Here is a 137,330-nt window from a genome sequence, read left to right as displayed (position 1 = left end):
ACAAATGTGGTCGCTATTACCCAAGGGTGGAAGATGCAACAAGTTTGTAACCATATTCTCTTTGTTTGTGAATACTAGATCGAGTAGGCTTGGAGAATCACCCTGTCTAATTCTTGTGGGCTTGTTGACATGCTGAAACAAGAATAAATCATCTACTGAGTCGAGAAAAGGTACTATATGAGAATTAGTAGTTGAACCTGAAAGGTCTGACCAAGTAACTTCTTTAAAGTTGAAGTCGCCACATACTAATAAGTGAGAATAGTTATCGAGTTTGGTAAATAAATTACAAAGAGATGAAACACTAGTACTGAGATCACCCGTAGGACTACGATACAGACAGCCAACTAACAGTGAATCAGATCCACAAAGTTGAATTCTAACCCATACTTGATCTTCAAGATCAGGTGAGTGAAAAAATACTTGATGAGCCTGCAGCTTCTCAGAGACAAATATTCCAACTCCGCGTATGTGAGAGGTGACAGGGGTATATGTGTCTGGATCAAAGTTAACGTAAAGAGAATATCCAGGAAGTGCCAGTAGAGCTGAGCTAACAGTAGAATTTGGTGACTTAGGAAGCAATTCGGTAATAATAATTATTTCAGGGGGGTGGCTACCTGTAATTTGAGCTGAAAGAAGATCACGCTTATTTAAAAACTGATCAGCGTTTGTATACAAAGTTCTTAACATTGTATTACTTATCATTACTGAAGAACCAGCAAGACTTCTATCAGGAACAATTAGTAGCCTGCTGAGTGTTGGTGGTTTCAGCAATTATATTTACACGGGGTTGTCTCTGTGAAATAATGCCATTACGAATTATCAAATTAGTTTCTCCATTGGCCTTCCTTTGTTTTAACTCGTCAACAACCCTTTTGTGCTTAGCACGTTCAAGTCTTGTTCTATCAGGGACAAGGTATACTTTGTTGTACTGTTCGTGTCGCTTCAGAAAGTGAGAATGAGAGAGCATGAAAGTCTTGTCGTCAACATCTTCAACAGTCAATAGTAATGGTCTGTGTTTATTAGGGATCTTTGGTCCCAAACGAATAGCCTTGGTTACATCCAGATCCAATTTGAAAACTGTATCACTTAGGGCCTTAAATGATTGAATATCAACGTTTCGGTCAGTGGACTCCGGGAAATTGTATGCGACAATGTTATTTTTCCTTCAATCTCTATCTGCCATCTCATCTATAATGTCTAGAGCATTACTAGATGGACATATGATAAACATGTACCACACAAAAACAGCCAAGCTGTGAAAAAATGGTGCGGCCTTAAAAAGCCTGGGTGAAAAAGTTGTGAAATCAAAGGTGGCGGCCAAGAAATGGCTGCAATGATGTTAATGCTAATAAATTTTAACAATGCACACAGCCATTATTAAAATTTTTAGCATTAACATCATTGCAGCCATTTCTTGGCCGCCACCTTTGATTTCACAACTTTTTCACCCAGGCTTTTTAAGGCCGCACCATTTTTTCACAGCTTGGCTGTTTTTGTGTGGATTTCACTCCTTTTTGTACTTTACAAGGCCCCAAAACCAGCCTATGGCTGACTTTGAGGTTTGTCTTTACTCACATTTCTTCTTTTCTATGTAGATACAATGATGATTATTGAAGACAGACTTATAAATGTATTTCATTGCATGATTTAATTCAATATTTGATAATATTATTGTACTACTCTAATAGAGTGCACATTTTTTTTTGAGGACTTCTAATAGAACATACATAGAATGTTCTAGAACAGTCTAGAACTTCTATTGGTAGATCTATGAAATTACAAACGTTTGACTATAAGCAGATTTCAACTAGAAATTTCATTTATAAAGCAGAAATTAAGTAAGGTGATCAGTCAAGGTAGCAGTGGTTCAGTGGTTAAGGATGGAGGTGTTAGGTATGGAGGTCCCTGGTTCGAACTCTGGTAAGTTGTTTTTTTTGACATTTTTTGCACGCCTTTTTTACCCCGTGGTGACTGCTCTATTAGAGTATCTCGATCCTGCGATTTTACACTTGCTTAGTTTTTGCTTTATAACTTTGTCGCTGTAACTCTATTGCTATTCAAACTATCAAAAGGCACTGCTACGATGATCAGCCTATCTACACACCAATTTTCAAGTTATTTTTATGCTTGGTTTACCCTGTAGCCGTGACAGAAGTTTGATCTGTTTTTACGTGAATAAATGTCCATAACTCCTTGAATACTACTCAGACTTACAACAAACTTGGTACGTGAATCCACCGTTACACATTCTTAATTTGTGCCAAAGATCGAGGCAATCAAGTTACACGTTTGCATTTTATAGCAATTTTTGCAAAGTGTGCGAAAAGAAATTGAAGCCCCCTTAGCCCCCCGTACGGCATAAGAAGAAAAAAACGAAGAAATTAAAACGAAATTTTGGACGCCCATATCTCGCAAATGGCTTTTGCAAATTTAATCTAATTTGCTGTGTGGCGTACCCTACCTGGGGGACAGCTATAATGCAAAAATAGTGTGCTTTGGAGAAGAGGCCATGGAGCTATGCATGAGTGAAAAAGCTGTTTTCTTTCTTCCTGTAAATATACTCATGGTGTGGTCGCCAGCTTTCTTGGCCGCACGACACACTACCGTGTGTCTTGATTTGTCACAGTAGAGTCTCTGACGATTATTAGACATTGGACCAGGGTAAAAAATTTACTGCTATATTTAGAGGTTGTAGCGTTTGTATATCTTAGTATCTTAATAAATAATCCTCCATGATCACTAATCACTAATAGTACAGTGAAAACTGGTCATTATGCACCTATCAATGTTAAGCCCCCCCCAGTTCGGGGAGGGTGGGGATTTGATCAAGTGGAAAGTCTAATTCCCCTACCTGGGGGTGAATAATCCCCACATAGTCCCACCCTATGAGGTGAGGATAGGAAGGGGATTTGACAACCAACGTGTTGTAAAAACAGAAACCACAGTGATAAAGTACACAAGGTGCTGCAGTTTTATCACGCAGTGTTCTCTCTCGCTTCACTTATAAAACTACTGTAAAGGATCTATGCTACTATAGAGCGCTTGTTCAAATTCCCCACTTCTGGGGGCAAAATTTAAGTTCAAATCCCCTCCTAACGCCCCACATAGCCTGTACTGGGGGGGTGGGGCTTGACATTAATAGGTGCATTATTCATGCCGTAAGGACAAAATTTTCTGACCTAGCTTTTTAAAGAGGTGGCTGCATTTTGCGGCCTTATAAAAGGTAAGAAGCATGCTGTTCTAACTGGCTATAGAGATGGATTTAGTGTGTGACAGCATATGAGACAGTGAGTGCTGGCAGCAAGGGGGCAGCCAATCTGTTAGAGCATCAAAGGCACTGCTTCAGACTTAGGCAGTTGGCTGCCAGCCCAAAATGTAAAAAGTTTCACTATTAGTCCTTATAAGCTCCTGATGAAGAAAGTGATGAAGTCATTATCCATAGGATATATTTTTCAGAGTATCCATTTCAGTTCTGCAATATAGTAGCCAAGCATAAGATGAACATAACACAGCATTCCAGTGGTTTAGTGGTGACCACAACACTTAAACTGTGGTGAGATTTGAGACTACCGGAAGCCCTGGAATGCCTTCAACACATGAAGTACCAAATATCTAATGCCTGGCTTTCATCCACAGTGGACCTGTCTTGGTGGCCACTTGTACAGAAGGGAAACAGTTGCCACACAGTCTTTCGAGCGAACAGCTATTTTCCACACCCCTTAATTATCAATTTGTAAAATCTTGAGCAAAATTGTGTGTGCGAGCAACAGGGCCGCCCACAGGGGGGGGGGGGGGCAACTGGGGCATTTTGCCCCGGGCCCCAGCCTGAAAGGGGCCCCAGGAGGCCCCATGAAGGGCCCCCTGAATACCTGTTTAAAAGATCGATATACTCTAATAGAGCAGTCAGATCTAAATACTCTAATAGAGCAGTCACAGTATTCTTCAGAGGAGCAGTGTAGCAAGCTTATAGATAAGGAGATATGGTTGGTGATGGGTAGTTATTGTCATTGCCAGCAGGTTGTGACCTTTTTTTTTCTTTTTTTTTTGGTCTTCACCTTACAACTTGGGTCAAGGGCCCCACTTTAACTCTTTGCCCTGGGCCCCTTAATTTCTCTGGGCAGCCCTGGCGAGCAAGTGCGATGTTGTGCATTGGCAGTGCCGTGTATATGGTTGCTGTCTAGCAGTGACACATCACGAGTATTGAAGTCACAATGCGTTACTGTATCATCCATCTAAATACAATCTCTGAATGTGTCATTTTGTGTAGAGAGCAATCTTCCGCAAGAAATGACCTGCAGGTTTCAGTGTGTATTGTTAACCATTAATATTGTTCACCATTGTGAACTGTATGTACAGTGAAACCTCACTTAGCGGCCACCTCTTTAATAAGACCACCTCATTATATTGGCCACCCCTAGTAGATCCCAAATATAGCTAAGCAGTACTTTATGACCTCATTCATAAGGCCACCTTGTTATTCAGGCCAAATTTTTTGGTTCCACAGCTGGCCATATTAATGAGGTTTCATTGTACTGATGTGAATTTTTATTTTTCATAACTTTTCTTCAGGTTTACTGATGGGCACTATGAAGCATTGTTGACTGGTCTGTACATAATGTGGTGACTTGAAATGCTAAAACAGTACGTAGCATGTCTTGTATGTACATGTAATGTGTTGCAATGTGTCCACACATCCACACATCTTAGAAATAAATTCTCTGTACTCAGTTCCATTGTGCCACTGGGTCATAAGTGGGTTGAGTATGGATCATCCAGGACATTTGGGTCACATTTTGTCCTGGCCAAGTGGATCTCATCCACTGACAGAGTATACAGATCAGACCACGTGTATAAATTACGGTGGAACTTGCTTATTGCCACCTTCACTCAATAAGAAGGTAACAGTGTATAAATTCTCAATTGGAATTGGCTTTTCAAGAGAGGTTGTCTTTCTATACTGGTGGCCATTAAGACAGGTTGCACTGATAGTGTACATACTAGAGATGCAACAATATCCTCCACTTAGTGTCTTTTGATAGTGATGCAATGGAGACTATGTATTGTTGCATTTAAATACTATTATATTGCAACTCTAGCACGTATTTATAACAGGAATGTTTGTTAACTGTTTAGACATACTGGAGCCACACCCACTCATCTGGATTCTACAAATGGAATCATACCAACTTGTTATCGTACTTACTTGTTACTCCCATTGTGTTTGGATGAATATACATGCCGTCATGTGAGACTTGCTACCATGGCGGGCCACTGGAAAACATTTTCATAGCAGTTATATTACAGTCATTATTGTACAATTCTTACATTATTGTTGTGAAAAGTTTTTGGTATGCATGTGTCCTCTGTATGTTGTAATTACATGTGTAGTTTTTGTGTGGGGTGCTATAAAATGCAATAATGCATGGTGACAATTGGCTAGCTACATGTGCTAATTACTCACAGCTTGTGTCAACAACTGGTAACCACAGTTGTATTCTGTGTCATTCTTTAAGCCGCGCCCTTAGAGGACAAATTACGTCACGGTGGGGCAGTAACGGGTGGGGGCGACTAAATTCAAATTTAAAAACGAACGATGGGTATGCAGCACCATAGATGATATCTGTGGACTATAATCTATGGCAGCACACTTCTTGGTGGCTATATGCACTGATTAACTACATAGAGCGCCAGTTCATCAATACCCAGTGACCGCAGTTGTGCTCTGCGTCATTCTTTAAATTCCGAGTAAAATTCTTAGAGAGAGCAAATTACGTGGGGGCAACTAAATTCAAACTAGCCATCAGTCTCGAAAACATGTTTCAATCTGAACGAAACTTGTAGAACAGTTTAAAGACACATTGCCCTACATGCCAAGCGAGTATTTCGGAAAACAACAATCTGTGTTTTGTATTTGGCCTCTAGGTCGACTGAGGACGACTGAAACTTCGTTTGGTGCTGAAATTACGACTGTAGGGTAATCATGTATGGTGAAATCGATGATGTGAATCTTGAGGCGATTGAGTGAATACTGAAGCGATAGCAGGGCAATCAATGTTTGGAATGCACAAAGGAACGCAAGGCATACACCTGCGGTTGCGTCTAACCGCATGCGATAAAAAAAAATGAAACTTCCCCTTGATGTCGGCAATCTCGATCACGAAGCAATCGGGATGGATTTGCTTCACTGCTTGTGTGGTAGTTACTAGTGACACGATGAGTTCAACTCTAGAGTTTCAGAGGGATAGCATAAGTGGCGGGTGAGTTACAGGAAGGCCGAATTTGACAACGTTCGTTCCTGTAAAATCCGGGTTTCGTTATGTACAGACATCCTACGGATCACGTGATCACTTTTAAACCACAAAAATGACGTTACACCGGAAACGCTGGTCGAGTCAGTAAGCGCCTATAGGCGTTTTTTGCGTTCTTATTACTGTGCACTGTTTAAAGCGTCTGGGACCTCTGTCTGACACCCCTGTCTGACACGGTGAAATGGTTGATTAAGGCAAGGATGAAGGCATATGACAGGTAAACTTTTAAGATATTAAATGTGTGCACTCACACACCAACATCACACCACTGCAATTTCTACACCTTTGAACAGAGCATGTTCAGCCTTGACATCCTGGTGGCCAACACTGAGGCTTAGCAACTATTAGTGCAATGCCATGTAATACAGAGCGTGCATTGATTTTGGGTTATGCAGTTGGCAATGTAATTTTGTACAGGCAAAAACTTTAACAGGAATAACAATCAACTGTACTCACAAAATAAATTAATCGGGCCATTCAACATGTCTAGTACCAGCACTGGTTTCAGGATACTGGGGGGCTTACATGTGTAGTAGGTTGAGTTCATTTGAGAAGTCGTGTGATTTTGCATGATCACTTAACGATAAGGTGATGTTTAATTGCAATCAGCTAGTCTAACAGTTCAATACTGATCCAAATATCAGTCGATCAGTTCACCCACAACAAACCAATTGTCACTTTAGGGAACTAGAAAATGGCCAAGTTAATTTGAATATGCACTCAGCACCTGTACACTCTATTTGTAAAGTCTACGTGCTGAGTGGCTGGACCATATATTTTATGCATAACTGTGGCCACTGGGTATTGGATATGCAGAGGAGGTAGGACATGACGTCATAATAATTGCGTGATGTGGGCCGTACTGTACATTTTGCCAATAGAATGTAGTTCTAGTCCACCTTAAAGTTTAGTGTTGTAATTGTCAAAAATGATAATTTACTAATGTAGAAATTGTTTTATCTACTGAGCTTTATTAAGCTCATGGTGAGTTTTGCAATAGCTCATCATTCAGACTTGTGTAATTGCTCATTATACTAGTTACCGTTAAGAGTTAATGTAATCGACCTCGGCGTTTACAATGATGCTAGAAGCTTGGTACATTAGTTTTCCATTATATAATTGTTATCAGAATTCAATTAAATTATGTAGCTTTTCACTGAAATCACATGCGCTATGACATCATGTCCTACCCCCCTGTTAGACATGTGTGTGGGAGTTCCACTGCGGGTGTGGCAGACTTTTCCATCGCAAGGGAGCACCAGCAATACTGGCATCAGGTTATGGTTGTGCCAGGTCCAGTTCTTCAGATCCGTTACACAGCTATTGTTCAGGGTATGCGCACAATCGAAGGGTTGCAGGTTCATTGCTTGGTTATGCCCAGTTTCTGTTGTTGTTTCCTTAAGCAAGAAAGTTAACTCACATTGCTCCAGTATATCCAACTGTATAATAGGGGGCCTGGTGTCAACTGGAGAAGTAGCCTACCCAGCTGTAACATCAATGGGTACCTGGGGAAGCAAATACCAACCATTCATGCCTCATATACAGGTGAAGGCCAAGGTGGGACTTCATGCACACACCTTCACTTGTGAGACATGGTATAGCCTCCTGCAATCCCCTGGAGGATATGCCAGCACTGACTCCTAGCACCTGATTAATGCACTCTGGGTAAGCATGACCATACCAGCATGGTAGCCAACTTTGCTTTGTGTAGTGTAGTGTGTGTGTATGTGTGTGGGTGCATGTGTATGAGATAGAGGCAGCATACACAAGTGGTTAAATGTCGAAAGGTTCCAATTGCTGTTGCTTCCTTAAACAAGAAACTTCTCACATTGCTGTAGTAAGCCCCAAGTACTGTTCCAGAAGGATTTGCCTGTACAGGTTTGACGCACAGGTAGCATAATCCATGTAATTTAAATGATAGGATAGCAGTATTGCGATCCTATTGTAATATTTATTAAGATCCTGGTGAAGATAAGTTGTATTAGGGCTTTTTTTGGAAATGCTTTAGCACCACCAGCCGCTCCATAGGCCTTTCGCTGGAATCATCCTTGGCTCAGTTACCGTAGCACAGATTTGGGGGGGGGGGGGGTTGGAAAGCTCTGGGCATAGTGGTCCTTTCATCAAAGTGTGGATTGGTTGCTATGAAACCCCTTGTGCCCCATGTAAGTATTTTAGCTTGTGTTCATTGTTAACATTTCTCTGATGTGGACGCCATTGAATTATGTTCCAATGGAGTTCCACTGGTCATCATATTTCCAAGTATTTGAGGATATGTCCCAAATTATTTTGGACATATACCGGTGTTTAGAAGTTCACAATTAATAATTATTAGTTATGAATTTAGCAAATAATTGTGCGGACATTTGGTATTACATTACAGTGAAAATTAATTGTGCAAATACATTATAATAGTGCAAAATGTTGATGGCCTTCCTCAACCGGCCTGTGCTTTTGGGGGGGTGGGGTGCCACCTGTTGTTCTTTTCGACTGTAGTTTCCTCTTTTTTATGTCTCTGTTTTACTTTAGTCTTTCCTCATTGGCCATAGTCAGTGTATCCCTGAAGTGGGTGATTGCATTGGCTGGATCAAGTCTCTTCATTGTGGCCAGGGATTCACTGGTGAGCTTCCTGATGTGACTATCACATTTTTTTGATTAGTTTGGTTAGATGCTCCACGATAGTTGCAGCTAGTTCTTGTTCAGCCGCAGTCAGTTTTTGTATCCACTTGGGGGTGAATTCCCTGTCGTCTTTGTACATGATATTTGGCTCAATTTTTCCAGGTGGTACACTGCCACGGGCCAGTGCCATCCTGTTTGCCTCACTACTGTACGTCTCTTTGCCTTGTTGACCTGGCTAGTTGAAATCTAATTTTCACTAGTTCTTTCTCCAGCTGGAGCTGGTTCTCCTGTTCAATAGATGTTGAGTTGGTTGTTGGCTGCTCATCAGCGATGAGTTGTGTTAATAATAGATCATGATCATTATCATTATCTTTGCCATTTCCACTTTTCATCTGGCTACTGCTGCCGTTTGAGTAGGAGTGGCTGTATCCAATGTGGGGCTGGTGACAACAGTAGCAATGGCTGCTGGTGATGAAGAGGCTCAACCATTATGTATCAGTGACCTTCTCCCTCCAAGGAATGATGACATCAGATCGTTAGTGGCAGCTGGCGTGCCAGTTGTAACAGGCTGGACCTCTATGTCGTTGTCAGAGACATCCTCATCCTGGCTGTTGGTCTTGATCTGACTCCGTCCATTACACTCTGTTAAAACAAGTTCATTTTTTTGTACATGCACATTAGTGAATTTGTAAGTTTTCTATTAATTTTTCTTATGCATTATTTCAACTGTGGCTTAAAAAAATTATGTTCTGAACCTATGGTGTCTATACACTGTAGCTACTTGAATGGAATGTACGTACATGTGTGTGTGTGTGTCAGTGTCACATGTTGTAATTTGTATGCCTCCAATGGTTGTTATTCTTGTGCTTAAGGTTGAATGGTTCGCTAGTTGGTTGGATAACTAGCTCAATGTTATTGTTCCTCTTTCTCTAGCTATGTGTGTCAATGCTGGCGTCAACCACTGGGGTGGGATTACTACAGCTCACTTGTCATCCGTGAAGTGGTGTTGGATTTTCATGGAATATTTGAGGATCAGGTGAGCTCATGTGTAATTACAGATTTTTTATTTTTGTTATTATCATTCCATGGTGATGAGGGGTTACTGTTATCAGTGCTGTTGGTAGAGTAGGTGTCTGGTCTCCTTGTCCCTTTCTATCCAGTTGAGACCTTGTGGATAGACACATTTTAGTCTGTTTATACATAAATTCTAATGTTAGATCTATTCGTTGCTGGGATCTATCTCACGTATTATTTGTACTCTCATGTTGTGTTTGCATTCTCCTTTTCTGGTATTTGAGTTGTCAGTACAAAATGGGTCAGATTGCTCAGTGATTTGTTGTCCCAATTTTGTTAGTTGTGTGTTTTTATTGAGGATGTATATGCATATCAATTCGATGTGTGTTTATATTTAAATTCTTGTAGTACTCATTGATGAGCCAGTGGAGTGGTGTTTACACACATGTTGGAGGTCATCAGAGAGTGACTTGTCCATACTGTGGATAATTTTCATACAGTTGTTTTTGTATCCGTGCATTAGTTTTGTAATACATGGCAAGACACTTGAAATTTATCAAATGTATATCTTCTATAGTTTCTATTATTTTGGTAGTCTATATTTCAATATTTATTGGAGCTGAATTGTGTTGTAGTGTAATATGGGTGGCATTGACCAGAGATACAGTTGGCTGGTTGCTGGGAGTAGGGGCTCCTGTTTGGGGAACTTACCAACTTGGCAACCGTACGCGTCATTTGGTGTGATTGGCTTGTGGAGCAGATCATTATTGGACATGTTGCCTAATACCGTTTCTAATATCTCGGCCGTCTGGGGTAGCTTGTCAAAGTGTGTGTGTGTGTGTGTGTGTTGGGGGAGGACCCTATGGGCTGATTGTTGTGATGTAGGGTTATCCCGATGCTGGATGTAGTTTGTGCTGATATGCTCTCTTCTTGCAAGCTTGGTCAGTCGTTGGCAATGAAAATTTGCTAAGGATAAATGGCATTTTCTGGTTGATACAAAAAGCATACTATACTATTTCTAAGGAGATTGATGTTGGCATGCCCCTACAGAAACTTTAAAAGCAGCATTTGTTAATCCTCTAATCCAATCATTCACTGTCGCTTTAGCACAGGAAACAACCACTGTAGTTTGACTGTTCTACATAATTGGACACCATTTCATCATGTTTGTAACTTCTGATCTTTCACAGTATGTCATTATTGAGCAATCAAATATTTAATAGAAATATCTGTAATGTTAACAATTTTAAAATCTGATTTATAAACCATCAGCAATACTTTCACACCCATAGCATAATTCAACCAGAGGCTTGATGTGACTGTATCTTAGATTTACAAGACTATACAATATACAGTTGTTACAAAATCACATGACTTCTCAAATACACACCACCTACTACCCGTGAAAGCCCCCAGCATCCTCAAAACCAGTGCTGGAATTTGCATCTTGTAAATGGCCCTTACATAACCCAAAATCAATGCACGCTCTGTATTACATGGCATTGCACTAATAGTTGCTAAGCCTCAGTGTTGGCTACCAGGATGTAAAGGTTGAACATGCTCTGTTCAAAGGTGTAGAAATTGCAGTGCTGTATGTATTTGGTGTGTGAGTGCACACATTTAATATCTTAAAAGTTTACCTGTCATATGCCTTCATCCTTGCCTTAATCAACCATTTCACCGTGTCAGACAAGGATGTCAGACAGAAGTCCCAGACGCTTTAAACAGTGCGCAGTAATAAGAACGCAAAAAAACGCCTATAGGCGCTTACTGACTCGACCAGCGTTTCCGGTTTAACGTCATTTTTGTGGTTTAAAAGTGATCACGTGATCCGTAGGATGTCTGTACATAACGTAACCCGTAAAATCCTCACGTAGTGGTCGCGTCATTTATTGTCTGTGGCGCGCGTTTCTGCTTTACTGGCCCGTGAGTCTTGATTCTGCAGGCAGGCAGGCAGATTACAGTCTATTTCAGGTTCGTTGTCCACGCAAGCCAAATGCAAAAATATCACGTGAATAGAAATAACCAATGAAATTTCACGCCAGGCGGACGGCGCTAGTTTAAACTGAAGGCTACTGATCTCATTGGCTACTTTCAAGCACGTGACTTTTAACACTTCGTTTCTCTAGTCAACCAACCGGAAATAGACTGTAATGGTATCTGAGTGTGAAGAAAATGCAAAATCAAACTAAAGTTGATTACAGACACCGGGGCAGGCCTGTAATCAGCTAATGAATCTTTGTATATATATCAAGACACACGGTAGTGTGTTGTGCGGTCCAAGAAGCCGGCGCGTAACACCCGTGAGTATATTGACAGGAAGAAAGAAAACGCAATTTTCGCACCTCCGTAGCTCTGTGCTTCCTTGATGAAACAAGACGATTTTTGCTGTGGACATGCCCTCCAACTGTAGCACTCCACCTTCCAAATTTGAGCGAAATCGCTTAGCGCGTTCCCGAGATATGCGACTTCAAAAATTGGTTCAGTTTCTTCGTTTTTCTTCTTATTTTTCTTTTTCTTGTCGCACACTTACAAAAACTGCTATAAAACTCGAACGCCATATCCGATTGCCTTGAAATTTGGCACACAAAAGGGGGATATAAAGGCGCATCTCGGTACCAACTTTGGCTGGAATACGATAAACAGACAAAGAGTTATGAGCGATTATTCACGAAAAATAACACCAATATGTTGTCACGCCTACAGGGTAAACCGCGTATGGGAAGAAGCTGAAAATCAGTGGGTCAATAGGTTAACTATTGAACCTCAAACCTTTTGTGGTTTGAAAGAAATCGACCTAAAAAACAGGAAGATACAACGAAAAAACCAACAGTGTGTAACAATTACACAATCGAGATTAGCTAATAAAAAAAACGACTGCTTGCCACGCCTACCAGATAAACCGCTAGGGGTAATGCTATCAAAATCGTTGTACAGATGGAGTAATCATCTTAGAAACGCTCATCAATGGTGTAGAAGAATCAGACTTAAAGCCACGGAGTTATAACACGAAATCCAACTTAGTGCAGCGAGATCGAGATACTCTAATAGAGCAGTCATCCTAATAGAGCAGTCACCCTGAAGAGAATTCAAGAGATCAGTTAGAAATAAGAAACCTGTATAGAGATCAGCTACACACAAGTCACCCTGTAGAGAGATCAGCTAGAAGAAGTTACCTTGTAGGGAGTTCATGCAACTATGGAAAGAGATAGTTCAGCTAGAAAAAATCACCTTGTAGAGTTCAGCTACAAAGAAACCACCATGTAGAGAGTTCAGCTATAAACAAATCGCCCTGTGGAGAGATCAATAGAAGAAGTTACCTTGCAGAGAGTTCAGCTACAAAGAAACCATCATGTAGAGAGTTCAGCTACAAACAAATCTCCCTATAGAGAGATTAGCTAGAAGAAGTTACCTTGTAGAGAGTTCAGCTACAAAGAAACCATCATATAGAGAGTTCAGCTACAAACAAATCTCCCTGTAGAGAGATCAGCTAGAAGAAGTTACCTTGTAGAGAGTTCAGCTTCAAACAAATCACTCTGTAGAAAGATCAGCTAGAAGAGGTCACCTTGTAGAGAGTTCAGTTACAAAGAAACCACCATGTAGAGAGCTCAGCTACAAACTAGTGACCTTGTAGAGACATCAGCTAGAAGAAGTTACCTTGTAGAGAGTTCAGCTACAAAGAAACCATTCTTTAAAGAGCTCAGCTGCAAACAAATCACCTGTACAGAATTCAGCTACAAATAAATCACCCTGTAGAAAGATGAGCTAGAAAAAGTTACCTTGTAGAGAGTTCAGTTACAAAGAAACCACCATGTAGAGAATTCAGCTACAAACTAGTGACCCTGTAAGACATCAGCTAGAAGAAGTTACCTTGAGAGAGTTCAGCTACAAAGAAACCATTATTTAAAGAGCTCAGCTGCAAACAAATCACCTATACAGAATTCAGCTACAAACAAATCACCATGTAGAGAGATCAGCTAGAAGAAGTTATCTTGTAGATAGTTCAGCTACAAGCAAATCACCCTGTAGAGAGATCAGCTAGAAGAAGTTAACTTGTAGAGAGTTCAGCTACAAAGAAACCATCATTTAGAGAGTTCAGCTTCAAACAAATCACCTGTAGAGAGTTCAGCTACAAACAAATAACACCCTGTGTTAGATCAGCTAGAAGAAGTCACCTTGTAGAAAGTTCATTAACAAAGAAACCACCATGTAGAGAGTTCAGCTACAAACTAGTGACCTTGTAGAGACATCAGCTAGAAAAGTTACCTTGTAGAGAGTTCAGCTACAAACAAACCATTCTGTTTAGAGCTCAGCTGCAAACAAATCACCTGTACAGAATTCAGCTACAAACAAATCACCCTGTAGAGAGGTCAGCTAGAAGAAATTACCTTGTACAAAGTTCAGCTACAAAGAAACCACCAAGTAGAGAGTTCAGCTGCAAAGAAATCACCCTGTAGAAAATTCAGCCACAAACAAATTGCCCTGTAGAAAGATCAGTTAGAAGAAGTTACCTTTTAGAGAGTTCAGCTACGAAACCATTCTGTAAAGAGCTCAGCTGCAAACAAATCACCTGTACAGAATTCAGCTACGAACAAATCACCCTGTAGAGAGATCAGCTAGAAGAAGTTACCTTGTAGATCGTTCAGCTACAAGCAAATCACCCTGTAGAGAGATCAACTAGAAGAAGTTACCTTGTAGAGATTTCAGCTACAAAGAAACCACCATGTAGAGAGTTCAGCTGCAAAGAAATCACCCTGTATAAAATTCTGCCACAAACAAATTGCCCTGTAGAAAGATCAGTTAGAAGAAGTTACCTTTTAGAGAGTTCAGCTACAAAGAAGCCACCCTGTAGAGAGATCAGCTAGAAGAAGTTACCTTGTAGATCGTTTAGCTACAAGCAAATCACCCTGTAGAGAGATCAGCTAGAAGAAGTTACCTTGTAGAGAGTTCAGCTACAAACAAATCACCCTGTAGAGAGATCAGCTAGAAGAAGTTACCTTGTAGAGAGTTCAGCTACAAAGAAACCATTTTGTAAAGAGCTCAGCTGCAAACAAATCACCTGTACAGAATTCAGCTACGAACAAATCACCCTGTAGAGAGATCAGCTAGAAGAAGTTACCTTGTAGATAGTTCAGCTACAAACAAATCTCCCTGTAGAGAGATCAGCTAGAAGAAATTACCTTGTAGAGAGTTCAGCTACAAAGAAACCATTCTGTAAAGAGCTCAGCTGCAAACAAATCACCTGTACAGAATTCAGCTACAAACAAATCACCCTGTAGAAAGATCAGCTAGAAGAAATTACCTTGTAGATAGTTCAGCTACAAACAAATCACCCTGTAGAAAGATGAGTTAGAATTAGAAGAAGTTACTTTGTAGAGAGTTCAGCTACAAAGAAACCATTTTGTAAAGAGCTCAGCTGCAAACAAATCACCTGTACAGAATTCAGCTGCGAACAAATCACCCTGTAGAGAGATCAGCTAGAAGAAGTTACCTTGTAGATAGTTCAGCTACAAACAAATCTCTCTGTAGAGAGATCAGCAAGAAGAAATTACCTTGTAGAGAGTTCAGCTGCAAAGAAATCACCACTGCCCAAATTTCAAGGCAATAGCTCTTTCCAATCTGAAGTTATCAATTGTCAAAGTTGGCAAATTGAATGTGTGTGGAAGGCCCCTTTTCGCAAATCTGGTCAAATATGTATTATATATATAATTTGTACATTTACTGATAAAATATTTAAAGTACATCTACTTCATCTTTTCTTCTTCCTGTAGTAAAGAAAAAAACATAGGTTAAAAAAGTCCCAAAGCTGGCCATAGGCCGGCTTTGGGGTATACAAATACAAAAAGAAATGAAATCTAATCCAAAACAACCAAGCTGTAAAAAAGTGTGTGGCCCTCAGAAAGGCTATGGTGAAAAAAGATGTGAAATCCAAGGTGGCGGCCAAGAAATGGCTGTGATGGTAGGTTAATGGTAAAAATTTTAATAACGACAATTCAGGTGAATTTTTGTGCCGTTTCACAAAATTCACCTGAATTGTCATTATTAAAATTTTTACCATTAACCTACCATCACAGCCATTTCTTGGCCGCCACCTTGGATTTCACATCTTTTTTCACCATAGCCTTTCTGAGGGCCACACACTTTTTTACAGCTTGGCTGTTTTGGATTAGATTGCATTTACAGATTACTGGTATACTCAATGCCCCAAGACCTGTGGAGTCAGAAACATCATGCTATTAGCACTATAACTGCAGAAAAAATCCCAGACTAGGTGGTGACTTGGTCTACCAGTAATCTGTAAAAGAGCAAATGCAATGTATAATGCTTTGCTCTTCCTTTGTGTGTGGATTCTCCACCACCAACACACAAAGGAAAAAGAACGATAGGAATTCACTAAAGACAATGCACATGATGTAAGTGCCTGGCGAGAAGCTGCTGTTTGTTTAATAAATTCCAGGTCCCAGCTGGGCTCTTTTAGCACATGCCTTGATTGGGGATCAGGTCACCACTGCATGGGTCTGGGATTTTTCTGCATTTCTTTACAGAGCTTTAGCTATAGTTGACATTCAAGATTCTGACTCCCTTAGTAATTGCTAAACAGAATGTCAGTGACAAGCAGCAATAGCAACATGTGTGGGAATATGTGATTGACAAGGTGTTCTGAGGTAGTGTCGTACCCAGGCTACTTCTCTTCCCCACCCACTGCACCAATATACAAAAGGGAAAATGAAAAGAGAAAAAGCGGTCAGGGCACAAGATTACCGGTGACTTCCTTATTTATTTATTTTTCGAAATCTAGATTCTGCATTGGTAGCCCAGATTTAGATCTTAGATCTCAGGCTTTAGCCGTTACAAGCCTCTAAGGGATAGCATTTACAGAGAGGACTACTTTGCAGCATAAAGGACGCCGTCAAAAATAATTACTTTAATCACGTGCTGTAACCGTGCACGTGGGAGGGGTTAATATTCATCTCAAGGTCTATACGATGCGAAGTTGACAAACTGAGTGGCATATAATTGAGAACGCCTTTTAATAAAAAAGGTGAGTTGTTGTTAGCATCATCTAATCTGTACTTAGCAATGTGTTTGTTAATTTTATTTCGGTATGCTGACGATGCACTAAATGGTGCGATCGAAGTGGCGATCGGTCACCGTGATATGAGTCTAATTGTGAGATTATGATCACTTTAAATGTATTATAATGCCGAAAGACCATAGGGGAGATCACATTACACAATAGGGTAAAGTCCCTCAATACTGAACCACATATTTTAGTCCTATTGCTTGTCTTGAGTAACCTGGTAGCTAGCTACATTAATTTTAGTGCTTGAGACCCCTAGCAGTGACATGTTATGTAGGTCTCACAACAACGTGTTTAACCATTTTAATAATTTAATAGGTGAATGCATCCAAGTTAACCAGAATGACCTCAATATAGTGACGTAGATCTGAGAAGTCTAAAGGTTACCAAACTGTGTAGTAAGGTACTACACGCAACCTGAATGTGCATGTTCCATGATGATAACATCATAAGATTTAGACAACATACAAAATTATTACAGGAGATAAGGGTACCTAGACTCAGGGGTACCAAGTTATAATAAGTAGAGCCCTAGCAAGGCATAAAGTTTACATACATACGTGCAAGCACACACACACACACACACACACACACACACACACACACACACACACACACACACACACACACACACACACACACATACACACACACACACACACACACACACACACGTGCACACACATACAGAGATCCATGCATGCATATTACATACATACATACAGCACATAGCTAGGCAAAGATGTGATACAACACTAACGTTAGTCCAACAATTCGACATAATCTGCAACTTTAGCTGCTTATTGAAAGATTGAGCAGATTTAGAATATGATCATGTCAACAGGTTGACCAGCTGTCCTGGCCATTGGATCATGTGTGAAATAAATTTGCTGATATGGAAGTGTATTAACAGATCATGGTCTAGTCCCAACTTTTTTTGTCCACTTATAGATGGATTACGTGATACTCTCTGTAGACATATGTGGAGCTACACCCATTTACAGGTTTTTGCAATTGAATTCGTCGGTATTGCAATTGAATTCGTCCCGTTTGCAATTGAATTCGTCGGTATTGCAATTGAATTCGTCCCGTTTGCAATTGAATTCGTCGGTTTTGCAATTGAATTCATCGGTTTTGCAGTTGAATTAGTCGGTTTTGCAATAGAATTCGTCGCGTTTGCATTACAATTCGTCATAAACAAAACGGCTTCAAGAAACCAACCCGTTCATTAAGCGATGAATTATTTATGCCTTGGAGAGTTACACTTGAGACACTAGAAGGTAATTGAAGCTGGTAGTACACGAAGTTGATAGCTGTCTTCCCGAATGGCGTAGTAGAGTTTGGAATGTTGCTGGAGAGGCTGTAGAGGAAGAATTATTGCCTTATAAAGAGTTGTTTACTACTGTTGTACTTGAACAAGTTCTTGTAGCAGCTGTTACATCATGTTTTCGTGTTTGCTCCAGCTGCCATTCTTGTTACGGATGAATTTAACTGTAAAAGCGACGAATTTAACTGCAAAAGCGACGAATTCAATTGCAAAACCGACGAATTCAATTGCAAAACCAACGAATTCAATTGCAAACGGGACGAATTCAATTGCAAAAGCGACGAAGTCAATTGCAAACGGGACGAATTCAATTGCAAAGTCGCCGAATTCAATTGCAAAACCTGTATTAATAGATGTATTGTAATCTGTAAATATGCACAAATTAATATCCGTGGCTGTCTGCAGGCATACATGGAACCACAATGGCTAATCAATTATTATTATTTGGTGCGTAAACCAGTTATATGAATGCACAATATTATTGTATGAGTCATAATCTAGTCTTGCAGCAAGCCAGCATCTTTGTGAGCCACACCCACTTATCAGGTATGTGTGGTATTGTCTGTAAGCATGGAGCCACGACGGGTTTATCAGTAAGATGTGTTGTTGATTGGTTGGTATGCATGAAACCACACCAAGGTAAGTAAACAGGTAGCTATACAATAACTAAACAGGTAATGTTTATGACTAACAGCCAGTCAATGGACGTGGTTCAAAATAAGTTTGCAGACAGCAAAACACAGTTGGTACACAGGTCTATTGGAGTGCCCAAAATGTAGTTCTTGGTGCACGTGTGGTGAAATCCGGGTCTGACCTGGGTTGCTTAGTGGGTCATTCAGGTCAGTAGTAGTGATCTGGTTTCAATGCTGGAGCATATGACAGTGATAGCTTATATTATATAACCAAGTACTAAGAATAATACGAAACGTGGTTAAAATTACGTAATAAATAAATAATTAATGTTTGAGAAAACTACGAGGCCTAGAGACATGAACTAACCGGGGATAGATTCGCCTATGAATGAAGGCACAAACGTATAATCGTCGCTCCTGTTTGTGCTGATGACTTGACCATACGTGTAATTCTATATAACGCCCAGTACCACACCCTTGCTTAATTACTTACATATTGCGCGAAGAAGATTAGTGATGCCCGTGCAGGAGAGCCAGAAGCCACTTGTGTAAACAAGAAGATTACAAGTAAGTTTTTATGTTTGTAACATCTCAAGTCTCCATGCCAGCTGCCAGTGGATTCATTCACGTAAATAAACAATACAAGAAAACATTAAACTGACATATGCCACGCTCTTTACAATAAGCTTACAGTTACATATAAAATACAAGTAAACAATTTTGTCTTGTGCAGCTGGCATGGCGAACTATCTTTGTGTTGGTGTCAGGCAATTCAATACGTGCTTAATCTTTTTTGCCTTCACCTGGCGTAGCTACTAGGCTCTAGTGGCTTGGCTGTCTTCCTTTATCTGGTTCATCTGGCTTGCATACGCCTACAGCATTGTGCAGCTATCTCCTGAAAGTTGTGTATGCATAACTATAGTGTGTCACCCATCACTGTGCCATTGCTACATCACTGATGAACCTTACTTAGCTCTAGTTGATGTTGATATGCATTGCTGTATATTGGCTAATAATTTTTATCTGGTGATGTTGCCTATAATGTATTGCTGCATACAATACTGCAATAATGTATAGTTCTCTCCTGTATGTTTTGTATACATATACGTTGTACACATCACTGTGCCATTTATACCACACCAATGATGTACTGGCACTTAGCTACTGGTGGCCTTTAGTTACGATGCCACTATTGTGTTATATCTGTCACTACTGTGACATATTGAGTTGATTTGGGGAAAATGCATTCACCACCTAATAGCCTCACCGGGGAGCTGTCACGTTGGTGTATGTACTTGGTTGTATGTGACGCGGTCCTAGATAACTTATAATAATAATAATAATATAGCTAATTGTACATGTTTCAAACATTGATAACCAATAAATGATTCAGTGACAAGCCCTATACGAAATAACATCACATGCATAATATATATTGATGTCAACTGTTTGTCCTAAACTAGATGATTGGAAACAAGTAAAGATTTCAATCACACTAAGTAATCAGCTGCTTAATAAAAACACTATAGTTGCATAGTTACTCTGACGGATAATAAGTACAAGGTACAATGAATTGTACTACTCTTGTATCTACATGTTTCTATTTTGCTTTAATTTTCTGTGGTTAAAATTGAACTTGATACAAATTGTTATTGTTATTGTTAGGGGTGGGCAATATTTCAATAATATCAAGAAATTCCATATTTTAATGATATCGATGTGTAAAAATGATATTGAGATGCACTGTAACCAGCACAATGTGTTATAGTTGCTGTTACCTTGGTAAGTATGATGCAACATCTTGTACAAAAAAAATCATGGGTACAGCTCAGGCATACAATACTAGGTATTGACAACCAGCTACTATGAAATAAATCAGCATTCTTGGAATTTGAAAGACAGGCGGTCAATTGATATGGACTAGTTATTCAAGAGACATATCACAATATTAGTAGTTATCGAAATAGATTATCAATATTTGTTTTTGAAGATATCGCCCACCCCTAGTTATTGTTATTACTGAAGGTCTGACAGTAACTTGTACTGCAGCCTTTGAATTACCTAACCTAATAGACAGATATTGGAGACAAAATTAATCTCACCTGGCTCTTTGTTAATAACTCTTGATACACAGGACACTGTCCAATCTTTTTTTGCATTGTGAATGCTTTTAAATACCAGAACTGTTATCAAAAGTGCTCTGCAAGAACTAATGACTTACAGGACTTACGTATGGAAAACTTCTGGCAAGCAGACATGTTTTTATGGTTGTTGTTCTCCAATGAGTGTGTGAGATGTCTCTAAAGTTAACTAAACCGGTCAGTAAGGCTATTCCTGACAAGTTGGTTTCAGAGTTGTTGATGGAGAAATGTGCTGTGAAGTGCAATCCTACAGTACAATTGCACTATATATTAAGGAACATGAAAGTTTGGGCTTTTCTGGCCAAAAATGTCACCCTAAAACCATCCTCACATTACCTTCATGGCGACTTGGCAGTACTGGTTAGGTATAACCAAACCCTAAGGTGCCTTCGGTGTGACCTGAAATACTTCAAAAAAGTTGCTACGAAATTTTATTTAATGGAATTTTTTACTGACTGCCTGCCTTAGACAAGCGTAACTCAATAACAATGGGCTCGATCTTTACACTGTTTGACATTGCTTTAGCCCGACAGGTGCCTTTTGGCATACCGCAGCACGTACAGTGTACGCTTCATGTACTTGCCTGTGTCCCATTTATCTTTGCTGACAGCTCAAGGCATCAATTCGTGGTAGACTCTCCTACGTTAGATGGGATTTGTCTGACTTTTCTGTTGTGACTGGATTGATTGCAGAGGTCCTGCTCCTAGTGTTCTTCATTTGTAATGCTGTGTAATTGGCTGAACATAGCTGAAAACAAAGTGTAATGGCCACTTCACTGTTTCAGTAATTGATAGTTGGGGCACACATTCAGATGAACATTGCTTCCATTCTAAAGTGGTATGCGTGGGTTCACCAATCATACTAATGTTACAAAATAGTGAACAAATAAGTATAAGGAAATTTTAAGTCTTTAATTAGGAATCATAGAAATAAACATGGGAGGTCGTCTACACTTGAAGATATGGTACTGCTCAAATGTAACGTCGTCTCACAAGAATGTGAGCGATTAAAAACCTTGCTAATTAAAAGGTGTGGCACCCATTTTACTTGTGAGCATTCATCCTGTTTTGTTTGGGATGAATACTCTTGAGCAAAACAGGTGCCATGCCCTTTAATTAGCAAGTTTTTAAATCACTCACACTGTTGAGTGGTACTGTATACTAGTGGACATTAATCCCTACCTCAGTTTTCAGTCACTACTTTTTATTTCTATGATCCCTAATCAAACTTAAATTTCTCATTTTTTGTAATTATATAGCACAATTGTGACAGACTCTGTTGTACTGAGGGCCTCCAGCATGTGCCAGTCCACCTGTGGTGTGGCATTACCAAACACCATGTACATACACAACATGCACATAATACGGTAGCACTGCGTAGTAGGAATCATGGAGGTTTGGTTTTCTAGTCATTCAATATCACCCTCACTTTTCCCTTTAAAACAGCTTGATGATAGTTAAGCATAATCAAGCAATGCTGTCAGAGTGACCCCACAAGTTTCTATGGAATTTTAAAAGTTTTTTTAAAACTAAATTTTCTACTAACTGGTAATAGGTGTGTAAAAATGTCAAATAAAAATTTTTACCTGAGTTCGAACCAGGGACTTACATATGAACAACCAATTCCTTAGCCACTGAGCCACTGCCATTACAGCTCACTTAATTTATGAAAATTCTACTTAAAAGTAAAAGTTTATTTTATAGATCTACCAATGGAAATTCTAAATACATTCTATGTGTGTTCTATTAGAATTCCTCAAAAATAGGCGTGCTGTATTAGAGTACTAGCACTGCTACCTGCCCTACAGTGCAGGACTGCTTACAATTTCATGCACTTGATACTAAGTTTAATCTTGTAACTATCTAGTGACAAAAATTCCTTCACAGCATTGGAAACCCAGTATAAAACATCACTTGTCTATACTTTAACATTTAAGCATATAGATAACTTCAAGGCACACATTCAGAAAAGAATGTTGTACCAATAATGTTCAGAATCAAACTGTAGTATATTGTGTATACCTATAGTGTTTACCATACAGGCACAAATGGTGCTAGTAGTACCTGTCCTATTATGCACGCTATATATGTAACATCATTTGTGACCGGATTTGCGAAAAGGTACCTTTTTCACACATTTTACATGTCAGCAAACAAAATGATGTAACACTTGACTCCTTATACTGATTAACTTGTTCTTAGTTTCAAAATGCAGCCAGATACTTTAGCTACACTCATAGAAAAGTTCAGGCAATTACATGCTATGATCAAAACATTATGAAACTACAAAGTTCAAAAAATGGGTCAAATTTTGTGTGTGAAAAAGGTACCTTTTCGCAAATCCGGTCACATTTGATGATGTTTAAAATGCTGTCAACAAAATACATGAATTTGTACATACTGTTGTAGCATTAGTATCTGCTTCACAGTGCAGCACTTGCCTTACTGTGTATGTTATGTAAAAGTGCATAGTCATCTCCACATTAACTAAGCAATGGAAACCAAGCATTAAACTTCGGTGCCATTCATGTACTTAACTATGTAGCGTGCTTGGTGATGTCACTTTGAAAGAACATGAGCTGTGTGTAGCTAAGCTAAGCCTTGTATTATCCCACATGTTTACCACAAAGGTGCGAACTATAAATGCAGCATTAGTAGTAACTGTCATACAAGTAATGGTACCATTTCAGTTTCTACATGACATTTTTGACTTACTGACTAAAAAGAGAAATGCATTTGTACATAATGTTGCATGTAGCATCAGTATACACTTCCCTACAGTACTGGTATGGTGCAGGAGTTTCTAATGTTATGCATTCAAGTAAGGTGATAGATTGTCATGTGCATTCCTTACGTGCCATTAGTTACAGTATTAATTTCTGTATACTTAATGATGTCTTATTTTTATTAAAGTTTTCAGTGGCCAGTACTGAAGGTCTGCAACATGTGCTGCAGCCTTTGCAAACTGGAACTTGAGACTTTATACAATTACTTAACTTAGCTAACAATAAGGTGAAGCAAAAATGGGCCAAATATTGAAGCAAGTAATGTTAGCCTATAATATACTAAAACAATACTATCTTGTCATCACCTCAACACCTTCTTCAGTAAAGTATAAGCTGTATTGACAAAAACACTTGCAAAAAAATATTGAAACAGGTAAGCAAGTGCCAAGTAAGAGAATATGGTATAGTATGGCATATATGTGCAGTACATGTATCAGAAAAAAGGTGTAACCAAAAAGGTTGCCAAAACAGAATTCAAAGTTGTAACAAAACAGCTGTTGAAGCAAAAGGTCAGGTAAAAAGAGGGAGAAAAAAAGAAGTAGTACTACCACTGGGATTTGATCTGGGGACTGAACACTCGCAAGTTCAACACTCTATCGCTTTGACCAGATGTGATCTGTGTTTTGTTTTAGCCTATATAAGTTGTTTATAAGGCCAGCTTAAGTTGAATGGAAAGCTGTTTACTTTTGGTTTGCATGTGGTTTACAGAAAGAATTCTTGTACTAATCAGGCTGTAAATGACGAATGATGGCAGTTAGAAGCTTCATTTTAAAACAATGTAATTCGTAGATGATGACCATTTTGTTTTGACACAGCAACTGCTCCAATACATGCATCGGTTAACAAGATAATCATCTGACATCAAAGAAATGTAGACAGACAGACAGATGGATTTTCAGCTTTATATATAGATTCCAATAATATTACCAAAAAGTCAAATTAGAGCTGTGTGATACCACCTTAAGTTTGCATATGACGATACCATGCTTATATACTTTAGGTATCGATACACACATACATGAGATAACCAAGCTAATGTGCACATAAAATTTGGCCTTTTCATAATTTAGTACATGAAGATGCAAACTTTGTATCATATTAATCCTATGAAAAACGTTTGACTTGAATCAATTGAAAATGTGACCCAATATCATCAACTATCTAGAAATATTGCAAAATCGATTGAAGTAGAGTATTGCCACTTGGTATCACAATACTGGGTAGTATCAATAGTATTGCACAGCTCTACAGTAATACAATATAACTTCTGTCTTCAATAATCATCATTTTGTTTGTAGATAAGTGTAAAATAAACCCAAAGCCAGCACATTGGGGCCTTGTAGGGTACAAAAAGTGCACAAAAGAGCCAAGCTGTGGTGCCGCCTTCATAATTTAAAAAAAGCTATGGTGCTGCCTTCATGGGTGAAATAAACTGTGAAATCAGGGGGTGATGATGTCTAATGTTAACAAATTTTGATAATGCACAATGAAAGCCACACCCTTTTTCACAAATTGGCTGTGTTTTTTGTGTGCAGATATCACTGCCTGAAGATAAAACCACTAGCCAGTAAATAGTGCATGCTTACTTAATCGTTTCATCTCACTTTTAATGGTTTGAACTATTTCAGCGATACATCCTTTAATATAAACAAAGGTTATAAATGCACTTTTCGTGTATGTACTTATTTTACAGAATAATTGTGAACTGCTATAATGGATGGTGTTATTCTGAGATCATTCTTCATTATCATATTCTCTTTGTGTCATGTTCCATATTCAAGTATGTGCAATAACCTTGTCATGTACTTAGTGTTATGCATGTATGTACGTATTAGATGAACAAGTGTGTACTGATGTTGTAAATATACAGCAAGATGGAAACAATAGTTTAGCTCGTAATCGCTATGCAATTTTTCCACGTCTCAACTTCACTTGTGATGGTAGATTAACTAACATTAAAGCTAGAGTGACAAGTAGATCTGGATCTGGAAATCGTGTTTTATGCTTTCAAGTATGGCAACCATTGTCATCTGAATCACTGATGTACAATAAAATTGCTGACATTCAGTTACAAGGAGTGACTGCAGGGAGTAATAGTTTCCTAGAAACAAACATATCACTCAATGGTGATGACAGAATAGAGTTTCAGTCAGGAGATGTAATAGGATATTATCACCAACCTGGTTCACAATATCAAGTGAAAGACATACAAACTATTGGATATATGATGTATCAATTCGATGGTCCTCCTTCAACTTCTGTTGATCTCAGTGAAGCAGATGCTATGCTACCTAATCGACAGCCACTAATACAGTTTACAATTGGTTAGCATACACCATTAAAGTTAGTATGTATACTTATAAAATCAGCCTTCAAAAGTGTTCCAGGAGGACCATTTGATCTCTTTGGTAATTGTACAATACTGTATAGTAGGTATCCCCCAAAACGATGCACCTCCCCCCCCCCCCCCCCTCCTCGAGATCTATTGTAATGAAAACGCTTTTACGGAAGAGTCATAGTGTTACTAATGCCAGATACAGCTTTAAAACAATAAAACCCTCACAGAAGAACAAAAAAAAAATTAATACTGAGTTCAAAAAGTTCAAACCCAATGTTTAGTTTGCCAGCCTGCCTAACCACAGTTGCAAGGCTAGACACATCGTATGGCCACCATTGTACACCACAATAACAAATTTACAAGTGCGTGTACCCTTTAGTGTTCTGATGAGTGTCTGCCCTCTGTACCTTGTCTTTCCTTTTATCTTTAATCATGCTTGTCATCATCTTTATGCGGCAAAACTAAACCAAGACATTAATTTTCCATATCAACACTCCATATTTAGATGTCAAATGTACAAAATTATTTGAAGTACTCACACATGCTATTGCAATACGTGGGTATTATTATGCTATGACACAATCCTCATAGCTGTATGCTAGGATTGACCATGCTTCTATTTATGATCTAGCAGCACCAATAATGATTAAGCAACATGACATGCCCCTTAATGTTCTAGCCATATCAACCATGCCTCTCACTGGTAACACAATGAAAAGAGGGCATGGAAAGACCACTCCCTTTAACAATATTGCCTATGGGCCAGTCATCAGAGTCCCCCACTTGAGATACTCTAATAAAGCAGTCACCCTAATACAACAGCCATGTTCAATATCCTAATAGAACAGTCACACACATATATCATATAGCTGTATGCCATCCTAGAAGAGTCTGGTTGTTAGGTGCATCTACTTAATAAAACTTCCAAAAAATAAATAATTGTATGTGCCCAATGAAACCTTATCATGAGTGTTTATGGATTCACTCCCTCGGGATTGTGTGATTTGTAGTCACAGCATGTTCCAATATTATTATTATTTTGTAGTACAGTGTCTGTGTGATTGATTATTTTAAGCACCTGTGGTTTTTTTACCACATTTTGCTGTATAAATTGAATGTCTTGCTATTCCAAATGTCTAGTGCTATAACTCCAAGACTGTTCATCATAATTGAATAAAACTTTGGCAGTCCACTCCTTATACTGTAGATAACAGAGAAACAATAAAATGTAATTATGTGAAAATGACCGATTTTAGTTTATACAGTATGCACTTCATCATTTGTATATGCATACATGCACTTAACTACCAGTAAGTTTAGAAGTACTGTACAGTGTATTAGTGATAATTTGTTTTAGGCATCCGATGCAATGACCTATCCACACCACCCAATGGAGAGATAAGATCATGTAGTTCTGGTAGAGTAGGAGTGGGTTATAAGGGAGACACTTGTAGTTTCACATGTGACACTGGTTATGAGGTAATTGATAGTGACACTAGGACCTGTCAGAGTGATGGGAGCTGGAGTGGCAGTGAGACCATGTGTAGAAAAGGTATGTACTTGCATAATATAAAGACACACGGTATGTCGTGTGGCCAAGAAAGCCAGTGCACCACAGGAAAAAATAAAACACAATTTCCATGCATCCGTAGCTACCATTACATCACTGTGTTGCTATGCAGGTAGTACCTAGTAAGAGTGGTATCACTGGTAACATAATTTTTTTGTTGACAGGTGCATTGTTTAATGGCATCATGTGATGTGATAAATGCTAGATCAGAACAATATTATTACCACAAAAAGGGTCTAGGTAATATTAGAAACCTCACTTAAGTTGAAAGATCAAAGGCTTTATGCATACCATTTTCTACAACAAATTATTTGTTTAGGTGGATTTGGTGGACTTTGGAGGTGTCTAAGTTACTTAGACCCTTTTCATGTTTATTATGCACACCTGCACTGGTAGCACTGGCACTGCAATTAATGTTAAACCTGTGACTTTTGTTACTGGTGGAGTGATGGCTTGTTTCTACTAATTAACGATACATTTCTCTGTTAAAAACAGCTGTCAACAGTGTTAAGGTACAACAACTACATAAAGGGTCTAAATAAGTTAGATGTCAGACCACAGGGGTCTAGTAACCCTCAGGCCCTGTAGTAGTGCCTTCGCTTTGCTTAGGCACCACGACATAAGGCCATCGGGTTACTACATTACTTAGACACCTGTGGTCTGAAGTCTAACTATTACTTAGACTACTTTTAGAACATATTTTATGAAGTACTTTGACTGCTGTGTAGAAGTTTTGGCAGAGGTGTGTATTGGCCAGGGGAAAATCCCCTATCCTGCGAGGACCTGCATCCTGTGTCACAAGCAGGAGGGATACCCAGAGCTGGGGGAAAAACCCCAGCTCCTGGCCCAGGTAGGCAACGCCACTACCCTCCAAAGTGACACACACACCTTGCCCTTTCCCAGTGTTCCTGTAAACCTAGCGCTACACAGACTGATCATTAATATTTAATTATACCCGCCAGCACATACAGCAATGAAAACTACACAACTATGATCTGAACTATTTACCTAGCTATACCTTCACAACAATAAAAATTTTATAGTTTACATGGATGCTAGCTGTTCCCTTGGAATTTTAACACACTGAAGGTAAACAATACTGTTCCATCTCCCCAAAGTTTTGATGATGAGTCTTCCATTCCCTTCTCTGCTGTGGTTATTGCAGCTCCAATTCTGAAGCTGTGACCACAGTACTTGCTTTGGTCAATTCCTGCTGCCTGTAGAGCTCCTCTCAATGCTTGCACCATGCACTGTTTGGTGAGTAAGCAGCCTTCCTTAAAAAGTGAACAATGGCCTAGGTTTGTTGCCCTTGACTGCCAGATAGTTCAACAAGGAGACTACTGGACACAAGTCTGTTGATATCTTTCCTAAATACAGCTTGACACCATTTCTAAAGGGGGTCTGTTTTTGACTGTTTGGCAGGGCTATCCACATCATTAAAGCATAGATGAACCTCTGAATTATGTGCTGGGACTGTAAACGTGCCAGCCCTTAAGAACCCGAAGAAAACTAAGCAACATGCTGCCCAGAGCATAATTTTATCTGGGTCTGAACTCTCTTGATCCCAAACTGCTTTGATGTGCCTTAAAGTATTGGGTTTAACAGGTAGCCTCTCTCTGTTCTCAACACCATTTTCAGCTTCACTCCTCTTAATGCCTCGTAGGATGTATTGTAGGTGATTCAAGTGTGACACAAAGGGGTCACTGAAGCCTTCTGCAATATGCAGGACCTCACTGCTGATAAGTATACTTTGATTGTACAATGCTTCAGCCAGGTGGGCTACAAAGTAGCAGAGGACAGACTCAGATGCTGGGAGGGGCTGCTGCAGCATGGAATCTCTATCTCTACAAAATCTTAAGTATCTATTTTGTGCACTGCTGTAGGAGCGGCGGATTGAGTTAGCTAGTCCCTTATTAAAGTGCTTGACAGTAAGTCTCTCCAAGCTCATGACAACCAATCCACTTGATGATCCACCAGCTGCCAACTCAAGAGAGAGGGGACCCCTGTTGGCACCTGTTGGCACCTGTTGGCACCTGTTGAGCAGACGACAACTCATATAAAAACATGTGGTGATTATTACAAGACAATGCATCTGCAAGCCTGTTTTGTAAGCCCTTAATATGCTCTGATGTCAGCCTAATTTGGTACACTGCTAGAAAGAAGTGCAGCCTTCTAAGCAAATGCATTGCATACTTGTTCTTACACCACCCTGACCTCAGTACTGCTACTACTGCAGCATTATCACATCGACATCATATTGACCTTCCCTGCCCCACATTGCAATTGCTAAAACAATTGGAAGCAGCTCTTGACTGTAATGTGGTGATGATGCCATCTTTTGGGCCACTTCAGCTGAATCCATTCCCCTGAACATGTGTAGGCTCTGCAGCCCCATGACCCTGAAGCATCTGAAGTTATGGTCTCATACACTGGCCCCCTCACAACACCTGTCATCATGCTAACTCCATTCCATTTGATTAGAAAGTATGCCTACCAGTACAGATCTGACCTGAAGCCTCTGTTCAGTCAAATTCTATGATGTAGTTTTTTTTGCAGTTGTTGATAGGTCAATCATTCTCCTCAACAAGGTCCTTCCTGGCTGAACCACACAGCACGCATGTTGCAGTTGGCCTATCAAGGACAGTAAGGCTTTCTTCTTGCAGGAATGCCTCCCTGCCCAGCTCCTGATCTCCTCCTGTAACTGGTGGAGCTTCTCACGAGGGAATCGCAGTGTTCTGTTTATAGTATCTACCTCAATTCCTAAGAACACAAGCAATGATGATGGGCCTTCGGTCTTATAGTCTGCCACTTGGACTCCCAGATTCCAACAACAGGTCAGTGTTGTTTCCAGAGCTCTCTGGCACTCAAGGGATTCTGGGGGACCCAACAAGAAATAATCATCAAGGTAGTGCATAATATGTTGCATTCCATGTGACTCAATAACCCATTGAAGAGCATCTGCTATGGCTGTGAAAATTATAGGTACAGACCTCAAGTCAAAGGGTAACACAGTGTCAATGTAGGTTTGTCCATTCTAAGACATGCCCAGCAACCACCTGTCAGCTGGGTGTACTGGTACTATCCTGTATGCACTCTGGATATCTAGTTTAGCCAGTATTGCTCCTGGACCTAATTCCAGAATTTGCCTTACTGCATCATCAACAGATACGTAACTTAGGGAACACAGCTCTTGATATCATCAGTGTAACCCCTCTAATACCATCATTGACACTGGAAGACAGATACTCCACTTTCCTGGTTAATGATTTTTTGGAATCACTCCAAACTTATTTATTTGAACTCCTAAGGTTTTGTCACTAAGTGGGCCAATTACTCTACTCATTGAAACGTCTTTCTCAAGGTAATCCTCTACCACCAAGGAATGCTGCCAGGCTGATCACATGTTCCTCTTGGCACCAACACACTGGGCCTTAGAGGGGTTACACCCAATGCGAAGACCATTAGCAATTCCATTTTACAAAATTCAATGTCTGGATGGAGTTGTAGCTGCTTTGCCCACTCCGAGTACTCCAAGGGCATAGTATTTCTGTTAAACATTGAGGGAGCAGCTCTCTCTGACACCACACTATAACTTTCCAACTGTTTGTCAATGAGCTATTTCATGTAGGGATACCTCACCTCTATACATGTGATCCTGTGGAGCAGTGGCAAGAGATACACTATCACTTAAGAATTCTGCATGCACACAGATTACACACAAACTAATTATAATCGCAAATACTGTATATATGCTATACATGTAAAGTCATGCATGCTATGGTACAACTTGCACCATTTGATAGATGGAATGTAGTGCTCACAGTTTTTATGCTAATTGTTAATGCAATTTATACAATATTTCACAAATAGTAATTAATCACACAATATGCCTGTCTTTCTCTGGATCAACACCTCAGTGGTTCCTCCCTCTTGTTTCACCTCCACTGGACACATGGGCCTCTTGTGATCCCCATAACACTTTGAACACACATGGTCATACTGGCAATGTTGTGCCACACACTTCCCATGATTCCAGGCATAACATGCCCCCTTCTGTTCCGCTTCCTATGCCATTGCCCTCCTTTCGCATGCTTCTCCTCATATCCTCCTCTCATTACACTTCCTACTGGTGCTATTCCTGATTCTGTCATTGGCCTTGGGTTATAGAGAGCACACTCCTCAGCTGAGTGATCTGGGAGTAAACAGTTAGAGCAACATTGTCTTCTGCTACCATACGCTTAGAATGTGGTGGCATAGAGTGAGTCATTAAGCTTTGAGAAATCTACTGTCTCTAGTGAAGTTAACTGTTGGCAAAATGTTGTATCATAGAGCCGCCAGCCATGCCCACCACATCTCCTAGTCTCAGTTATCATAAGTGCCTGGTAAGCCAACAACTGCTTGGCTTTGCCTGGATACTTGCTACAGAGGACTGCTGCATACAGACTGAAGTAGTGAAGCCAACTCAACATGTCCGGTATCTCTCTTCTTCCTGGTTGTTTCACATTAGCTGCCCCTGCACTCTCAGCTAGTGCTCATCTGTGCTCTGACTCCATATTATCACTCAACATTTCAGCCATGTCGATATAGTCTCCTCTAATTATTTGCTTGACCAACTTGGGTGGAACAACAGGCAGGGCCTCGCTGAGTATAAATGGGGTAGTTGCTGTAGGCATCATATTCTCATGCATCCCCTCTGGGCACAACTAATCCATCCCCAGCCATGCCAGGGGTGTGAACACGCTGGTCACAATCAAATGCTGACAGCTGGAGATCCTTCACACTCTCCTTAGAATGTCCTTGATATGCACCCAATGGCTGCGTGCCTTCATCTCCTATGGAAGAGAAAACCCTGGTCTCATACCAACAACTTCTTTCATGTCACAATAAACACATAGAGTAATACCTCTAACACATAAATTATAATCATAGATTACTACCTCTCCCTCATAAATTACCACTGACTTATTCCATGAATAGCTGAATACCACTGACTCATGTCATAAAGGGAGATTGGAAACAGTGGGAACTGAAATCTGAAACTGAAAAACTAAAATTGGTCAAAATTTCATATTAACAGGTACCTCTTACCACCTCTGTAATACGACCACCTGTATAATAAGACCCCCTCTAATAAGAACATCTCATTATGGTAGTTATGTCAAGTAGGTATGGCTAAGGTGTACTCACAATGTAATAAAGTATCAATCAATCAATCAGTCAGTACTTAAAGTTAAAATAACAGCTGCAGGGTTGTACAAAACGATATCAAGATTCATGGTAGTGAGGCGTGGCCTATGAAACTACAAATGTTTATCATAAGCAGATTTAAGCTAGACTTTAATTTAGGTGAGATAATCAGCCAATAATTCAATTGTTGAGGTTAGGCATGGAGGTTCCTGGTTCGAACTGTGGTAAGTTTTTTCAACATTTTTTGTGCACCTTTTTGCCCTGCAGTTCTATTAAAGTACCTTGATACTGCTATTTTACACTTTGCTTTACAACTTTGTAGCTGTAACTCTATTGCTTTTCAAATCATCAAAAGGCACTGCTATGATGATCAGCCTATGTACATACCAATTTTCAAGTTATTCTCATACTCGGTTTACCATGTAGCTGTGACAGAAGTTTGATATTTTTTATGTAAATAAACACTCATAACTCAGTGGATGTTCATCAGATTCATAGCAAACTTATCACATGAATTCCATTTTATATGCTCTTCATTTTTGTTGAAAATCAAGGCAATCAAGTTACACATTTGCATTTAATCAATTTTTGCAAAGTGTCCAAAAATACATCAAAGCCCCCTTAGCTCTCCTATGGCTTAAGAAGAAGGAAAAAAATGAAGAAATTAAATTAAAACTGTGAACACCCGTATCTCGTAAATGGCTGGTATGCATTTAGTCAAATTTGCTGTGTGGCCTACCCTACCTGGTGGACAGCTATAATGCAAAAATGATCTGAGCTATGCACATGTAAAAATGCTCTTTTCTTATAAATATTAAGAACGCTCTGTTTTAAATATTAAGTGTGTTTGTAGCTCTCCAATGGATGAAACTATGTGTACCAAATTTCACACGTTTACACTAATTCCTTACCTTTCAGAACATCCACTGTACAAGTAGCCAACAGCCAAGTTTCCTACAATTAAACCGGGGTTGACTGTACCAGGTGAGCTCCATATGGGGTGGGAGGCAGGGGCTAGAGAAGGGCAAGGGGCTGTTGTAAAAATTTGAAGAAAAAGGCGTAGGGATGAATTAGGCCGAGTTATGGGCCATTTAGATCTCAAAAACTGGCTAAAATGAAGGGCCATTTACAGCACAGATCTTATCCAACACCGTGGAGCTGTGCAGCCACATATAGCCATCTTCAGGTTGGCCAGAGTCCATTAGGGCCCCAGACTACTCATACGGATCTACACTGTGCTTGGGAACAGCAGCCAGCAAAAGCAGACCACTCAAATTTTTATAATGAAATTTGATAGTTTATTCACGTAGCTTTGTGTTATTGGTGAAAAATCAAATCTGTTCTCATGGGCAAAAAAACCAGTTTTCCCAAAAAAAAATTCTGAGCTTTAAAACATCATGAAAGACTACAGTTTCTGGCCCCCAGAATCCATGCTTCCAGAAAGTCTACATTATGGTTCACCTCCTTCACATCAACAACTGCACAGCCATTGTGTTAACATTAGTAGCTACCATGGTAAAAATAATAAAATTGCTTCATCAAAATTATTTTTTATGATATCAGTATTGATATGTAGTTTTACAATGATACCAAGTAGCCACCCAGCACTATGAATTTCAGTTATCCAGATTAAATTTTACAATTTGAATCATTTTGTGGTTGAGCTAACCCACAGATGTTGAGGTTATGGAAGTTTGGCCCTACTTCATTTATTTTATGAAGTGTTACAACCAAAAATGTACATTAGAACAATTTTTGAATTATGATTTACATACTATTACCTATTACCATCTAACACTGCATACATGCATTTATTTACAAAAAAATGAGTGATATCTATGCAACAACAGTTTGACTGTACAACAAAAAGGGTGTGTCCGTGAAGGTGAAAGTAACTGGCAACTAAAAAGGCTGATATTTGGTGTGGCCAAGAAAATGTAACTACATTCAGTTTTGCTGCAATTCTAATAGTTAATTTCTTATAACTGGCTGGTAAGTTGGCCACCTTTTTTACAACGACTACCTTGAAAAAGGTGGCTGAATTACTAGCCAATTGGAGTTATAAAGAAAGAATTAGGAATGCAGCAAATGAATGTAGAACACAAGTTTTAAAATAAAGGACCAGTGTTATGTCTTTCTAAACTATTGTGAGCTGCATTAACACAAGGCTACACCCATATAACTCTTTTAGTCACCAATTACTTTAACTTTTCTGGACATGCCCTTTTCTACAGCCAAACTGTTTTTGAAGGATTAAGTGCTACTGTGCTTAATCAAGACACAGGGTAGTGTGTCGTGCGGCCAAGAAAGCTGGCCAAGCTGTATAAAACGGGTGCGGCCTTCAAAAAGCTGCATGGGTGAAAAAAGTTGTGAAATCAAATGTGGCGGCCATGAAATAGCTGCAATGGTGTTTATGATAATAATTTTAATAATGCACAAAGCCATTGTTAACAATTTTGTTATCATTGGCATCATCACTTTTAATTTCACAACTTTTTTTTCACCCAGACTTTTTGAAGGCCACACCCTTTTTTATACAGCTTGGCTGTTTTTGCATGGATCATACATTAGAGTAGTATTGTATATTGTAGAAATCATGAAAGTTTGCATTTTCAAAATATTGAACAAAACCAGCCTCACAGTGCCTTCATGGTTCCTTGGCAGTATCGGTTACAAACCAAAAATTGCCTTACGTATGACCCATTTTTTTTACTCAGTGGTAGTTTCTACTGACTGACAGGTGACTCTTTCAGACAAGTATAACTTAAAAATCGCTAAGACTACAGGCTTGATTTTTTCACTACTATAGACATCGCTTCAGTCAAATAAACATGCTCCAGTACGTACAACGCGTGAATCATGAACATACCTTTGTCCTTACTTTTTTCTCATTTGTGTCCCATTTCTTTTTGCTGGTGTCAATTCATTGTAGCGTGTGATGGATTCTCTATGCTTGTAATTGGAATTCTTTAGTGAATGAATTAATTGCAGAGTACTATTTTTCATTTGTAATAGGCTGAACATAACTGAAATTGAAATGCAATAGCTACTTCACATTTCAGTAACTGATAGTGGGGTGCAAAATTTTTAATCTGGTGCCATTCTTTAATATTAGTGGCTTCACCAGTGATGATTATATTATTAAAAAGTTAACAAACAGCAATTATGTACAAGGAAAATTAGGAATTTCACGAAATAAAAACTATTGTAACAAGGATGTTGCTTACACCTGAAGATATACTAGTAGACATTAATCCCTACTTCAGTATATACCCATAACTGAGCAACCTCCCTTGTTTCACTACTTTTATTTCTATGATCCATAATTGAACTTAAAAATTCCTTATACTATACAGTATACAAGGTGTATTTTGTGTATTCTTTAATAGTTCAATGTCCTCCCCCAACAAATGGAACACTTCAGTGTCCAAATGGAGCTACTACTGGTGTGTTTGAGGACACCTGTACATTTTCCTGCAATGGAGGTTATGAATTACAAGGATCTAATAGTGGGACTTGTTTAGCTGATCAAAGTTGGAGTGGAGGAGATCCAATATGTGCAGTATTAAATTGTTCCACATCACCACCTCTTGATAACTCACAACTACAGTTACCATGTGACACAAAGTACCAGTCAACATGTACTACTGTCTGTGTTGATGGCTACACTGGAGGAGGATCCCTTACATGTGTTTTGACTGATGTGGGTACTAATAGTGTAGGATGGAGGGGTAGTACATCTTGTCAGAGAGGTAAAGTTACTTGATCGTGTACTGCCAATTATATTTATACTTCTAATAACAGTTCAGTGTCCTGAATTACTTATGCCAACTAATGGGATGATATCTTCTTGTTCACTGATAAGTAGTCCACTATATTTTTATGAAGATATGTGTAATTTCACATGTAACACTGGTTATAATCTAACTGGTAGTCCTCAGAGAACTTGTCAGTCTGATGGTAGTTGGAGTGGATCACCAGAGTCCTGTACCATCATGGAGTGTCCCTCATCATCACTACCAATGAACAGCATGTTGGCTGAGTCTTGTAGTAGCACATATCAATCAATGTGTGATCTACAGTGTGAAGAAGGCTTTAATGGTAGTGGAGACCCATCATATGTGTGTGATGTGTTGAGTGATGGATCATCAGTAATGTGGATGACTAGTGGAGAGGAGGGATGGAGTTGTGAAAGAGGTAACTAGTTACATGGCTGCATGTACTTTAATTACCATCATTTCCATGTTGTTCCACAGTTCAGTGTACCATTCTACCATCACCCAGTAATGGTAACATCTCATGTAATTCTACTGGTGTACCACGTTATGAAGATCAGTGTTCATTCTCATGTGATCCTGGATATGAACTAACTGGCTCCTCAACCAGACAATGTTTATCTAATGAATCATGGAGTGGAGCTGATGTGACTTGTGATATTCTTCATTGTAGCAATTTAACTGATATAGTAGATGATAATGCATTAGTTAAAGATTGTAGTGATGAGTTTGGATCAGTGTGTAGTCTAGGATGTATCACTGGTTATATGGTAGTTGGTAATAACATGTTCACCTGTGACATTGTGAATGATGGAGTAGAATGGAGGAATAATATTGCTCAAGGATCCTTTCAGTGTGATATAGGTATATTGCCATATGTTCATATTTGTGATGTTAGATATTTAATTATACAGTAACTTGTACAGAAGATTTGGTAACACCATCTAATGGTAGTATTAACTGCAGCAGTGACAATCAAACATTACAATATCAAGACACTTGTACATTTCAATGTGATGATGGTTATGAAGTAGAAGGTAGTGTAATGAGACAGTGTGGGGCTAGTGGGGAGTGGAGTGGTACTAGTACACAGTGTAACATTCTTCATTGTCCTGTAACAGTGGTAGCTAACAGTAGACCATGTGATGACACATCTTACACTAGCACATGTATAGTGGAGTGTGAGGATGGTTATAACAGGTCAGAAGACTCCTCCCAGTATAGTTGTGGTCTTAATGGTACAGGAGTAACATGGATGTTCACCGGTAGTGGAGTGACTTGTTCTCCAGGTAACAATGAACTACATAGTGTAATCAAGACTCACGGTAGTGAGTCGCGCGGCCAGTAAAGCAGAAACGCGCGCCGCAGACAATAAATGATGCGACCACTACACGTGAGGATTTTACAGGAACGAACGTTGTCAAATTCAGCCTTCCTGTAACTCACCCGTCACTTACGCTATCCCTCTGAAACTCTAGAGTTGAACTCATCGTGTCACTAGTAACTACCACACATTTTACAAGAGATTGGCGAGTTTATTGTCTGACAAATGGAATGACCCTTATGCCACAGCACTAGGATGGATTAGATGTAAATTGTCATTTTGTTTGCTGCGTTCAGCAATCCAGTGCATTAGAGGAACGCGATCTTTACAAGGTCATTACATCAAAAGTGCTCCTGTGGCCTTGGTGCAATCAGAGACTCAGTTTTTGATTTAATTGTTTAACTGTTTATTTGTATGTTCTAATCTTATTTTCTTTATCTTCCAAAAAAAAAAAAAATGGTATAATGACATTAAAAAAAAAAAGAACTATCACACAAGCAGTGAAGCAAATCCATGCCGATTGTTTCGTGATCGAGATTGCCGACATCAAAGGGGAGGTTTTTTAATATATTTTTTTATCGCATGCGGTTAGACGCAACCGCAGGTGTATGCCTTGCGTTCCTTGTGCATTCCAAACATTTATTGCCCTGCTATCGCTTCAGTATTCACTCAATCACCTTAAGAGTCACATCATCGATTTCACCATACATGATTACCCTACAGTCGTAATTTCAGCACCAAACGAAGTTTCAGTCGTCCTCAGTTGACCCAGAGTCCAAATACAAACAATATTTCACAAATAGTAATTAATCACACAATATGCCTGTCTTTCTCTGGATCAACACCTCAGTGGTTCCTCCCCTCTTGTTTCACCTCCACTGGACACATGGGCCTCTTGTGATCCCCATAACACTTTGAACACACATGGTCATACTGGCAATGTTGTGCCACACACTTCCCATAATTCCAGGCATAACATGCCCCCTTCTGTTCCGCTTCCTACGCCATTCCCCTCCTTTCGCATGCTTCTCCTCATATCCTCCTCTCATTACACTTCCTACTGGTGCTATTCCTGATTCTGTCATTGGCCTTGGGTTATAGAGAGCACACTCCTCAGCTGAGTGATCTAGGAGTAAACAGTTAGAGCAACATTGTCTTCTGCTACCATACGCTTAGAATGTGGTGGCATAGAGTGAGTCATTAAGCTTTGAGAAATCTACTGTCTCTAGTGAAGTTAACTGTTGACAAAATGTTGTATCATAGAGCCGCCAGCCATGCCCACCACATCTCCTAGTCTCAGTTATCATAAGTGCCTGGTAAGCCCACAACTGCTTGGCTTTGCCTGGATACTTGCTACAGACTGAAGTAGTGAAGCCAACTCAACATGTCCGGTATCTCTCTTCTTCCTGGTTGTTTCACATTAGCTGCCCCTGCACTCTCAGCTAGTGCTCATCTGTGCTCTGACTCCATATTATCGCTCAACATTTCAGCCATGTCGATATAGTCTCCTCTAATTATTTGCTTGACCAACTTGGGTGGAACAACAGGCAGGGAAGGCACGTAGCCATTGGGTGCATATCAAGGACATTCTTAGGATAGTGTGAAGGATCTCCAGCTGTCAGCATTCGATTATGACCAGCGTGTTCACACCCCTGGCATGGCTGGGGATGGATTAGTTGTGCCCAGAGGGGATGCATGAGAATATGATGCCTACCATCTCCTATGGAAGAGAAAACCCTGGTCTCATACCAACAACTTCTTTCATGTCACAATAAACACATAGAGTAATACCTCTAACATATAAATTATAATCATAGATTACTACCTCTCCCTCATAAATTACCACTGACTTATTCCATGAATAGCTGAATACCACTGACTCATGTCATAAAGGGAGATTGGAAACAGTGGAAACTGAAATCTGAAACTGAAAAACTGAACTGAAAAACTAAAATTGGTCAAAATTTCATATTAACAGGTACCTCTTACCACCTCTGTAATACGACCACCTGTATAATAAGACTCCCTCTAATAAGAACATCTCATTATGGTAGTTATGTCAAGTAGGTATGGCTAAGGTGTACTCACAATGTAATAAAGTATCAATCAATCAATCAGTCAGTACTTAAAGTTAAAATAACAGCTGCAGGGTTGTACAAAACGATATCAAGATTCATGGTAGTGAGACGTGGCCTATGAAACTACAAATGTTTATCATAAGCAGATTTAAGCTAAACTTTAATTTAGGTGAGATAATCAGCCAATGATTCAATGGTTGAGGTTAGGCATGGAGGTTCCTGGTTCGAACTGTGGTAAGTTTTTTCAACATTTTTTGTGCACCTTTTTGCACTGCAGTTCTATTAGAGTATCTTGATACTGCTATTTTACACTTTGCTTTATAACTTTGTAGCTGTAACTCTATTGCTTTTCAAATCATCAAAAGGCACTGCTATGATGATCAGCCTATGTACATACCAATTTTCAAGTTATTCTCATACTCGGTTTACCATGTAGCTGTGACAGAAGTTTGATATTTTTTATGTAAATAAACACTCATAACTCAGTGGATGTTCATCAGATTCATAGCAAACTTATCACATGAATTCCATTTTATATGCTCTTCATTTTTGTCAAAAATCAAGGCAATCAAGTTACACATTATTTGCATTTAATCAATTTTTGCAAAGTGTCCAAAAATACATCAAAGCCTCCTTAGCTCTCCTATGGCTTAAGAAGAAAAAAATGAAAAACAAAACTTTGAACACCCGTATCTCATAAATGGCTGGTATGCATTTAATCAAATTTGCTGTGTGGCCTACCCTACCTGGTGGACAACTATAATTCAAAAATGATCTGAGCTATGCACATGTAAAAATGCTCTTTTCTTATAAATATTAAGAACGCTCTGTTTTAAATATTAAGTGTGTTTGTAGCCCTCCAATGGATGAAACTATGTGTACCAAATTTCACAGTTTACACTAATTCCTTACCTTTCAGAACATCCACTGTACAAGTAGCCAACAGCCAAGTTTCCCACAATTAAACCGGGGTTGACTGTACCAGGTGAGCTCCATATGGGGTGGGAGGCAGGGGCTAGAGAAGGGCAAGGGGCTGTTGTAAAAATTTGAAGAAAAAGGCGTAGGGATGAATTAGGCCGAGTTATGGGCCATTTAGATCTCAAAAACTGGCTAAAATGAAGGGCCATTTACAGCACAGATCTTATCCAACACCGTGGAGCTGTGCAGCCACATATAGCCATCTTCAGGCTGGCCACAGTCCATTAGGGCCCCAGACTACTCATACGGATCTACACTGTGCTTGGGAACAGCAGCCAACAAAAGCAGACCACTCAAATGTTTATAATGAAATTTGATAGTTTATTCACGTAGCTTTGTGTTATTGGTGAAAAATCAAATCTGTTCTCATGGGCGAAAAAACCGGTTTTCCCAAAAAACAATTTCTGGGCTTTAAAACATCATAAAAGACTTCAGTTTCTGGCCCCCAGAATCCATGCTTCCAGAAAGTCTACATTATGGTCACCTCCTTCACATCAACAACTGCACAGCCATTGTGTTAACATTAGTAGCTACCATGGTAAAAATAATAAAATTGCTTCATCAAAATTATTTTTTATGATATCAGTATTGATATGTAGTTTTACAATGATACCAAGTAGCCTATGAATTTCAGTTATCCAGAATAAATTTTACAATTTGAATCATTTTGTGGTTGAGCTAACCCACAGATGTTGAGGTTATGGAAGTTTGGCCCTACTTCATTTATTTATGAAGTGTTACAACCATAAATATACATTAGAACAATTTTTGAATTATGATTTACATACTATTACCTATTACCATCTAACACTGCATACATGCATTTATTTCCAAAAAAAATGAGTGATATCTATGCAACAACAGTTTGACTGTGCAACAAAAAGGGTGTGTCCGTAAAGGTGAAAGTAACTGGCAACTAAAAAGGCTGATATTTGGTGTGGCCAAGAAAATGTAACTACATTCAGTTTTGCTGCAATTCTAATAGTTAATTTCTTATAACTGGCTGATAAGTTGGCCACCTTTTTTACAATGACTACCTTGAAAAAGGTGGCTGAATTACTAGCCAATTGGAGTTATAAAGAAAGAATTAGGAATGCAACAAATGAATGTAGAACACAAGTTTTAAAATAAAGGACCAGTGTTAAGTCTTTGTAAACTATAGTTAGCTGCATTAACACAAGGCTACACCCGTATAACTCTTTTAGTCACCAATTACTTTGACTTTTGTGGACATGCCCTTTTCTACAGCCAAGCTGTTTTTGAAGGATTAAGTGCTACTGTGCTTAATCAAGACACAGGATAGTGTGTTGTGCAGCCAAGAAAGCTGGCCAAGCTGTATAAAAAGGGTGCGGCCTTCAAAAAGTTGCATGGGTGAAAAAGTTGTGAAATCAAAGGTGGCGGCCATGAAATAGCTGCAATGGTGTTTATGATAATAATTTTAATAATGCACAAAGCCATTGTTAACAATTTTGTTATCATTGGCATCATCACTTTTAATTTCACAACTTTTTTTTCACCCAGACTTTTTGAAGGCCACACCCTTTTTTATACAGCTTTGCTGTTTTTGCATGGATCATACATTAGAGTAGTATTGTATATTGTAGAAATCATGAAGGTTTGCATTTTCTTGCAAAAAAATATTGAACAAAACCAGCCTCACAGTGCCTTCATGGTTCCTTGGCAGTATCGGTTACAAGCCAAAAATTGCCTTACGTATCACCCATTTTTTTTACTCAGTAGTAGTTTCTACTGACTGACAGGTGACTCTTTCAGACAAGTGTAACTTAAAAATCGCTAAGACTACAGGCTTGATTTTTTCACTACTATAGACATCGCTTCAGTCAAATAAACATGCTCCAGTACGTACAACGCACGAATCATGGACATACCTTTGTCCTTACTTTTTTCTCATTTGTGGCCTTTAATTACCATCATTTCCATGTTGTTCCACAGTTCAGTGTACCACTCTACCATCACCCAGTAATGGTAACATCTCATGTAATTCTACTGGTATACCACGTTATGAAGATCAGTGTTCATTCTCATGTGATCCTGGATATGAACTAACTGGCTCCTCAACCAGACAATGTTTATCTAATGAATCATGGAGTGGAGCTGATGTGACTTGTGATATTCTTCATTGTAGCAATTTAACTGATATAGTAGATGATAATGCATTAGTTAAAGATTGTAGTGATGAGTTTGGATCAGTGTGTAGTCTAGGATGTATCACTGGTTATATGGTAGTTGGTAATAACATGTTCACCTGTGACAGTGCGAATGATGGAGTTGAATGGAGGAATAATGTTACTGGAGGAGATTTCCATTGTGATATAGGTACATTGTTAGCTATAAATAAGGTTTTCATATCTGTTTCTTTACCTAGTAACTTGTGCAGAAGATTTGGTAGCACCATCTAATGGTAGTATTAACTGCAGCAGTGACAATCAACCACTACAATATCAAGACACTTGTACATTTCAATGTGATGATGGTTATGAAGTAGAAGGTAGTGTAATGAGACAGTGTGAGGCTAGTGGGGAGTGGAATGGTACTAGTACACAGTGTAACATTCTTCATTGTCCTGTAACAGTGGTAGCTAACAGTAGACCATGTGATGACACATCTTACACTAGCACATGTATGGTGGAGTGTGAGGATGGTTATAACAGGTCAGGAGACTCCTCCCAGTATAGTTGTGGTCTTAATAGTACAGGAGTAACATGGATGTTCACCGGTAGTGGAGTGACTTGTTCTCCAGGTAACAATGAATTGCATACACTATAATCAGTGCATTAAGGACAACTTGCGAACAACCAAAATGTCCTGATTATAAAGGTGTTCATTTTACTGGTCAACTTACGCACTAAGAAACACTTTTACCCACCTCCAAGTGTAATGTTAGTATTTGACACTTCCACTAAAACGTGTGTGTACATAAATGTCATGAACACTGTGTGTCTGATTGAAATTGAAAATCCAGTGATTTTGAATAGATATAAATTTTGTTTATGTCATGACTGGTCATAGGAGAGACAGAGAGATAGGGAAATCTTTGATATTATACTCATTGAGTTTATTGTATTTAGGGTTATCAGTTGGTAGTGAATCTGATAGTGAGTCGTCTCATGGATCTGCTGGTGGTATCATTGGTGGAGCAGTGGCAGGATCAGTTGTATTTGTGCTTCTTGTTGTGCTATTGCTTATTGGATTGTATTTTGTGAAACGACGTTACACCAATAAGACATATTATCCAATACATTTGTATGTCAATGATGGTTAGTTAACATTTTCCATTGACCTTAGGCAATGTGTATGTCTACAGGAAGCATGTAATTAAATTTTGAGGTTGATCTGTGATTGCTTATGTATGATAAAATTCATGCCATACAAATTTACATTTCATTGCATTATTCCGTTTTCAGTTACATGGAGCCACAGTTACATACCCAGGAACCCTGATAGTTTGCATAGAATAAGTATTACTGTAGGTTCATTTTCACAGAGCTGCATAGCTATATGCTGAACTTACACCAAAGGTAAACTTCTTATTTTATGATGTAGATAACATTTCAAGAACTTTTAAGAACTTACTTAATATTTATTTTGTTATAAACACATTTGAAGTTTAAACAATCTCTAAAATTGTTGTAACACAAACTTTGACAGAAGATGTAAAAGCAACCACCAGCAATGATTTAGTTACAAATAATGTAAAGTATCTTTCTATGTAATATTACATTTTCCCGGTACCATATATACTGGTTATAATGGTCACTTTTGGCATAAAATTTGTGATCTTATAAGGCAGTTAGCCACCTTAACCACTTTTATTGGTGATTTTCCCTATGAATTATTTGATTTAAGCTAGTCAGTGCACTTCATTTGCTGGCCACACAAAGACAGACTCCATTGGTTGTACCTACAAAGTGATTTTTTTTGTAAATAATTGTAAAGTAGAGTAAGTGGGTGCATGTGTTCCATAATCTATACGTACTGTATGTATCTGTTTTACTTTTAACAGATGCTGACTCAATTCAAGGATCTAAAACTAATTTAACCTCTTCCTATGCATTGTACGAATCTGTCAAGTTACCTAATGAAAATCATTATGAAATGGACACATCTATGGTAAGAACCAGTGGTGCTGTATTTTGTATATTCAAATACACTATAGGATGGTCAATGGCAGTACAGTACAGTAACTTCACCACGAAAGTGTTCTTATGTAGACTTGGAAAGAATGAAAGGAATTTATGAATTTGACACTTCAGCAAATATTTCACCCACTGAACTAGCAGAATCATTTGAGGAGGAACAAAAGATTTATGAGACACCTTATGAGGATGAGGCTGACTATGGGCCGATTTATATGGAGCCTCCAAATAAAGTAGAAAAGATTTATGAGTCAATTAATGGTCAAAAAATTCACAAATTGCATCGTGAAAATGTCAGGTAATGCACAATTATGCATGTAAATATTCAATAGAATTTTCAGATTTAAGAACAAGTTGATACCTTTATTTGTAGAAATAAAGGTTTATCATCTCAATTCAGTATAGTGGGAAACTTTGATAAATAGCCAGTTAAATTGTATTCAAGTGAAGTAGGACCCGGGCTATATATGTGGCTGTATATATTATGCATCTGCTTATAAAAACATTCTTCCTTAGTGTTGTGTAGCTTAAGACCAGTTACATATCATTCATCTGCCAGATTCATTATGGCTGACTTCTCGCATTTCAGCAGCGTAACCAACATGCTCATTGACCTTAATATTCTCAGTTTGGAACACCACAGACAAGTATCCAGTATCACCCTCCTCTACAAAGTTGTTCATAATCCCATTGATATATGTTCTGTTGATTTAATCCCTGTCCAAGCAGAGGACATGACCAAAGATTTCACCATATCTATGCAAAGACCAATCAGTACAGTAACTCATTCTTCCCTAGATCAATAAGACTGTGGAATTCACTCCCACCTGACCTAATCCAACAACAATCATTACAAATTTTTAAGTACAAACTGAAACTATTATTACTTTCCCCTACTAATCAGTAATCCCATCATACAGTACGATGGTGACTGTACAGTAGGGACTAGTCTCGTGTGGCCAGACCCTTCCTTCCACACAGCCTCTTATCGATTGGAGATTATAAGCAACGTGCTACAAGCGTGCCGCTTATAATCTCCAATCGGTAAGTGGCTGCACAGAAAGGGTCTGGCCACGCGAGACTAAGTAGGAACCACAAAGGATGGCCCACGGAATAATATCACCCAAGAAACAGCCTCAATTTTCCCTGACGATGATGAGGCTGTATTGGTTAGGTCTAAGCCCAAAAAAGCTTTCAGATCAACCCAAAACGTTTTCAACAAGTTGCTACGGATATTTTAAAAAAATATTTAGCAGAATTTTCTACTGACTAACTGACTGACTGATGCCTTCAGACAAGCATAACTCGATAATGGCTAAGGCTACGGGCTTGATTTTTTCACTGTTCGGCCCAACTGGTGCCTTTTGGCATACCGCAGTACATACAAAGCAATCTTCTTGGACTTACCAGTGTCCTCCTTTGTGTCCCATTCATCTTTGCTGACAGTGAAAAGTGTTGATTTGGTGGTAGCACGTGATGGTTTCCCTTCGTAATGGAAATCATCCATATTTTTCATAGTGAATATTTTGATTGCAGAGGTGCTTTTCGAACAGTTATTGATTTGTACTGCTGTGTAACGGGTTGAACATAGCAGACAACGAAGCATAATGGATACTTCACTTTTCAGATGATAATTGATATAACTGGGGCACGCAGCACCATTTCTTTCATTGTGCATTTATTGCAGAGATGCTTTTCGAACAATTCTTGATCCGAAATGCTGTGTAACGGGTTGAACATAGCTGACAACGAAGCATAATGGATGCTGACTTCACTTTTCAGACAATAATTATTAAATCTGGGGCGCGCGGCATCATTCAGATGTGGTATGCGTGGGTCCACCAGTCATAATAATTATTTACAAAAAAATTAACAAACAGAACACAGAAAAATTTGGAATTTCAACTAGAGTAGGGACCATAGCACATCAATGAAAAGTACTGAAACAAGTTGGAATATAGTGCACGATATTAAATCACAGTAAAACAATAAAAAGTGTTATATCCCTACTGTGCATTTACATTATGGTATCTAGAGCACAGTAGGGATATAACACTTCTTATTGTTTTACTGTGGTTTAATATCGTGCACTATACTCCAACTTGTTTTGGTACTTTTTATTGATGTGCTATGGTCCCTACTCTAGTTGAAAATTCAAAATTTTTCTGTGTACTTGTAATCAATCATACTGTAAATCATATCTAATCCAAAACAGCCAAGCTGTAAAAAAAGGTGTGCGGCCCTCAAAAAGGCTATTGTGAAAAAAGATGTGAAATCCAAGGTGGCGGCCAAGAAATGGCTGTGATGGTAGGTTAATGGTAAAAATTTTAATAACAACAGTTCAGGTGAATTTTGGTGCCGCTTGGTCAATTGGCACAAAATTCACCTGAATTGTCGTTATTAAAATTTTTACCATTAACCTACCATCACAGCCATTTCTTGGCCGCCACCTTGGATTTCACATCTTTTTTCACCATAGCCTTTTTGAGGGCCGCACACTTTTTTTACAGCTTGGCTGTTTTGGATTAGATTTCACTTCTTTTTGTATTTGTATACCCCAAAGCCGGCCTATGGCCAGCTTTGGGACTTTTTAAACCTATCTTTTTTTCTTTACCACAGTACAGGTTTTTGCAATTGAATTCGTCGCCTTTGCGATTGAATTCGTCCTGTTTGCAATTGAATTCGTCGGTATTGCAATTGAATTCGTCCTGTTTGCAATTGAATTCGTCGGTTTTGCAATTGAATTCGTCGGTTTTGCAGTTGATTAGTCGGTTTTGCAATAGAATTCGTCGCGTTTGCATTACAATTCGTCATAAACAAACGGCTCCAAGAAACCAATCCGTTCATTAAGAGATGAACTATTTATGCCATGGAGAGTTACACTTGAGACACTAGAAGGTAATTGAAGCTGGTAGTACGCGAAGTTGATAGCTGTCTGACAAGTTAATTAACTTTCTCGCGAGTGACCACACCCATCGCGAATGGCGTAGTAGAGTTTGGAATGTTGCTAGATAGGCTGTAGAGGAAGAATTATTGCCTTATAAAGAGTTGTTTACTACGGTTGTACTTGAACAAGTTCTTGTAGCAGCTGCTACATCATGTTTTCGTGTTTGCTCCAGCTGCCATTCTTGTTACAGACGAATTTAACTGCAAAAGCGACGAATTCAATTGCAAAAGCGACGCATTCAATTGCAAACGGGACGAATTCAATTGCAACAGCGACGAACTCAATTGCAAACGGGACGAATTCAATTGCAACAGCGACGAATTCAATTGCAAACGGGACGAATTCAATTGCAAAGTCGCCGAATTCAATTGCAAAAACCTGTAAGAAGAAAAGATGAAGCAGATGTACCTTAAATATTTCTGATTTAATCAGTAAATGTACAAATTATATATATAATACATATATTTATTATAGAACTGTCCATGGTGGTTTCTGTGTAACTGAACATTCTTCAAGGCAACTTCTTCTAGCTGATCTCTCTACAGGGTGATTTGTTTGTAGCTGAACTATCAACAAGGTAACTTCTTCTAGCTGTTCTCTCTACAGGATGATTTATTTGTAGCTGGATTCTGTACAGGTGATTTTTTTGCTGCTGAGCTCTTTACAGAATGGTTTCTTTGTAGCTGAACTCTCTACAAGGTAACTTCTTCTAACTGATCTCTGTACAGGGAGATTTGTTTGTAGCTGAACTCTCTACAGGTGATTTGTTTGCAGCTGAACTATCTAGATGATGGTTTCTTTGTAGCTGAACTCTCTACAAGGTAATTTCTTCTAGCTGAACTCTCTACATGGTGGTTTCTTTGTAGCTGAACTCTCTACAAGATAATTTCTTCTAACTGATCTTTCTACAGGGCAATTTGTTTGTGGCAGAATTTTCTACAGGGTGATTTCTTCGCAGCTGAACTCTCTACATGGTGGTTTCTTTTTACTGTAGCTGAACTCTCTACAAGGTAATTTCTTCTAGCTGATCTCTCTACAGGGTGATTTGTTTGTAGCTGAATTCTATACAGGTGATTTGTTTGCAGCTGAGCTCTTTACAGAATGGTTTCTTTGTAGCTGAACTCTCTACAAGGTAACTTCTTCTAACTGAACTCTCGACAGGGAGATTTGTTTGCAGCTGAACTCTCTTCATGGTGGTTTCTTTGTAGCTGAACTCTCTACAAGGTAACTTCTTCTAGCTGAACTCCCTACATGGTGGTTTCTTTGTAGCTGAACTTTCTACAAGGTTACTTCTAGCTGATCTTTCTACAGGGTGATTTGTTTATAGCTGATTTTTCTACAGGGTGATTTGTTTGCATCTGAACTCTCTATATGGTGGTTTCTTTGTAGCTGAACTCTCTACAAGGTGACTTCTTCTAGCTGATCTCTCTACAGGGTGATTTGTTTGTAGCTGAACTCTCTTCATGATGGTTTCTTTGTAGCTGAACTCTCTACAAGGTAACTTCTTCTAGCTGAACTCCCTACATGGTGGTTTCTTTGTAGCTGAACCCTGTACAAGGTGACTTCTTTTAGCTGATCTTTCTACAGGGTGATTTGTTTGTAGCTGAATTCTGTACAGGTGATTTGTTTGCAGCTGAGCTCTTTACAGAATGGTTTCTTTGTAGCTGAACTCTCTACAAGGTAGCTTCTTCTAGCTGATGTCTCCACAAGGTCACTAGTTTGTAGCTGAACTTTCTACATGGTAGTTTCTTTGTAACTGAACTCTCTACTAGGTAACTTCTTCTAGCTGATCTCTCTACAGGGAGATTGGTTTGTAGCTGAACTCTCTACAGGTGATTTGTTTGCAGCTGAACTCTCCACATGATGGTTTCTTTGTAGCTGAACTCTTTACAAGGTAACTTCCTCTAGCTGATCTCTCTACAGGGTGATTTGTTTGTAGCTGAATTCTGTACAGGTGATTTGTTTGCAACTTAGCTCTTTACAGAATGGTTTCTATGTAGCTGAACTCTTTACAAGGTAACTTCTTCTAGCTGATGTCTCTACAGGGTCACTAGTTTGTAAATGAATTCTCTACATGGTGGTTTCTTTGTAACTGAACTCTCTACGAGGTAACTTCTTCTAGCTGATCTTTCTATAGGGTGATTTGTTTGTAGTGGAATTCTGTAAAGGTGATTTTTTTGCAGCTGAGCTCTTTACAGAATGGTTTCTTTGTAGCTGAACTCTTTACAAGGTAACTTCTTCTAGCTGATGTCTCTACAAGGTCACTAGTTTGTAAACGAATTATCTACACGGTGGTTTCTTTGTAACTGAACTCTCTACAAAGAAACTTCTCCTAGCTGATCTCTCTACAGGGAGATTTGTTTGTAGCTGAACTCTCTCCAGGTGATTTGTTTGCAGCTGAACTCTCCACATGATGGTTTCTTTGTAGCTGAACTCTCTACAAGGTAACTTCTTCTAGCTGATCTCTCTACAGGGTGATTTGTTTGTAGCTGAATTCTGTACAGGTGATTTGTTTGCAGCTGAGCTCTTCACAGAATGGTTTCTATGTAGCTGAACTCTTTACAAGGTAACTTCTTCTAGCTGATGTCTCTACAAGGTCACTAGTTTGTAAATGAATTCTCTACATGGTGGTTTCTTTGTAACCGAACTCTCTACAAGGAAACTTCTCCTAGCTGATTTCTCTACAGGGAGATTTGTTTGTAGCTGAACTCTCTACAGGTGATTTGTTTGCAGCTGAACTCTCTACATGATGGTTTCTTTGTAGCTGAACTCTCTACAAGGTAACTTCTTCTAGCTGATCTCTCTACAGGGCGATTTGTTTGTAGCTGAACTCTCTACATTGTGGTTTCTTTGTAGCTGAACTCTACAAGGTGATTTCTTCTAGCTGAATTATCTCTTTCTATAGTTGCATGAATTCCCTACAAGGTAATTTCTTCTAGCTGATCTCTCTACAGGGTGAATTGTTTGTGGCTGATCTCTCTACAGGGTGACTTGTTTGTAGCTGATCTCTATACAGGTTACTTGTTTCTAGCCTATCTCTTGAATTCTCTTCGGGTGACTGCTCTATTAGAGTATCTCGATCTCGCACTTGCTACACCAAGTTGGATTTCGTGTTATAACTCCGTGGCTTTAAGTCTGATTCTTCTACACCATTGAAGAGCCTTTCTAAGATGATAACTCCATCTGTACAGCGATTTTCAAAGCATTACCCCAAGCGGTTTACCTGGTAGGCGTGGCAAGCAATCGTTTTTTATTAGCTAATCTCGATTGCGTAATTGTTACACACTGTTGGTTATTTCGTTGTATCTTCCTGGTTTTTAGCTCGATGTCTTTCAAACCACAAAAGGTTTGAGGTTCAATAGTTAACCTATTCACCCACTGATTTTCAGCTTCTTCCCATACGCGGTTTACCCTGTAGGCGTGACAACATATTGGTGTTATTTGTCGTGATTAATCGCTCATAACTCTTTGCCTGTTTATCGTATTCCAGCCAAAGTTGGTACAGAGATGCGCCTTTATACCCCCCTTCTGTGTGCCAAATTTCAAGGCGATCGGATATGGCGTTCGCATTTTATAGCAGTTTTTGTAAGTGTGCGAAAAGAGGAAGAAAAATAAGAAGAAAAAAAAACGAAGAAACTAAGCCAATTTTTGAAGTCGCATATCTCGGGAACGCTTGAAGCGATTTCGCTCAAATTTGGAATGTGGAGTGCTGAAGGTGGAGGGAGTGTCCACAGCAAAAATCGTCTTGTTTCATCAAGGCAGCACAGAGCTACGAAGGTGCGAAAATTGTATTTTCTTTCTTCCTGTCAATATACTCACGGGTGTTACGCGCCGGCTTCTTGGGCCACACGACACACTACCGTGTGTCTTGATTATATGTATGTTTCAGATGTGCGTTAATCCTCAAACTGAGGCTGCACATTTTGGGAAATAAATAAGTAAAGTACCATGTGCTAATCTGAATAGTTTGTGAACAAACAAGTAGCTGTTGCACTAGGTATACTGCTGAATCTTTTTCACTGTATTAATAGATAACATCTTATTGTAATAAGGTAATTATGTAATTATCCATTTCATGCTAATCTATACCTACTGTACATGTATGCTCACACACATGTAGAACGCTTGAGCGTCTTGGATCTGGAGAATTTGGAGTAGTTGCTCGTGGTCTATTAAATGACGGTGTACAAGTAGCAGTGAAAACAATCAACACAGATGTTAATGATAAGGACAAACTACGATTCCTCCAGGAAGCTGCCATAATGTGCCAGTTTGATCATGAGAATGTGATCAAGCTTTATGGTGTAGTGACAGAAGCTCCTGTCATGATTGTGTTGGAGTATATGTCTCGTGGGGATCTGAGGAGTCTTCTATTAGATTTACAACCATCGTGAGTGTAGGCATTTATTTCTGTTGCCTTTGAATCCCTGTTGATCACATAGGAGTGGTGAAGATGTCCCTACAAAACTTCCACAATTGTTACTGAAAACATGTCAGGAGATTGCAGCAGGGATGACCTACCTTGCTGGTAAACACTTCATTCATAGAGACCTGGCAGCAAGGAACGTTTTGGTTTCTGAAGATTTTACATGCAAGGTAAATTGCTGCATGTTAATCTATCTCCTCATGTCCTATTTTTTTACAGATTGCTGACTTTGGAATGTCTCATGACTTAGCCACAAATAACTACTATGTCACCTCTGGAGGAAAAATACCAGTAAAGTGGACAGCTCCTGAAGTATGTAGTGATGTAACTGAGCACATTATATTGTGTTAGCCATGACAACAATCACAACATGCACTGTGTTACACTATTTGTATGCTAGCATTGTGTTAGAAAGTTGGTATAATTGTATGTTTACTTTTTGTGATGCTTTTTGTATATATTAAACTACATTTATGTTTGAGACTACTGTATAAGTTATTTGCAAGGATTTGTTTGTACAGTTATAATATGTTGTGTACAATTTTGTAGGCATTGAACTACAGGAAATATTCAATTTGCAGTGACGTGTGGAGCTATGGGTGTGTGTTATTTGAGATTTGGAGCTTGGGATGTAAACCATTTGAAAAGCTGGACAATCTTGAGGTATACATGGTAATCGAATGATAAGGTTATGATGCATATGTAATATTGTAAAGACATTAGCAAAGATTGACAGTGGCTACAGACTCCCACCACCACCTGGTTGTCCACGAACCATGTACCGAATAATGATTAAGTGTTGGTGAGGGAGTTATGTGCTTGTTTTTTAGATGTACTGGTTACACATTTTACTGTTTTGTGGTATACGTGGGTATACCCCTTTGCTTGATGCTTGCACATATTGCATGCCAAATGCTCTTTACCGTATGTGGTATGCATATAATGCACATACATAATGCATACATACACACACAGACAAACATACATACATACATACATACATACATACATACATACATACATACATACATACATACATACATACATACATACATACATACACACAGACAAACATACATACATACATACATACATACATACATACATACATACATACATACATACATACATACATACATACGTACGTACGTACGTACGTACATACATACATGCATACATACAGTGCTTGAATTCCGGGTGAAATTAATAAGTTGCGGTTTGGTGTACACTACTTCACCAGCCTTCACGTATGTATTCTATTAACAAATATGAAATGACTCAGTGAGCTATTCTGAGATTGCGATGTATTAACCTCCTCTACAAAAGGTATTTTGTGTAATTTGTTTAGTGGCACTTTGAGCGCGTCCAACCTCCTCTGGTAACATATAGTATTAGAAAATGGAACAAGAAAACAATGGAAAGCATGGGATCAAAACTGGCTTACAGATGTCTCACAGCAGAGCAGATTATAAGTCGGCCATCGGACATTTACTGACCAATTAGCTTGAAGACCACCCAATTACCTGCTAAACCAGTCAAGGATGACTGACCATTTTCTGCTAAAATAGTAGGGTCAAAAACAGTGGTATTATGACCAACCTCTAGCTAACAAAGTTTGATGATTTAATATTGTACTTTAGGGTATTTTAAACAAAATGAGCTCCCATGCTGCTTTTTAAAAGTTCGGGGAACATCCTGTACGGCCAAAAATCCAAAATGGCTACCAGCCGACATGTGCAAAAATAAAGTAACAAAAAAAAATTAAATATACTAGATTAATTTGGGATCAAGGAATCCAATTTTGATGGTATTTTTGTGAGTGGGTGTTCTGTTAATGTAAAATTTTAAGAATTTTGCTCAATATGTTATGTAATGCATATAAATGGTGTGTTTAGTCTAATTCTAGGTTCATCCAATGACTTGATGATTTAAATTCAGTACCAAAATCAGATGTAGCTTCAGATTCAGACTCTGAATTGGCCTTAGGGTCAGAGTCATAGCCATCCTGTTGAATTGATGGGACTGGAAGGAAATTGGAAGGGCAGGTTTTGTGTGGCGCATGGGCCTGCAACAGCTGTTCACCAATTCCCAACCATGACCTATAGGAGAGGTGTGTCTCCTCAGATAAGGCTAGCACTGAATGTAGGCCCAAAGGTTGGCATGTTTGATACGCTGCTCAAGACTGTTGTCATCAGGAAACAAACATATCAAAGATTTCTTCTTTAGTCTTTTCCACTTGGTTGCATGGGATAAATTCAGAGAGGAGCTTTGTATATCTCCATAGATGTAGCAGATAACAAGTTAAAGGACTTCAAGGCATCATCACTCAGTGGAAGGCCTTCCCCACACTATGAGATGAGGTTACAGACCTCAGTACTTTTTGACAATTTTTCATAGAGTGATACTTTACTGTGCCCAAAAAATACAGCTGTTGACAGTCAACACATGAAAAGGTATAAAACATTTGGCAAAATCTTCAGTACACATGTCTCTGCAGAAAATAGCTGCTTTTTTATACAGAGAATACCTGGAATGTCATGTGAAATAGCTGCAGCCTGAATGTACACATCTGTGTCTTCTGCATGATTACTATGGGATTGCTGTAATCAGATAATCTTAGAGCTGCATAAACAGATAGCTTAATAGTGTCAGCCTCAAGCTGTCTTTGGTGTCACCAGTTGACAGGCTCACACAGTCCTCACCCACCGAGTAGACCAGTTCCTGACTGATGGACTTAGACAGTTGTAAATCTAGTTCGGACCTTTGGCATTGAATAGTGTTTGGCATTCTTCAGATATATGATGTTTCATGAGCTCAAGGAGAGACAGCAGACCACTGACGTCGACAAGATTGACAACAGATGCTAGTGCCCTGCTTTACATTTCTTCTTGTTTCATTTTAGTGCCTCCAGAGACTTTTCTTAATGGAATCTACAAATGTGAGATGCGAATTACATTTTATGCAATCATTGATGGATTTTTCTTTTGAATAAATGCACTCATCTATGGAATTTTTTAGCAGGGTTTACCCATCTTGATTGGCCCTTTCAGGTGTAGCTGGAATAGCCTCGTAGACCAGGTGATGCTGAGTCAAATTGAAAGCAATCAAACTTCTTGAAGCATGATATATACTTGTTTATCTTTGTACATATGCTGGAGCAAATTCCTTGTGCTTTTGAAAGAATTGCTTTCTATTCACCTGAATATGAAGAGCAGCTTGAATTCGACCAATGTTGTTTACATTTTTGTATCAGCCATTAATTACCTCTCATTGCTAAGAATTGACAGCCAGCCAGCTAGCTTTCATTTTCGAATCCGTCATCTCTATCCACATGTCCCAAGGGATGGATGCATATGGTTTACCTGTGATAGACTGAGCAAAGTTTAAGGTTTCTTCTCAATATTTAGAATCTGGTAACCAACATGCATAATCGGTCTGGACGTAGACTACAATCATTTCCTGCAGTGAGATGAGATACTATTCTATACATGTGTGTAAAGCACATGCATTCATCTTCAGTACCTCTACCGTTGACTTAAAGTCGATCCAGTAGTGACCATATCTGACACTTCCAGATCCTGAAAATGTTGCGGATCAGACTATCGATGGCTGCATCATTCTCAAGCTAGCTTTTCTAGAACAGAAGCAAGGCACTCTTGGGAGTTTGACATTGGTTCATGGAGAACAGCAAGATGAGTGTTTGTAAAAGCATCAAGCTCTAAACCAGTTATTCAATAGAAGATGCATGAGTGTCTCATACATTAGAGAAAGACAATGCAGGACATGCCTATAGTGCTTTCCTGTCAAGGCTTGATAAAACTGAAGCCTCAGTTATACGTAACTCCTGCAGCAACCAGAAATTCAGCCATACCACTTCCCTTGTAGCACTTTTAGATAGCATAAATCATGCTGTATGATAAGGTCAAGTTTAAGTTTTTAAGTTAGCTAACTCATGAATCAGCAATGCAAGTCTGTGCAGGTAATAGTCAGATAACTCTGTCAAGGGGTGTGCACTGTTATGGTATTACTTACTGTGTAGCTGAAAGAACAACGCTTTATGCTAATAAGTGAATGTGTGTTTAAACAGCTTTGTTCCGGCAGCTACCAAACGTGAATTTCTTGAACATCCAATTGCAAAAGTAGCATCAAAAAACGGATTCCTTGACCCCAAATTAGTCCAAAAAGATCTTTTATTCGAATTTTTTAATTACTTTATTTTTGCACATGTTGGCTAGTAGCCATTTTGGATTTCTGGCTCTACTGAACTTTCCCCGAACTTTTAAAAGCGGCGTGGGAGCTCATTTTGTTCAAAATACCCTAAAATACAATATGAAACTATCAAACTTTGTTAGCCAGATGTTGGTCACGAAACCACTATTTTTGACCCTACTAAAAATCAATATACTCTAATAGAACAGTCAGCTACTCTAACAAAGCAAACAAAGTGCCTCCTAAAAAACTGCACTTAAAGGTCTTAAAAATGAACAAAAAATTGGGAATCGAACTTAGGCCCTTCAGCAGCAATGTATTTGTTGTGCACCTTTATACTACATGATCACACACTCTTGAAGTGACTTCAACAACGTTTTTAAATGTCTTGCAGTATGATCAGAATTATTGTGTTCATTCACTTCCTTCAATCCCAGTATAACTCATGCACTTAATGCTTTCTCTGTCCCTGTTCAAAAATTCCAATACAGGTGCTAGAAGATCATTATGGTTTATTACTGCTGGACCTTTAACATGCTGGATTTTCGGTTGATCTTGTGACAGTTGAAGTTGGCTGTCTAGGCCATTTCATGGTAGTGACCATTACAAAACGTAGCAATGTAAGCCATCTACTTAAGAGTACAATACGTTGCATACTTCAGCAGGCAGCTCGTGTTGCCATCTGTTTGTACAGGATGTTTAACTCTCAGGCTTCAGCATCATGGGATGTGGTCGATCTGTTGAAGTGTTGATATAATTATTAACACAAGTAATGATTTTAGTAGATAGCTATAGCTATATAATCACAATTTGAAATAATTGTGTGCGTGGCTATAATATAAGTACTGTAGTTGTAACCATGTAATATGACTGTGGGCACAGTTCACCCACATGCAGACCTTCAAGTTCATTCATGTTTTCTGAGTTGCATTAGTCTACACTAAATTAAATTCATACTCATTATTATTATAAATTCATTATAAGTGTGGCTTAACAATGATGCAGTGCATGGCTGCTGGAGGAGTTTTATGTGTCAAAATACTCATCATTTGCAATCTCAGAGCATTTAAAATCCATAGGATGCATGCCCCGATTCCTTTGGCATGCTCATGTATGCTGCATGTGCTTTGCACATTCATTTTTATACAATGTCAGGTCAACTTTGACTTTGATCTGACGTAGTGCCAGATCAACAAAAACTAGTTATAATCTGCTCTGCCTAACAGTCAGTGAAATTGTTGAAGATCGCTTATTGACAAATCTAGAGATGCCTTATTTACTTGGTTAAATGCTGTCGTGGTGTTTATTACCTTAGTTGTAAAATTTATGCGGCAACTACCGTATAGAGGGTTATTTTCGAAAATGAAATTCATGTCACAAATTATAAAGATATGTCAACGTTTGTTGAAAAGTGACTGATGGAATAATCCTATGTACTGGAGAGAAGACTGGGGGAGTCTCGAGTGGAGTAAATACACTGCTCAATCATGCTTGATCATAGCTAGCTAGCTATCCACTACCATAGATTCTAGAGCATGCAGATGGCATCCCATTCTGAATCAACTGTTTTCTGGTTATTGGCACAGTAATGATACAGTTTACCCATTATCATCAGTAATACTGAGCTAAAGTTCGAGGAATACACAAGCGAATCACTGAAAGTTGGATTGTTGCTTTCACTTGTGGGAATTTATTTTCGGAGAACAACTGGATGTGGGATTTTATTTTCGAATAGAAGGGCCTCTTCGAAATATCTGAAAATACAAACCCTTCGAAAATTGCCAGCTATACAGTATTCAACATTGACCACCACTTTATGCTCGAAAACAATGCTGAAGTCTTTATTTTCAAAATCAATTGTTGCACTACTCTAGTGTGGCTACTATTGAAGGTGCAGCATTTAACCAAGTAAATACAGTATTCCAGTCAGTCCAGAGTGATGTCAGTAGACCACTTACACAACATCTCCACAAGGCATTGATCTGAGAAAACCGCCATGTAGTGCATGGCCTGCAGTACTGCATGGTGGCCCGAGTTATAACCATGAATGGCTATAGTGCATGTATGTAGTTACAGGGTTCTGCCCAGGAATTCCTGAGTGGTAGCTTAAAAGTTAACATGAACTGATTAGAATGGTTGTGTGTTATATTAGAATATATTGCATGTACATCAGTGATGTATGTAAGAATTGTTATGGTCGAATTTAAAGGAGGTACTAGTTTTTAGAGGTACTGGTCTCTTTGAACCACTACCGACCAGTGTGGGCAGAACCATGTAGTTACTATAACTACTTGTGTAGTTTTAACAAATTCAGTAGTGGCCTGTATGAATTTTGTAAGTTTTTGGGTCAGAGGACTTGTTGTAGTATAAATAGGGATTTGTAACAGTGATGTCACCACGGATAATCCTTGTTACGGGTCCAGTATTCAACAGTTTCAGCCTAAGTTCACCTCGTATAACCTTTATACAAAGCACTTCAATCATTTTGGACTTAGTCAATGCCCAAAAAATCTTGTACCGTGTCACAGTCCTTAGTAATACCGCCACAAAAAAATTATTGGTGCTGCACCTGGGCAACCAAAGTTCGAGAGAAACTGACTGCATACTGCCGTGATATTATAACACTCACCCAATGTAATAGTGAGAAGGGAACAGTCAAGATAAATTCACGAAGTAACAAAGTAGAGTTAGTGAGATATTATCTAGACCTGTAACAACAATTGCCCATACATAAAACTATTAGCTCCTATGGGGATGGTGTCACTGTTGTGAATCCCTATTTTATACTATAATATGGTTTAGTACTAGTTGTTTGTATCAATAGGCATCCTGATCCAAGATCAAGACCACAATTTGGACAGATCACAAAGTTATTAGCTGGTAGTGGTAACTACCTTTTAGGTTGGTCTGATGAGGATAAACAAGTTGCTAGTGAAGATGGTATGAAGTTGGGAGCTCCTCTGGAATGTTCTAGGAACCTTTATCCTGACCTTCAATGTACCTATAGCTAAATTTTATCGACAAATGCTTTGCAATTTCATTTAATGTTTAATTTTTGTATACCTTTTAATGCAGTCACCTTGGTGGATCATACTAGTTATAACTTCATTATATATTGTATTATACATGTACTATAGCTATGTTTGTTTTGTGATTAGTTGTTATATGTAATTATGTCTGATAAAGTGGTTGGTGCTACGATGTAAATGAATCATGGCTCTTAATTCTAATTGAAGACGAGCTAGGTTAAGGAGACTGTCAATGTTAAGGGTAGTTTCAAAGAAAAGACATACATTATAGCTTGATGTGCAACTTATCATGAACCGTGGTAGCGGTTGATAGATCGCCTATGTTTTTTGCCAAAATCCTAATAGAACACTCACCTAAACACCACCTTAGAAAACTTCCCTAACTACCAAAGAAGCATTAGAAGTTAATGAAGTATAGATCCACTGGAAAATATATGAAGTCATAAAAATACTTTTTAGAAAGTTGAAATATGCCATTTTGTTATTATTTTCTTCACCTATCTACAGGAAAATCTGTTCACTTTCTGGGGATAAAAACTACATAGCTCTCCTTTCTATGTCTTTCTTCATTCATGTCCATGACCAATTTTTAAATGCATAATTGCAATGATAACATCCATTCTCAAGCAGATTTGCTTCTTGTAGGTTCACTTTGCCATTGATCTGACTTGGTCTCTGCAAGGGTAACCAACGTGTTATTATGTGTTAATAAGTAGCTATCCATATATTGTTAACATGTTCATTTGGAATCATTACCTATATAGTTCATACCAGAGCAGCAATGTTGTTGTGTACCACTGCTTACGTAACTCATTGTGATCACATATAGCTACACAAGTGTGCATATACCATACTATTGCTGACCATAGTATGCTATACACTGGATAATAGCTGCTGAAGAAATGACTGCTGAGCTGGGATAGGTTGTGATAATTTTGAACCTGTTAAATGTCACTCACTGTGCATGTGTATCGTTATGTTGAATGTCATCTTCTAGAGTTGATAACTGTACATGTATGAATGAACATATACACACATGCATATTGTCGGCAGCGAATGGGAGCACTGTACTCAGTGTGCTGTATTATAGATTATTTGGGTCCAAGAGGCTTTGCTGTTGCTTTTAAATGCCTTCATGAGGCCTGTGTGTGAATATGGTAATGTTGTTATTATGGGTGTTGCTGCCACTCACCACTCACAATTGTCTAAACTTGATACAATAAAAAAGATGGCTGAGAAACTCAGTGAACACATGTTCCTTCCTTGCATTCTCACTGTGAGGCCAGTGCGGTTGGTCCACTTTGTAAACTACTTGATTTTCAGGTTAAGGACCTTTACAGCTGTGCTGTTCAGCTTTCACAACTGCTCCATTAACACACTCTTATTGTTTACGACATTTAAATGATGACCCTTTATTGTTATATATTTCAATTCAACCCTTTGGATCTATTTATGATGTAACCCTGATATTTTGTACTAGCTACCTATATAATTGCATATAGCTAATTAGTAGGCTCAGGCCTATTATGCCCAAAGTTTTATCTATTATGCTTTTGAGCATTGCTAAAAAAATTAAGCCTATTATGCTCAAAATTATGCTTTCAAAATCAAGATTATGCTCTAGAACTGATTGTTTTATTAGAGTATATCAGCCTTTCCTGACTGCTGTATTAGAGATAGTGACTGCTCTTTTAGAGTCTCATTTCTGCAAAGTGTGAATAACCAACAAAGAAATGGTTTAATAAGTATGAAATGCACTAATAATACTATTGGCAGTGAATATTTGCTTTCTTTCAGGCATGCGTATTGCACATTTTATATACTAATTAAATTTTCAAATATCGTCCCTATTACGCTGGCATTATGCTTGATGCTTTTGGTCACCTATTATGCTTTAAAGTATGCCAGCATGCATAATCGGCCGGTGCGGCGGTGCCTACTAATTAGAATGCTGGTTTGTGAATGAAGATTTCGGCCCAAAGAGTGGATGGGGTTGCTTTTTCCAATGCCCAGAAGTACGTACAATAGTACGTACAGTAAACTTACAAATGCACGAGTAGTCATATGCCATTTTACCAATGAATAGCTAGACTATATCTTTAATAGAGCAGTTTCAAAACCATGGTAACCAAAAATTACGCAATGGACCACACCCAAATCGCCATGTTTTTGTACCAGATTGCTAGATGTAGCAAGTTGAATTCCTCGCTAAATCCATGCCAAGACTTATTAATACGTGAGTAAAATAGATGCCAGTGATAGAATAAAATGTGCAGGTGAGTTATTAGGCATTAAAAGATACGTACTGCCTCCCAACAGGGCAGTTTCGAAGGAAAGAGAAATGCGTAAAAATGGATTTGGCCAAATTACGACCTATTCACCGCCCAAAGGTGGTTAAAACTAGGGAAAACTTACAGTATAGGTCTTTACCCAGCACCACAGCAGCGTACAGCCACATCCAGCTATCCCAGGATTAGCCAGAGCTTCTGAAAGGCACGAGACCGGTAATGGCGTACTACCAAACTGTGATAAAACGCCAGAAAAAGAAGACTCTTAGTGGTGAATTTTGCTAGAGTTAAGTTTTATTGTCGAAATCAACCATCAGTTAAACTTTAGCGGTCTTATTTTGCTGTCTGCTTTTTCACACGAAGTGGGAATCCCAGCACATCAGCGATTCTGGCTAACTCGGGGATAGCTCGATGTGGCTGTACGATGCTGTGGTGCTGGATAAAGACCTATACTGCAGGTTTCCCCTAGTTTTAACCACCTTTGGGCGGTGAATAGGTCGCAATTTGGCCAAATCCATCTTTACGCATTTCTCCTTCCTACGAAACTGCCCTGTTGGGAGGCAGTACGGATCTTTTAATGCGTAATAACTCACCTACATACTTTATTCTATCACTGGCATCTCTTTTCCTTACGTATTAATAATCTTGGCATGAATTTAGCGAGGAATTCAACTTGCAGCATGAAACAGTCTGGTACAAAAACATGGCGATTTGGGTGTGTCCATTGCGTAATTTTTGGTTACCATGGTTTTGAAACTGCTCTATTGCCATAGTATGAAAATTCCCCCAAAATTTAAGCATAGTTTAAATTAAAATTTCTCTGTGGGGGGTGGGGGGGCATAGCTACACTTGTACCCACGCAGAACAAACATTCCCTGGGCCTCTGTAAAACGCAGAACAAACAAAACTCAGTTGTAGCTACCCACGTATAAGGTAAGTAAGGGGGTTTCCGGACAGCTGGGTATTCCGGACACTTCGTTTTTAATCCGCTACTGAAGGATGGAATGGAAACCAATCAGGCTATGGTTTGAGTGCCTAAGTACCCCACGTGTGTGCTATAAAATACCAAACTTTTATCTCGATAGCTTCAAGGATTAGTGAGATTCGTCACGATTTGCTTGCGCATGTAGAATATTTTTGTGTAAAAAAACTTTCTATACGCGTGTTAACAGTAGATTGAGGGCATCGTTCGTAATTCTGAGCGACCATATGCACCAAAAATTGTCAATCACACTATACACTGAACGGATATATGGTTTAGAGATAGTACAACTGGATTCCAAGCCATTACCTGCGTCGTGTCAACTTGAATGCGCAATCAACACAACCAGCAGCCCGGAGAAGCCTGCAGCAAGGATCCGCTGGGCCAGTATGCTGTTTCTGTGTTCAGGTAAGGGCTGGTACAGATTTCCAGGCAGTAGATCAAATGTCGCATCTTTGAAAGCGTTGCAAGACAACTGCAAGATCCGAAGCAGCATAACACAATTCTGCTGCAAATAAAATCGCTGCCATAAACAAAGTAACCAGCCAAACAGAACGCTATCAGTCTCTGCTGGGCCATGGCACTCAGTGGAGTGCAGCAATTCCCATAGCAATGCCAGGTACGCCTACTTTTACTGGTGTCCGGAAACCCCAGCCACATAAATTTTTAGCATTTTCTCAAATTGCAAGTTTAGACCGTTCTTTCTCCTAGTACCCTACACTCTACCACTCACAATTTATACCAGTGATAGCCTATTTCATTGGCTACAATTCGGCACCAAGCATGTTAGAATCCGTTCTTCCGTTGAGGAGAAATAAATAATTTTCTAATACATGTACAAACTTTGTCCGGAAACGCCCGCCCTTACCTTAGTTTTTGCTAATTATCGGCCGTACCTCATTCAGCAAGAATCACATCAACAACTATTCTCTTCCTTACGTGATCACGTTTAGAAAGACAGTATCAACAAACCTGAGGCAAGGTAAACTCGTTGGGAACCCCCGCCGGGCGGAAGTGATTGTGTAGCTAGTCGTTCTGCTGCTGGTCGACCTCATAAAGATCTCACTGACTTTTCTCTTGCTGTGAGTGAGGGAAAGCTCCCTCTTTCTGACTGATGAACTATATGCAATTTGTGTGTGTGTGTGGTGGGGACTATTCTACGGAACGGAACGGAACGGAACGGAATGATGGACTAAACTCCGGAACGGAACGCTTTCTCAAATTGAAGCTTGCAACTTACCATTGCTGAAACTGCCCTTACGAGTTATCAGTGGCACCTCCAGTGGGTGATTAAACATAAGATAAAAAGAATTAAAGGATCGATTGTGGGTTCTTGTTGGTTTTCATTAGTAACGAAGTATTAATTGTGGGATGAGCTGTATCAGTGATGTTCATCCTTGGTTCATCTACGGATATACCAAGAAGGGCACTTTATGTGAGCTGGTTTGCTCATTTTGACTTTAGAAAACAGTCTGGGCCGGCTTTTCAAGTCATATGTCAGTGTACAAATAAAGCAAGCAGGAAGACACTGGTAACAGGAAAGAGCCAGCTGAATTAAAACTTGAAGAATTTTGTGCAGTGTGAGAGGAGCAAATATTTTGGCAGATCGCAAAGGGGCTATATTCTGCGAACATCACTGAATTGTATGCGTGGAGTTATTAACAGCCGGTGCAGTGGACTAATGCTGTATTCAATAGTGAACAGATTTTTTCTGTTGCACAAATTCAAGGATGTGTCTGACTGCTAGCCTTGAATCAGGCCAAATGCCAAAACTCCAAGATCAACCAAATCTCAATTATAAACCTAGCTATGCATGTGAAACCATGCCCATAGCCACCAGGCAAATGTGATTTGGACCAAGATGTGTGTGTGTGTGATTTCAATGTATCTAGTCAGACCGGGAATGGAACACTCACATTAATTACATACCACCTAAGAATCCTAGGATTTCTTAAGTGTAACATTTCACATGCTTCACTTCAAACAAAACAGGTTAAATTTGTTCATCTATTTTCAAGTGATTCCCAGTCCAGCTGCATGGTCCATGAAATTACAGTGGGATCACATGTATTTGTTACAGTGTGGGCTGCTCTGTGTTGGATCTACTCTAGAGTTGAGATTTCAAGGTAGACTGCCAACTGTTGTAGCATATTTAAGTGGGGGACAAATGAATACAATAATGCTAGATTATTTAAGTATACAAATTTTTCATAATGAAATTGATATCCCATTTTGATTTGTACCTCCACTTTGCAACATATTCAAGAACAAGAAGTTACCACCCTTTTAATCTCCAACCGCTGTCATTAAATAACCAAGATCTCACCAGTCCTTGTTTTTTCCATCTACAATTTTGCTATGGAACAATAATTATCTAAAGGCTCTAATTCACATTTAGTATTTAAATCTGTAATTCACCTTGTGGTTTTACTAATTTTATTCTTCATTTCCTTTGAAGTTGTACAGTATATAGGTAAACAAAGATAAATTTTCTCTCCCATCTTATTCTAGGACTGAGAAAAATTTAATTATTTGTATACAGGCTCAAAATTGAGAAAATATAAAGCAAGTGAATTAATATTATACAGTCAGTTTGCTTTTGGATATTTAATGTCTCCAACTATAACAAAAATTCAATGAATCCATGCATGCATCTCATCGCTGGTTGTCTGAACATTCTGCAAGTGATACCTCACTCAATCAACCATATATTCTGTTTATTAGACTGTATAAAGTCATGATCACCTAGACTTTTCCTGTCACCAGTAACTTTCTAGTTAATTTCTCTGTGGATATTACGCTCTGAAACTGAAGAAATTGAGTGGTCTTCTAAACTATTTATCTTTTCAAGATCACCAGAAGCAACTGACATCCAATGAGCTACTGTATTGTAGTAAAAAAACTTGCCTCGGTCATGCAATAAATGAATTGAAGAGACCTGCTTGATATATCAGGTAATAGAACAATGCATTGCATGAAACAGCTATTAATATTTTATTATTATCCAATTCCATTTCCTGGAAGTTCCACTGATGAATGCAACTTCAGCAATGATAGCGGCTAGACAAGCTGTAAGTTTTGATTCAGAAAACATTCCATTCTGTAAAATAGACCCCATCCTGGATTCAACTCACTACTCAGGCTAAGATATCTGACATTATGTAGTCCACTATTCTGTTAATGAATCATTGATGTTCACACAATATAGCCTCCTTGAGGTATCTGAACGTTTGCTCCTCACACACTGTACAAAATTCCTTTAGATTCTGTTTAGCCTGACAGAGTTGATTCAGCTTGTCACCATACTTGTTTCCTTTGTAGTGTAGCTACATACTGCCGGATTTATGCCTATTAGAAAGGCTGAGCCCCAGATTGCACATTCTAAAGTCAAAGTAAGCAAAAACAACTCACATATTAGCAAAGAAGTCATGCATTAAGTTCCCTACTTGATACATCCGAAGATAAACAGCAAGAACCCACAATCGATCCTTAAGTTGGTTTTATCTTTCTTGGGGTACGTCTGTTTACCAGCTGGAAGTGCCACCGATAACTTGTACAGCAATGGTAAGCTGCAAGCTTCAATTTGAGAAAGCATTCCGTTCCGTAGTTTAGTCCATCATTCCGTTCCGTTCCGTTCCGTTCCGTTCCGTAGAATAGACCCCACCTGTGTGTGTGTGTGTTTGAATAATTAAAATATTATTAAAAAAAAAAAAATCTATAAGCTGTGACATGCGAGGTGACGTGTGACGCCAGATGTTCCGCTCTATTGTAGGAGGAGTTAGACCTTTCTAAATACAGTGACCTAAAATATAATGAATGTTTAGCGTAAACGCAATCAACGTTTTGAATAGCGAGACAACCAAGTGCAGCTAAAGACACTGGCCTCACGATAGTGAGTTATTATATAACTATTTTTGTGTATAGTTAGCTACAGATATTTAAATATACGGCCGCTAGCGCTGTAAGTCAGTGCGTATACTTAGCTGGTTTACAACAACTAGCTAATAAAACTACATAACTATCTACTTAATCTATACTACTACAACTACAAGCAGGGGAACACAAACTAAGGGGGAAAAGGGGATATCAATGCCCTGCAGAAGTGCCCAATACCTCTAGATCATTCTGGATTGTCAACCATAATGCCGGCAACAGAAAGTGGTTGAAGTAGAATCTTCCTTACATTGAACAACTAGTTAGGAAAAGTATGATCTGTTATGAGGGAGAGGAAACCATCATTGATCCATGAGATATTTACTAACTACCTTGCCTGTTGGACAAGCTATAATATGTGCAAAATATACTGTACACAGTAAAAATAACAAGTTTTATTTTGATCTGGTTATATAGATTTTTGACATCATGGCTTTGTTGGTGAATGATCCGGTATGTCCAAATAAAGCGAGACATATTAACATGTGAAACACTCATGCACTTGCTATCCCAGCAAAAAGTTTATACGATCATGTGTGCTAGAACAGCTAGCAGTAGCTATAGCTAGCCAACTATATGTTCTTTTGGTAGTATACTGTAACTCTGGCCATATAGCTATGCTATACTCTAGCCACTGTTTACTTTGTAGAGCTATAGTATGGCTAAATCAGTATGATCACCAAGTGCCACATGACAATCACATGAATGGCCTAGTCACATCATGTGATGTTTTGTCTGGCTATATTAGTTCATGTAGACATCACAAATGATCTAGAGATGATCTAGAGTCAAGTATGATTAGCATTGTGCCCTTTTGTGAGTCTATAGGTTGGTTTTTATTTATCAGTGCAATTGCTGCAGCATAAATGTGAAAATTAGTGCATGCCATATACTGCTCCGTTAGTAGGAATTATTTGATTAACAGACATACACCTCAAAATAGCATTGCAATTGCATTTGTGGTCATGGGATAAGAAGTATTTTCCCTTACTTTATAAAGCTACATGGCCACTGCTGTAAGAATAGTCAAATATTCCAGATGTAGTACTAGAACTAATGCATAGTTTACTCTATTGTTTAGTGACCTCAAATACTTAGTTTAGTGCTTGAAGGTCATCTTTATAGATTTGCAACCATCTAAGTGCTATCACCGTCTAATCTGAAGCCCTAACCATAGCTATGAATAAAACTACAGTGTTTCCTGCTAAAAATGACTTCTTTATAATAACAGCTGAGGGACACTTATGAAGCTTTGCATTTTATGATGCATTCTATATAGCTACCTGCTATTCAAGTACAAGTCTAAGTAGGAAAATGTATACCTATGTATACATCTGTGTAGTGTGTATAATGTATGTACATGTCATTATTGTGTGCCTGTGTGGCCTGTGTGCCTAAATCCGTGCATCTAAATTTGCATGTCTTCATGATTTCAATCTGCATCTGTCTGTATCAGATTGGCAATTAAAAAGGCACCATTATTGCACAGAAGTTAAAATGCGTTTTATGTCACAAGTTGACCTGGCTATTATACACTAATCATTTCCACTGTTATCCTAATGCTACTCTGCTGGGTATATTTCCTGTACATGTGTCTCTGGAGCGCTGTGAATCCACAGTCGACAATAAGGCATCCTGATACCACTCTGGCTTCGCTGGAACAGATCTTGTGGGCTCGGCCAGGTGGCATCAGTAGGCTGGATCACTGTAACAAGTGCTCTCAGTGGATAGAAAGCCTCCTCTGGCCACAAACTGGGTCTGGCAGCTTCACTCATCTCTTCCTCCATTTCTAGGTCCTATATTATGTTGCCCACCATATGCACCTCTTCCCACCCACCACCCCTATTACTACCACCTGTGATATTAGACTGAATCAAAACAAATTTTCAAAGTGTCTAAATTTCATGCAGTTGGTATCATTGTCTACCAATACAACAAATGTCTAATTTTGGTGGCTACAACTTTAAAAACCATTAGCCAGGGGTAGTGGCGCAGGCTAAAGAGTGAGGGGGCCAGGCCAGCTGTAAGTTGAAGACCAAAAAAAAAAAAGGTCACAGCCTGCTGACAATAGCTGCTCTCCACCAATTATATCTCCTTATTTATAACTACACATATGTAGCTAAGTAATTTGCTACACTGCTTCTCTGAATACTGTGACTGCTCTATTAAGAGTATCTAGATCCTGATTGTTCTATTAGAGTATCTCGATTTTTCCTTGCAAACAGTGTCCCAAAAAGTGGGGGGGGGGGGGGGGCTGTCTCCACCGCCTATGCCATTAGCAACCTATATAATCAATTGAATAATTGAATACTTCAAGCCACTATATCTGCTACATATTGTATGTGCTACATGATAAAAAGGTGCTTTTTTTTGCTTTAGGAGACAACTACATAATTAACAGTATTGCCTCAGGTTATGGTTGGTCTTGTATAAATGTGCTAAAAGCATGTCAATTAAGTGAACATGCATTCTCTATCAAATGATTTCGTATTGGAACAAGTATGTTTTCATGTTGAAAACATGTTTATCATCCATGCTAATGTATGGGATAATTTTTAAACATGTAACTCACTTATTTGTTCTTGCTTGTTCAAACTGCCTTGTGATACATACATAAGCATTTTAACTTTTGGTACTAAATTTGTGGGCATCTCATGCGTTACAAAAATTAGTAGTGGGTAACAACAGCTCAGGGTGAATGCAGAAGTCAAATAAGACAACAACTACCAGATCTATCAGGCATATTGCTAATGGTGTATATATGGGATTGGTCATGAGTATTTTTCTGGGCTTATTAGGCAATGTCACAGAATAGTTTCATAATGGGATCAACTTATCTTCTTTGCATACATATAACTCAGTTTTAATACAACACTTTCAGTCATAAATGAACTTGATTTAGTTATAGCTACATATATGAGTCAAGTAGCTTCAGTGGTGAAGGATGTGGAAGTTAGTTATGGAGGTCCCTGAACCCGAACATTTTTTTTGTTTTCATGTATGTGACTGGATTTGTGAAAAGGGATCTTTCACATGAATGCAATTTACCTACTTTGACGATTCATAACTTCAGATAGAAATAAACCATTGACTCAAAATTTGGCCAGCTGTGACCACCAACATAGCTGAATGAAATAGACAGAGAAAATTTCAGGCTTATATTTCTGAACGCTAAGTTATGGCACTCCAAGTTCATAGAATTGGATTTGTGTGGAAGACCCCTTTTTGAAAATTCTAGTCACATTATTATTACACACTTTAAAATAAAAAAAATTGATGACTGTTCTATTGGAGTATTAGACCCTGCAATTTTTGGTTTTCTCTGTCTGTAAGTGTGACAGTCTTTTATTTAAGTAATTGTCCATTACTCTGTATAATCAGATCTGCACCAGACTTAGTATATAATTAGCCTTAGTATCACCTTACTGAGTGCCAAATTTCAATACAATTGATGTACTTTTATAATGGTTATTGGGAGTGTGTATGCAATGAAAGAAGGTAAAAGAAAAAGACAAATCAAGATCCTCAAAACAAAGAAAAAAAATGAAGTATTTCATGAATGAATGTGGCAATTTTATTCAAATTTAGTATTTGATATGTTAAACTGGAGGACATTCCAGCATGTTAATCATTGAAGAGAACATGGAGTGATGCACCAGCTTTCTAGTACATGTGTGAATTGTATTTTACAGTGTTAATTCCACTGCATATCAGCTGCTAAGTGACCAGCACAGGCCTGTAATTTTGTCTCTATAAGCTTTGATCATCATCCTCATTCATTTTAAATCACATCCCTACCATCCCTCTGTTTCTGTAGCTTGTTGGAATGGATGACATTATTTACATCAGATTACTGATCCTTGTAGTGCTATCGATGTGTCATGTTTCATTTGCAGGTACAGTATATTTGTTATCACCAAGTTGTACTGTATGAGAATAACTAGTACTAAACTGTGACCACAGCTCACATTATCACATTATCATTTTTGCAGTGATGTATACTAGTTTGTGGGGACTATACTACAATACCACTGATATTATTTTTTCTTAAACTAGGGTGTAATTGCAGTGTAGTGTGAGTTCTGGTAGAATACAACTGCATTCAGTGAGCTTCAATCAAGTAATGATATTTCCTGTTGTAGGTGGATTTAAATTAGACAATGACATTGACTTGGGATCTACTGGCTACATTATTATAGGAGCAGTGGGAGGAACAGTAGTACTTGTATTTATTGTCGTATTAGTGTGTACTGGAGTGTATTGTATAAGACGAAATTATCTCATGAAAAGGAGATACCATCTATCTACCACTGAAGGTTAGACTAATATTATGGATTAATGGCAAAACACCATTTACAGTGACATGCATTATATTTGATTTTTGCATTTTCTGCTTGTAGTATTTATGTACTTTTTATTTGTGACCGGATCTGCGAAAAGGGGTTTATAGCCTTTCCAAATTCCTAAGTTTGATTACTCATGACTCCTTGAGTTTTATCCTGTCACCTTCATATTACACCATGAAATAGTACTATGTCAGGAATGTAATGTGACCAAATTTCAGGTTGGTGCCATATTCACAATTCAAGTTATGGGTTGCCAAAACATTGTGAAATCAAGTGGCAACCAATAAAATGGCTGTGATGGTACAGTAGGTTAATGGAAATAATGATAATTCAGGTGAATTTTTTGTTTCCTCCACATATGTAGGATTTGGCACCAAATTGATCTATTGTTGTTGTTATTATTATTATTCTCATTAACTTACCACCACAGTCATTTCTTGGCTGCCACTTTTGTGATTTCACTTTTTTTTTTAACCTGGCTTTTCTGGGGCTACACCCTTTTTTACTGCTTGGCTGTTTTGGTATGATATCACTTCTTTTTGCAATTCCAAGCCCCACAGCTGGCTTTGGTATTTCCTTTTAACTTTCCCCCCTTTTTTTACTACAGGCATTGTCAAACAAGGCAAATACTTTTCTTTTTTGTGTGTGTATACCTACAGGGGGGTGTATGCTGTATGATGGAAATGTTATATTTGAAACTGAATAAAATGATTATCATGTAGCTAAGAGGGTGACTTGTTACAAAACTGAACCCTGTACAGGGTGTTATGTACAGCTGAACTATCTACAGGGTGACATTTTTTCATGGCTGAATGCTCTACAAAGTGTACCTGAACTGCATATCTACAGCTCACATTAATATTGTAGTGAGTTGAGCTACAAATAAGTCACCCTGTACACTACAAAAACAGAATTGATTTCCTTACCTTTAAGAGACTATGGAAAGGTATGGAAATGTCAGATTTTCACAATATTATCTTACATTTCCTTTTGTCAGGATCTAGGAATGATCAGATTTCCACAACTTTCCTGAAAAGATTTGGCCATCTTATTAATCTTTCCTTACCACATAAAGGCTACAAAAGGTCATTTTTCCAACAGTAAATGTAAGGAAATGTCACTACTTTTTACCCTCATCCCACCCCTATATTCTGTATAAATTAAATTGGTTTAAATGCAAAATCAACAAAAGGTTATCCATCCATACACAAAGTACACCATAGTCAGTCAAAGTACAAAAAATGCCTGTCTTGGGTGTTCAGTTTATCAATGGTAGACTCCTTGCCCAAATGTTTTCTGTGCACTGTAAATGGAAAGGAATAGATGTAATGCCAAAACATTGTACACTACGATTAAATACCTGTCAGTAATGTATGTGTTTTCCAAACAACGTTCTACCTCTTAAAGTCATATCCTTCTAACAGTCATATCCTTCTAATAGTCATATCCTTCTAATAGCCATAATCCTTCAAGAAACTCACCAGAACATAATCGATCTAGATGCCCAAAACAGCTTGTCCTGGGCAGCAATCAACACCTGAACAATAATTCTATTACATGCTGAATAGTCCGATGCAGAAAATGCTATTGAAAAGAAGATACGCCTGTGAACTACTGCTGGTAATAGAAAAAAAGCACATAACAATACAATACAACAGTACACAATATTTTACAACTGTACGAAGTGATGAACTAGGAATCCTCCTTGTATTTTGAAAATATGTTGTTGTAGCAATAAGGGTTCACCTAGCTACCATAGTCAACCTAGTAAATGCAACTGTCTCATGAAAACCTACCTAATTCGTACAATTTCTAAAGTTCTTTTGATTTTCTCAGCATTAAAAAGTTTAATGAAACATATAAACTGAGTATATACATAAGCATAGAACTGCATACACTTGTACTATACAAAAGCAGCTGCCTCTTTACCATTGGACCACAGTAGTGCTATGTTTTTGTGTAGGCCAATGACAATAGGGATACTTTTATCTGATGTGTAGTAAACAATGATGTGTATACAAAAGCTCAGATTTTGAAGCCACCTTACAAATTTTTGTTGGATTATAATATAGATAGCCGCTTTTTTCACATCATTGTACCAACAAGCAATCAAGCCGATGTCACAGCATGGTGAATACCACACAGAAATGTCAAACAATCATGCTGTGTCCTAAACTTCTAATACTGCCAAGATCAAGCAGATTAAATTCACTATATTTCTATAAAAACATTCTGGTTGGTGGTAAGCACCTCATACAAGCCCTACCTTCTGTGTTTGCCCTCCAGTGCCTAACTAGTTGATAATACACTTGAGCCATGGGTATGTGTTATTACATGGGTATGTGTTATTGCATTCTTTTGCTATGTGTTATTGGATTTTTTGGATCAAGAATGGGATTACAGGATATAGATACACAAAGTACCATATCAGTTACACTAGAGGAGACACACATTCCACACTAACAACCAATACAATATTTTTTGGATCAAGAATTGGACAGACACACAAAGTTCCATATCACTTACACTTAGAGGAGACACACTTATTGACATACATTCCACACTAACAACCAATAATCACATTAATAAAAACCACTAACCTGAAACTTTAAAAGTTCTCATGTGGTTAGTCCATTCTTGTCTTGTATCTCATCCCAATGCAAAGGGGTACGTGCAATATCTCATACATAAAACTTATGCACCTATCAATGTCAAGCCCCACCCCACCCAGTACGGGCTATGTGGGGTGTTAGGAGGGGATTTGAACTTAAATTTTGCCCCCGGGGTTGGGGAATTTGAACAAACGCTTTATAGTAGCATAGATCCTTTACAGTAGTTTTATACGTGAAGCGAAGCCGAGAGAACATGTGATAAAACCGCAGCACCTCGTGTACCTTTGTCACTGTGGCTTCTGTTTTTACAACACGTTGGTTGTCAAATCCCCTTCCTATCCCCACCTCATAGGGTGGGACTATGTGGGGATTTGACCTGATAATTCACCCCCAGGTAGGGGAATTTGACTTTCCACTTGATCTAATCCCCACCCTCCCCGTACTGGGGGGGGGGGGAGGGGGGGGCTTAACATTGATAGGTGCATTACCTCAAGCATAACCCTCAGATTTGCTAAAACTGTGGTTAACTCCTAGTCTAGCATGGCCAGACCCTTTCCGCGCAGTCGCTTATTGATTGAAAATTATAAGCGCCGCGCTACAAGGGTCTGGAATAGTTCATGAACATGAAATTTTTCGACACATTATTGGTGACAATTGATTGATTGGGTAACATCTAAGATACAAAGGTACAAACATGTTCCCTTGAATCTTTACTCTGTTTTGATCAGCAAATCCGTTTAAAACCTTTCGCCTACTTTCCTTGTAACTCGAGATGAACTGAGCTTGTTTGTCTTTGTTCAGCCGTACTTGTTGAAGATTCAGTAGTAGGTAGAAGGAAAAACATACACGGGTCGATACTCGTCATCCCCAGAGGCCTTCTTCAGCTCATTCTTCAGTAATCAGATCACTTTGGCGATTAAGGGATCGCGTGAGCCAATTTACACTCCCCAACCACTGGGAATTGTAGATTTTTTTAAGTACATGAACTATTCCAGACCCTTGTAGCGCGGCGCTTATAATTTCCAATCGATAAGCGGCTGCATGGAAAGGGTCTGGCCACGCAAGACTAGTTCATAAATCTCACGATCCGTGTTGGTACACTAAAACCAACTATAACAAACGAACACAGGAAAATTAATGCTTGCCTCTATTGTACTTGGGTGTCAAAAGGCGGCACAGCAGTACTGAAAGTAGGGAAACAGACTTGGCACAAGGTGATGGTGCCACAATAGTCTGAAGGCCACGGCAGGATTTCAGGCTGGCAAGCTGCAATCTTTCTCCTCCATCCATGCGTGCTACCATCACACCACTTCAGTGTTAAGCCTGAGCGTTAACTGTTCTAGTTGTATCACACATGATCACCATCACTGCGCCTGCAGCTTCTTTATTCAAAGTTACAACTTCCGTAAATATAGTAAACTAACATTTCCTTTTTTTTATTTTATTTTTTATTATTTTTTTTCACCCGGGCTTGATGGACTGCCCTTTCCTACCACCCCAGCACAGATTGAAAGTGCTGGCCAACTGAACAAAATTAAGCAGACAAATGGGATTTCACAGTCACTAAGTCCACTGACTGTGGAGTCCTGGTGTAAACACCAATGGAAGACCGTGCCCCACGAATACACTGAATTGCCGAGCGCAACAACGAAAAGCTCAGGCAACAACGCAGCCAACCCAGAACCACAGAATAATCATCTCCCCACTTTTTGGCCAGAAGAGAAGCAAGTCGCTTATAAAAAACAGTAGCCTCATGGGCTAAACCGCCAGTGGCAGCCAAAACAATTGGAGTGAAAGTGGCATGCTCCACTTCTCGAACCCGCTGACCATAAGCACGATGCTTAATCTTTTCATGCTTCCTAAAGGTGGACGACAGAGAGGAGGAACTATTAGAAGGAGCAAAAGGGTTAAAAACACGGACATCAATGAAACATCTCTCCGAACGACCACCCCAGAAGCCGTTTACAGCAACATCCAAGCGAGCCGGATCCTGAGTATTAGAGGTGGCAAGAGGGAACTCATCAGAATGCTGAACCGGCTGTAACTCTGGCTCAACACACACCTGGGAGCAAACCTCAGTAAGAAGGGTAGCAGTAAGGTCCCTAATCTCATTATGACGCAAGGAAGGTAAACCCCCTTTGGGACAGGACAAAGCATGCTCAACAGAAAAGGAGGTTCCGCAAGCACAAAGGGAAGGAGGACGAAGTGGGGACCAACCATACCTCAAAGCCAAAGCATCCTGGAAAGCAGATCTATGGAGAGTGAAACCATGCTCACTCAAAGGTAAGGTGGTGAGCCAGCTTGAAGCACCTCTAACAGTAGCCAAGTCCATCGCACGCCTCAAGGAAGGCCCAAGCTGTTGGTATAGCTCAGCAAATTGTGTAGAACAGTGTTCAGATTTGGCTTTCCTTAAAAGGGCCTTTCTGGCCTGCTGAGAGGCAACAGCCTCAACAAAACTCAAATCATGATTCAATATACATTGGCTAAGAGGTTCCGTGACATCACGAGATGCAGCCAACTCGAAGGGCAAACAGGAGCTGTGAACTATCACTGGGCGGTGAACAGCCAGTTAAAGTAGGAATAAATACTTGGCGAATCATATCTTCCAGTGGCTGAAAAGTATCACACACACAAGGAACTGTTCGAAAAACAAACAGGCAACGACTGGATAGACCATGGGTGAAGGCACAGTATGCAGCATGTGGCTGACTCTCCGCAAATCTTGATAACCTCTTAACCTCTGCAGACCAGCCCTTAACCTTCTCAGCAACAAAACTATTCACATAACTATCAGACCCAATAGCAGCCCCCAAATAAGGGCAGCCCTCCATAGATATTCTAATTCCAGAACCACTGAAGACTGAAGCAGCATCCTGCTGCAAATGTCCCTTGATGATAAGCCAAGTTTTGGTCGCGTTAACAAAGTACCCAAACGAAGGGCCAATTTCACACAGACAGTCCCACCACTTACACAAAACAGTCAACTTCCCACAAGCACAAGCGTCATCAGCATACCAAACCTGCTCCACTCCCGAAGGGAGACACCTCAGAAGTGGAATTGTGGCCAAAGCATAAAAGGGCATGGCCAACGGATCCCCTTGGGTAGTTCCCTCTTCCGACAGTATTACATCACCTGAAATGAATAAACTAGCTGGAGACCAGTAAATATTAATCAAGATTGGAGCAAAGGGTGGGCAGAGCTGTCTAATGTTGTGTAAAGCAACTATCCTGTTCAATGAGTTAAAAGCATTACTTGCATCCACAAGCAAAACAGCATCACAATCCTCATTACCAAAAAGCTCACGTACTGAATGAACAGCAGCCTCCACACCCGCCATTTGACCGGCACACATTTGCAGAGGACCAGCCACAATCTGGATGTCCTCTCTGATAACGGAAAGGACTGCCTTGGCCACAATTCTCCTCACAACTTCACAAACTCCAATAGGCCTCACTCCTGGCCTCTTGTCTAAAGCAATCAACCTACAAGCCACAAAAGGGGAAAGAATTTCTGGGGAAATAAATGAAGTACAGATACGTCTAGCAAACAAAGCCAAAGCAGCACACAACTCACTTGAAGCTGAGTGGAAACCAGTGCAGAGACGTCTCCGACAGCGAGCATCCACACCAGATGGACCAGCCGCACCCATGGTTCGGAGTGCAGCAGAACGAATGACACAGCCATCTAAAGGGTCAAATATTACAGGATGGATGACAGGTGGATTAGCCCAATCAGGCAGTAAACAGTTTACATGTAAAGGCTGTGCAGAAGGATGCTTAGACTTAAGGACATCTCTAACTGAATAAGTTGTGGAATCAACAACAACATTGTCATTCAAATTCAAAACTCCTCCATGTCCCTGTTCATCCAATAGCTGGAGGGCAGCCTTGGTCTTTCCTTCAAACATCAACTTGGCAAATAGACGAGAGAAGTGATCACTCGACTGATGCCCCCATCCAGATTTCAAACGGGCCTGAATAGTTTTGCCCTCGTGTAAGAGACCAAGAAGGTCGCCATTCCTCCAGAGTACCATCCTCTCACCCAGAATTCTTCCATTGTCCACAGGTTTAGAACGAGGAGAAGTACGTTGTAACAAGATTGAGCAGGCCACAAACACAGCCTTGAGGGTAATAGACTCCAAGGCAGAGCCCTGCCCCACAGCACGAAACAATCTTGCCAACTCACAAACAAAGGCCTTACCAGATGAACCACGAGGTACTTCAAACACATTTCTTCGCCAATGAACCACCTCTCTATAGACAACATTCAGATCTTCACAAAAACTGCTAGAATCTTTAGTTCCCCAAATAAAATCACACTTTGCCACTGATGGAAACTCAGGAAGTTCAGGACAAGACGGTGACACCTGAGACAGAGAATCCCGAACTTCAGGAGGACGAGGAGAATCCTGTGGGGTAGGATGTATAGGGGATTGTGTCCTCACCGGAGAAGGGGGGGCATCATCAGGAATAATGAAGCGACAGCTACGTTTTCCAGATGAGTCCACGTAGTTTTCTAGAAAATGTTTCAAGGGTTTGTCCCTATAACGGATAGTGGTTTTCCAATTCTTAGCCGCGGCTTTTCCTGCTTCACGCTGAAACTGACATGCCGTAATGGTCTTAGAGTCCAACAAAATACAAAGGCTGGAACCACTGGATAAGTCACCGGTTAACAACTTAGCCTGCAAAGTCCCGCAGACGATATCCAGGGTCCCTGTGGCAGTAGCGTTTTCTGATGCCATTACTCGGGGCGCAGTAGCGCATCATTGTGCTAATGCTCCTAGGAACTAACATTTCCTAGGAGCATTAGCGCAATGATGCGCTGCTGCAAGTTTTGTGGTGAGGATAAGTTACTCTGGGATGGTGATAACGACTTCAACTAGACTACCTGGTGATAATAGGTGAATAGGTAGACTAGATCTAAGTCAGAGTGGCCATGCAGAGCGCCCTGTTCCAGCAATTGCTAGCATGGCTGCTTGAAGTCTAGCAGTCTAGCTTGCGTGTTGTAGCCATAGTTAGTCTCATTCAGTCCACCAGTATTAAATTCTTGGCTAAATAACTTGAACTTGATTTAAAAACGTAACAACCTTGTATATATTTAGGTCTACTGTGCAATGTATATTATATGGAAAGTTAGAGGGCTTTGAAAGATCGTCTTTCCATGAGTTTGCTGAAACGAGGAAATATACATAAATCCGATCCGTTTTTGTAGTGGTAGAAGTCTGTAAAGTGTTCATCTTCCACCAACATACGTAACACCCAGTAGAGAGTTCATCTGTAGAGAGTTCATCCATAGAGAGTAAAAATTTCAGCAATGTTACAAGTCACACTGTAGTTACATTACAAGTTACCCTGAACTCTCTACAGAGTGACTTGTAATGTAGTAGAAGGTCCTATATTTTTGTAGCAGCTGAACTCTCTACAGAGTGACCTGAACTTTCACTATGTGGTGACTTGAAATGTAACTAAATGCTCTACTTAACTCTTTACAGCGTAATTAATTTGTACTCTACAGAATGACTTGTTTCTAGCTGAACTCTCTATAGGGTGACTTGATTGTAGCTCTACAGGTGATTTACTACTGTATAGAGGGAATCTTTGGTGGGAAAACTTTGGCGAATTTGGTGATTTGCTACAAATTTGCCAAAGTTTAACCCGTCAATTACTCATAGCGCCTGAGCTTAGCCTAAAGATTGAGATTAAGTTTATTTTGCCAAATGCAATTTAGCAGGCTATTTGCCAAAATTTACCCTCACTAAAGTTCCCTCTATACGGTACATTCTAATAACGCGACTGCACTATTAGAATATTTTCATTGAGCATTTGGCAGTGGTTTGTGTGATTTCTTCTAAGCCACTGAAAGGTCTTTCTATGATGATTAATCCACTGATTTTCAACTCATTGTCTTAAGCTATTTGCCTGGTAGGCATGACAACTAATTGTTTTTTTTTTGTTAACAAAATGTGATCATGTGATTGTTGGCTTTTGTATTGTTTTTTCATGATCTTTATACCTATGTATTTTAAACCACCAAAAGGCATTCCTACAATGATTACTCTATCTACAGACCAATTTTCAATTGATCTTGAAGTGGTTTACCCTGTAGGCATGACAGAAGTTTGGTCCTCTTTTATGCCCTCATGCAATCAGGGGAGCTGCAATCTGTGGGTGTAAATATCAGTGGTCCTGTTATAAAAAAAATAGGAGAACTGTGAAACCCTATCAAAACAACCACCATCACTAGACAGTGGATGACAAGAGAACCACTTATGCCACATGGCAAACAGTGTTTGTGTTATTGTATTGACCAACATTAAGAAAATCCAAAATTTTGGTCTCTCGTATCTCTGGAAAGGCTATTTCCTTCAAATTTGACTCCCCTACCAGGTAGACAACTCTGCTGTAAACTTTGTGTCATTCAAGGCAGAGTTACATATGCGTGAAAATAGCATTTTCTTTCTTCCTGTCAGTATACTCACGGTATGGCACACCAGCTTCTTTAGCCACACAACACACTACTGTGTGTCTTGATACTCTGCACTTGATTATAATTTGTATGCTTACTTATTACAGATCCAAGCTCACTGGAGAGATCTAGAGCAACATTAAGCTTCTCTTATCCTTTGTATGACTCTATAAAAACACCAAATGTTAGTCACAATGAAGAAGAAGGCCTTAAAGCATCTATAGTAAGAATGCTTTTTTCTTTTTATTTGTTGTGCTAACTACACTATAGGATGGTGCAAGTTGGTATGGTACTTCATCGGAGCACTCGTGTGTTGATGTAGCAGAGTCAAGAATGGAAGGATTTTATGAATTTGATACTTCAACAAATATTTCACCTACTGAATTTGCAAAATCATTTAAAGAGGAGCAGATTATATATGCAACAGCTTATAATGAACAAATAAATTATGGACCAGTCTATAGTGAGCCTCCAGAGAAAGTAGAAAAAATTTACGAATCAATTGATGGCCAAAAGATTCACAAGTTATATCGAGAAGATATCAGGTAATGAGTATTATGTTGTACAACAATGATTTCGTAGATATCTATATAATAAAATTAACTCTCTGAGATACTACTGCTGTGAAAGCATGCTCCAAATTAGTTAAGGAGCAAAACTTAATTTATTTGCTCCTCAATAAAATGGCGCAACAAATGGGAAATCCTATCATCATGAGTTGTGAGTTGTTTCCCACTTATCCAAGTGGTGCAGTTTTCAATTGCATGTCTATACACCAGCACAGCTATGCATGTAAGACGAGGTCAACCTTGCTTTTATAATAGCGTGCACACTTGTAAATCATGTCCTATACAACTACAAGATTTCAAAGCACATGCTAGAATAATGCAATGAAACTCTTAGGTTTGGTCACAAATGGTGATGCTAGTGTGTGTTAATAGAGTTTAAACTTAACATATTTCTTGTTAACTGTTACGGTAACCTTAGAATACAAGAACATCTTGGATCTGGAGAGTTTGGAATAGTTGCTCGTGGTCTATTAAATGATAATGTACAAGTTGCACTGAAAATGATGAACACAGATGCTAATGACAAGGACAAATTACGATTCCTCCAAGAAGCTGCCATAGTGTGCCAGTTTGACCATGAGAATGTGATCAAGCTTTATGGTGTAGTGACAGAAGCTCCTGCCATGATTGTGTTGGAGTACATGTCTCGTGGAGATCTGAGAAGTCTTCTAATAGATTTACAGCCTTCGTGAGTGTACAGTATATATTTTTTATGTCAACCAACTAAGGCTTTCACTATTCAGTGGTGTGGAATACTAAATTACTGGACTGACTTACATTGTTTCTTACACATACTGTAGTTCCTACTGCAGCCCAGCCACTATAGTACTGAATATTCAGTACAAAAGTAGCCATGTGAAAATTGTCTTCTAGATTTTACTTATTCTAGCCTATTAAAACACTTATACTTCTTTTCTTTTCCTTGTAGTAATTCTGCAGTATACTATAAGATGATAGTGGATGGTTAGCGCTGCATGCACACAAATTGAGACACAAACATTAGGAGCGTATCCACCATTTTTCAAAAGAGGATTCTAGATTTGGTATTGAGTTAGATGTTGGAGTCTTGGGCACCACTGTCAGATTTTGAGCATTAAATTCACTAGTTCATGCTCTATGGACAATACATATTATTATGATATAATTTGCTATCTTCACTATATGCTTATTTGCTTAGATCCCTTAGAGTCCTATCAATTGTGGTTTTAATATGGAATATTGTAGTGATCCAAATAAATTCTGCAATTAAAAACTCAAAATTGATGTTATGTATTAACATTATTCTTTAATAAATGCAATCCGTTATGAATGTTCTATTAGAGTACTCTATTAAAATGCTCTATTAGAGTGTCTCAATCTTTATTAGCGTTTTTCCTTGTATAGTTAAATTCATACTTTTGTTTCCCTAAAGCAAGTTTCCATTACATGCACTGTAGCTCTGCTCTATATTCCCATCTTCTGTATATTTGTGCAACCAAACTATGATGGTTTAACTTTGGTGTTGTTGCTGCAAGCCCACAAGTTTAAATTTTGAAGAGGGTTTCCAGAAACCCACCCCTGAACATTGCATCCTGCAGCTGAAACAATTAATGCTTAGCTTTCCAATATGCAAATTCGTTACACATGCGAGAGGGCCTACATGTGTAGTGTGACCAATTTATTAGAGTCATATATACAAGCAAATAAAAGCTTTTATCCTTTCAATTAAATCTAGACTAGATAAATGTTCATGTGCATATTCTTTCTATGTCCCGTGTATCGTTAGTTGAACCATAGTACTCATGTAAGCTTACATACCTGTGTACTACATATCTATAATGGTTAATCATTGCAATAGCATTGATTTCCTTTTGCACATATGACAATAAGAAGCGGTTTCCTGAAGGCTTTAGTATAGGGATCTCAATAATCCAGCTATAGTGTGTTTTGAAATCAAAGTCCAGTGTTCGAGTCTACTGAATATAGTAACGTCTGTTATCCTATGGATATGTTTATATATAGAGGTGATGGAGCTGTTCCTTCAAAACTTCCACAATTTCTGTTGAAGTGTTGTCAGCAGATTGCTGCAGGAATGACATACCTTGCTGCTAAATGCTTCATTCACAGAGACTTGGCAGCAAGAAACATTTTGGTTTCTGAAGATTTTACATACAAGGTGAATTGTAACTAATTTAACTTGTCTCCTAAAAAGCAATTACTATAATAGATTGCTGATTTTGGGATGTCTCGTGACTTAATGGAAAATAGTTACTATGTCATGTCTGGAGGAAAAATTCCTCTGAAGTGGACAGCTCCTGAAGTATGATGATATATGTACATAGAAACATGCTACACACAACACATTACACTTGATCTTTGATATAATAAAATTTATGGAGTTGTTGTGTAGAAATCTGATTCATGGTTTGAGATTACCTCACTATCTTGGTGTTGAATATAATGTTGTGTGCACTTTCTAGTATATAGCTAATTTTGTTGTGGTGATCTATTGTTACCGCAGTGATACATATTTGTAGGCTCTACACTACAGGAAATATTCAATTTGCAGTGATGTGTGGAGCTATGGGTGTGTATTATATGAGATTTGGAGCTTGGGATGTAAACCATTTGAAAATCTGGACAATCTTGAGGTATACAGTATAATGTACTAGTGATGTTATGATACATGATAATGTAAAGATATTGGCAAAAGTCGACAGTGGCTACAGACTCCCACCACCACCTGGTTGTCCACGAACGATTTACAGAATAATGATCAAGTGCTGGTAAGGCTATTTGTACATTAGTCAATCACTCTTCATTGGCTGTTCATATACTGTATTGTATGGTGCCTGTTGTTGCAGCAGTAGCAGTAGAAGGAAAGCAGATAAAATGCAGTCTAGCTTGAAACACACATTATATACACAATGGTTGAAACTATGTCTAGTTTGTCTCTTGACTCACTAACTTAAAGCTACATGTCATCCTATATGATGTGACTTACGCAATGCTCAAGTGACTCATTGTAAAACAAATAGAATAAAAGTAGAGTTTTGGTGCTATGGAAGAAACATTTGGGTTTAAACTTTGAAACTGCGGTAATGTAAGTGAGAAAAAATGCAAGCTAGCTGGTAACTATACTATATATCCAAAAAATTTGGTATTGGCATGAGTGATGGTGGCGTAATTGTGAGATGGCATATACACTTTATGTGTTATATAACCGAAGTTTGTTATTGGTTATAACGTAAGCATAAGCATGCAGAAAATGGTCTCTACTTGATATGCCCTCAACCTTCAAGGGCCAAGGGTGACATACCACTGGTATTCATATTACAACTATCAAATACTTTCTTATAGGTTGGCACGCAGGGGTGAATCCAGGAGGGGTTCAAAGGGTTCCATGGAACCCCCCTTTGAAAGAGCCTCTCTTACTTGAGATACTCTAATAGAGCAGTCACAGTATTCTTAAAAGGAGCAGTGTAGCAGGCTATTTGTGGAGTTATAAATAAGGCAATATAGTTGGTGAAGGTATCTATGGTGAGGAGAAGCTATTGTCAGCAGGTGATGACATTTTAAGTTACAATTCCAGAGTGGAACCCCTCTTTTAAAAAGTCTGGATCCACCCCTGGTGTGCATATGTTAATATATGTGTAATAGTGCTGATTATAATCAGGTGGTTGTATTGATAGGCATCCTGATCCAAGATCAAGACCACAGTTTGGACAGATCACAAAGTTACTAGCTGGCAATGTTAACTACCTGTTAGGTTGGTCTGAGGAGGATATACAAGTTGCTGGTGAAGATGGTATGAAGTTGGGAGTTCCTATGGAATGTGTTAAGAACTTGTACTATGATTTGCAGAGCAGTTACAATCCAATGTAAATTTTGTTTTCCTGTGTACAATGATGTCTTTTAATTCAATGCTGTTGTAATCCTGGTAGTAATGGAAGATGAATTTTTTTTACAGAACATCTGGGATATATGCCTAGAAAAATCTAACCACTTGTCACAGACTACCACTGTTAGCTGTTTCACATATTATGCGTACTGATTATCTTTATGTTGGGTATTTTAGTTGGGTGACAGTCATCTCAATCCTTTAGTGGTTTACTGGCCCTGACTAGATTGTCAGAACTAGATAGCCAATTAAGATAGTCAACAACTTCCATTGAATCAGTAAAAATACTGATGGTAACTTCTTGTTGAGAACACTTTGGATTTAATTGTGTCCACGTGAATTTTGTGCAATGTGAAAAATTTTAATGATTTTAGGATATAGTGAAAGATCTACAGGGAAATGAATCATTAATCTAGGAACTAAGTGGTAGCTATATATCAAATTGCTTTACACTAAGCAAACAAGTCTTATGTTGCTGGTAAAGTCTTGTGACTCATATATGAACAAAAACTGTGTACGTGTATTGATAATAATAGAATTACATTTAATTTATTGCAATTACTTGATTTATTTCAGATAATTATCATGGTGTAGCTATATACATGTGCATCAGATAAAAATTTAGTTATACTGAGGACAGAAATAGACAATATCTGTAATATGTATAATTAGGAATTTGTGTTTTTCAAGTTGTCTTCCTGAGCCTAACGGAAATCAGCTGTACTGCCAATTAGTCACACATTAGGGAATAATTGTACAAGACAATGCGGAGTGCAATTTTAATCGTTGCAGGTATATGCAGTTATCCCTAATTGCATGAAAATGTATGATTGCATATAGTAACCACCCTTTGTGCTTTGTAGTGAACATCTATTCAGTTGTGTGTGGCCATTAACTTCTAACTGGTGATTGCATCATTCTTCTCAGCACTTATAAAGGATTCTTGTGTGATTGACAAAACTCAAATACTTAAGCTTGTTGCACTAAAAGGTTCCTGTGTTGGTCAATTTAAACTGATTGGATGTTTATACCACATCACTTTCTTGTATAACACTTTTACACTTACATGGCTTCTGTGGTCTTGTTCCACTGATTGCTTTTACAGTGAAGTCGTAGAGACATTTGATCACTGGCCACTTATGTTTGGATCTGAGTGCACGTATCTACAGTTTATATTTTGAGGAAGCCCCTTGAAGTGCACACCTGTGCCATGTGCCCGGCCAGTTGCTTTGATTGAATATCATTACAGTTAGGCCACCAATTGTAGTTTCCTGTCACCCACCCTCATCGTAATTTTAGAGCCGCATGCAAATTTATTTGTGACCTAATTATTTTGTTTATAAGACTAGTGTGAGAAGTGGTGTATTTTTGGAAAGGTAGTGAGTTTCTGATGTTGTTTAGTGCCAAAAAGCATGGATAACTACGTAGTTTGAATCCATTCCAGGATGACAAGCAGTGGATCTCTTCAAGTAGCCATTGGTGAATGAGATGGATTAATGATCCCACTCATCTGACAATTTGTTATTATATGTGTGGAAGATATGGAAAATTTGTACTGTTGCAGTTGGGTGTAACTAATCATTGGACTGGACTACTGGACTGGAACACTGAACTGGACTACTGGACTGACATATTTTTGGTTTTTACACATTCTGAGGTTGGTTTTATCAGGAGCTTATAAGCGCCGAAGGCGCGAAGGAGCGTGATACTAGTGATTCCAACATCTGGCTAATGTTTTAAACCTCAAATCCATATAGGGAAAACCAGTAATGTTCACCCACCTGTCAGTGGTTTGTTACGTAACAGCCATAGCTGCTAACGATACAATTAAAACAGCTGCTTTGCGTTAGCGATCTTAGTTTGTTAACAGCACTTCACACGTGTAGTATGGAAGCCATTGGTAGAAAACGTTTGTTCCCTGGTGATGATGGGCCAGCATATCATCAGCCAAAGAAGTGCCATATATCCGTGAGGAATCCACCTGAAATGACACAGCAGATGAATCATTTTAAGCTCACAGGCAGCCCAAAACGTAAGAATTACGTGCCTAGGCCTAGATCTAGGCGGAGGCTGGCAGATCAATACACCATGTCAGCAACAAGAGCAGGAACAACTCGAGCAACAACAGGACATGAGACTTCAGGTGCTATCAGCTGTAAGTTATTTAAGTTAAGTGTTACAGAAATTTATGAGAAGCTGTTCAACTTGCACACAATTAAGTTTCATCACTCATTATTAGACATTGGCAATGCACTAACACTACTATATCATGAACTTTGTTCATTAACAGCTTTTGATGGATTTGTCACAAATCTTGCAGCATCATTTCCTCAGTTAACTGTGCAGCTGGTCACCAGTGCTGACAAGAAGTGGGCTATAATTCATGGAAAGATTGATACAGATTCACTTTCACAATCTCCGTGTCACAACCCAAGGATGATTGTAACCTGTGAAAATGAAGTCGATGTCTCTTTTAGCTTTGAAGTAAATTTTATTTCTGTACAACATGGGCAATTACCAGGAGATAAAGAGTGCTTTGATAAAGTAATTGCTTCATTGCTTCCTGGTTCTTGTTACTATCTGTGTAAAGGATTACCATCTGATTTGAGCACAATGATGGCTTTTGATACTAAGAAGATGAGAAAGTGGGGGTTTCCATTTCATAGGCTAGACCACCAGGATTGCCCCATGTGGTTCTTCTGTACTTCTGCACAAGAAAGGTGTGAGTGCTGCACAAAGTTGATGTACTATATTAGAAGGGAAGGAAAGAAACGTCAATCTTTGACTCCTGTGCAAAAGGCCTCACGGGTCCAACCTTCCTCACATTGTCCAATGAAGTACTTATCACCTAATAGCTTGAAATTGCGTAGAGGTAATGCTAGCAAAGAACGTAAATCCATGCAAAGAAAGGTTAGTCCAATTACCTTTGTAATAAGTGTCAAATGATAATAATAATAATATGCTGTGCAGGTTAAAAGGCTTGCAGGGTATGATGTAAATGTTAACGAAGCTACCCATGATGAACTTATAAAGCTGACATCTGAGATATGCCACAAATCAAAAGAGGATCTTTATACATTATTATCAGAAGCAGAAAAGCGTGGCAAGGGAGAATTACTGAAGGAAACATGGAGACAAGATGTAGAAGAGCGACTGTCATTTCAAAAAGATCAAGAGAAAAATGGTGGGACATGTTTCAGTTAGAGGAGGTTGATCACACTCATAACCCTATGACATTTGTCCAGGCATTCCAGGTGACATGTGACCAACCTCCTCCTGTGTATTTCAGTCAAGTTTTTTAATTTACTTTTTGTTGCAATTTAGTGTCTGGTAAAAAGGGAAACAGGTGGAGTCTAATTACAATAAGGATGGGTAAGTGTATATACTTGCTGTATAGGGTGTGTTTGTGATAATATATTGTTTGTACAGCCATAGCAATATACACAAGAAGCCCAGCAGCTTATGAGGCCTTATCTAGCTTCAACCTTATACAGTTACCTTGTGCTAGAACCCTCAAGACATATATTAACAGCAATGTGGAGGCAGCTGGTGAAGCTGAATCAAGACTAGCAGATGAGCGTGCAAAGTATGATGCTAGAGTGCAAGCATATACTTCAACTAATCAGTTTACACCTCCATTGTGCAAAGGTGTACTAGTCTTTGATGAGGTGAAAGTAGCTGCTAAGTTACATTGGAATAGCCGTAATGACACAATAGTAGGACATACAATGACAGCACAGGAGATGGCGACACTAAGTGACCTGTACTTGAAACTAGATGTGGACGACAATGACACTAAAAAAACCGACTACATCTTGCAGACGTTATGGAGGGATTTGACTACTGAGTGTGATATTGTTGGTCCATATTACACCAGCAGCGGACCATTCAAAGCAAAAGAAATGTTGCCATGTGTAATGGATGCACTAAGAAAATTTCATTCCCATGGATTTAAAGTTTATGCTTTTGTCTGTGATGGCGCATCATCCAATTTAACAATGATAAAGACTTTACTTGGGGCCAAAGGTCCTTTCCACTGTAATCCATCCCTTACTGATCCTCATGAAGTAAAAGCACATTTCACCAACCCTTTTACTGGAGAGAAAATTCATATTATAATATGTCCATCTCACCAGGTATGGTTTCTATGGTATGTTTTGTTCTGTTAATTGGTTTGTAGTCTTCAGTTGCAAAACAAATAATGAGACCATTCCTTTAATTGGCCTTTGTGGTTTTAAACATGTTGTTTGTGCATGTGTGAAGTGTTTTGTGTAAATTAGCATGTATAAAATTAAACATGTGCAACTTTAAATGTTTATTTGTTGTGTGTATAGCTAAAGAACATGATTGCTGCACTGTACTCGTCTCGAGTTAGTGGGACAAACAGATTCATCAATGATGGTGTTGTGTTTGGCTGGGAGCCCATCGAACGACAGCTAGAGCGAGAGATTCAGCGTAAACGAAAAGACGAATTACCACGAGTCCCTGGATTAAAGGAGAGTTTTGTGTACAGGGATTCTTGGACACGGCTGAATGTGAAACCAGCTAAAATCATGCAGGTATGTAAATGCATTACATTATGACATTGATGCTTTGTTCACCATAGCAAGAACATGTGATTTCTGAATTGCAAGAGTATGCCACTGAACTTGTTACTTCAGATCAACAAACCAGACTCTCAACAATGCAAACAGTTTCATACCTGAAAGCCTGTAATAAGCTTTTTGAGAGGGGTATTTTAGGTAAAAAGGTGTTTATTAAAGACTCCACATCTTGTCCTGTGTTAATGAACATGAAAGAAGGCTTTGAATATTTCACTACTTGGCTTGATAAAAAGTTGTCAGAAGGTATTCTGTATGTATTACTGATCATGGATTATTTCAATTCTAATAGGGTATAAAATCACTGAGCAAAGCAAGAAACAATTTTTGTCATGGCAGACATGGGACTTGATGAAGCTGATGTATTATGGTTTCAATGGTTTATGTACTGACTTTCTATCGGCTCATTCAGGTTATACAATATATCCTGTTCGACTAAATGGCAGTGCAGTGGAGACTTTGTTCAGTCAAATCAAACATGCTACCTCTGGTCATCTTTCTTCTGTTAACTTTGCCACTGCACGAAGCGCTGTCATCACCAGAGGTAGTGTCCATGGAAAGCTTAGGCGCCATCAAGGTGACTACAGAAATGTTCCTCTTTACATTCGAAAACATCCATTGAAGCGTACACCATATAGAAGAAGTTTTTAATTGTAACATTGTGCTACATTGTAGAATACGCCATATTTACAGCATGACAATAATATATTACAACTGTATGTGCAATTGTTTGTCAATAGCATAAGCTTTAAGTTTGTCTCGAAGACTCATTTCAGCATCGACCCCTTTGTTCTTTGAGACCCTTTCAAGCATGGCCTGACTTGATAGCAGACTATTTGCCATTGTGTGAATGACTCTCCTTACCATGTCCCTATATATGCATAATATAGTAGAAGAATCAACTGAAGTGACACGAAATGTGATGATTGCCTCCAAATCTGCACTCAAATCTTGGTTAGTTAGCACTTCTTTCTTAGTATGGATGACAACAGTCCTCCCTTGCAATTTTAGTTGCTTACAATTTAAATGAGCTTTAATTGCCCTAGAACACCTTTGCATAAAGGGAAGTAATGCATGGTGAGGAAATGTCATTTTACCCCTGTCCTGAAATTTGATTACCGCAGGGAGAACAGACTTGTCTGTTTCTACTAAATGTTTCAGAACGTTTAGTTCATCCAGGTATCTTCTCCTCTTTATTGGAAGAAAGCATGACCGGAGTCTACCATAAGCAGCCTTTTTTCTGAATTGCATTCCAGCATGCAGAGCAAACCCAAACAAGCGGTAGAGTGATGCATCATCATCAGCTACTGGGGAATCATCAGTACTGACAGCGTTTAGTTGGTTGGTTCTCCAAGTTGATTGAAGTGAAGTGATCTATATACCGAAGATACAAGACATGTTTTCATACATGCAGTTTATTTTACTTGTTGTTGAAAGAAAGTGTATGAAGTTGATGCTATAGCAGAAAGGATAGCACTTCTATCCAGTGATGAGATCTCACCATTGAATTCAGAGATGGCAGTCAGCCATAGCCTTTTAGTTTCAGATGTTTGTAAGCTCTCACATGCTAATGTACCTGTCTTTTGATACCAGGATGCAAGTAGGCGACTAAACCGCTCTCCACCAGAGCTGTGCTTGATAAATAAATCACAAAATGTGACAAGATAAAATTTTAAAATGCTGTTAAGTTTGTTGCTCTTCAAATACTTCCACAATTCTTGCCTGGTCAGATAGCAAACCAAGTGATATTCAACCCTTTCAGCTTCTTTCACTACAAATGCCTCCATTATTTCCAGGTCTGCCTTTTGTAAACGCTTACAGATAAACTCCACTTCTTGTTTTCTAAGTTGTTTAGACATTCTTTTCAATGAGATTGCTAGCTTAACTCAGCACTTATATACTAATCGTTTTCAACAAGTAACACATTAACTGCAGGAGCTCTTGGATATAGACATATATATATATATATACAGCTAGCTCAGGTAGTAATAAAAAATGCGTATTATCTACGGCTGCATATAGCCCAGGCGGTAACCGTGATAATGAGCACTATTTATGGCTGCCTATTAACCCACGACCACTGTTGACACAACAGCGACAACCCAGCTAATTAACACCCTCCATATAAAGACATGTGGCTGCAAAGGCATTTCATAAAAGATAGAACACCACTATATCCTGAGTGTTACGCTCCTTCGCGCCTTCGGCGCTTATAAGCTCCTGGTTTTATTGAGTCTTGCTAGCTAAGGACCTTCAGAAAACTTGCAGTCTGCCACTAAAATGATGAGTGTGAGGAGTGGAGTAAGCAAAAACTGACTTCTCATTACTTCTTATACACTTCTTAATATTGTGCTTTGGAGATTGTAATATATAGCAATAGCTAACCAAAATCACACTGTACTACATTTGTGCTACCTATGATACACTGTATCCTTGAACTAAATAGCTCAGATCCCTGGGACACAACCTATCCTTCCTATTGTAGCTAAATTCATTCCTACATGCAATATACAAACTCATTGCAAACTGTAGGGTTTTTTTTCTGCTGTCATGATTAGTTCTTACATGTGCTGGTTGGCGTACTATAATAAGTGACTAAATATATTGTCATTGTACAAGCTTGCCACTATGTTCAAGACGTTATCGTTGGTTAACCATAACTAGCACATTTCCTGCAGCATACTGATAAGGAGTATAGGTATATGTACTGCAGAAGAACACAATAAGTAGTGAAATCACTAGAAGTCAGTTTTTGCTTACTCCACTCCTCACACTGTTCATTTCAGTAGCAGATTGCAAGTTTTCTGTAGGCCCTTAGCTAGCAAGTCTCAATAAAACCAACCTCAGAATGTTAAAAACCAAAAATATGTCAGTCCAGTAGTCCAGTCCAGTGTTCCAGTCCAATAGTCCAGTCCAGTGATTAGTTACACCCTATTGCGGTTGATGGCTAAATTAGTGTTATGACCAGTCCACAACCAGCCAGCAAACTCTACTAGATAAAAGCCTTCAAGATTTGGTGGCTGCATGCTCAGAGAAAATGAGGGGTCTGCAACGCTTTAAATCTAACCTTCTATGTATGAGATTTGAATCTTGATGAATCTCACTGAAATCACAACAAATCTTACATCTCTGCTAAATCTGGCAATTAGGAGTTAATGGCTTCCCTTTGATGTCCTTGATATTAAAATAGTAGATTATAACAATATAATAAATAAAGACCGCCCGCCCTCCTGCATGGTATATTTTCCTAACTAGGACAGGAAACAAGCAATTTACAATTATTGTGGAATTCCCTGGTTTTGTCACCACCCCCAACAACTGGCTGTCGAGTGCAGGACACCTGAATAATACTAGCGATCCCAAAACATAATACACGACGGTACTAGCACCTGAGAGAAATTTATCAGGTTGAGTAAGCTAATTACCTGCATTCTGATCACGTGATCAAAGTTGCGGAGGGTTTACCCGAGTTTAACTTACTTTTCTTCTCGGTGAGTAACACTTGACTCAGACTGAAGACACTATATAGTGAGTTAATACGTAGCTGTGACTATGATTTAGTATATATGGTATAAAGTAGCGGTGGTACGTAGTTATGAGACACTTAACTTCACTGAAAGCGTTGCGCTATCGCCTAAAACTGTAAGCCGAGTCTTGGTATTTCACACCACTACTAGGAAAAGGTGAAGTCCAGTCCAGTGATTGTATACAACTTAACTTGATTACACAGTGCCTGGCTAAACTATAAACTAGCTAATTCACTCGGCCTAACCGGGCCAAAACCAACCATGCATCCTATCCCTAACTGATAAAGTACAGTGTAGCTGAAGTCATTAGTGGAATTTGAAAGTTTCCTTGGAAGCTATTGGTGTTGACCTTGTTGAGAAAGTACACGTAAACTTATGGACAGACCAGATATGTTAATTCTCAAATTCATTGTATTTATGATTTTCTGTATGTAAGACAATAAGACTCCCAAGACAGCGGATCATTATTAAAAACATTAATGCAATCAATAACAATCTGATATATTTTACTTAATTTCTACAACATTGCGCAATACATTTCTCAATTTCTGTCCTTATGTCAGGTTGTACCTTTAGTGCATCATCTAGGGCCACATTCAGTGGATAAGAGGGACTGATTTTACGATATCAAGACCAAGGGGTTTAAATAATGTCACCAGACATGTGAAGTTAGAAATGTAATGCTATTATGTTCAGCCATCAGCTGATTTCTATTTTGATAAAGTTGCAGTGTTGGCTTATGAATATTGTCCACAACAAATGAATCCTTTCAGTTATCATGTGACTTTCAGCTTCCATTTGAGTTGCTGTATAAACCCAGTGTGATAGGAGGTATATAATAACCAAGACCTTTTCTAGAATGATTTTTAAAGGTGGAATTTTTGGCGACGTGCAAAACTTTCACCACAATCCCTACTTAACACAAAAAAAAAACAGCCAAACTGTGAAACAATGATGTGGCCTTTTACAATTCCATACAGTACATCACTTGCACCATCACCAGTCATGAAAAACAAAAAAAAAAACAAAAAAACAAAGCACTTAAAGAATAGCCTTGATGGTGATATAGTATTCGGTAAATATTTCAGCTGTGCACCTTGTGCTTGATTTGCATTTCCATCCATCTTATAGTCCGGCACTGCATCTATCAGAGCACACATACTGTATGTCACACTATTACAAAGTTCAGACATTTTTCACGGCTAAATTCACTTTTACGGAATAGTACTAGTCCACATAATATACAATACAGCATTAAACATAACAAAACACTTACAGGTGGCTGGATACAATTTTTTTTTATCGCTACAACTTGAATTTTAGACTGACTGACTGACTGCCTGATTGCAGTCGCCAAATAAAGCAGTGTTTTACACCACAATCACAAACTCACCAGTAGGATGTGCCTTTTGCACTTCCGATGAGTGTAGGTCCTCTGCGCCTTGTCTTTTCTTTTATCCTCAATCAGGCTGCTTGCCTTCTTCATCCAACGAAACCATATCAAGACCCGTATCAACACTTTCTTTCAGCAGCATATTTAGACACCACAGAATTATTTTAGAGCTGGATTTCAGAAGTGCTTCAGTCCTGGTGCTACTATAAGAGGTACACTAGCTAGATATCTGCAACTTCATGATTGGGATCTCGTTCATAATAGGTTCGGACCACGCCCCTCAAATAAAGATGTAGGCAGACTAATAGTGATAGATTACAGAGGCTCCACCTCTAAACAATCTAGCTATACTTAACAGCAAACAAGATCACCTCACCCCTTATTGGTCTAGCTAGCTGCACAACCCTTGGCTGACCCGAGATATACTCTAATACAACAGTCACTATAATACAACAGTCAGGTATGATAGAACAATTACAAGTTACATTGTTCTGGTAGACATATTTTTATAAGAAAAATAAGCAAGCACAACATATTTTTCTTAAGGAGGTAGGTGCCCCTCAGCAATAGCAAGGTCAACAGTTGGAGGCACACAAGGATGCTTGGATTTAGAAAGCGATCCCCTGATGCACATTATTGAAGAGCGCAGCAAGGAGAACTCCAAACTACAGCAAAGCCAGCCCATAACCACAGAATGTGGGGAACTCCACTTCTCACTGAGCAAATGGGGAAGATGTTTATAAGTGATGGTATCTGCCTCCCCATACCTACAGGTGCGGAAAATAAAAGTGGAGTAATACAAGTTACATTGTGGCTAGCTGTGCCACAACAAAAACTAAACAAACTATTATTTTTAAAAAAAATTAATTTAAAAATGAAGTAGGGATCTATGCAATAAAAGGTAGCGAAACAAGAGATGAATGATGGTATTACAGCATAGCTCAGTGGGAAAGTCCCTACTTTGTTATTATTATTTTGTTCAGTACCAAAGTAGGGACTTTCCCACTGAGCTATGCTGTAATATCTCTTGTTTCACTACTTTTTATTACATATACGTAGATCACTACTTTGTTTTTAAATTAATGTTTTTTTTAAAATACTAGTTATATATGCCCAAGTTCACAACTATACAAAACAGTTGAAATATAGTTGCCAAACTGGTTTATCATTTAAGGCTGTGTCATGAGTACTGATTTTTGTGATTGGGTAAAGCCAGATCCTTAGAGCTTGATGTACTATGTGTGTAGTAGTGACAACACAACCATGTGCACCTCATGTACACAATTATTCTATTTCTAGTGTGTTCAATCTGTTGAATAAACAATAATATTGTGAAATCACTGAAACATAGAGATATTGTATCAACCATCATTGTATGATAACACAAATCAATAACAAATTAAATGATCTGCATGGGTAGATGTCTTCCAAGAAATAATTTAAAGCTTGGGCTATTTGAAATTGAATATTAGGGTATTTCAGTTCATGGTTATACTGTAGAAAAACAAGAAAATAGGTTGAAACAGGCTTTTCTGGCTAACGCCAAATTTTGCTAGCTGTGCATGCCATTTTGAAAGTTAACTGGCTAGAATTTTTACAAAATTACAATCTCTGAGATTGAATTTAAGGATGAGTTAAGCATACTAAACTAAAAAGCAAAGGTACACTTGGACTCTCAGATATTGAATAGTCATCACTTATGTAGGAATGTATGTTGGTTATAAGTACTGTATGTACCCTGGGAGATTTTAAATATATATATAGAGCATTTTAAGGTTGTATTTGCAATTTTTAACCTGGGAAAATTTCACTTGTTAAATGAACACTGATCTGACTGTTAATAAGGTGGCAGCCAAGAAATGGCTGTGATGGTAGGTTAATGGTAAAAATTTTAATAACGACAATTCCAGGTGCCAAGACTAAGTGGCACCAATTTCACCTGAATTGTTGTTATTAAAATTTTTACCATTAACCAACCATCACAGCCATTTCTTGGCCACCACCTTGAATTTCACATCTTTTTTCACCCTGGCTTTTTAGGGGGCCACACTCTTTTTTTTACAGCTTGACTGTTTTGGAGTAGATCTAGATATCACTTCTTTTTGCATTTGTATACCCAAAGCCGGCCATAGGCTGGCTTTGGGGCTTTTTTAACCTATCTTTTTTTTCTTTACCACAGGAAGAGGAAAGATTTGGAGCAGATTTTTAATACTTAACTATTTTTGATTTTATCAGTAATTATATATTAATTTTATTACATTCCAATTCTTCCCTACAAGATAACTAGTTTCTAGCTTATCTCTCTACAGGGTAACTTGTTTCTAGCTGAACTCTCTACAAGATAACTTGTTTCTAGCTTATCTCTCTACAGGGTAACTTGTTTCTAGCTGATCTCTCTATAGGGTGACATGTTTCTAGCCGATCTCTCTACAAGGTAACTTGTTTGTAGCTGAACTCTCTACAGCGTGGTTTCTTTGTAGCTGAACTCCCTACAGGGTGACTTGTTTCTAGCTGATGGGTTACTTTGCCAGCCAAACTTGGTACCAAGATGCGCCTTTATACCCCCTTTCTGTGTGCCAAATTACAAGGCAATCGGAAATTTTGTTAACGTTTTATGAAAGTTTTTGTAACTGTGTGAAAAGACGAAGATGCTCGGACGAAGAAAAGGAAGAAACTAAGCCAAATTTTCAAGTCTCATATCTCAGGAATGCTTGAAGCGATTTTGCTGAAATGTGGTTTGTGAGATACTGATATTGGTGGGCATGTCCACAGCAAAACTCGTAGTGTTTTGTAAAGGCTGCACGGAGTTAAGAAGACGCGTTTTCTTTCTTCCTGTCAATATAGCTACTCACAGTGTTGCGTGCCAGCTTCTTGGGCCACACGACACACTACCATGTGTCTTTTATGAAGATAATTTTGAAAAAAAATTTCAGTAGAGTTTTTTTCCAGTTATGTCTGGCTGATTAATGAATCCAGGAGTACTGTATACTTTCTAGCCTGTTCAAAAAGAGTGGAGGGACTCCAACCCCTTATAGTTACATACTGCTTTGTTTATATGCATTTACCTTAACAGCTAAGTAGTCATTTTGTGCCTCCCTCCATACTAATAGTGCATTCACTTGTTTAATAATCAAATAATTAAAATTTGGTGTGGCTACATAAAAATTGATGCGGGTGGTGACAGGAAACAAGAAATAAACTAATGATGGCCTAACTGAAGTACGATTTTCCCTTTAGATCCATGGTATAGATGTTATTTATTATGTATATTTAACCACACTGTGCACGTACAAACTTGGATAAAGCAATAGAGACCATAATTCAGTGACTGTGTTGCAGTGGTTGACAGCTATGGTCAAGGACTGCCAGTAGCTGGTTACATATTACACTGTACATGTATGTTTTGATTGCCTAATTACAAACTATATACTTAGGCCACATAAACTTAATTATTGATTTCTCACCCACCCATACCCAAAATAGTAGCTAATGTGGGAAAGTAGATTTCACTTCATGAGTTGCTTGATATCTGCATTCAGCCACCAATAGTACAACCATTGATGTGGCTAGGAAAATAATTACATAGGTGGTGAACTAATTATTAAGTTTAGGTGGGCTTATGTAGGAACTATAAGACCCTTTCTGTTTTCTGTTTTTTTTTTTTTTTTTTCCTAGCTTCTAGAATGGATGATGAATGATACTTACATCAAATTATTGATTTCTGTAGTGCTATCATTGTGCAATATTTCATTTTCAGGTACGTTTGTATAATGTTAGTGTTTGTTAGGTGAACAAGCTCTAAACATCATGTAAATTGTAACTTGTGTATGTTCCATTCACAAATATTAACCCAAACTAGGATCACTGCATTCCATTATAATGGCACTGTGTATTACTGCTTCAAAGAGATTAGCATGTATCATACAGTACAATAGTACTGTATAGTTGGAACCACAAAGGAGTAGGCGTGGCCCATGAAAAAACATCACCTAAAAATCAGCCTCACTTTTCCCGACGATGATGAGGCAGTATTGGTTAGACAAAACTAAGCCCAAACAAGCCTTGAGATTGACCCGAAATGCTTTCAACAAGTTGCTATAGAGTTTTTTTTAATTATGTAACAGAATTTTCTACTGACTGACTGAGTAACTGACTGATTGATGCCTTCAAACAAGCATAACTCGACAACAGGTAAGGCTACGGGCTTGATGTTTTCACTGTTCAATGTCACTTTGGTCCAAGAGGTGCCTTTTGGCATACCACAGTACGTACATTGCATTCTTCATGGACTTACCCGTGTCCTCCTTTGTGTCCCATTCATCTTTGCTGACAGCAAAAAGTGTCAGTTTGGCGGTAGCACATGATGGCTTCCTTTCAATACCGAAATCATCTGTATTTTTCATAGTGGCTATTTTGATTGCAGAGGTGCTTTTCTAACTGTTCTTGATTCATACTGCTGTGTAACGGGTAGCTGAAAATGAAACATAATGGATACTTCACTTTTCAGATGATGATTGATATAACTGGGGAGCGCGGTGCCATTTCTTTTTTTTGATGCACTATGCATGAGTTCACCTGTCTCAATAATTATTTACAAAAATAAGTTAACAAACAAGTACACCAAAAAAATTGGAATTTTCAACTAGAGTAGGGACCATAGCACATTGATAAAAAGTACTGAAACAAGTGACGTAAAGGCACCTCTCGGGCTGAAGCGACGTCGAACAGTGAAAAAATCAAGCCCGTAGCCTTAGCTGTTATCGAGTTACACTTGTCTGAAGACATCAGTCAGGCAGTCAGTCAGTCAGTCAGTTACTAGAAAGTTCTGTCAAATAAATATTTTTAAAATTCCGTAGCAACTTGTTGAAAGCGTTTTGGGTTGATCTGAAAGCTTGTTTGGGCTTAGTTTTACTTAACCTATACTGCCTCATTGTCGTCAAGGAAAATTAAGGCTGGTTTCTGGGTGATGTTATTTTGTGGACCACGCCTACTCCTTTGTGGTCCCTACTATACAGTACTATCATACTGTATGATAAGTTGAGTTATATCCCTACTGTGCTCAAGATACCATAACAGAAATGCATGCACAGTAGGGTTTTAACACTTCTTATTGTTTTGCTGTGATTTAATATCATGTACTGCTCCAGCTTGTGTCAGTACTTTTTATCAATGTGCTATGATCCCTACTCTAGTTGAAAATTCCAAAGTTTTGGTGTACTTGTGTGGTAATTTAATAATACCGTGAGTATTGTGGCAGATTTTAAAGGAAACCGAAGTACATGAGGATCTTTTGATGTGCATTAGTTGAAACTGCTATCTATACCGTAGAGTCAGGTTGTTAAGCACATGTGTCTATTAAAGGCATATTATTTGTTAAGCGCATACACATTTCTTGTAATTGACCATGGGTGATAAGCGCACATGGCAAAATGCGACGATAGAGCTACACACAGCAAGAGACTGCATGAAAAGCTGTGAAAGTACTGAAAAATGAATGTCTCCTCAAGCGCTTACGCCTCCCTTGAGGTCTCTCTTCGCTATGTATACAGCAAATCAGCCATCTGGATAGTGATAATCTTGTTCATTACGAAGGATTTCACCTAGTAATGGAGTCAAATCTCCTTACATACTGGCATGGTGACTGGCACAAACTATTAACTACTCTATTACAACATATTGATTCCGTGTTACACTCACCATAACTATTTATTAGGCATGTGCGCCTAACAGATAGCATGATTTTTGCAAAAGGTTGTCTCCAAACATTATAGCGCATGCGCTTAACAACCCGACTTTATGGTACCATAGTATGGTTAGCCATAAATATTGTAAAATTGATATAACAATCGACACTGAAACTGCAGTAATGTGTCAAACAAAAGAAATTTTTTTTTCAAATGGTAATGAAAACTACATCAAGACACATGGTAGTGTGCAATGCAGGACCATTCTATCATGTAGGACACTTGTCCTTCAAGCAATAATGCTAGCTGTTATCTATACTTCCCTTAATTTACTAATGCAAATCTACGTATATACACTTCTACGTAAGTAAAAGTTTTATCATTGTATAGAGAAATTCTAGAGCATTTGTGTTATATTAGAAGTTAAAATAAAATTTTTCTTTTACAAATACATCAAACAAATATTGCAATATACTGCAACTGCTACTGTAATTGATTTCTTCAAAAATTATCATTGCGTTTGTGTGAAGACAAAATGTAGGTAAGTGGAAGCCCCAAAGTTAGTCACAGTACAGCTTGAGGTATGTAATCTGCAAAAGTCTTATCTAGCTATTAGTGCCATTGATAAAAGAAGGGTGCAGCCTAAAATAGCTAACATTTTATAACCAAAAGGTGGTGACCAAGAAATGGCTGCTAACATGCATAATCAATTTTTAAAATGATAGCTTGCCCAAATTCATTTGGCTCAATTATTCTAACTGTATATCTATAAGCAAGGAAACACTATGGACAGGCTAGTATAGAGTACAACCATTATATTATTTTGCATGGTCACCATAACATTAGATGTGAGTTCCCAATGCTTTCATATAGTTGATTTACCAATACCCTCTCACACATATAGTGTAATATAACTTTACCATGTTGTTCTGTTACAGTACCATGTGTCAGTCTAAGTGATCCAGAGAATGGTAATGTGACTTGTCCCTCTAACACAAGTGTCTTCCAGGACACATGTACTTATTATTGTAATCGTGGTTATCAGTTGGAGGGTAACAGACAAACAAGATGTAGTGCTGATGGGACATGGAGTAGTGAGCCAGTGACTTGTACCATCTTAACATGTATTGATCCAGAAGTGGAGATAACAAACAGCCAATCAGTTGGTGATTGTAGTAGTGTGACTTATGGTTCAAGTTGTTTACTGAATTGCTCAAGTGGTTACAGTGTTAGTGGTAATGGGGAACATGTGTGTGATGATGTGAATGATGAAGGGACTTCAGTGAAGTGGAGAAGTGTAGGAGGAGGTTTCACTTGTGTTGCTAATGGTATGTTTATGCAGCACATAATTATGTTGTGCATTTGAGATATTCTAAGGTGGAAATAAATCTGATAGTAACACTGGCCGGGGATCTACTGGTCACATTATTATAGGAGCAGTGGGAGGAACAGTTGTACTTGTGTTCATTGTTGTGTTAGTGTGCATTGGATTGTACTTTATGAGACGAAATTACCTCAGAAAAAGGAGTTACTACTATCAATGTGTTAATGAAGGTTAGAACAGGTTAATACATGTACATAATAGTCAAGGCTGGAAAAGGGACAGCCTTTTAAAAAATCTAGAATGAAAGCTAGGACTATAACATCAAGGAGCTGGCTAAGTAAAATTTAAAACACATTTTATAAAACAGCTTTAAACAGGCTGTAGGACCAGGTGTCCTACAGACCTTCAGCACTGGTGCTGTAAATAAATAAATCAATAAATAACTAAATAAAAATGACATGCTGCCACTTGGATTTCATAAGTACTCTCTAGCTATTTATTTTTCAAGTGAGCCCTTTCAGTTTTGCTGGTTGGTATAGATATCACTTCTCTTTGTATCTGCGAGCACCTACGGCCATCTTTTGTTCTTAACTGTATTTTTTCCATGTGTACCATTCTGAATAATCTATCATGAAGTGGCTGTTCTATTAGAGTATTTCAATTGTACGCATAATATTATGCTTTAACATTATAACTCAGTAGTGTTGTAGTGTAACCATGAAATATTTGAGCTAGGTATGATGGACAGACCAGTAACCATAGTTCAATTTTAAATTATTAGTACCATATAAATATGCCTATAACTAGACTACATTTAGCCTCTTTGTGCTAATATAAGCTACCAAAAGCTTACAATTGAATGCAGTTGTAAACATTAATTTTTACCATTACATTGTAGCTAGTAGTAGTACTAGTCTTGTAAAAATAAAAAGCAAACTCAACTATTTAACATAATTTTTTCTCAGCCCTACTAATTATAACGCTAAGCACGAGTTACTTCAGTATATAATGTTTACACCAATTATATTGCTAATATTGGTAATTATTTTATTATATGTTTTTATTTAGTTTTGTCCTCACGTGGCTCAATAGAGAGTTCAAAATTAAAACTGAGCAATTCTTTTCCTGTGTATGAATCTATTAAATCATCAACTTCTAGTTATAGAGAATCTTTGGTAAGAATACTATCAAGTAGTTGTCTGTTGTTATGGTTACTACAATGTGTTATAGGATGGTGCAGGTCAATATGGTACTTCAGTAAGGTACTCATTTGTAGATGTAGTATTATCAAGGATGGAAGGATTTTATGAATTTGATTCTCTAACAAACATTTCACCTACTGGATTTGCAGAATCATTTAATGAGGAACAGAATGTATACGATACACCTTATGATGTGCCTAATGGCAAGGTTAATTATGGACCATTCTATATAGAGCCTCCAGATGAAGTAGAAAAGATTTTTGAATCAATTGATGGCAAAAAGATTTACAAGTTACATCGTGAAGATGTCCGGTATGACAAACATATAGCTGGACACACCAATACACAATATGGACACAAATGCACTGCAGTGCCATGCCAAGTAGCCTGAGTATTATTTGTCATAGCCACAAAACTACTGTATAACTAATTTTATGGGTTTTCAGTGCAGCAGAAGGGTTGACATTGTGGGGTTGCTGTATTTGGCGGATCACGGATCGACGGATTATGACCACGTGATAAACATATTCCACTGCTCATTGGAGATGTTTATAAGCATTGTGTCAGTGTTGTAGTATAGTTGATATAATAATTATTTTACTGATGATGACAAAACGCTGCACACTTCACTTCATCACTAAAATGCCCACTCACCATTCCAGATTGATTTAGCTACGGCCGTTTACAGTCATACGTACATAGTACATTAGGCCAATGAAACTTGATTAGCAGTTTCATGTCATCGCCCACATGTTTTTGATACACCCACATGGAATTTCATTATTGGTATTTCAGATCGAAATACTCTAATAAAGCAATCACTTTTACTCTAATAGAGCAATCAGCTATACTCTAATGGAAAAATCAATTGTTATAGATTAGTAACATACTTTAGCTATTTAATGCAAGAGTAATCAATGTAGATCTCACTGTTCTTTGGCAGAAACCTTCATGTTGGATGTGTGTTGTGCTTATGAATAATGAATAATAACCGCCCACATCAAATTTTCAAAAATCTGAGCAAGAAACTGGTAATCAAGTTTCATTGGCCTTATCTGGCACTGCACGTGTACATAACCATGGATAGCCAGTGTTTGAGGAAACTATGGATTTTATTGACTTCTGAGTAAGTTAACTTGGCGAGAGCTGATTAGCTATTGACGATCTTCTTTATTGAAGTGAAGATTCTGAACAGGAAACAGGTCAATTCAGTGATCTGATGGCCAGGGCACACTCTTCTCCCATGAGAAAAGAAGGTAAATTATAGTAGGATTACAACTGTGGCATGGGCTAGCTGGCTGTAATTAGTCTCACCTTCCTACAAAAGCAAAAAATACTGGCTGGCTTAGGCTTTTAATACGTACTTCAGTTTGATCAAAGGTAGTAGACCTAATCTACAAATGTAGTAATGTGATGTCGGCGGCTTTACCTTCAATAATATTATTGTTACAGTGATCACGTAGCTAGCTAAATCATGTGGGAATTTAAGCAATGAAGTGATGTGTGCAATGTTTTGTAAAATAATTATTATATCAAGTACATTTAATCATAGATTATATACTGACACAATGCTTATAAACATCTCCAATGAGCAGTGGAATATGTTCATCACGTGATCCGTTGATCCGTGATCCGCCAAATACAGCAACCCTTGACATTGGAACATTTGTGGTCCATCAGTGGGTGTCTCCTTGCAACCAATCAATAGTTATTGTTAGTAGCCAAGAGTAACAGTCACGTACAGCTCAGACAGTATAGGCTTCATTTTATACTGTGAAAGGACGTAAATGTCCTGCCAAACCCAATTATGGGTGGAAAATGGGTTATTTGTCAGGAATTTGTCTGTTGTTCTGTTGTTATCACAAGCCCTGATCAAGACTCACGGTAGTGAGTCGCGCGGCCAAGAAACTACAAAGCGCACGCCCAATTAAAAGACGCGCGGCCACTACTGTGAGTTATTTACATGTAGGGCCGGTTTCGCAATATTAGTCCTAAATTATGCAACATCTCTCAATAGATTTGTATTGCGTTACGTGATAAAAAAATCTTTAGGAGTCGTTATAGTTTTCTTGCGACCTCGCTAAAATAAAAAAGTAACCATCGCAAAATAAAAAATAGGCGTATTTCACTTTATTTCTCTACCTTATGTTACAACTACTGTCACGTTATACCAGTCAACCAGTCAACATAGCTGTGTTTGTATAGTCCATCTAGCACTGACATTATCCAATCCTGGTTTGCCTATACGCGTATTTTCTTCAATCAACCTCTAATCCCTACAATAACTTTTAAAGACACGACGTGGACACAAACTCTAATGCCTGATAAACAAGTTGTGACAGCGTGCTGAACCGTAAGTTCCCTAGGGATGGCGTTTTAAGCAGAAATCTTTTAAATTCCATTTAGTACCACACCCCATGCAAGCGTTTATAAATCGCCAGTTGTCTTATATGGTTTGAAGAACAAAATCACTAGCGAAGGTGCTTTAAGCATACTCTTCAATTCTCTATTTACATGTAATTTTTAATAGATTAACCACAAAGGCCGATAAGGTGAATACAAAAGGTAACAAGCCTTTAGGGGTTACCACCTCTATGTAGTGTGTACCATGTAGCTTGTGTTGTGGCTTTCATTAAGTATTATGCACACACAAATGGTGCAACAAAATTTTGTAATGGATTGCTCGAATGTGGTTGGTGGTGTTGTGGCTCGAATGTGGTTGGTGGTATTGTGGCTCGAATGTGGCTCGTGGTTTGCCAGTGACCATGTATGAGTTGGGGTTGGTCCACACAACTTACACAATATTCAAATTTCATGATGGCCATGATAATTTCTTGCCATATGGTAAACATACAACAATGTGTAACAACGTTAATTAACATCACATCAAGACTTGACTAAAAATAGTTCCAACAATAGTGATGATTTCTTGTATGTCAGCATGACGATACTGAGACCTGTAAAACAATAAGCAGGCACTGAAGTTAACCTTAAATTAAACACTCATGCAACTGACCTGGAACATCGGTCGCAACACCAAAAACACTTGTTTCGATATCTGATGACACAATCCAGCAGGCACTGAATTAAAAGAGAATGTACAAAAAATCAATATCCCGGGCTGTGTCAATAATAGCATGGATAATCGAAATGAACAAAAATTATATCCCAGGCTAAGTGAATGAATAACATAACTGTTGGGTAAGCATGTTAAACCAGAACATTAGGACATTAGTCAAACCAGAACATTAGGACATTAGTCAAACAAAAGTACGCTATCACAACTTGGTCATAATACAATGTTTGTACCACCGGATTTCACACTGGTTGCCCAAAAATTGTGCCATTCCGGGACAACAGCATAATATTATGAAACAAATAGTTACTACAACACAGAAGGCTTACTGTTGCACTGTCTACACTGATATACCATAATTTAAAAACATAAAAGGTGGGCATTAAATAGAATACACTTAATATCTGGGTACTAGGAAAAAATCACTAACATCACAACATGTAAACTGACCTGGAAATTAACACCCTTGATGCCACTACAGTCTACACTGGATACTTGTTCGAACCCATCAACACTATGCCTGATACATCTGAGTAGACTGACCTGCAAATTCACATCACTAGTATACAGTGATAATAGATAACTACAAAAACAACAATTGCAATAATACAATTCTTCTGTACGTCAACTGACCTGAAATTCATGACACTCAATACCGAGACCTGTAAAAGAATAAGCAGGCACTGAAGTCAACCTTAAATTAAACACACACGCAAACTGACCTGGAACATCGGTCGCAACACCAAAGATATCTGTTTCGATATCTGACGAAACAATCCAGCAGGCACTGAATTAAAAAGAGAATGTGCAAAAAATCAATATGCCAGGCTGTACCAATAAAGGATGAATAATCAAAATGAACTAAAAATATATATCCCATATACAGGTTAAGTGAGTAACATAACTGTTGGGTAAGCATGTAAACCAGAACATTTGGTCATTAGTCAAACAAAAGTACGCTATCACAAACTGGTCACTGATAATTGATAACTACAAAAAGAACAATTGCAATAATACAATTCCTCTGAATGTCAACTGACCTGAAATTCATGACACCTGTATCTTTGTTCCTGCATGGTCTCAACTTACATATGTACCATGATCACATTCAACTGCTAGTGGATAAACCAGTATGACCAGATGGCCTGCAAAAACCAACATGCAGGTGTTAAATACAATACACATACCTAAAGCCTGGAATATGAAAAATATTATATAAGCATTATTCCACACTGATATAGTAATAGATTATAGGATGTTGTGGAACTTGCCTAAACGTGTAAACTGCATAATCTGGACACTTGGAATTGTCCAATACCTGATGAACCGCAAGTAGGTACTAATGACATTCACTTCAACATTTTATCCCAGCTGGGTGAATCTCTTGTAACTGAGTAAAAAGGTGTTTATTTTCCACCTGCAACCAAAGTTCTACATTTCTGTGGTTGGGTGTACATAAACTGACCTGGAAAATCAGTATGCCATAGGGGTATGGAAATGGTTCCTTTCCTTCTGTTGTGACATTACTTACAGCTGACTGGTAAATGATCATCGATGTCCCCATGGACCCCAACAATGAGTATACCAATAACTTCACAAGTTGGAATGAATTTCCTTTCAACATGTGGTGGAATGAATTTCCTTTCAACATCTGGTGGACAGGTCCAAAAACCCTATCGCACAAACACGGTGAATCAGTGTGTGGCGATGTGACACGTTGCACAAACTTCACTCCTCGTTTCGTTAGCATTCAAGACCGGCATATATCATAGAGTCCCTCAGTATTCTTGACTCTTACTTTTTCAAGCGTTGCTCAAGCGATGTAGTTTCTCACGAGGGGCTCGAGTTTCTCAGTAAAGTCAGGGTCGAGCCGATTAAAGTACGCCTCACCATCCAGTTACATTCTTAAACCATTCAATTTAAAACTACGTATCATGAGTGTCCTCTTAAGGTAATTAAGGACTTTCCACGAGATTTCCCCTAAATAGATCACGTGTTAGTTGTCAATCTGGTGGATTCTGGTGGTATACATGGTTCAAAAATGCGGTAAGTGTAGTATAAGCTGTCAATGAATAATTGTTAGTGCACTGCTAAACTAAGTTATTTTTGTGTGATAAGCATGCTTGAGGAAGGGTCTGGGGGACGAGACTAATGTTTTGACAGCAGTTGATAGACAGCAGTTGATGATGGCCAGGCAAAGAACTGCGAGAAGAACTACTATGATAGTATGATAGTAGGGAAAAATTCCCACCCCTATAGCTCTGCCTAGGGGCATTAACTAGCATTATCTACAGCTACTGTATTATGTTGCTGATATGTACATTCAGGCCAAGGATAAAGGTGAAACTGGTAGTAAGGCTCAATCCTATTATTCTGCTGAACAGGCAAGGGAGTCTGGGACTCTGGGGACATGTTCCCTCAGGAAAGTACAAGTACTACAACTTTTTTGTTTTAATTGCTTCATCAAGTATAAAAATTTCAGCCAAAAGGTGATGATCGAGCTCTGGACTTATGCACTGGTTGGAGTGGTTGTATCGATACTGCACTGTGACATCCTTGAGGGGTTAGTGCTGGCATTGTCCATGGCAATACTATTCCATCTCCCCGAGTCTTGATGATTGAGTCCTCCATTCCTTTCTCTGCTGCTCCAATCCTGAAGTTGTGACCACAGTCAAAAGGCGACGATCAAGGCTCTGGTCTTGCATCTATACTGTACTGCAACACCCTTGAGGGGTTAGTACCGGCATTGTCCATCGCAATACTGTTCCATCTCCCATATACAAGTCTTGATGGTTGAGTCCTCTATTCCTTTCTCTGCTGCTCTAATCCTGAAGTTGTGACCAAAATATTAAAAAATGGTTATAACATGATAAATGATTATGATGATAACAATTACAAATGTATTTATAGCTGTGTAGCAACTGTGAACTAATTAGGCACTTGCAAGTTTAATTAGGTGTCTGAAGCATTTAACATGCACAGATATGAGATATATTCATCACGTACAGGCAGTAAAGATAAATTTACTCTAATAGAACAGTCATACTACACTGTAAATTTATACTTCCGAATTTACGGTGTTATGAAACAATCATTATTATGTATGGATTTTACTGACTCTCCAAGATAATATTCTGCATTAATGTTAATTGCTCATTTCCAAAAAAATTACCTTTTAAACCAAATGTAGAGTCTATCACTGACAAAAATGAGTGATATCCACCCCAAAAACACCTTCGCTGTAAAAAAGGCGCGCCCAAGAAACTACAAGTACCTGGAACCCAATGTAAAAAAGAAAAAGAAAAATCAGCTTAGCTGAAGTGAAAAGTAACTGGTAACTTAAAGAGCTGATATCTGAAGCGGCCAAGAATACAATTACTAAAGTTTAATCCATGCAAGAACACCTTGGCTATAAAACAGGTGTATACATGAAAGTAACTGGCAACTGAAATGGCTGATATCTGAAGCGGCCAAGAATGAATGGTCATATACAACTAATTCAAAAATTTAACACTGAACCTTTATAATTCAGCTGTGTTCTATATTCACTCTTGCTGCATCGTAAAGTAATTTCTTTTAACTCTAATTGGCTGGTAATTTGGCCGCCTTTTTTTGCTTTATTATACTGACTATTAAAAAAGGCGGCCAAATTACCAGCCAATTAGAGTTAAAAGAAATTACTTTACGATGCAGCAAGAGTGAATATAGAACACAGCTGAATTATAAAGGTTCAGTGTTAAATTTTTGAATTAGTTGTATATGACCATTCATTCTTGGCCGCTTCAGATATCAGCCATTTCAGTTGCCAGTTACTTTCATGTATACACCTGTTTTATAGCCAAGGTGTTCTTGCATGGATTAAACTTTAGTAATTGTATTCTTGGCCGCTTCAGATATCAGCTCTTTAAGTTACCAGTTACTTTTCACTTCAGCTAAGCTGATTTTTCTTTTTCTTTTTTACATTGGGTTCCAGGTACTTGTAGTTTCTTGGGCGCGCCTTTTTTACAGCGAAGGTGTTTTTGGGGTGGTTTATTATAATGCACAATATTTACAGCTTCTTCTTTAGCAACCCTCCGAAAGGCTGAAATGAAAACCAAAATTTCAAACTAAAAAGAAAAGCATGTATTGTGGCAATAAAACAGGCAATACATAATGAGGAACCAGACTTGTGCTGCTCACCCACCTACCCAATTGTGTGAATATTCACCACCCAGCTGCAAATGTGATTTTTCATAGTGTGCACTTATGATGCTGGCTCTGATGTGTGGAACATGTTAAACTGTTATGCGTTATCAAGAAAAAATGTCAAGTTGCAATTTTCATTATATGTATAGTATACATTTGTTCTTGAACAGAATGTACTATGGGATGTATCCATTTACTGTGGACTGGACTACTGGACTGGATTACTGGACTCACATAAACTTTGCTCAAACACTTTTTTCAGCCACCAAAAGTGATCAGCTATACATATGACCATCACTTATTTTACCACACACTCAGGGTTCTCAATGTCTTGTCATTTTGCTGACATATACACTCTTATCCCTCAGGCCGCACATATTAGACCACATACCGCTAATGATTTCAGTGGTATATTTAACAACAAGGGAGTTCATTATTATTCTTTTGAACTCTTATTTGTTAATTGTTAACAATCAGCCAGAAAAATGCTTCCCAATGCACACTCATCCAACAGGCAGGTAAGGCAGTGAAATAACTGAATGTATTGTATACTGATCACTTGTCAAAATTTGCAAGCACTACAAACTGAAAATCCAGCAAACAAACATGCACTGGTAAAAAGGCTAGGTGATGATATAGGAATGTATTTGCATAGTTTATTCTTCTCCTCACTTATAAAACTAATGATGACTTTATAATCATCATTTCTATAATAATAGTGATGTAGCTCTACTTGGGCCTATTATTGTGAGCAGCTTTTCTGTTATGTCATAGGATAATTGAGTATCTTGGATCTGGAGAATTTGGAGTAGTAGCATATGGTCATTTATATGACAGAGTGGAAGTTGCAGTGAAAACAATCAACACAGATGCTAATGATAAGGACAAACTACGATTTCTCCAGGAGGCTGCCATAATGTGCCAGTTTGATCATGAGAACGTGATCAAGCTTTATGGTGTAGTGACAGAAGCTCCTGTCATGATTGTGTTGGAGTATATGTTCCATGGAGACCTCAGGAGCTTTTTAATAGATTTACAGCCATTGTAAGTATATATGTTTCATTTATCTGTTATTTTATGAATGAACATGTCCATATATTAGAAGTGGTGAAGATGTTCCTCCAAAGTTTCCACTATTTTTGTTAAAATTATGTCAGGAGATTGCCTCAGGAATGACATATCTTGCTGCTAAACACTTTATTCACAGAGACTTGGCAGCAAGGAACATTTTGGTTTCTGAAGATTTTACTAGCAAGGTAGAATACTTTTGTTTAGTCTGTCCTTTTTCCTCTATGAAATTTAATCATTTGACAGATTGCTGACTTTGGGATGTCTCATGATTCAATGAAAGATAATTACTATGTCACCTCTGGAGAAAAAGTACCCATAAAATGGACAGCGCCAGAAGTATGACAGTGTAACTACACACTTGCACTTAGCCATGATACAGTTATTTAATACTGATTGTCCAACCACCCACTTACTATAGATATTTTCTGGATCAGCACCTGGTAAATGTGTCTCCAATCTCTGAACCCTTGGGAGTACCTGGTGTTTTGATAGTTGAGATTGTATGTGCAATTAATGAGCATCTACATATAAGGAATTTTAATAGATTGAAAAATCATATCGGAATTTAGTTTAGCAAAATTTCAGTCAGTATTTTCACTATATACAATTTCCATATATGTAGCACTTTCACACCTCAGATAAAAGAAGCCACCTGGGCCACATTTTGTATGTAGACCAGCTAGCCAGGCTACATATGAAATGTATCCCTGGCTACAACTGGGCAGTGATTATATAGACGTTAAGGCTGCAATCGATTATGTGAGATCAATTAATACTTACATGATTAGAATGCACAACTTGGATTTTGTCATGAAAACCATTCAGATGGAGAGCGTTTTGCTATCCTCGCTACCCTACGAGTTGGGCAAGGTGAGAACTAGTGCTATAGCTTTTTCACCAATTGTTTTTGCATGTTTCTGAATATGGACCACACACCCATCACTAAGTTACCACTCTGCATGAAGTAACCAGTACTACTCTACAAGTAAGCGTACATACCTATCTAGTAAACTCCGTAATTATTCCATAAATGTTTCAATAGCACTGATTAAAGCATTAAACTCACGTAACCGAAATTCTCTGTAATATCTCTAGGATTTGTCTATTCATCATAACTGAACATACGTACCAGCTGCTGACCCATAATCGAAATTTTTAGGCATTCGTATAAATCTAGTGGTTGTGCTCATATTGGCTTGGGTGATTGATCGACCTGTGCAGGCTATCAGCCTGATACAGTTAGGAATTGTTATATATTAGCTGTAACACAGCTTCCCCTGATATGTATGCCCTCCGGCAGTTGGGCATACATATCGGGCAAAGCTCTCACAACAGTGTTAAAACTATATATATTACATATCACATACTGTAGTGGCCATACACTACAGATAAGTTTATTTTAAACATATATTGTAAGTTGTTGTTATGGTGACCTTGTAGGCATTGCACTACAGGAAGTATTCAGTTCAAAGTGATGTATGGAGTTACGGATGTGTGCTATATGAGATATGGAGTTTGGGATGTAAACTCTTTGAAAGGTTGAGCAATGACGAGGTATAGTTACATGTGAATATGATAATATGATACATATCTATTATTATTGTAAAGACATTAGCAATAATTGAAACTGGCTACAGACTTCCACCACCACCTGGTTGTCCACGGACCATATACAGATTAATGATCAAGTGTTGGTAAGATTATAGCTATAGCTACACTTGTAGTGTTTTTACGCATAATTGTTTGCCAAAACTGGCTGAGCTAAAACCAGTTATGTTAATGTCACACTTCTCAAACTACAGTATCAGTTACATCCATATGCACTACTTATATTGTACAGCCTGGTTTTTGCTCTCAAGTAATTTTCTGGCCTTAAATCGGCCTCTAGCAGCCTGTAGTAGTACCCTATTCAGGTTCTATGAAGTGAAATAGACACAGGAGTATGTGCATGGATGTGTGGCTCTGAATACATATGTGTTTCACTCATGTAGGTTTGTGAAGTTATACATGTTGACCTATGGCTACATTTATTATTCACTTTCCCACTAGGGGAACTACAAGATAAGGCCTGTGAAGCAGGAGGTCAGAAGCATATCACTAAAAACTATAGTTGTTGTATTCAGTTTAAATTCTATTATTTCCCACAAATATCTACTGCTCTTCATGCCTATGACAGTGCATGTTATATGGCAACCAACAACCATAATTATGGAGATAAATGTGACCAGATTTTACAAAACCGTTTCAAATCGCACATTTGGCAAAATCAAAGTAACACCACCAGTGGATAGCTACACTATCGTACTACTAGTTTTGACCCTCGGTACTGCTCAGGGTGGTGTGGAGAGCTCAAACGGCGGCTTCAGGCCTTGTGAAGGGTCTGGCTTGATAAGAATCAGTTGTTTACTGGTGGATGACCTGATAAATGTTGGCCAAACATTTTTTCTGTGGATTTTGCTGTATATCAGCCACTAAGAAGCCAGTACAGCCCTGTAATCTCATGTTTGGACTTTAATCATGGTCTGCCTCCATTTTGACGCCTATCTCTTGCTCACCCCACCCTCCTCCCCTTTGTGAACACTCGTGATACTACTTCGCTTGTCCAACTGCTCAGATTTTATATCTTATTTGGTGGGAAACTCTACAAGCAGCTACAGATACTGGAAGTGGTCTGAACGGCAATAGATTGATGTGTCTCTTGTGTAAATTTCATACGTGTGCTAGTTATCCTTGACAAGTTATGCTGACTTGATTTCTTTAAAACTGTTTATCTTGAAACATTTGTAATATTGCATTTAGTAATCAAAGACATTAAATTTGTTGGTATGTACAATTAACTGTTACAATGAAATTGTATAGGTAGCACAGCTATCGAGGTAAACAAAGAATTTTTTGTCATTACAGAGACTGTATGGAGAAAACTTTAGTTAAAGGATAACTGTGACCGATTTTGGAAAATCACCGATATGGTCATACATGCATGAAATAATTAAATTTTAATGTGTAGTGACTTGCAGTTGAGAGCAGGGAGCAGTTTTAAAAGAGTAATTACATTTCTTCTTGTAATTTAATGTACTGAGGATGGCTTATATGCAATCATTTATATACAAGTAGATTTTGACTACAAAGCTATGTTAGATGTCAAATGCACCCATATGGCTGATTTTCCAAAATTCAGTTGCAATTTGGAATATCACTATAAAATATCTAGCAGAATAGAATTGAAGTTGGGAGTCCACCCCATAACTAATACGATGTGCACGTGACCACAACCTTGATGATGATTCATTTGAAAGTAGCAACATTGTTTCCTGCCATACAGGCTAGGTCACAATAGTGCGGTGCTACTACCAATCATTAGCAGTCACATACAGTAGTACTGTGACTGGTTTGCCAAGTTAATTTTCTAATGCAGCAAGTCCAGATTTCTAGGATCTCCATCAAGTCACTTTACACTATTATATGAAAGTTAATTTTGCTTTAAACCTTTAATAATATTTCACATTGAAGTCACTTTCTTTTAATTAGAAGTGTCTTTGTAATAGCAAATTATTGCAGTGCTACAACAGGCTTGTATAAGGACTCCCTAGCATGTTTTGTATCAAAATACTGCTGGTTTCACTGGCTTGTAATGGAAGTTTATGACAGTTATCCTGAATGCTTTCATAGCAGACATTATATATACCATATCTTAAGCCAAACCACTTATGCACAGTTTGGTATGCATGGACTACATAAATCTCATGTTGTTTGTACAGTTGATATTGCTGATCACATGATATGAATGTGAATGCAAAATATTCACGAAGTTGCTTCTATTCACCTTATAGGCTGGGCTGTACATCTTTTCTCTAGTTTTATACCTGACTATAAGCTCACGTAGCTAGTAGTAAGTGAGCCAATTTAAAAGCATACAATATTTGTAAGTGGAAAATCTGCAATTTTTACTAAAAGTGTTACATTTGTGACTGAATTAATATCTCTCAAATACTACATGTGTAATTGTCATTGTACCTGCTATTAAAAACATGCACTATGTTACGTAAAATACTTGATAAACTTATTTCATAAGTGGACAGATATCACCATGTCGCAATGCTGCATGTGTTGTATTACTAGGCATCCTGATCCAAGATCAAGACCACAGTTTGGACAGATCACAAAGATACTAGCTGGTAATGGTAACTACCTGTTGGGTTGGTCTGATCAGGATAAACAAGTTGCTGGTGAAGATGGTATGAAGTTGGGAGCTCCTTTGGGATTTACAAAGTGCCTTTTTCATGACTTGCAGTGCACCTACAAGCCATTGTAACACAATGTCATTTGACATTTTAAAAGTTTTGTACTGTATATAGGTAGGAATTTATGTATCAAATAAAAATATATAATTTTATTCTTCAGATAAAAAGAAAACTGTTGACTCAAGTGATCAATATTACTTAATTAATTAAACTGCAGCTGATCCCTTCACCAATAATTAACTATATATCATCTGATTACCTATAACAGAGTAAGCAGAGTGACAGTGATATGTTTTGCTGTATTATTTCATACATCGTCACTAATATTCAGTTAACAGACTTAAACTAGCATGCAGCTATTTTTTAGCAGTTATAGAGAGGAGTGCACTGCAATACTTTGATCTAGCTGATCTTGTCTTTATATAGCCTAATTAAAAACTCAATTGAGATGTACACACAACATTTGCTGTATATAATATAACAAAACATTAAACTAAGTATTGGTAACATATTACCTAACTACTACCTATATACTTATCACTAGCTACATACTTAACTTAACCAATGTCAAAGTCAGGAAATTCGTCCTCAGCAGTTAGCAGATACTGGCAGAGTATCATTTTCGCATTGTAAATGTATATAATTGAGAAAAAAACAATGCAATCTATGTTTCACATATATATTGCAATTGACTTCACATTAATGTAAAGCAGGAAAGAAAGTCAGTTAAACAATAGATGGCTTATGTACCATTAAACTCTGCAGGTTATTAAGGTGCATGCGCTTACAACTTTTTGGAAGAATTATTCATTCACAAATTTACTATATGTATGCTCATTAAGCACATGAAAGCAAGAAATTTATGCTAGAGAGCATTATTCATGTCTGCATGCCATATTATTCAAGCTATGTATTTGGATGCTAATTTTCCTCAAATAGTTGAGGGAACAGCAATCCTGAGAAGTCGGGTGCAACTATTATTATTATAATAGGCAGTAGGTAGTATCTGTTAGACATGTGATGTGCCTGGCAAGGAATCAAGTGTATTGTGACACTCCTTGGGTATTTTAATGGTCTCGCTTACCATTCTATGTAGCAGAGCTTGCAGCTACAATATAGTAACGATTTCAACTATAAAAAATGAGTGTATAGGGCAAAAATGGCACGTGCTCTTAACAGGCAACATGCACTCAGTATAGTCATGCGTGCCTAATAACAAACGTTTTTGCAATTGGTATTATCTGGTAGTACTGTATAGAAGGGATAGGTTTGTACATATGCCTTCTTACAAAAAAAGCCAGAGTATCTTCATTGTGACTAAAATGCTTCCAAAAAGTAAATACTTAGTGAAATATTTACTGATTGACTGACTAACTAACTAATTGATACCTTAACAAAGTTATAACCAGGTTTGATTTTTTCACTATTGCATGCCCGAAATGTGCCCACAGTATGTATTATGTATAATCCATGTATCTTAGTCCTACTTTCACCGTGCAAAAAGTGGGATATGATAAGGTATTTCCAGTGGCTTATTGAATACAAATAAGCCTTAATATAAATCCTGTATTATACTCATTTTATACTTTAGTATAATCCATACTATACTATTGCATATATGGTTTCAGTTTATTTACCACATTACCTCAAATAGCTTATATCTAATATAATTCCCACACTACACCATCGCATATATGGTTTCAGTATATTTAACACATTAACTGAAGTCTTACATGAGATTGTTAGTATAATACAGGTTATATCAAGCTTTTTTGTATTCAATAAGCCACTGGAAATACCATCTTATATCCCTCTTTTTTCACAGTGTTTGTGTTCCATTGCTTTTCACTAACAATGCAAGATGATCTGTTGATTCATTGTAGTGCACCATAGCTTCATGTTACATATCACATAAGAAATTATCAGTAGTTTTTGCACCACAAGCCCATCTATGGAAGTATGCTCGTAGGCTAGCTTCACTTATAATTCTCCATGGCAGGGCTGTGTAATGGGTAGAGCATAGTGAATAACTATGTGTATGGCTATAGACATTAGTAATTAGTATAGAGGTGCATGTACAGTTATAGTCTCACATGTATATCTACCTTATCTGGTGCCATGCGCATTCTTTCCTTGATGAGTGTTATACATGCAAGTTCCCTGATGGTAAAGAAAAGTCACGAATTATAGTAGGGATCATTGCAATAAAAGTGCTAAGGGGGTCATCACTTAAAGTGCAAATTTAATCCCTACTTTGCAATTAGCCATGCTGATGTGTTGCTAATTACATAGGCTAAAGTATGACTTAATTTTGTGCTTCAGGTGATGATCTTGTTTAAGTGCTTTATATCCCACTAGTTGTTCTACATGACAGGGCTTCAGTGTTAAATTACAGACAACTGATGTGATGATCTACCAACACTATTCAATGAAGACATAACATCATGTAGTTCAGAGACTCCTAGATCAGTGTATTATGTCAAACTCCACTGCATGTGTAAATTTCATCTACTTTTTGGCCTCCATGAGACCATGACTGTTACCATGCCTTTGAACAAAGTGTCAATAGAAGATTTCTGTGATTGACATATTTAGAAATAATTAATGCTGAATATTTTAATAAACCTAATTATTTAGTAATCACTACTTGTAGCTAACCTTTGAATAATCAACAAGGATTTCCTGTGTAAAGCCTTGCAAGTATATATATATTTACTCCTTGATTTACTGGATATACTGTGGGTAATCTGCTTGGGTCTACGGAACTCAAGTACCTATTTATACATACATACTATCAAATCACTAATCACTTTCAGGTGTGTAAAGTATACCTCTGTAGATACTTGTTCAAATACCTACATTTCTCTTCTAATCTATTATATTTATGATTTTGTGAACAATTCCACACAGGATGTCTACAATAAATAAAGTACTAACTTCCTGATAATGAAAAAGTTTATGGACATCCAACTGAGCAGCTGTGATATCTGCTAATTTTACGTAATTCTATGTACAGCTGTAAAGTAGCTAAATGAAAATTTCTGTTCAACATTATCGACAACATAAGTTACAACTGTGATATACTCTCACTCTATTTGAAGCCAACTGCAGAGTACCAGAACATTGGTAATGAAGTTTTGGAGATCAGTATGGGAGGAATATATGAAATAGCCAGACCACAGTGTCAGGATATGAGATGTCTTTCCTTCACTATATGCAATAGCCACCTCACTGGTAACCGAGCAACAAATTTATGATGCATGACACATCTTATGAAAATAGTTATGGACAGAAGTGTGTACAAATTTTATAATAGAAACCTATTTTAGGAACTTTGAAGAGTTAAACTATGATTCTTCCAGGAAGCTGCCATAATGTGCCAGTTTGATCATGAGAATGTGATTGAGCTTTTATGGTGTAGTGAAAGAAGTAGGGACCAGTCTATTTTGCTTTTTTTCCTACCTATTTTTCTTTCCAGCAATTCTTTTATTTTTCACCTATTATGCTCCATATTTTGCTCAAGAATTATAAATTTTGCTCAGCACTGATCTTTGTTAATTGAATATTTCCAAGTGCAAAGCTACAGTTTTGCCTTAAAGTGACTGTTCTATTAGAGTATCTCGATCAGAAATTATTTCTAACATGTAAAGCAAGAAGCCAGCTAATATTGCATAACATGTGTGACTGTTTTATTAGGGTATCTCGATAGTCACTCGCTGTTCTTGTAACAATTAGCTATGCATTGTTGATATTTTAGCATGTCTGACTGTTCTATTAGAGTATCTCGATCTTTTGTGAAATTTTATGTCCACTTCACAAAAATTTCATCTATTATGCCAGCATTTTGCTCATTGCTTTTACCCAACCATTATGCCAAAAATGTTGCTGGCGAAATCGACGGGTCCCTAGAAAGAAGATCCTGTCATGATTGTGTTGGAGTATACATATGTCTCGTGGAGGTCTTAAAAACTTGCTGATAGAGCTTTGGACCTGGTTAGTACATTGTTTTAACTTGTGCAATCAAACTAGTACCATGTAGTATAAAGGAGAAGTCGGCTAGCTGTCTGACTACTGTTTGGAAAAATACCTGCCTACAACATTCTATTCAAATTTTAGTCTAATAAATTACTGATACCCTACCACTGTGTACCTATTAGTTTATTACCAATGAAAGTTGTCAATCTATACATTGAAACAATTAATGTATTAGTAAGGAACTGTTGTTTTTTAGCTTGTATAATTACCTGTTGGGTCAGTTGGCCTGATGAGGATAAACAAGTTGCTGGTGAAGATGGTATGAAGTATGAAGTTGGGAGCTCCTTTGAAATGTGCTAAGGATCTTTACAATGACTTACAGTTTAAGTATGGACAGGTGTAACTAATTGTATTTGCTTATTTATTATATATTATACTGATAAATTTGATTTGATATACAGTGAATGATGAAGTTTCAGTTATGGTGAAATGGCCAAAAATCCAATAAACTATATTATTCTCACAATTGTTTGTATGATAATTGATAGACTTCTATATAGCTATCTTTCATAAGGTTTGGCATGCTGATTTGTTGACCTTTTTGAACTTTGGTATGTGCATGCACAGCATATATGTCTGCTAGAAGATAAGTATGTGTGTGACTGTGTTGAACATGTGTACAGTGGAATCTCTCTTTAAAATCACCTAATCCAAATATATAAATACATAAATATACCTTGTGTTTGATGTTATGTGCCGTTGCTCCTACGACCGATAACTTATAAGAGTGCATGGCGGCCAGGTATATGTAGAAATTTTTAGAGGGATTTCAGGTTTCGCAACCTAGAATATTTTGGCTTCCTGATGTTGCATTCGGTGATACTTTTGATTGAATAAACACTATAATTATAAATTACTGCATGGTGAAAGAAATGCATTATTTATTATCCATCTCTAGCAGTGGCAATTCTGAAAGCTGACATGCAAAGGGCAAAGCAAACCAACAGAATGTGCCCCACAGGAAAATTTTAACATTTTAACCTTATTTGGTAATGATTTTGTGTTGAATGAACATAACATTAAAGTGATAACATGTTGAAAGGAAGCTCATTACTCAATACCAGTCTCTAGAAATGCCAATTACGTGGTATGGGAAACAACAGAAAATTTATGTAGTAGTACGATTTCACACATCCCTTTTGGAGAATTTTTCAGAATAGTTACCAGAGGCTGATTCAGACTTTTAAAAGGAGGGATTTAACTCTGGAAATTGAAGCTTCAGTCTAGCTATACCTAGTAGCAATATATCGTAGGAAATAATCAGTCTCTAGCTATGTTTCATTGTTAATTTATAGATCTTACCATTAAGCCTTTAGAAAATGCAAGTGAGCCTTTAGAAACAATAGTAATCAGTGATAATATCTTTAAAACATTAAAATGATAATTATTATAGAGGCGCTTATTGCATGAGGTCACCTTCAAACCATGATAAGGGTGGTGCCAGACCGCCATCAATGATTTTTCCAAAATTGGATACAACTGGGCCTGCTGGATATACTTAATAGCCAAGGTTTTGCCAAAATAGGCAATATTTTTGCTACAGATCAGCCAATTTTGGCAATAAACACAAAACAAACAACAGAACAGTTTTTCAGTTGTAAAAGGTAAGAGTAGAGGCTGCCACAAAATTCATTGTTATTTGAAATATGCTAGCAGAAAGGGAATTTTACCATACATGTAGAGGAGGTGTCAAAAATGTTTTGAGTAAAAGTTCTATTTAAATGACAGGTAGTAATATGATATGCAAGGTCATCTAGTTTCATCAGAATGTGCCGTGTGCGTCAAAACTGGAAGGAAGGATTAAGAGGAATGCTACCACCAAAATAATGGTTATGGAACAGTGTCAAAAGAGAGCGGTACTTTGTAAAGGAGTTTACAGAAAGCCAACCTAAACATGCATATGTGATGAAGGCCACAAGTCAATCAAACACTGCGATTATGCAATCGATTCAAGTAAGTCTTTACAGATACACATATACAGATAAGGCATACTAATAATGAGAGAAGACTAAACCTTCCACTAAAATAGGAGATGATAAATTCTTTGATTGTGAACCGATCGGTGACAAATAGTATGACATGCTCTTACACACACTTGCTACATGATGGGACCAGTTCAACTGACTGTCAAACATCACTCAAAGACATTGTTCTGTTATATTGATTATAACTTCATCTGATCTTTTTTGGAGTAGTATGCACAGCATCAGGGAGTGCCGGCACAGTTGACAACCCAATAATAGTGCTATGTATATACATAGCTACACATATGCAAAGTGAAGGGGGAGGAGAAGTGTAAAGAGCTTGTGATGCATTAGTCATAACGTGATTACTAGCTCTATATTAATGTGAAACCGAGTGTGAAACTGTACATGTAAGTTGTCAGGGCACAATATTAATTGTATAATGATGGCGGGTTGCATGTCAAGGAACACTGTTAAGGCCAGGCAAACTTTTTTTTTTATGTTATTTAAACAGGGAGACAGCATCAGCAAAAGCTGTTTTTCAGCTGTGCCCTGAACTTGATTAATTGTTTCTCATTCCCACCCGCATCCCTTTTTACCACACCACCTCTAATTTCATTATTACTCTTATCAATCACGTGCACACGTATTTCGATGCTAAGAAGGCTGGCTATCATTTTACAGCATATATGTACAGCAAATGTCACTTGCATCTCAGAAACGGTGGTACAATGTAAGTTCTAGTTCTTAAAAGGTTTTAGCTAACCTTTATAGTAGCATACAGCTTGATTTGGATCAGTTTTCTGTAATAATAAATAATGAAAAATGACCTCCCGCCAGCATGGAAATCCAAATTTTTGTGGTTGAGAAACAAGTAATCAAGTTTACCTGGCCTAATGTGTCTATATACAACACGGCTAGTCACTAACTACTTAACGATAGCTTACATGGCTTCATGGTGATGACTTCAGCTACTATCTTGCTCACCAGTGATGTAACTTTCTACATACAGAAGCTTAATTTTATTATGAGGAAACCATCCACTCAAGTTCACCAAACATCACCATCCTTGAAGGAGTGTAGTCGAGGTGCCGGTTCACGTGCGCCATACACTTGTACAAAAAGTGCTTTGGTGAAAAATTAATTTAATAACTAACTACATGTATAGTATTTGACAAGTTTTCGATGATCTAGATTGAACAGCGACACGATCAACAACAGGTTAGCAATCTATATAACCTTCGTTGTGATGTGTGATCTTATGATTGCCGGCTACACACGTACCATAGATATATAATATCTATGACCATACCAGCGCAACATGGCTAGCTACGTAGTTGAGTACGTGCATGTGCATAGTGTGTAGCTACTGAACCGTATCCCCTCCAGATTTCTCGCACGCGCTAGCTAGCTAGAGGTCAAGTTCACTATAGTGGTGGCTAGTGTTTGAAGTCAGTTACGCGTGATGATGAATCAGCCTAACCTCGAGCCTAAGTCTGATAACGGCGATAGGGAACGGGGTAGTTACGTGATTGATTGATTGATTGATTGATTGATTAATTGCTACGTAGCTACAGTATCAGTAAGAAATCCGAGCCGAAAAAATCCTGAGGAAGTCGTCAATTTAGTCAAATCAGTTTTATCAGCCTGGCAAGAGAATAATTGTGCATACGAACGAGTATTAAAGTTAAGGTTAAGCTACTGATTTGGTTCATACTGACAAGTATTGCTTGGCAACCTGTGTATAACTGTGGCTGAAACGTCATAGTTCAGTATTATATTCACTTGTGAGGTTTGTAGACTAACTACCTGTATGTGGTGGGTTTGTGATTTGTAAACATTGAAACATGCATCACATCTCAGGGTTAGCTTAGGAATTAAGTGTGTGAATAGATCACTGAAGTGTATGTATGTGTTATGGTATTGGTTGAACTGTCAAGGTGAAGTATTGTAGCTGCTTTTATTGCAGATTGCTACAAAACTAATCAGTATTCACTGCTTACATGGTTTGGTTAGATGATCTAGAGTATAAAAATATTAATGGCACTTCTGAAGTTTAGATTATATTATAAAGTGCTTATACTAACTGATCTAGATATTAAAATGTGATAGCCAATAAAACCAATAAAGCTGTGGAGTTATTATTACAAATCAGTAGCTAGCTTTTGTATGGTAGTTCCTATGGTGATAACTTTGTCATACAATTGCTGTTATAACAAATTGGTAACCTAGGAGATATTTTTGATCCATTCACACCCTGTAGCTATAACTTTTTTTGTGATATATAGCTACAGGCTATATAGGTGGTATCTGTATACCTTTTTGGTATGTGAGCAAACTTTAATGATTATACAGAAACATTTTGCAAAATAAACTTTGTTTTATTAACTGCAGGAACAATGAGTGCACCATAAGAGTGGCACTTACACAAATTGTTCCAACAAGTGTCACCAAGTTAATTACTGTATTGTATTAATCCCACTAGGGCCTTATTGCTTGTAGGCAAATGCAGCAAACCGTGATCAATAATCTTGGCATTATTGCTCTGGTTGTGTATGCTCACAGTTCTGTAAACATATATATGTTTCTCCAAATTTAAATCCCAGACTTTTCCATTGCTATACAATCCTGGTCCGTTGATTGTAGAACAAACTATTTTGTTATCTACATGCGTACCACATGTACACATGTGTGATAACTGTAATTGCTTATGGAATCAGGCAAGTTGCTGTACCTGCAGAAAGTTCATATCTACAGTACAACTACATACCTTACTTCATTAACTGTCAACTTAACATATGTAATATATAAGTACGTCACCCTTGCCTTAATCCTTAATCATCCCTTACACTATGCAGGTTGCTGTATGAACTGTAGATTGTTGTGCTAGTCACAACATATTTGATTAATCCTCTAGGCTATGTAGTAGACTAGAAGTTGTGGTAGCCAATTATTGTAAATGTAAGAATGGAGGTTCAGCTATAGTAATCAGGAAAGTCAAATGGTTTAAAGTAACTTTTAATTTCTGGTTAAACAAATGAGTTGTTAATAAAAGATTAGCTGTGTGATTTTGCACATTGCTGTATCCACAAAGATTTAGAACATGTACTTGGGTGAATAAATGAATCAAACTTTATAGACCTTATTCATTTAGAACTGTAAGCGCCCTCTGATGTCATGCGAAGCCATACAAGGGTCCACATTCACCATGACGATAGTGTTTCGGACGCCATTTTGAGTTCTAAAACTGGGCAAGCACGACCGTTGCTATCATGTTACCATAGTTATGGTACTGCAAATGGCAAATTTGGCGGAGAATTGTGATGTTACCATGGTTTAGGTACTGCAAATGGCGAACATTGGCGGACAACTCCTTCACAACAGGTTATAAGCGCTACGAAATTAATTCAGTGAATAAGGTCTATAAAGAGCTTATAGTTACTTTATTTTAATTTTATTTCATTTTACATATGCAGATCTTCTGGTAAGTCACTAGAAATCTTACAACCTTGGAATACCACAGTCTGGATATTTTATCAGTTGCTGATGGCTCGATATAATTCAGTGATGATGATATTTGTGATAATGATGATGGGTTATGTCATCTTATCAGGTATGCTGATTTCTAATGAAATTTTAGTATCTGTAGACTGATATAGTTATTAGCAACAAAATTTCATAAAAGTGTGAACCCTTGGTGTGGTCAACAATTCCTTATGTTGAGTGCATAAAACTTTGTGCTAGTAAAGTTGCACTATGTGATCAGAAGTGACACTGTCACCATCATAACAATGATATGCCATCATAGTCTTATTTATAACTAAACTTTTTAAGTAGCATAGCTGAGGTATTCCGTATTAAAGTGGATAATTATTAATAATTCAGGGCTGCCTATAAAGACCAAATGTGGCTATCAGGCAAATTATGAACTACAGTATAGCAGCAGTATGGGCAGATCACACAGACTAGGAGTCCACAACAAGTTGGATCTTAGGGCATATTGCTTCAATTGTGTCTCTCCCCCCTGTGGGTGGATCCAACAGATTATAATTATTAAATTATGATCCAATAAGAATTGTCTTATCATTTCAAGTATTTTGCATACTTCCTATAGGTGGACAGAGTTGTATTGACAATCCTGATGTTAACCAGAAAGGGACTAATCTAATTCCTAGTGGTCGACAAGTGATTATTCCTAATATTAGATTTAATTGTACAGTCAGAATAACTCATATTGCAGTTAGCTTGGCATTTGGTGACTTAGGCAGTAATCCGCCAATGATACAGATATGGCGTCCTTTATTCCCTGGATCAACTGTGTACTCCAACCTTGGTCAAGTACGAATTCCAAGTGGAAAATTCAAAGCGTTCAATCATTTGTTTGTTAATTTGACAATTTCTAACAGTGATGACATTAATTTTGTACCTGGAGATGTGATAGGATATTATCAACCATTAAATGCAACACGACTAATATGGAGTATTGAGACTAGTGGATACACATCCTACAGTAACAATGTTAACAGTGCCCGTAATAGAATAGATATAAGCAATGTGGATAATGTAGAGACCAATCAACAACCACTAATAGAATTATCATTTGGTAAGAATTGTGTGAAATCAAAATGAATAGAATGCTATAATGTGCAGATCTGATAATGTGTTGCTATGCTAAAATAGTTGGGGGAACAGTACATAATTGAGCTTGCCAAGGCTTAAACTAAAGAACAATAGTGATTTTAGGTGTTAAAACAAATTTTGCCCCTGATCATGAAAATAACATCAGACACAACCACCATAGCTAACTGCTAGGTAAGATTCATTTAGTGTGCAACCATTTATGTATTGAATTGCTCTGCCTTTCAGATTCATTAATTGTACCTTTATTTACCCCTTGATGTAGTTTGGTTTAGTTGAAATTTCATTGACCATGATACGTGTAACATGATAATATAATGATTTGATATCCACAACTGTGGTAGGGTCATACTGTACCATGAACTTTAGTGAAATCAACCTGTAAGCATTTTCCATGGTAATTTTGTAGTAGTGTTAGTCTCATGTCAGGTAGTGAGACATTTAAATTAGAGTATAACTGTACATGTGTATAGTGATTTTAGTAACCGACACAAGCTCTAGCATTCTGATCTAGTAAATAGCCATACAATTTACTGAGATTCGGGTCAGTGGCTCTTACTTCTAGAACTGTATAGACTATTAGTGTTGTTACATCTTATTACATTTTAGACATTCGATGTGATGATCTATCAACACCACCCAATGGAGAGATAACATCATGTAGTTCTAGTAGAGTAGGAGTGAGTTATGAGGGAGACACTTGTAATTTCACATGTAACACTGGTTATGAGCTAACTGGTAGTGACACTAGGACCTGTCAGAGTAATGGGAGCTGGAGTGGTAGTGATGATGTGTGTAGAAAAGGTATATGATATAAAGTTTGTTGATAGATGTTTTTCATAATTGCAATTTTATAGTGACCTGTTCTGTATTAAATAAACCAAATAATGGAGCAATGGATTGTTCACTGGGAGATGATGGAGTTGCTTCGTACGAAGACACTTGTAATGTCACATGTAACACTGGTTATGAGCTAACTGGTAATCCTCAGAGAACATGTCAGTCTGATGGTAGCTGGAGTGGATCACCAGTGTCCTGTACCATCATGGAGTGTCCCTCATCATCACTACCAATGAACAGCATGTTGACTGAGTCTTGTAGTAGCACATATCAGTCAATGTGTGATCTGCAGTGTGAAGAAGGCTTTAATGGTAGTGGAGACCCATCATATGTGTGTGATGTGTTGAGTGATGGATCATCAGTAACTTGGGTGACTAGTGGAGAAGGATGGAGTTGTGAAAGAGGTGAGAACAAGTATTTGTATGTTATAGGTAAAGCATTGCCACTACTGCAGTTGCTGTATGCAAAATGTATAGGTTCTTAGAGGCATAACATAATAGAATGGCCAGGCACACATATAGCATTTTGCTGTGCCAAGCAGCTGTGGCGTTATCGTGTGATTATCATTAAAACACACGTGCAATATATATTCATTATCTAATTATGAAAGTGAACCTATTACATAGCATGCATGGCCTATTACATATGCATAATAGTCTTATGCCACTTAAGCTCATTAGAACTGCAGACAATCAAGTGGCCTGATTTCCATTCCTGTTTGTAACCGTGTCTGCATTCTGTGGCCTTCAGTGAATTCATTTGGAGGAACTGCAGTTGACACAGGCTCTGGTGAGGGCCAATCTCTTCCATCTGTCCTTTGATTCAAATGTTGTTTATTTTGTCTTATGGGTCCTGTGGGTGTAGAGACAATGTAGGATCTTGGATGGTTAGAGCTAGCCTGCATTCAACCAGGAACTGGTTCACATTCTGATGTCACCCAGACCGGGATGTCAATGTCCAAAGGTTTTTGATCTTTCACTCTGTGTTGTTGGTCGTATTGTTTCTTCTGTTGTAGATTGTACTCTCTGTCTCTTTCTTGAAAAGTAGTCAAATATGGCCAAGTAGGTTTAAGCTGCTCTGAAGCTTGAGGTGTTTCTGTTTTTTAACTTTTCTTCTCATAAGGTGAAAGTTTGCACCATGGTAGGAATGTCGCCCTGTAACTAAGTAGCCATATAAGGGTCTGTGGAATTGTTCAAAAGCCCTTTTACTGTCTGCACCATTCTCTACACCAACCCATTATTTTGGAGATACTTCGGACTGCTAGTGATTTGCATTAAGGAGTAGGACTCGGCAAACTGCTTCATTTCATTAGACACAAATTGAGGACCATTGTCACTGCAAAGGACAGATGGTATGCCACAGAGAGAGAAAATGGCCTTTAATGGTCGGAATATAAGCTACGAAAGTTGTGCTGGTTAGTTTGACTACCTCTGGGAACCTGGAAAAATAATCAACAACCAGTAAATAAGAAGTGCCATTCGGTTCAAATAGATCTGCTGCAACTGTTTCCCAAGGATGAACAGGTAAGGATGAGGTCATCAATGGTTCTTTGCGTGGTATAGCTATTTTGCAACACTGAGGACAACTTTGTATCAATGTTTCAATGTCTTTCGATGCTCCTGGCCACCAGACAGAAGTCACCAGTCTAAGTCGACATCCTCGGATCCCTTGATGACCTTGGTGAATTTTGGTGAGAATCTCTGTATGTAAGTGGCTTGGTATCACTAGGAGCTCATTGTGAAGACTAAACTGACCACGACATTTCCAGTAAACCATCAAGACTGTGGGCACCTTGTATTTACTTGGCCAACCATGTTTGCAGTAGTCAATGACTTTGCTACATGTTCTGTCTGCTGACTGAGCTTTGGCGAATATAGGGAGCCATTCATTGCTGGCAGGTAGCTGTGAAGTAATTGCTGATATGAAGTGTTCTACATCCTTGTGCAGTTCGATTGTATATTTGTCAGGTTGATTTGGTAGAGGGCTTCTAGAAAGGACATCAACAGTGTATAGGAACTTGCCAGGTGTGTGTTCAATAGAATAATCTAATCGCATGAGCCTTAATCTGAAGCGTAACACTCTGGGAGGAAGGTTATGTAAGCGTTTGTGGCCTAGTAATGGCTTGTGATCTGTCTCAATTGAAATTCTCCTTCCTAGAATGTACAGGGAGAATATTTCACATGCCCAAACTGTAGCTAGAGCCTCCTTTTCTATTTGAGCATAGCGCTGCTCTGCCTCTGTCATAGCTCATGAGGCATACACAACCGGGTGCCATACGTCATTCCTCTGTTGCAGAAGGACTGCTCCCCAAAGATGCATCAGCTGAGATCTTTGTAGGAATACTAGGGTCATATGTCATGAGAACAGCGGGTTGCATAAGTTCCTCCTTTATCTTAGTAAATGCTTCTTCTTGGGGTGGGCCCCATGACCACACTTGTTTACTATTGAGCAATTCTCGCAATGGCTTAGATATGGTGGCCAATCTAGGAGTGAACTTTCCCAATTGGTTAGCCATTCCCATATATCATCTTAGCTCAGTCACAGTAGTGGGAGATAGTATCTCTGCAATTTCTTTGTGTTTATCAGGATCAAGGAAGATGCCTTGCTTGCTTATTATGTGACCAAGAAAGGTAAGTTTGTCTTTCCAAAACTCACACTTCTTCGCATTGAGGGTGACTCCTGCCTGTTGGATCTGATTCATGATCATGTAGAATTGTTTGTTGTGCTCTACGCGATCTTTGCCAAAGGCTAAAATGTTATCCATCAAATAGAGGACTCCCTCAAGGCCTGCTAGTATGGCGCTCATTTGTTTCTGGAAAAACTCTCGCGCACTGGTAATCCCAAATGCGAGTTTGTTAAAACAGTAGTGACCAAATGGGGTTATAAATGTTGTGAGAAGCTTGGACTGTTCTGTGAGTGGAAATTACCAAAAGCCACTGTTCTCATCTAATTTGCTAGAGATGGTAGCTCCATTCAGTTGTGCAAGGATTTTGTCAACACGAGGTAAAGGATGGGTCTCCCGCAGCACACTTTCATTCAATGGTTTAAGATCTGCACAAATGCAGACCTTACCAGCCTTCTATGGGACAACTACCATTCTCGCACACCATGGTGTTGGTTGGTCTACTTTGGAAATTACATCCAGACTTTGCATATACTCTAACTCTGCTAGCTCCTTGGAATTGACACATGTCTGGTGGTAGACAGAGAAAATAGTTTGGCATCTGGCTTCAATTGTATGTCATATTTGTTCTGAAGTGTGCCTAAACCAGTGAAAAGTGAAGGAACTTCTGTTTTAGAGTGGCTTTATCACTTTGAATAGCATCCACTAGAACTATCAGGTGTAAATCTGTAATCATCAGCAAGACCACAGATTGTGCACTAGATTGCGAACAACATAGATGTCTGTTGAGCAGGATTTGTTCATGTATGACATCGTTGTGGTAATAGTACCAATGACATCTAAGGGGCGATTGTTGGGCCCTCTTAGCTGTTTCTGAGGTTTTTGTAAACAAGGGCTGCCAATGGATTGGTATGATTGTTCAGTTATTGCTGTAACCTCGGCACCTGTGTCCAACTTGAAGGAAACTTCCTTGTTGTCAACGAATAATTGTACATTCCAAAAACTTGGAAAAAATTGCTGAATCATCTCCAATAGTGCCCAGATAAAACGTCTCGGTATTTCCTTTGCTCAGGACTTCCTGTGATCTCTCAAAAACAATGTTTTTCTCACTTTCAAAAAGCTGTTGAACTTTTCAAGAATCTTGTTGTATTTCTTGACGTCTTCTTCGGAAATGTTTGTCGAAGTTAAAACGTCTGCTGCATCATCCCCCAGGCAGTACAACAGGTCACGTATTTGTCTGGTGTCTTCTCCGATAACCCGATGCTGTGTGGAACTGTTTGAATCTTTGTTTCTACTTCGGCCATTTGCTGGACATGACAGAGTTGAAGGTACTTGGAGGTTGTAATGGTAGATTACAAGTAGCCATGAGGTACAATATACACTTCTGACACCATGTGGCGGTATCACGTGATTATCATTAAAACACACGTAATATATATCTAATCCAAAACAGCCAAGCTGTAAAAAAGTGTGCGGCCCTCAGAAAGGCTATGGTGAAAAAGATGTGAAATCCAAGGTGGCGGCCAAGAAATGGCTGTGATGGTAGGTTAATGGTAAAAATTTTAATAACGACAATTCAGGTGAATTTTTGTGCCGCTTCACAAAATTTACCTGAATTGTCATTATTAAAATTTTTACCATTAACCTACCATCACAGCCATTTCTTGGCCGCCACCTTGGATTTCACATCTTTTTTCACCATAGCCTTTCTGAGGGCCGCACACTTTTTTACAGCTTGGCTGTTTTGGATTAGATTTCATTTCTTTTTGTATTTGTATACCCCAAAGCCGGCCTATGGCCAGCTTTGGGAATTTTTTAACCTATGTTTTTTTCTTTACTACAGGAAGAAGAAAAGATGAAGTAGATGCACTTTAAATATTTTATCAGTAAATGTACAAATTATATATACGTGACCGGATTTGCGAAAAGGGGTCTTCCACACATATCCAATTTACGAACTTTGGCAGTTCATAATGTCAGATAGGAAAATAGCATTGCCTTGAAATTTGGACAGTGATGAGTAACAACATAGGTTAATGCATGAACAAAATTTCAGGTTAGTATCTTCTTTGAGCACAAAGGTATGGTCATTCAAGTTCATAGAATTGGATGTGTGTGGAAGACCCTTTTTCGTAAATCCGGTCACATATACTACATATGTGACCGGATTTGCGAAAAGGGGCCTTCCACACATCCAATTTGCCAACTTTGACAATTGATAACTTCAGATTGGAAAGAGCTATTGCCTTGAAATTTGGGCAGTGGTGATTTCTTTGCAGCTGAACTCTCTACATGATGGTTTCTTTGTAGCTGAACTCTCTACAAGGTAATTTCTTCTAGCTGATCTCTCTACAGGGTGATTTGTTTGTATAGCTGAACTATCTACAAGGTAACTTCTTCTAGCTGATCTCTCTACAGGGTGATTTGTTTGTAGCTGAATTCTGTACAGGTGATTTGTTTGCAGCTGAGCTCTTTACGGTTTCTTTGTAGCTGAACTCTCTACAAAGTAACTTCTTCTAACTGATCTTTCTACAGGGTGATTTGTTTGTAGCTGAACTATCTACAAGGTAATTTCTTCTAGCTGATCTCTCTACAGGGTGATTTGTTTGTAGCTGAATTCTGTACAGGTGATTTGTTTGCAGCTGAGCTCTTTACAGAATGGTTTCTTTGTAGCTGAACTCTCTACAAAGTAACCTTTCTAGCTGATGTCTCTACAAGGTGACTAGTTTGTAGCTGAACTCTCTACATGGTGGTTTCTTTTTGTAACTGAACTTTCTACAAGGTGACTTCTTCTAGCTGATCTTTCAATAGGGTGGTTTGTTTGTAGCTTCACTCTCTACAAGGTAACTTCTTCTAGCTGATCTCTCTACAGGGTGATTTGTTTGTAGCTGAATTCTGTACAGGTGATTTGTTTGCAGCTGAGCTCTTTACGGTTTCTTTGTAGCTGAACTCTCTACAAAGTAACTTCTTCTAACTGATCTTTCTACAGGGTGATTTGTTTGTAGCTGAACTATCTACAAGGTAATTTCTTCTAGCTGATCTCTCTACAGGGTGATTTGTTTGTAGCTGAATTCTGTACAGGTGATTTGTTTGCAGCTGAGCTCTTTACAGAATGGTTTCTTTGTAGCTGAACTCTCTACAAAGTAACCTTTCTAGCTGATGTCTCTACAAGGTGACTAGTTTGTAGCTGAACTCTCTACATGGTGGTTTCTTTTTGTAACTGAACTTTCTACAAGGTGACTTCTTCTAGCTGATCTTTCAATAGGGTGGTTTGTTTGTAGCTTCACTCTCTACAAGGTAACTTCTTCTAGCTGATCTCTCTACAGGGAGATTTGTTTGTAGCTGAACTCTCTACAGGTGATTTGTTTGTAGCTGAATTCTGTACAGGTGATTTGTTTGCAGCTGAGCTCTTTACAGAATGGTTTCTTTGTAGCTGAACTCTCTACAAGGTAACTTTTCTAGCTGATGTCTCTACAAGGTGACTAGTTTGTAGCTGAACTCTCTACATGGTGGTTTCTTTTTGTAACTGAACTTTCTACAAGGTGACTTCTTCTAGCTGATCTTTCAATAGGGTGATTTGTTTGTAGCTTCACTCTCTACAAGGTAACTTCTTCTAGCTGATCTCTCTACAGGGTGATTTGTTTGTAGCTGAACTCTCTACAGGTGATTTGTTTGTAGCTGAATTCTGTACAGGTGATTTGTTTGCAGCTGAGCTCTTTACAGAATGGTTTCTTTGTAGCTGAACTCTCTACAAGGTAACTTTTCTAGCTGATGTCTCTACAAGGTGACTAGTTTGTAGCTGAACTCTCTACATGGTGGTTTCTTTTTGTAACTGAACTTTCTACAAGGTGACTTCTTCTAGCTGATCTTTCAATAGGGTGATTTGTTTGTAGCTTCACTCTCTACAAGGTAACTTCTTCTAGCTGATCTCTCTACAGGGTTTTTTGTTTGTAGCTGAACTCTCTACAGGTGATTTGTTTGTAGCTGAATTCTGTACAGGTGATTTGTTTGCAGCTGAGCTCTTTACAGAATGGTTTCTTTGTAGCTGAACTCTCTACAAGGTAACTTTTCTAGCTGATGTCTCTACAAGGTGACTAGTTTGTAGCTGAACTCTCTACATGGTGGTTTCTTTTTGTAACTGAACTTTCTACAAGGTGACTTCTTCTAGCTGATCTTTCAATAGGGTGATTTGTTTGTAGCTTCACTCTCTACAAGGTAACTTCTTCTAGCTGATCTCTCTACAGGGAGATTTGTTTGTAGCTGAACTCTCTACAGGTGATTTGTTTGTAGCTGAATTCTGTACAGGTGATTTGTTTGCAGCTGAGCTCTTTACAGAATGGTTTCTTTGTAGCTGAACTCTCTAAAAGGTAACTTCTTCTAACTGATCTTTCTACAGGGTGATTTGTTTGTAGCTGAACTATCTACATGGTAATATCTTCTAGCTGATCTCTCTACAGGGTGATTTGTTTGGAGCTGAATTCTGTACAGGTGATCTGTTTGCAGCTGAGCTCTTTACAGAATGGTTACTTTGTAGCTGAACTCTCTACAAGATAATTTCTTCTAGCTGATCTCTCTACAGGGAGATTTGTTTGTAGCTGAACTCTCTACAAGGTAACTTTTCTAGCTGATGTCTCTACAAGGTGGATAGTTTGTAGCTGAACTCTCTACATGGTGGTTTCTTTGTAACTGAAATTTCTACAAGGTGACTTCTTCTAGCTGATCTTTCAATAGGATGATTTGTTTGTAGCTTCACTCTCTACAAGGTAACTTCTTCTAGCTGATCTCTCTACAGGGAGATTTGTTTGAAGCTGAACTTTCTAAATGATGGTTTCTTTGTAGCTGAACTCTCTACAAGGTAATTTCTTCTAGCTGATCTCTCTACAGGGAGATTTGTTTGTAGCTGAACTCTCTACAGGTGATTTGTTTGAAGCTGAACTTTCTAAATGATGGTTTCTTTGTAGCTGAACTCTCTACAAGGTAATTTCTTCTAGCTGATCTCTCTACAGGATGATTTGTTTGAAGCTGAACTTTCTAAATGATGGTTTCTTTGTAGCTGAACTCTCTACAAGGTAATTTCTTCTAGCTGATCTCTCTACAGGGAGATTTGTTTGTAGCTGAACTATCTACAAGGTAACTTCTTCTAGCTGATCTCTCTACAGGGTGATTTGTTCATAGCTGAATTCTGTACAGGTGATTTGTTTGCAGCTGAGCTCTTTACAAAATGGTTTCTTTGTAGCTGAACTCTCTACAAGGTAACTTCTTCTAACTGATCTTTCTACAGGGCAATTTGTTTGTGGCAGAATTTTATACAGGGTGATTTCTTTGCAGCTGAACTCTCTACATGGTGGTTTCTTTGTAGCTGAACTCTCTACAAGGTAACTTCTTCTAGCTGATCTCGCTACAGGGTGATTTGTTTGTAGCTGAACGATCTACAAGGTAACTTCTTCTAGCTGATCTCTCTACAGGGTGGTTTCTTTGTAGTTGAACTCTCTACAAGATAACTTCTTCTTAGACTAGCTGATCTCTCTACAGGGTGATTTGGTTGTAGCTGAACAATCTACAAGGTAACTTCTTCTAGCTGATCTCTCTACAGGGTGGTTTCTTTGTAGCTGAACTCTCTAAAAGGTAACTTCTTCTAACTGATCTTTCTACAGGGCAATTTGTTTGTGGCTGCATTTTCTACAGGGTGATTTCTTTGCAGCTGAACTCTCTACATGGTGGTTTCTTTGTAGCTGAACTCTCCACATGGTGGTTTCTTTGTAGCTAAACTCTATACAAGGTAATTTTTTCTAGCTGAACTATCCATTTCCATAGTTGCATGAACTCCCTACAAGGTAACTTCTTCTAGCTGATCTCTCTACAGGGTGACTTGTGTGTAGCTGATCTCTATACAGGTTTCTTGTTTCTAGCTGATCTCTTGAATTCTCTTCAGGGTGACTGCTCTATTAGGATGCATGACTGCTCTATTAGAGTATCTCGATCTCGCACTTGCTGCACCAAGTTGGATTTCGTGTTATAACTCCGTGGCTTTAAGTCTGATTCTTCTACACCATTGATGAGCCTTTCTAAGATGATTACTCCATCTGTACAACGATTTTCAAAGCATTACCCGAAGCGGTTTATCTGGTAGGCGTGGCAAGCAGTCGTTATTTTTATTAGCTAATCTCGATTGCGTAATTGTTACACACTGCTGGTTTTTTCGTTGTATCTTCCTGTTTTTTAGCTCGATTTCTTTCAAACCACAAAAGGTTTGAGGTTCAATAGTTAACCTATTCACCCACCGATTTTCAGCTTCTTCCCATACGCGGTTTACCCTGTAGGCGTGACAACATATTGGTGTTAATTTTCGTGAATAATCGCTCATAACTCTTTGCCTGTTTATCGTATTCCAGCCAAAGTTGGTACCGAGATGCGCCTTTATATCCCCCTTCTGTGTGCCAAATTTCAAGGCAATAGGATATGGCGTTCGAGTTTTATAGCAATTTTTGTAAGTGTGCGACAAGAAAAATAAGAAGAAGAAGAAGAAGAAGAAGAAGAAAACGAAGAAACTGAGCCAATTTTTGAAGTCGCATATCTCGGGAACGCGCGAAGCGATTTCGCCCAAATTTGGAATGTGGAGTGCTGCAGTTGGGGGGAATGTCCACAGCAAAAATCGTCTTGTTTCATCAAGGAAGCACAGAGCTACGGAGGTGCGAAAATTGCGTTTTCTTTCTTCCTGTCAATATACTCACGGGTGTTACGCGCCGGCTTCTTGGGCCGCACGACACACTACCGTGTGTCTTGATTCATTATCTAATTATGAAAGTGAACCTATTACATGCATGGTCTATTACAGATTGCGTAAATACTATGCATAATGGTCTTATGCCACAGCAGCCTTGATTTACATATCTGACATGTACACATCTACAGACAGTCTGTACTTTTAATAGCATACAAAATGCAACAATGTGTATGAGCTGCATGTTAGGTATGATACTGTCAGAGTATAATGTATGCATTAATTTTAAACAGTTCAATGTTCCACATTATTCAACACTGACAATGGAACAATCAATTGTTTGCTGGGAGATGATGAAGTTCCTTCCTATGAAGACTCTTGTAATCTCACATGTAACACTGGTTATGAGCTAACTGGTAGTGACACTAGGACCTGTCAGAGTAATGGGAGATGGAGTGGTAGTGATGGTGTATGTAGAAGAGGTAAATTAAATACACATGTATTTGAATACATATATTCAAGGGATAAGAGACAAGATGCTATCATGATTGCAGTTTCACTCGAAGACAAAAGGTGTACATTTATAAAATGACACCTCTGATCTTTAGTTGAGGACAATGTATATATGTACAGTAGGTATTCTCAAATGTGTTTCTGAATGCTGCATTACCAGCAGCTATAAGCTTGCTGAATCCCAGACTGTGTGGCTTCTCAGGCACTTGCCTATGGACTGCAAGTTTTTTGTGGATCTACATAGCTACCACCTGGTCTGATATATTTTTCAGAGTTTTAGTTTTAAGTATCTGACTCCCTGCAGCAACACAGACTTTCTTGCAGGTCCCTAGTGAAATAGTGGAGAAAAATATTAGCAGTACTAACCACATGTGTCAAACAGCAAATTAGTATTTAAGCCATGTATGTCAAGACATACACTGTCATGTAGCTCAAGAGCCGGTGTGCCACACAGTGGGTATATTGACAAGAAGAAATAAAACACAATTTTTATACATATGTAGCTCGCAATTCCTTAACTGATTGGAACCACTTTTGCTGTAAATGTGCCCACCTGGTAGGGTAGTCCACATAGCAAATTTGAAGGTGATATCTATGCCGCAACAACCAAGCTGTGAAGAGAGGGTGTGACTATCCAAAAAATGTGAAGAAATGTGAAACCAAAGGTAATTTAATGGCTATCATCATTAAAAT

General features: G+C 38.3%; 5 protein-coding genes and 1 long non-coding RNA gene across 12 annotated transcripts in view; 3 read left to right on the top strand and 3 right to left on the bottom strand.

Annotated features, from left to right (window-relative positions):
- The first annotated feature begins 6,369 nt into the window (after positions 1–6,369).
- On the top strand, positions 6,370–10,586 carry LOC136251352 (uncharacterized). The gene is made up of 3 exons (XR_010699038.1): positions 6,370–6,525; positions 9,858–9,960; positions 10,347–10,586. It is a non-coding gene; the product is annotated as an uncharacterized lncRNA (long non-coding RNA).
- Positions 10,587–16,873: 6,287 nt separating this feature from the next.
- LOC136251319 (uncharacterized) lies at positions 16,874–115,487 on the top strand. Of its 3 annotated transcripts, XM_066043751.1 has the most exons (20): positions 16,874–16,980; positions 25,598–25,684; positions 25,740–26,228; positions 27,600–27,794; positions 36,389–36,751; positions 36,804–37,196; positions 37,256–37,639; positions 37,690–38,064; positions 43,109–43,492; positions 43,542–43,916; positions 101,143–101,532; positions 101,582–101,758; positions 102,597–102,703; positions 102,759–103,042; positions 110,766–111,035; positions 111,094–111,247; positions 111,306–111,398; positions 112,503–112,616; positions 112,671–112,756; positions 115,182–115,487. In XM_066043751.1, the coding sequence occupies exons 2-20, from the start codon at positions 25,618–25,620 to the stop codon at positions 115,372–115,374; spliced, it is 4,893 nt and encodes a 1,630-aa protein (XP_065899823.1). In that variant the 5' UTR covers positions 16,874–16,980; positions 25,598–25,617; the 3' UTR covers positions 115,375–115,487. The 3 variants fall into 3 exon arrangements, with proteins under 3 accessions (XP_065899823.1, XP_065899824.1, XP_065899825.1); XM_066043752.1 differs by lacking the exons at positions 101,143–101,532; positions 101,582–101,758; positions 102,597–102,703; ... (5 more) ...; positions 112,671–112,756; positions 115,182–115,487 and adding exons at positions 44,245–44,433; positions 45,180–45,286; positions 45,333–45,610; ... (4 more) ...; positions 53,402–53,487; positions 84,791–85,045; XM_066043753.1 differs by lacking the exons at positions 101,143–101,532; positions 101,582–101,758; positions 102,597–102,703; ... (5 more) ...; positions 112,671–112,756; positions 115,182–115,487 and adding exons at positions 44,245–44,433; positions 45,180–45,286; positions 45,333–45,610; ... (4 more) ...; positions 53,402–53,487; positions 59,719–60,101.
- On the bottom strand, positions 75,619–76,586 carry LOC136251621 (uncharacterized). The gene has a single exon (XM_066044078.1). The coding sequence runs from the start codon at positions 76,414–76,416 to the stop codon at positions 75,619–75,621; it is 798 nt and encodes a 265-aa protein (XP_065900150.1). The 5' UTR covers positions 76,417–76,586.
- LOC136251316 (uncharacterized) lies at positions 89,720–91,463 on the bottom strand. The gene is made up of 2 exons (XM_066043749.1): positions 91,025–91,463; positions 89,720–90,974 (listed from the first exon to the last, which is right to left on the bottom strand). The coding sequence occupies exons 1-2, from the start codon at positions 91,457–91,459 to the stop codon at positions 90,309–90,311; spliced, it is 1,101 nt and encodes a 366-aa protein (XP_065899821.1). The 5' UTR covers positions 91,460–91,463; the 3' UTR covers positions 89,720–90,308.
- LOC136251348 (uncharacterized) lies at positions 105,541–107,840 on the bottom strand. 4 transcript variants are annotated; one of them, XM_066043792.1, is made up of 8 exons: positions 107,534–107,840; positions 107,272–107,479; positions 107,078–107,223; positions 106,847–106,951; positions 106,440–106,593; positions 106,257–106,349; positions 105,747–105,811; positions 105,541–105,687 (listed from the first exon to the last, which is right to left on the bottom strand). In XM_066043792.1, the coding sequence occupies exons 4-8, from the start codon at positions 106,855–106,857 to the stop codon at positions 105,612–105,614; spliced, it is 399 nt and encodes a 132-aa protein (XP_065899864.1). In that variant the 5' UTR covers positions 106,858–106,951; positions 107,078–107,223; positions 107,272–107,479; positions 107,534–107,840; the 3' UTR covers positions 105,541–105,611. The 4 variants fall into 4 exon arrangements, with proteins under 4 accessions (XP_065899864.1, XP_065899865.1, XP_065899866.1 ...); XM_066043793.1 differs by having other exon boundaries at positions 106,440–106,468; positions 106,529–106,593; positions 107,272–107,813; XM_066043794.1 differs by having other exon boundaries at positions 106,257–106,389; positions 106,440–106,468; positions 106,529–106,593; positions 107,272–107,809.
- A 6,841-nt stretch (positions 115,488–122,328) lies between the features above and the next one.
- Positions 122,329–137,330, top strand: part of LOC136251272 (uncharacterized) — a 21,094-nt gene continuing 6,092 nt past the window's right edge. The window contains exons 1-6 of one of the 2 annotated variants that reach the window (XM_066043700.1): positions 122,329–122,523; positions 124,779–124,915; positions 125,417–125,905; positions 126,550–126,744; positions 126,798–127,184; positions 136,418–136,606. In XM_066043700.1, the coding sequence (XP_065899772.1) occupies positions 124,849–124,915; positions 125,417–125,905; positions 126,550–126,744; positions 126,798–127,184; positions 136,418–136,606 (1,327 nt within the window). In that variant the 5' untranslated portion in view covers positions 122,329–122,523; positions 124,779–124,848. The remainder of the gene's footprint in view (positions 122,524–124,778; positions 124,916–125,416; positions 125,906–126,549; positions 126,745–126,797; positions 127,185–136,417; positions 136,607–137,330) is intronic. The other variant, XM_066043699.1, reaches the window with a different exon arrangement.

The sequence above is a fragment of the Dysidea avara genome, chromosome 3 (assembly GCF_963678975.1).
Source record: "Dysidea avara chromosome 3, odDysAvar1.4, whole genome shotgun sequence".
In the NCBI taxonomy this organism is placed as follows: Eukaryota; Metazoa; Porifera; class Demospongiae; order Dictyoceratida; family Dysideidae; genus Dysidea; species Dysidea avara.
This window is presented reverse-complemented; position numbering and strand designations above follow the sequence as displayed.

Bases quoted from the DNA above. Each gene is read 5' to 3' on its own strand.
- LOC136251319 (XM_066043751.1), top strand. From the start codon at position 25,618: ATGGATGGTGTTATTCTGAGATCATTCTTCATTATCATATTCTCTTTG. The intron at 37,197-37,255 runs GTAACTAGTTAC...GTTGTTCCACAG, and splicing joins GGGATGGAGTTGTGAAAGAG to TTCAGTGTACCATTCTACCA. The intron at 102,704-102,758 runs GTAAGAATACTA...AATGTGTTATAG, and splicing joins CTAGTTATAGAGAATCTTTG to GATGGTGCAGGTCAATATGG.
- LOC136251621 (XM_066044078.1), bottom strand. From the start codon at position 76,416: ATGGACTTGGCTACTGTTAGAGGTGCTTCAAGCTGGCTCACCACCTTA.
- LOC136251316 (XM_066043749.1), bottom strand. From the start codon at position 91,459: ATGTCTAAACAACTTAGAAAACAAGAAGTGGAGTTTATCTGTAAGCGT. The intron at 90,975-91,024 runs GTAAAATAAACT...TTCGGTATATAG, and splicing joins ACACTTTCTTTCAACAACAA to ATCACTTCACTTCAATCAAC.
- LOC136251348 (XM_066043792.1), bottom strand. The intron at 106,350-106,439 runs GTCAGTTGACGT...GTGAATTTGCAG, and splicing joins TTGAGTGTCATGAATTTCAG to GTCAGTCTACTCAGATGTAT. The intron at 105,812-106,256 runs GTCAGTTTACAT...CTTTTAATTCAG, and splicing joins TCAAGGGTGTTAATTTCCAG to TGCCTGCTGGATTGTGTCAT.